Source organism: Hypanus sabinus, chromosome 23 (genome assembly GCF_030144855.1).
Source record: "Hypanus sabinus isolate sHypSab1 chromosome 23, sHypSab1.hap1, whole genome shotgun sequence".
NCBI lineage: Eukaryota > Metazoa > Chordata > Chondrichthyes > Myliobatiformes > Dasyatidae > Hypanus > Hypanus sabinus.
The window spans coordinates 56219130-56363308 of record NC_082728.1 but is presented as its reverse complement, the minus strand read 5'-3'; the positions used below and the strand labels follow the sequence as shown (position 1 = coordinate 56363308).

General features: G+C 42.7%; 2 protein-coding genes across 2 annotated transcripts; one reads left to right on the top strand and one right to left on the bottom strand.

Annotated features, from left to right (window-relative positions):
• Window positions 1–26707: 26707 nt before the first annotated feature.
• On the bottom strand, window positions 26708–37566 carry LOC132380271 (galanin receptor 2b-like). Its single transcript, XM_059949027.1, has 2 exons — window positions 36800–37566; window positions 26708–27452 (listed from the first exon to the last, which is right to left on the bottom strand). The coding sequence occupies exons 1-2, from the start codon at window positions 37150–37152 to the stop codon at window positions 26708–26710; spliced, it is 1098 nt and encodes a 365-aa protein (XP_059805010.1). The 5' UTR covers window positions 37153–37566.
• Window positions 37567–78755: 41189 nt separating this feature from the next.
• Window positions 78756–143256, top strand: srp68 (signal recognition particle 68). The gene is made up of 16 exons (XM_059948920.1): window positions 78756–78952; window positions 81066–81132; window positions 84614–84727; window positions 88409–88604; window positions 88905–88987; window positions 95760–95869; window positions 97549–97619; window positions 97910–98050; window positions 114231–114329; window positions 115903–115973; window positions 116366–116519; window positions 118363–118457; window positions 124838–124967; window positions 125784–125859; window positions 134012–134064; window positions 141504–143256. The coding sequence occupies exons 1-16, from the start codon at window positions 78874–78876 to the stop codon at window positions 141729–141731; spliced, it is 1767 nt and encodes a 588-aa protein (XP_059804903.1). The 5' UTR covers window positions 78756–78873; the 3' UTR covers window positions 141732–143256.
• Window positions 143257–144179: the final 923 nt, after the last annotated feature.

Genomic DNA, 144179 nt, shown 5'->3' with positions numbered 1-144179 from the left:
TCAGCCACAGTTATACTATTTTGCCATTTGAAATTCCTTGGTATTATCATATCAGTCCTGGCACCAGTATGCAAGTACCACAACAGTGCCTCTGCTTTCTTACTAGTTGGTGCAGATTTGACATGACAACTAAAAGTTCAACGAACTTCTATGTTCATGTACAGTGGAAAGTATCCTGAGTGGTTGCATCATGGACTGGTATAGAAACACCAAATGCCCAAGCCTAAAAAAAGTGTTGGGCATAATCCAGTCTGTCAAAGGCAGAGACCACGCCACCAATGAGCACAGGTACAAGGAGTGCTGCCTTGAGAGAGCAGCGTGGACCACCTCCACCCCACCCACGCTCCCTTTTCACTGCTACCAGCGTACAAATGCAGGAAAAAGTTAGTGAGCCATTGGCAGTTACCTGGATTTCTGCATTAATTACTCATAAAATGCGGTCTGATATTCATCTAAATCACAATAATAGACAAACATAATCTATCTAAACTCTTAACACACAAACAGTTGCACTTTTCATGTCCTTATTGAACACATTGTTCAATCATTCACAGTCCAGGCTGGAAAAAGTATGTGAACCCTTGTATTTAATAACCTCCTCCAAACATTTCCCGTAGCTTGCACGACAGCGAGGAGGAATTTTAGACCATTCCGCCATAAAAAACAATTTCGTCTTTATTAAAATCCGCCCTTCCACAAAAAGAAAAATAAACAAAAATTTGCAAATCCAAAACTCCCCCAATCCTTCCCTTGCACAGAACCATATCACCCAAACCCCTAGACTGCCAATCTGCAAGAAAAAAGAGTGGGCAAGAACACAGAAAAGCAGGCCAATATGAACCACAGACCAACCCAGAAATCTCAGAATTTCAATAACATCTCTGAGAGCATCGGGACCCAGCAGCCCCTCTGAGGGCATCGGGACCCAGCAGCCTCTCTGAGAGCATCGGGACCCAGCAGCCTCTCCGAGAGCATCGGGACCCAGCAGCCCCTCCGAGGGCATCGGGACCCAGCAGCCCCTCCGAGAGCATTGGGACCCAGCAGCCTCTCCAAGGGCATCGGGACCCAGCAGCCCCTCTGAGGGCATCGGGACCCAGCAGCCTCTCCGAGAGCATCGGGACCCAGCAGCCCCTCTGAGGGCATCGGCACCCAGCAGTCTCTCCGAGAGCATCGGGACCCAGCAGCCCCTCCGAGAGCATCGGGACCCAGCAGTCTCTCCGAGGTCATCGGGACCCAGCAGCCTCTCCGAGAGCATCGGGACCCAGCAGCCCCTCTGAGATCATCGGGACCCAGCAGCCCCTCCGAGAGCATCAGGACCCAGCAGCCTCTCCGAGAGCATCGGGACCCAGCAGCCTCTCCGAAAGCATCGGGAACCAGCAGCCCCTCTGAGGGCATCGGGACCCAGCAGCCCCTCCGAGAGCATCGGGACCCAGCAGCCCCTCTGAGAGCATTGGGAACCAGCAGCCCCTCCGAGAGCATTGGGACCCAGCAGCCCCTCTGAGGGCATCGGGACCCAGCAGCCTCTCCGAGAGCATCAGGACCCAGCAGCCTCTCCGAGAGCATCGGGACCCAGCAGCCCCTCTGAGGGCAGTGACACAAACCAGCAGCCCCTCTGAGATAATCAACACCGACGGCAGCGACTCGGATCAGCAGCATCACTGAGAATCGTTAGCTCTCCTTCACATTTGCCTTGATGTTTCAATCTTTCTCAATGCTTTAATTGATGAGAAATGGTCCCTCATCTTGTCTCTGAGCTTTTCCTGGTGGTAGCTCGTGCTTTGCATTTTTTTTCCAGAAGTTTTCTCAGGGAAGCAGAACACTAGCTCACCCAATCAAACTACAGACTGTAAATCATATGCCCCAATGGTTTCAAAATCAAAATTAAAATAAAAAGAATAATTAGGAGACTTTGAAAAAGTGAAATGATTGACTATCTGGAAGATATTGCCCGAGGAATCGTTATTCACTGGCACCATCTCGACCGAAGGTAAATGTAAATGAGGTCTGTGTCTTCTCTGCTTGTGGTAGCCTTCTTGAACATTTGCCAGTTAGTTATTCAAAGCTGTCCTGAAGTATTGAGGTTGCCTCATTAGGAACTCATTGATGGTCCTCTTGAAGGTTTCTCCATAGTCAGCAGTGGTTGGTATGCTGGGATGAACATTATGGAGATGTGGTCAGAGGGTGTGGGGTGACTTTGGAAGTAGAGATACCATTTATTGATTCTATTTATTGACACAGGACACAAATAGTTTTTGAAATGCTGTCACAAACTGCAGAGATTGGAGACAGTCCTGAAGAAGGGTCTCGGCCCGAAACATCAACAGTTTATTTGTTTCTGTAGGTGCTACTTGAACTGCTGAGTCGCTCGAATATTCTTTATGTGTTGCTTTAGATAGCCAGCATCTGCAAAATTTCTCATATTTAGAGATTGGAGTTGCCACTTTTTAATCATCTCTGTTGGGACACAACTCAGCACATCATAGAAACCAACCTCCACCCATAGATTCTTTCTCCCCTACCCACTCCCTCAGTAAAGCAGCCAGCATAATGAAAGACCCTGAATGTTCTATCTTTATACCCCATCCTACAATCAAGAAGAAGATATGAAAACCTGAAAGCACATATCATCAGGTTCAAGGACAGTTTCTATCCTGCTGTTATGAGACTATTGAATGGTCCCCTAGTAAGATAAGGTGGATTCTATCTTTGTGTTTGGTGAATGTCATCACCACTACGGCCCTGAACATACAGTATGTGAACTAACTGCAGAAAAACTTTGAATATGACTGAGAATACAATACAATGATGATGAGGATACAATACAACTATCAGATAAAAACACAGCGGTGGGACTTGTGAAGTTTGATGACAAGTGACGATTGGTTTGGTGGTTTTAGATGGTGCTAATGTACCTCTCCACTTACTGTAGTATTTCATATCAGTGGAGAGGGTGTAAATGTAGTTTGGTTGGGGGCTTGAGGCCTCGCTGACAGTCTGGCTCGTGAACCTGTTGCGGATCGAGTGGGAAACGTGCTGCAGACAGAGGGGCCCACACTCCTGGATAAGTGTTTTAATGGCTGCTTTTCTGTCCTAATAAACAAAGTTTTACAGTTCTAAGTAGACTCTTGGAGTTTGTGTCTTTCTGCCTTACTGAGCCGACCACAAACCTCCCGGTGCTAGGCAACAACTCTTGACCTTACAGTCTACCTCATTTTGCTTACTGTCTACCTGCACTGGACCTTTTCTGTAACTGTTACAGTTTATCCTGTATTATGAGACTGTTTTCCCTTATGCATTCTCAGAGCACTGTTGTATTGGAATGATCAGCTTGGATGACATACAAAGCAACATTTTTTCATTGTAGCTTGTACATATGATAATATCAAACCAATTTACCATAATTGTTTGCTGATGTAGAGGTGAGAAAGATGAACTCCAAGACGAATGTGGGGACAGGAATGAAACTGAGGCCAGGATAATGTGCAGTAACAGGGGACTGGGGATATATTGGGGTCATTATTCCAATTTAGTACTTTACTGCTGGATTTAGAGCATGTGTTGGTATGAAACAAATTTAAGTGACAATTTCTACAGATCACAAATGTGCAGAGTTATCCAAGGAAGGCATAGGCCCTACAGAACTGAGAAAAGACTTGAGCCCAAAACTTTCATAGAGGTAAAATCTCTCAATTTTACATATCCTTGATAGGCTACTACTCCATCCTTTGTTTTCCAACAGGTTTTCCACAGTCTAATCTCAATTAATGCAGAACAGCGTTCCTAATCACATTATCAGAGCTTGCTTTGTACTCGCAGTTTTCTACAGATGTACAGTGGAGGGCATTCCACTGTCTGGTACGGGGGAAGGTGGCTATGGCACAGGATCAAAGTAAGATCAAAGTAAGCTGCAGAGAGTTTTGGAAACTAAGTCAGCTCCATCATGGGTACTAGCCTCTGTGGTATCCAAGACATCTTCAAGGGTCAGTGCCTCAGAAAGGCGGTGTTCATTATTAAAGTCCCCCATCATCCAGGACATGCCCTCTTCTCACTGTTACTGTCAGGAACCCTAAAGAGACACACTCAGTGACTCAGGAACAGCTTCTTCCTCTCTGCCATCCAATTCCTGAATGGACATTGAACCCATGAACACTACTTCACTACTTCTTATTTTTTTATTTTTTGCACTACTTATTTAAGTTAACTATATAATTATATATATTTTTCTGTAATTCACAGTTTTTTCTATATTATCATAATTTGTACTGTACTGCTGCCACAAAGACAAAATATTTCACAACGTGTGCCAATCTGACTCTGATTTCCAGATGTGCTTTTCTGCCCTGTGTCTTCCCCTCAGAGGGCTCGGGGACTAGTTACCTGCCTACTTTGAAGCAGACTGCGATGATCCAGCTCTCTCACTTCCTTCGATGCAGTGTTAAAATCGAAGTCGCATTACTTCCCTCAGGTGTAATAGGCCTTTTGAATGCCATTATTTTAAATTGCTACCTTACATCATTCAGGCTGCAGACTGCTCTTGAGGAGCTGTCTGCTTCCAACTGATATCTTTAAACATATAATTAAAGTGCCATGGCAACGCTCAGTACTTCTTGTCTGAGATAACAGCATAAAGCTGAGCATCAATAACAGAGAGTGCAGTGTACTCAGAGAAGCTTCACTCTACTCTGCAATAATGAAGTTGTTATTTTTAAATATTCCTTCTGAAGAATTGATAAAGGAATGATTGACGTCAAAGGTTTGTGGTCTGGCTTATTAAAAGCGTACCACTGGGAGGTGTTTAGATTTGTACCATTTCAGGTCACATACACAATGAAATATTTTATGAAGCATTTTTATTCATTCACAAGATGTGAGTGTCACTGAGAAAAGCAGCAACTATCACCATCCCTAATTGGACTGGCCAGGGAGATGTGTTTCTCTACACTGGTTTAGTGAAGGTGAATGAACCACTAAGCAGTTGTAGAGAGCAGTTGAGCATCAAGGTACTGTTTTGGTTTTGGAATCACATACAAGCCAGAACAGTTAAGAATAATGGATTTCCTTCCAATTTGTAAATCAGGGATTTTTAACAGCAATGTGGTATTTTATAATCACAGTTTGTAATTTTAATCAGAATCAGAATCAAGTTTATTATGTCATGAAATTAGTTGTTTCTGGCAGCACACAGTGCAAGACATAAAAATGAGTAAATTACAATAAATAAATAAATAAATAAATAAATAGTGTTGAAGAGGAATAGTGAAGTAGTGTTCTTCAGCTCATGCACCATTCATAAGTCTAATAGCAAAAGAGAAGAAGCTGTTCCTAAAATGTTAAGTGTAGATCTCCAGGCTCCTGTACCTCTTCCCCAATGGTAGGACTGAGAACAGGGCATGTCCCAGATGGTGAGGGTCCTGAATGATGGATGCTGAACTTTTGAAGATTTCCTCCATGTGGGGACAGTAATGGATCTGGCTGAGTCTACCCACCTCCATAGCCTCATTGTACAATCCTGCACATTGAAACCTCCATACCCAACCAATCAGAGTGCTCTCCACTGTATCTCTGTAAAAATTTAATAGTCTTTGTAACATATCAAATCTTTTCAAACTCCTAATAAGTTATAGTTGTTGACATGCATTCTTCATGATCACATCAATCTGTTTGGCCCCAGGATAGTTCCCCTGAGATGTTGACATTTAGAAACTTGGAATTGCTTGCACTTTCTACCACTGTTGGCTATGGAGGAATTAAAATATGGAAGAAAATATCAAACTTGAATGAGTCAAAGAGAGTGGAGGTAGACAAACCAATTGTCTTTGTTTTTGCCATGTACTTGAGGGAATGGAGGCTGCCATTTTGTGGAGCTGCTCAGTAACCTCCATTTTGTGAGCTGTCTTGCAAACTGTTTTTTGCTCAGGAAAAGTTCTATCAAAGGGCTTTAAAGTTGACATAGTGATGCTCCTGATAATCTGCTGAACTAGAGATAATTTCCAAATAAGTATTATTTGTGAGTGTTATTTGGTATGATAGAATATGCAAATTTATGAATAAGGGAGTCTGACCTGATTAACTTGAGTTTAGTAGCTGGCTGATTAAAAACAAAGAGACATTAATTACCGGTTATCACTTGTGGAAGAGGGCAATAAGTTGATCAAATCACAAATAAGAGAAAATCTGCAGATGATGGAAATCCAAGCAACACACACAAAATACGGAAGGAACTCAGCAGGCCAGGCAGCATCTATGGAAAAGAGTACAGTCAATGTTTGCTTGAAGCGTCAATTTTTTCTATAGATGCTGCCTGGCCTGCTGAGTTTCTCCACTATTTTGTATGTGTTGCAATAAGTGGATAAGATCTGCACTAATGGTCTCCCAAAGAGGAAGTCAAGTACTCAGTTGCAGAAGGAAGTACAGAGGCCAGGTGTTGAAGGTTGTTCTTCAGTACTGAAGGGAATGATGGCATTGAACGCTGAGCTGTAATTGATAAATAGCAGCATGACGTTTGTGTTGTTGTCCATGTGGAACAAGCTGAGTGGAGAACAGTGAGATCATGTCCATTGCAGATTGTGTTATAGGTAATTTGCAGCAGATTCAGGTCCTTGCTCAGGCAGGAGTTAATTAAAACTATGACAAAACTCAAAACACTTCATCACACCAGATGTGAGTGCGACTTGATGATTATCACCCTGCTCTTCCTTTTCACCAGTATAATTCATGCCCTTTTAAAGCAGGTAGGAACTGTTGACTGTGGCATTGAAAGGTTGAAGATGTCCTTGAACGGCATATGTCATTATACCACCATGTCATATGTGCAGGCCTCGCTTAAAGTAAAATCAAAACTAAGCCATATTCCTATCTTCGTGTTTCCTTGCAATTAGTTTTATTCTTTGGAGTTATAAAACATAATAACAATGGCCTTCCATATGTTGTCTTCTTGTAGAGCTGTGGATCACCAGTCTTGAATGACATAGATCTAGCCCTCAGCAGACTGCCAATCACCTGGTGCATCTAAAGCTTCTGGTCTGGGTATACTTGGTATGTTCTTGAAGGCACGTACGTCCATCTAGGTCTTGATGAAATTAGCATATTCATTCAGATCTGAAGATAGATCCCTGAATATGGTGCATTCCACCAATTCCAAGCAGTCCAGTAAGTGCTTTTCCACCTTCCTTCATGGTCTTCAGTATCTGCCAAATGCCAAAAGAAGTACAGCCAGGTGATCGGACTTGCCAAAGTGCAGGCAAAGGATGGCACAGTAACATTTCTTGATGGTGGTAAAATAGTGGTCAAGTGTGTTGTCTCCTCTGGTTTCGCAGGTGACATGTTGGTGGTAGTTTGTCAGATTTATAAACTTTTTCCTCTTAGATTTATTAAGTGAATGCAAATTTCCCAGTTTCCATGGTGGGATTTGAATTTGTGTCTTCAGGTCATTATTTCAGGCCTCTGCATTGTCCAGTTACATAACTTCCAACACTACCACAATCAGGAACCATACAGAGTTTTGTCACCTATAAAGTGCTTGAAAAGTTTGGTTCTCTGATTTGGGGTTACTTGAGAAAAGCCATAAGCATCCCTGTTACACTTAAGGGGAAGGGTGTGGGGGGATGGTGTTATAACTGATGACTAAAAAGAACAATTGTGACTGGCTTTCATCTCCTGAGACCAGTGACACTGGGCAACCTTATCCACCCTGCTTCTAGAGCAGCTAACTGTCCCAGAGCACGACTACCTGCTTTATTTTAGACAGTTAGAATGTGTGTCACCCATTCAGTAAGCCATAGGTCAAGTGGAATCCTTCCTCACTACTGTTCCTACTTCAAACACAAACACAGAGAGAGAAGGGTCATACCTGCCGGGAGAAGAAAGTTCAGCACTGATATCACTAAAGCACTTCCCGCAGATACTGGTTAATTCCTGGTTTTGTGCAGTAAAGTCACTCAGAAACAAGACTGTGCAATCTCAGCACCCACTGATAAAAGCAATATTTATATTGTATATAGATTTAGTAAAGCAAAACATCCCAAGGCAACTTTGCAGGACTGTTATCAAACAAAATTTCATACTGTGCTACAATGAGGACTGTGGATAGTGCTTGGGTTTTGGTAAGCTCTACTCATAGTAACAGTTGCAGGATATAGGAGCTTCAAGCAAGATTGTTCATTCCAACTTAACAAATAACTCTCTTCATGTAGTGTTTATGTACACAGACACAAAAGTGTGTGCGCATACATGCCCATGCTCATACACAATGGTGATGTCACTTACATAATTATTTACAAATTAAAATTTACAAATACATATTTTCAAAATCACTTACAAATAGCTTATATCGACAACTCCTTGTCAGTGACAGACCTACCAAAAGTCTAGTCAAAAAGGTAGTTTTAAGGAGTATCAGAAAATTTGGAGAAATTCACGAGAGAATTCTAGTTCTTCAGATCCTTACCACTGAAGATGTAGTTCTGAGGAACAGTCATTAAACACTGGATGTTTTTACAGCATAAAGGCAGTCCATTCACAATAACAGTTGCAGGATACAGGAGCTTCAAGCAAAGTTGTTCATTCTAATTCTTAGGCAATATGCTCTCTTCATACAGTGCTGATATAAAATCACACACACACTCAAAAGTACTGATATCATTTACATAACTAGTTACAAATACACCACAATGACACTCTTCAAAATATCTTCAAAGTAGTTTTCATTGAGGACTTATCACTGACTGACCTTCCTGATGGAAGAAATAATTGTCATACACCAAATGCAATGCAATTCCTTGCTTGCATGAATCTCAGATTTCAGATTCACAGGTCTGATAGTAATGGGGAAGAAACTGTTCTTGAGTCTAGCTATCTGGGCTTTCGACCTACTGTATCTTCTCCTAGAAGGCAGAAGCAAGAAAAGGCCAATCGTTGTTGATGAAGCCGAATGCCTTCCTGATGCAACAAGCGGTGTAGATGGAATGGATGGAAGGAAGTAACCAGCCTGTGATGAACTGGCCATTGTTTACCATGGTCTGCAGGTTCCACACCAGGCTGAGATACACCTGTCAGGATATTTTCTACAGTACATTTGTAGAAGTTCAAGAGAATCCTTATGAAAATGCAGAATCTTCTCAGTTACCTCAGTAAGTACATATGCTGATGTGATCTCTTAATCACTGCATCAGAGTGGAGTGACCAGGTGAGGCTGCTGAAGAAGAAGGAATCCAATAGGAAAGGACGGTGGACCGTGGAAGAAACAGAAGGATGAGGAACCAAAAAGAGGTATCATGTAAGAAACTTGCTTCATCCTCTCTCCCACACCCACCCACCTTCCCTGTTACTGGGTTTCACCTATCACATGTCAGCTAATACTCCTTCCACTTCCAATACCTGCTTCTGACTTCTTCCCTCTTCTTTTCCAGACCTAAGGAAAGATTTTGGCCTGAAATATTGCCTGTTCATTTCCCTCCATAGATGGTGCCTGGCCTACTGAGTTCCTCCAGCAATTTGTGTTTTCCTGCATCTGCAGAATCTCTTGCGTTTCTGTTAGAACTAACCTTGGTTGGTAATAGTCAGCCTTAACTTGTGTTAGCAATCTTGTTTTCAAATCAGATTATACATTTCATACATAGAAACACAGAAAACCTACAGCACAATACAGACCCTTTGGCCCACAATGCTGTCTCAAACATGTACTTACTTTAGAAATTGCCTAGGGTTGCCCATAGCCCTCTATTTTTCTACGATGAGCTCATAATCAAAGTCAATGCTCCAGTACAAACGTTAAAATTGTTGCAATGTTGGAAGGATAATTGTTAACCAAGGAACAAGGCATATAGAAATTGCACAGCATTACGATGCAGACATGGAGAGGTCCTGGTGTCATGCAGTTTTTAGTTATAAACTAACATTACTGCAGAAAGGATTGTTAAAGTGCTGGATATAAAAGTTTACTATAAGCAAATTGGCTGACAAATTTCTTACATACTGAGCAACTTAAAAAGTACTTTATTAGCATAAGAGTAGTTTCAACAATGTGACACTCGGTCAGTATTGTACTGGATTAGAGGCAAGAGTGTTGGTATTAGACCACATATGATCTAAAGAGGCAAAGTTTGACGGGGGTGTGAAATAGTTAAACCTTCGCTATTAAATATTAAATGATTAAAAGAAGATAGCTCCTATGAACGGAGTCAAGGCTCAATTATGGGGACTAAAATCATGTTGGGAATAGGAGAGAATCACTGGTGAAATCTGGGTGTTAATTTTTAACCTTCAGAAAGTTCTTTGGGGAAACATTATGTGCAGATGAGACGCTGAAAAAACAATGCCCACAAAATGCTGGAGGAGCTCAGCAGGCCAGCCAGGCTGCATCCATGGAAAATAGTCAATAGTTGATGTTTTGAGCTGAGACCCTTCACCTAACTAATGAAGGGTCTTGGCCCAAAATGTCAACTGTTTCCTCTTTTCCATAGATGCTGCCTGGCCTGCTGAGTTCCTCCAGCATTTCGTGTGTGTTGCTTGGATTTCCAGCATCTGCAGATTTTCTCTTGCTTGTGAGAGGAACTAGGATTTCAGACAAAGGCCGGGATACTTATATTATATCTGAAGCTAATTCAACAATATTTGTGGCCAAACACTTGCATCAAGATATGAATCAGAATCAGGTTTATTATCACTGCCATATTTCATGAAATCTGTTGTTTTGTGGTAACAGTACAGTGCAAGATATTAAAGTTACTACAAGTTACATACTTAAATAAATAAATTAGTGTGAAAGAGAAATAGGGAGCTAGTGTTCATAAATTTCTTGTTAGTGGGAAATGTTGACAACAATTCTTATCCCAGCAGGACTTCTAAAACTTCATTTAAAAAGCAAGATTTGGCTGGGGAATTGACACAGATGTTTGTTAAGATTGAGGACACAGTTTACATTAATCTTCTTTTCCCAGAGACTGTAATCTGACTGCAAAATTTCAGTTAACTTCTGCAGGTTACTAAATTTCAGTTTATGAAAGCAACTTCTCCAGTTGCGCAAAGCTCAGAGCTCTTGTCCAGTGAAACTTGATCTGAGGATTAACTGGAGTAATAGAATTAAGAGAGGCTTTGAGGAAAGAGAAGCAGAATAAAGGGTAGGAAGGAAGGTAGAAGGGCTAAACTGTGCGTATTTCAATGCAAGAAGCATCAGGAACAAAGGTGATGAACTGAGAGCTTGGATACATACATGGAATTATGATGTAGTGGCCATTACAGAGACTTGGCTGGCACCAGGGCAGGAACGGATTCTCAATATTCCTGGATTTCACTGCTTTAAAGGGATAGAGAGGGGGGAAAAGGGGAGGAGGAGTGGCATTACTGGTCAGGGATACTATTACAGATACAGAAAGGGTGGGTAATGTAGCAGGATCCTCTTTTGAGTCAGTATAGGTGGAAGTTAAGAACAGGAAGGAAGCAGTTACTCTACTGGGGGTAGTCTATAGGCCTACTGGTGACAGCAGAGATACCGAGGAGCAGATTGGGAAGCAGATTTTGGAAAGGTGCAAAAATAACAGAGTTGTTATCATGGGTGACTTTAACTTCCCTAGTATTGATTGGAACCTGATTAATTCCAAGGGTTTAGATGGGGCAGAGTTTGTTAAGTGTGTCCAGGACGGATTCCTGTCACAGTATGTTGACAGGCCGACTAGGGGGAATGCCATACTAGATCTAGTATTAGGTAACGAACCAGTTCAGGCCACAGATCTGTCAGTGGGTGAGCATCTGGGGGACAGTGATCACCGCTCCCCGGCCTTTAGCATTATCATGGAAAAGGATAGAATCAGAGAGGACAGGAAAATTTTTAATTGGGGAAGGGCAAATTTTGAGGCTATAAGGCTAGAACTTGAGGATGTGAATTGGGATGATGTTTTTGCAGGGAAATGTGCTATGGACATGTGGTCGATGTTTAAGGATCTCTTGCAGGATGTTAGGGATAAATTTGACCTGGTGAGGAAGATAAAGGATGGTAGGGTGAAGGAACCATGGGTGACAAGTGAGGTGGAAAATCTAGTGAATTCTAGTGAAGGCAGCATACATGAGGTTTAGGAAGCAAGGATCAGATGGGTCTATTGAGGAATATAGGATAGCAAGAAAGGAGCTTAAGAAGGGGCTGAGAAGAGCAAGAAGGGGGCACGAGAAGCCCTTAGTGAGTAGGGTAAAGGAAAACCCCAAGGCATTCTTCAATTATGTGAAGAGCAAAAGGATGACAGGAGTTAAGGTAGGACCGATTAGAGATAAAGGTGGGAAGGTGTGCCTGGAGGCTGTGGAAGTGAGCAAGGTCCTCAATGAATACTTCTCTTTGGTATTCGCCAATGAAAGGGAACTTGACAACGGTGAGGACAGTATGAGTGAGGTTGATGTTCTGGAGCATGTTGATATTAAGGGAGAGGAGGTGTTGGAGTTGTTAAAATACATTAGGACGTTAAGTCCCCGGGGCCTGATGGAATATTCCCGAGGCTGCTCCATGAGGTGAGGGAAGAGAATGCTGAGCCTCTGGCTAGGATCTTTATGTCCTCGTTGTCCACGGGTATGGTACCAGAGGATTGGAGGGAGGCGAATGTTGTCCCCTTATTCAAAAAAGGTAGTAGGGATAGTCCTGGTAATTATAGACCAGTGAGCCTTACGTCTGTGGTGGGAAAACTGTTGGGAAAGATTCTTAGAGATAGAATCTATGGGCATTTAGAGAATCATGGTCTGATCAGAGACAGTCAGCATGGCTTTATGAAGGGCAGATTGTGTCTAACAAGCCTGATAGAGTTCTTTGAGGAGGTGACCAGGCATATAGATGAGGGTAGTGCAGTGGATGTGATCTACATGGATTTTAGTAAGGCATTTGACTAAGTTCCACATGGTAGGCTTATTCAGAAAGCAAGAAGGCATGGGATCCAGGGATGTTTGACCAAGTGGATTCAGAATTGGCTTGCCTGCAGAAGGCAGAAGGTCGTGGTGGAGGGAGTACATTCAGATTGGAGGGTTGTGACTGGTGGTGTCCCACAAGGATCTGTTCTGGGACCTCTACTTTTCATGATTTTTATTAATGACCTGGATGTGGGGGTAGAAGGGTGGGTTGGCAAGTTTGAAGATGACACAAAGGTTGGTGGTGTTGTAGATAATGTAGAGGATTGTCGAAGATTGCAGAAAGACATTGATAGGATGCAGAATTGGGCTGAGAAGTGGCAGATGGAGTTCAACCCAGAGAAGTGTGAGGTGGTAACTTCGGAAGGACGAACTCCAAGGCAGAGTACAAAGTAAATAGCAGGATACTTGGTAGTGTGGAGGTGCAGAGGGATCTGGGGGTACATGTCCACAGATCCCTGAAAGTTGCCTCACAGGTAGATAGGGTAGTTAAGAAAGCTTATGGGGTGTTAGCTTTCACAAGTTGAGGGATAGAGTTTAAGAGTTGCGATGTAATGTTGCAGATCTATAAAACTCTGGTTAGGTCACACTTGGAGTATTGTGTCCAGTTCCAGTCGCCTCACTATAGGAAGGATGTGGAATCATTGGAAAGGGTACAGAGGAGATTTACCAGGATGCTGCCTGGTTTAGAGAGTATGGATTATGATCAGAGATTAAGGGAGCTAGGGCTTTACTCTTTGGAGAGAAGGAGGATGAGAGGAGACATGATAGAGGTGTACAAGATATTAAGAGGAATAGACAGAGTGGACAGCCAGCACTTCTTCCCCAGGGCACCACTGCTCAGTACAAGAGGACATGGCTTTAAGGTAAGGGGAGGGAAGTTCAAGGGGAATATTAGAGGAAGGATTTTTACTCAGGAGAGTGCCTGAGTCAGTGGTGGAGGCAGATACACGAGTGAAGTTTAAGAGACTACTAGACGGGTATATGGAGGAATTTAAGGTGGGGGGGTTATATGGGAGGCAGGGTTTGAAGGTTGGCACAACATTGTGGGTCAAAGGGCCTGTAACGTGCTGTACTATTCTATTTCTAAATGATGCGTAGACTTATAAGTAAAAAGTGGTCACAGAATTCACCATAACCTCACCTGGGAGTATGACCTGACTTTTTATATTATTGACTCTGTGTTAAGAGGGCATATGGTGCATTGCCCTTCATTAAATGTGGGATTGAGTTTAAGAGATGAGACATAATATTACAGCTATATAGGGCCCTGGTCAGACCCCACTTGGAGTACTGTGCTCAGTTCTGGTCACCTCACTACAGGAAGGATGTGGAAGCTACAGAAAGGGTGCAGAGGACATCTACAAGGATGTTGCCTGGATTGGGGAGATGCCATTATGAAAATACATTGAGTGAACTCAGCCTTTTCCCCTTGGAGCGACGGAGGGTGAGAGGTGACCTGATAGAGGTGTATAAGATGATGAGAATCATTGATCATGTGGATAGTCAGAGGCTTTTTTAAGGACTGAAATGGCTAACACGAGAGGGCACAGTTTTAAGGTGCTTGTAAGTAGGTACAGAGATGTCAGGGTTAAGTTTTTTACACAGAGAGTGGTGAGTATGTGGAATGGTCTGCTGACAATGGCGATGGATGTGGATACGATAGCAGACTCCTGGATAGGTACATGGAGCTTAGAAAAATAGAGGGCTATGGGTAACCCTGGGTAATTTCTAAGGTAAGGACATGTTTGGCAAAGCTTTGTGAGCCGAAGGGCCAGTATTGTGCTGTAGCTTTTCTATGTTTCTGTAATATGAAAAGGGGGTTGAAATAGACTTTAGCAGCTTTGGAATCAGATCTATTGACTTGGGAGTTGAAGTCACAGTTACAGTTAAGCAATAAAAGCCGTGTAAGATCACTGAAGGGTGCAACAGTGCATGGTATGTTGTTGTATTTTTGCAATGATTCATATCATATAAAATCACTTCATAGAATCTTCTATAGTTTCCCTTAATAATGTAAGTATTATTTATAGTGTTGTATTAATTGTAGTACTGTTTAGTTTCAATTAACACTACAATAAAGTGTATTCTGGGTTATGCTGCCTTAAGAGTCTTGGCTTTATTTACCTCACCCAGGCTGGTTCAGACCCAAAAACTGAGAATAGCTATCAGTGTGGGTTATGTACTATTGCACATTTCAGCAGGCTTAGCAAGAGTATTTTGTCAGTCATATTTTGTCAGTACAGGCGGGACAATGTAGATTATGTAACTGTACCTGACAAGGGTATGCCTACTGAAATGATACAGAAATGGCTTTACTCTGCGAAATAGGATCTAGTGCTTTTCCGGCGTATATGACGAATGAACTCTTCTCGGGCTTCTAGCTGGGTCCAGGTATTGATTATAACTGACGTTTTGTTGCCCAACTCAGCCTGACAAAGTTGGTTATAACTGATACCTGTACCTGGCTGGAAGCCCAAGAAGGGAGCTATGCATTTACCCTTCCTCTTTAGCTCACCTGGGAGTACGTAATGGAGTACTTCACTCTGTACTTTATTGCTTTGGTTTTGATGGAAGACATTGTGAATATGATGGACTGAATGGCTTCATTTGGTGCAGTGTTTTTCTATGATAATAAGAGTGCAGCTTCAACTATACCCCAGAAGTTCAACACCAAGTGCTCTTCTTGATTTTTTAAAAAATTATTTATTTATTAAATGTTAGAAATTACAAAGAATAAATGTGATGATAAAATAGTAAGAAAAATAATATTAACCCTCCCTCCTTCCCTTAACCCTCCCCTCCTTAACCCTTATCTAAAGAAAGACAAAAGGAAAGAAGAGAAAGATTGCCTGGATATCGGAGGATCCCCACATGCTCCATGGAGTTCAAAATAATTTTGATATTTATTTTCACTTTCCCCAATTACTTTATAATTTTATCTTCAAAGGACCTATGTATTTAATCCTATCTTTTGTAAGTATGGGAACCAAATTTTCAAAAATATATCATATTCATTTCTTAGATTATACGTAATTTTTTCAAGTGGAATACAACTATGTATTTCATTATTCCAACGATCCATAGTTAAATATAAATCAGATTTCCAAGTAACTGCGATAACTTTTTTGGCTACTGCCAATGCAATTTTTATAAATTTTTTCTGATACTTATTCAATTTAAGTTTTGGTATTGTCCCTTCAATGTCTCCTAATAAAAATAATAGTGGACTATGTGGGAGTTGTACTCCAGTAATTTGTTCCAATAAAAGTCTTAAATTTATCCAAAATGGTTGAATTTTAAAACAAGACCAAGTAGAATGTAAAAAAGTACCAATTTCTTGATTACATCAAGAACATTGGTCAGACATATTTGAATTTAATCTATTTATTTTCTGTGGTGTTATATATAATTGATGTAAAAAATTATATTGTATTAATCTAAGTTGAACATTTATTGTATTTCTCATACTATCAAAACATAATCTTGACCAGTTTTTTCCATCAATTTTAACATTTAAATCAGATTCCCATTTTTGTCTTGATTTATGAATTCCTGATTTAATTGTCTGTTTTTGAATCAAACTGTACATACAAGATGTAAATTTTTTAATTTTTCCTTTCTGAATTAATATTTCTATTTCACTAGGTTTTGGTATCAACATTGTTTGACCCAGCTTTTCTCATAAATAGGCTTTTAATTGAAAATAACAGAAAAGAGTGTTATTTGATATTTTATATTTATTTTTTAATTGATCAAACGACATCAATATACCTCCTTCAAAACAATCACCTATATATTTAATCCCCTTTTGGAACCAATTATGTAAAAGTTTATTATCCATTGTAAAAGGAATAAGCCTATTTCGAATTAAAGTTCTTTTTGCTAATAAAGATTTCTTTATCTCATCATCCATATTTACCTTATTCCATAAATCAATCAAGTGTCTTAATATAGGAGATTCTTTTTTTTCCCATATCCATTTGGATTCCCATTTATATATAAAATCTTCTGGTATGTTTTCTCCTATCTTATCTAATTCTATTCTAATCATTGCCGGTTTTTCTTCATCAAAAAAAGACTCAATAAATCTAAGTTGATTTGCTTTATAATAATTCTTAAAATTTGGAAGTTGTAACCCTCCTAAATCAAATTTACATGTCAATTTTTCCAATGATATTCTTGACATCTTTCCTTTCCAAAGAAATTTCCTTACATATTTATTCAGTTCTTGAAAAAACTTCTGAGGTAATTGTATTGGTAAAGTTTGAAATAAATATTGTAATCTAGGAAATATATTCATTTTTACAGCATTAACTCTACCTATTAATGTTATTGGCAACATCATCCATTTATCAAGATCCTCTTTTTTTTTAATAATGGCAAATAATTTTGTTTATATAAATTTTTTACATCATTATCAACTCTAATACCTAAATATTTTATCCCATTTATTGACCATCGAAATTGAGTTACTAATCGACATTGATTATAATTTCCTTTGGTAAGGGGTAAAATTTCACTTTTATCCCAATTTACTCTATACCCTGATACTTTCCCATATTCTTCCAATCTAAAAGATAATCTTTGCAAAGATTGCAATGGGTTTGTTAAATAAATCAAAACTTCATCAGCAAATAAATTAATCTTATATTCTTCTTGATTAACTCTAAAGCCCCGGATGTCTGATTCTGTTCTAATTAATTCAGCTAATGGTTCTATTGCCAATACAAATAAAGCAGGTAATAATGGGCAGCCTTGTCTAGATGACCTCGTTAAGCAAAATGGTGTTGAAATCTGACCATTTGTAACTACTTTAGCTTGAGGATTAGTATTTAAAGTTTTAATCCATTGTATAAAAGATTTTCCTAACTCATATTTTTCCAATACCTTAAATAAAAAATCCCATTCCAATCTATCAAATGCTTTTTCTGCATCCAAAGCAACTGTCACACTCATTTCCTCTCTTTTTTGTGCCAAATGAATTATACTAAGTAACCGGGTTATATTATCCATTGATTGCCTGTTTTAATAAAACCTGTTTGATCCATATGTATTAATTTTGGTAAATATTTAGATATTCTATTAGATAAAATTTTTGCTAGTATTTTATAATCTGTATTCAACAAAGAAATAGGCCTATATGATGTTGGTTTTAAAGGATCTCTATCTTTTTTTGGCAATACAGTTATGATCGCTGTTAAAAAAGATTGTGGGAGTTTATGCATTCTTTCCACTTGGTATATTAATTCCATAAAAGGAGGAATTAATAAATCTTTAATTTTTTTGTAAAATTCAGGAGGAAAACCATCTTCTCCTGGGGATTTATTACTCTGAAGTGATCCTAAAGCTTCTTCAACCTCTTTTAATGTAAAGGGCATATCTAATCCTTTCTGTTCTTCCAAATTTAATTTTGGAAGGGTTATTTGTGATAAAAATTTATCTATCTCAGCAATCTTATTTTGTGATTCTGATTGATATAGTTCAGTATAAATTTTTTTTAAGTTTCATTAATTTCTAAAGGCTTATAAGTAACCTTATTTACACTTGTTCTAATTACATTTATTGTTTTAGAAGCCTGTTCTGTTTTCAACTGCCAAGCAAGAGTTTTATGTGATCTTTCACCTAATTCGTAATATTTCTGTTTAATTCTCATAATTACTTTTTCTGTATGATATGTCTGGAGTGTATTATATTGTAGTTTTTTATTAACAAGTTGTCTTTGTTTTTCTTCTGTCATATATCTTTGAGATTCTTTTTCTAACTTTATGATATCTTTTTCCAATTGATCTATTTCTGCTGTGTATTCCTTCTTAATTTTAGATGTATAATTTATAATCTGACCCCTTAAATATGTTTTCATCGCTTCCCATAATATAATTTATCCTCAACTGAACGTAGATTTGTATCCAAAAAAAATTTAATTTGTTTTTTCATAAAATCACAAAAATCTTGACATTTTAATAAGATTGAAGTGGTCTTCTTGATTGACACCCATCCATCACTCTGACCATTTATTCTCCATCTTCAGTTACCATAGTTGCAGTGTGCATTCATATAACTTGCAAGTTTCTTCAACTGCATTTCCAAAACTAGAGCAGAGCGAGTCATGGAATTAGAATAAAAACATGCTATTCAGCCAAACATCCACACCAACCATTCAGATGTATTAACCCTATGCCCTCTGTACCAAAGCCGTCTAAGTGTTCATCTTAAACATTCTTATTTATAGCATGTACCTAATCACCCCCAAGAAGATGGTGAAGACCTCTTTCCTTAGACTCTGCTATTCTTTGCTAAAATACTTCCACAGTGCTTCTAGGAAAGGAATTGCAGATTCTCAACCCAGCGATAAATGAAGGACTAGCATACTTTTCTATCATCAAAGAACCCATCATCTGAGCCATGCCATCTTTGACAGCTAGCACTGGGCAGAAGGTACAGAAACCTGAAGTGGCACAACACCAGTTTCAGTTTAGCTACTTCCCTCCACCCATTCAGTCTTGAACAAGCTGACAAAACTCTAATCATTACCTCAGTACAACAACGCTATCATCACTTTGCATTACTTGGACTTTGGTCAGAAGATACCAGAGAAGCATAAGTTATCATAGGTGGACAGGAATGGAGAGCCAAGGTCACAGTCAGATCAGCGGTGATCTAACTAAGTGGTGGAGTGGGCTTCGGGAGATGAGTGGCCATCTCTTACTCCTATTTCATGGAGTTCACAGTATATATTTGCAGAAGTGATTATCTGTTCTCAAAAATCTCCTGAAACTGCCACATTAACACATTTGATTTCACCCCATTGGAGATATTCCCCTTGTTCTACCCATCCCCCTGAACTTCCTCTGCAACTGAAATCTGATTTGTTTTCAATGTTTCCCAGTTCCGATGAAGGATCTTGGATTTGAGACATGAATACTGTTCCTCTTTGTACCAACACTGCCTGATCAACTGAGTGTTTCCAACAACTTCTGTTTAAATTTTCATATTAGTTCTCACTGTATAAGATGAAAACATTTGCCTAAGAACAACAAGTTTTTGTTCTGAAATATATTTATTATGATATATCATAAACAGTTGACACGTTGAAAAGTAGCAAGGTGCAGAGCTGACTGATACAGTTCCTTTATCTCGTGTTTGGGAGCAAAATTGATTCGCATATCGGTTGCCTCAAATACCACATAAAAGCACCACTGAATGCACTTTAACTGATGATACAGAATATCACTAGAAACAGACTAAGTTGTGCACACATGTAGAGCAGCAACACAGAGATAGAGCTAACACCACAGTGAGGTGAAAGAACCTCACTTGGTCCATTCTGAAAATTCTTGACTTGTTATATCACCAACCATCACTCAATGCTTTGAAGCTTCCTGCCTTCTTCCTGTGAAATTATTGATGCAAAAATCTACTCAAAAGCTAGTCTCCTGTGATGTCTCTATAAAAAGGAAAGATCCATTGAAATGAGGACTGAAGGTATTGTATTGTTAACTACAAACTCATCGCTATCCGAGGCCTATTTAATGAAAATATTCTCCTTTAATTCATACTCTTCATTAGGACCCATGCTGTGAGTTTAAAATCATCTCTTTATAACTGCTTTCTGGACTAATAAGTGTTGCACTGTATACCTGAAACACAGTAGCATAAATTCTCACTGATGGTTCAGATGGAGGATTAATGGCACTTAATGGCGACTCCTTTGCTTGCATCTTCAGAAACAGCTCTAATTCCATCTTTAATATTTCTATTTTTCTCTTTCAGGGTTCTTTTGAAGACCCTGACCTGGAGTTACACGCTGAGTTCGATTCCTTGCAGGAATGGGACCCGCTCTCGGGGTTTCATGAATGGCCGTTGTTCAGCACGCCAAGGGCTCGGCCTAAGAGCTTTGCCCGCCTTCAGAGTACTGAGATCTCTGGCCTCTGGAGATAAGCAGATTGAAGGTCTGCGTCATGGCAGGAGATTGGTGTGTTGTCGGGAGAGTCAGATGATCAATGGCTGTATGCCCAGAGACCAAGATCTTTGGGCACAGAACTCAGAAGAAGCAACACAATGGACTTTTAACATTATAAACCAGTGAGTTGTTTATTATGTCTCCCCACTCACTGTGAAATGAAGATGGCCCTTTCTCCCTTATTAGAGAGAGCCTATGGTATGTCAAATACCGGGTGAACAAGTAGTCTTTGTGGTATCTTTACTGTTGCTTTGCTCACGCTTGACCGCTTGGTAGTGGGTGCCGATGCTTCTTTTTTGCTGGTGTGGGGAGGGGGCATCATTGCTGTTTACACGCGGGAGGGAGGGGAGCTGAAGGGGCTGTGGGGTTCTAACATTTAACTGTTATTCATTCTTTGGGGCACTCCTCTGTTTTCATGGATGGTTGCAAGGAAAAAGCATTTCAGGATGTATATTGTATATATTTCTCTGACATTAAATGTATCTTTGAAACCTTTGAGTGACCTTCTCCATACAATCAGATTGGAATAGGAATGTGCAGAGACCATTTGACCTCTCTGCAAGAGGGATGCTGCAGCTCTCTTCTCACCCTTTACCTGTATTTTTTTTCTTTCAGATTTGATCCAACTCTCTTTGAAAGCCACATTTAAATGTACTTTCTTTATCCGGGGGAATCATTCCATATGCCAACCATATGTTGCACAAACAGATTTCCTTTCATGTTGTCAATGATCTAAAAGTAGCTTTTGATCATTCCACCAAAATTTCCCTCCATGCAAATCCCTCAATACTTTGAACACCTCCTGTGCTCTAAAGAGGAGAAGCTCTGCTTCTGTGGCTTTAGATCCCACATACCTGAAACTATTTTCTGCATGAACCAAGTGCAGCCTATTAAGCAGAGACACGGCTTGGATACAAACCTATAGCCGTACCTAACCTCTTCATTTTTGTAGTCCATTTACAAAGTCTGCAATAGCATATATTTTAATGGACTTGGCAATCTTTGCTGCCATCACCAATGACCCATCTTCATGTGCACCTAGGTCTTCTGTTCCTATTCTTTAGAATTGTATTTGATTTATTAAATTGCCTTTCCTCATTCCTTATTACCAAACCATATTCATTCATGGTTTGCAATACTAAATTGTAAAGGCCAGTTCTTGGCCTCGTGAAGTTTATCACTGACCCTCTCTCTGTCCACTATGATTCCAAGTTGAGTTGCATGCAACAAATTTTGAAACTGTTCCCAGTGCAGAAAGATACATCAGTCCAAGCATTAACTCTGCTGATCATCTTCTTCATGGCAATAAAACAATTACACTCCATCACTCCCTTTGTCCCCAGTGGTACGTGCTGATTGCCCCCTATCCATTCCATCACTGATAAGCCTTTAACAGGGCACTAAGAGGACACATTACCAAATGTTTGTTGGAAGCCTGAATGCCTCATATCAAGCACTTTTCCCTCATCAACTGTCCACATTAACTTGAAAAATACTCTGTCAGGTTAGGGAAGCACAAATTTCCATTTACAAATCCATGCCATTCAACCTGTAACTGTTAACTTTGATCTGACAGCTTATTGTTTTGGAAAGTTTTCCCATCACTAATATTAGACAGACAGAACTGCAGTTGCTGTGTTTATCCTTCCTTCCTTTGAACAAGGGTGGAACATTCAGAATAATGCAGCTCATGTACCAATGATGAAACTCATCGACAATATTGTGTTTTGTAGAACTTTGTGCTTTCAAATAAGGACATTGGACTGATCATACCCAGACTGGCCAAATATTAGCCAAGATGTGGGGTTGAGATTGCAAAGGGAGCTGGAAAAGGCATATCATAAGAATAATGTCACAATTGTAATAGGGGACTTCAATATGCAATGGGATTGGGAAAATCAAGTTGGTGTCAAATTGCAAGAAAGCGAGTTTGTTAGGTGTATAAGATGATGAGAGGCATTGATCGTGTGGATAGTCAGAGGCTTTTTTCCCAGGGCTGAAGTGGCTAACATGAGAGGGCACAGTTTGAAGGCGCTTTGGAAGCAGGTATAGAAGAGATGTCAGAGGTAAGTTTTTTTTTATTCGGACTGTGGTGAGTGCATGGAATGGGCTGCCAGCGACGGCGGTGGAGGCGGATACGATAGGGTCTTTTAAGAAACTCCTAGATAGGTACATGGAGTTTAGAAAAAATAGAGGGCTATGGGTAACATGCATTGTGGGCCGAAGGGCCTGTATTGTGCTGTAGGTTTCTTCTATGTTTTTATGAATGTCTACGAGATAGCTTTTTAGAACAGCTTGTGCTTGAGTACCTGCTCAAGGAAAGTCTTTCTTAGATTGGATGTTGTGTAATAATCCAGTCTTATTTGGAGCTTAACATAAAGGAACCTTTAGGAGGCAGTGAACATACTGTAGTTTGAGAGGAAGAAGCATAAGTCACATATATCAGTATCACAATGGAATAAAGGGGATTACAGAGGCTGAGAAAGGATCTTGACCAGGTGGATTGGAGTAGGATACTGGCAGGGATGATGGCAGAGCAGAGATCACTGAAGTTTCTGGGAATAGTTCACAAAATGCAGGATAGATATATCCCACAAAGGAAGAAGTTCTCAAATGGCAGGGTTAGACAACCATGGCTGACAAAGGAAGTTAATGACTGCATAAAAGCCTAGGAAAGGACATATAAGGTAGCAAAAGTGAGTGGGAAGTTAGGCAACTAAGAAACTATAAGAAGAGAAAAGATGAAATAGGAGGGCAAATCGGCCAATAATATAAAGCAGGATAGTCAAAGCTTTTTCAGTTATATAAAGAGTAAAAGGGAGGTGAGAGTTGATACTGAACCACTGGAAATGATGCTGGTGAGATAGTAATAGGGGACAAAGAAATGGCAAATGAACTTAATGAATACTTTACAGCAGTCTTCACTATGGAAGACATTAGCAGTGTGCCTGAGGTCCATGAATGTCAGAGAGCAGGAATGAGTTTCATTGCTATTACAAAGAAACAAGTGCTAGTAAACTGAAAGTTTTTTAGGTGGACAAGTCACCTGGACCAGATAGACTACATCCCAGAATTCTGAGAGAGATTGCTGAAGAGATAATGAATGCATTTGTCATGATCTTTCAAGAATTTCTTGATTCTGGCATGGTCCTGGAGGACTGGAAAATTGCAAATGTCACGCCACTCTTTAAAAAGGGAGGAAGGCGAAAGAAAGGAAATTATAGGCCAGTTAGCCTAACTAACCTCAGTGGTTGGAATCCATTATTAAAGATGAGATTTCGGGGTTCTTGGAGACTAATGATAAAAAAAAGTCAAAGTCAGCATGATTTCTGTAAAGGGAAATCTTGACTGACAAATCTGTTAGAATTCTTTGAGGAAGTAACAAGCAGGATTGATAAGGAAGAGGCAGTGGATTCGTTTACTTGGATTTTCAGAAGGCATTTGATAAGGTGCCACACGTGAGGCTGCTTAACAAGATAAAATCCTATGGTGTTACAGGAAAGATACTGGCATGGATAGAGGAATGGCTGATGGGCAGAAGGCAGTGAGTGGAAATAAAGGGGGACCTTTCTGGTTGGCTGCCAATGACTAGTGGTGTTCATCAGGGGTCAGTATTGAGACTGCTACTTTTCACATTTTTTGTTAATGGTTTAGATAAAGGCATTGATGGCTTTGTGGCAAAGCTTGCAGATGTTACAAAGATAGGTGGAGGGGTAGATTGTGCTGAGGAAGCAATACGGTTGCAGCAGGACAAAAAACAAATTGGAAGAATGAGCAAAAAAATTGGCAGATAGAATACAGGACTCATGAGGAAATCTGCAGACACTAGAAATTCAAGCAACACACACAAAATGCTGGTGGAACACACCAGGCCAGGCAGCATTAATAGGGAGAAGCGCTGTCAACGTTTCGGGCCAAGACCCTTTGTCAGGACTAACTGAAAGGAAAGATAGCAAGAGATTTGAAAGTAGGAGGGGGAAGAGAAAATGCAAACTGATAGGAGAAGACTGGAGGGGTTGGGGTGAAGCTGAGAGCCGGAAAGGTGATTGGCAAAAGGGATACAAAGCTGGAGAAGGGAAAGGATCATGGGACGGGAGGCCTAGGGAGAAAGAAAGGGAGAGGGGAGCACCAGAGGGAAATGGAGAACAGGCAGAGTGATAGGCAGAAAGAGAGAAAAAAAGGGAGGAGGGGGGAAAAACTAAATATATTGGGATGGGAGAAGGAGGGAGGGGCATTAACGGAAGTTAGGGAAGTCAATGTTCATGCCATCAGGTTAGAGGCTACCCAGCCGATATATAAGGTGTTGTTCCTCTAACCTGAGTGTGGCTTCATCTTGACAGTAGAGGAGGCCATGGATAGACATAATCAGAATGGGAATAGGACATGGAATTAAAATGTGTGGCAGTCGACAGTGCTTCTCCCTATAGATGCTGCCTGGCCTGCTGCGTTCTATCAGCATTTTGTGTGTATAGATACAATACAGTGTTGGGAAATGTATGATAATGCATTTTGGTAAAAGGAACAATAGTGTGGACTATTATCTAAATGGAGAGAAAAACATCAGAGGTGCAGATGGACTTAGGAGTCATTGTACAAGTTGAGTCTATGGTAAAGAAGGCAAATGCAATGTTGGCATTTATTTCAAGGGGAATAGAATATAAAAGCAAGGAGATAATGCTGAGGCTTTATAAGACACTAGTCAGGCCACACTTGGAGTATTGTCAATGGTTTTGGGCCCCATGTCTCAGAAAGGATGTGTTGTCATTGGAGAAAGTCCAGAGGAAGTTCAAGAGGATGATTCTGGGAATGAAAGGGTTAACATATGAGGAGTTTTTGGCAGCTTTTGGCCTGTACTCACTGGAATTTAGGAGAATATGAGGATACATTAAAAGCAGAAGTTGATCATTTCCTTATTGGTCAGGGAATCAAAGGATATGGTGAGAAGGTAGGTGTACGGGTTGAGTGGGATCCAGGATCAGCCATGATGAAATGGCAGAGTAGAGTCAATGGGCTGAATGGTTAATTCTGCTCCTATGTCTTATGGTCTTACAGCCAAAAAAGACTTTGTGGTTATAGCCAATCCATAAGGTCAAGATTGTACAACACAGAAACAAAACAGAAATATGTCCAGCTCCATCAGGGTGATCATCCAGAGCTAGTCTCAGTTTCCTGCATTTGTCCACCATCCTTCTAAACCTTTCCTATCCATGCACCTGTCCATAAATACAAGAGATTCTGCAAATGCTGGGAATCTTGAGCAACGTACACAGAAAGCTCTAGGAACTCAGTAAGTGAGGCGCATCTGTGGAGGGGAATAAACAGCCAACATTTCAGACTGAGACCTTTCACCATGATTTGAAAGTAAGAGACAGATACCAGAATAAGAGAAGGTTGGGAGACGGGAAGGTGTACACACTTGACAGGTGATAGATGAGGAATAAAGTGTGTGAGAAGTTGGATTCGTGAAGATAGAGGGATAAGTGGAAGAGATATAGAGCTGAAGAAGAAGGAATCTGATAGAGGAGAACAGTGGATGGTGGAAGAACAGGAAGGAGGAGCAAATGCCAGAGGGAGGTGAGGAAAAGAGCGGGGCTGAGAGGGTAAACTGAGTGGTGAATGGAAAAAGAGAGAAGGACAGAGGGGAAAATAGTAAGGGGTACTTCTTCAGCATCTCTGAATTAAAATCACAGAACTCCCAACAAACAAGTAGTACCTTCACCAAATAGGCACAGAGGAAGATATTTCACCTCCAATTTCTCAAGGAGAATTAAGTATTTGCTTTAAATGATAACTTGTGTCACATCCCACAATCAATGGAGTTGCACTAGTTTGTCTCAGCACCTCAGCCACCGGCTTTCTTGAGACTTAGGTAACGTTTAATGCCATGAAAGTTCCTGGCAGCATTGCTTCATCTGTAGGCCCTGGCTGGCTCCACTCCGGGCTGGTGGCCTGGTTGTTCTGCTCACTCATGTGAGATGCCTCAGTGGTCCCTGCCTCTGTGTGGACCATCTGAACAACATGAACTTTATTGACAACCTTTTTCCTCAGCAAGCAGTTGAAAAGTTTCTTGAAGCCCTTGCGGAAGTGTTTGGAGACCAGGGCGTAGACAATAGGGTTGAGGCAGGAGTTAGCATAGGACATACAGTGTGACAAAAGTCTGAAAACATAGGTGGCTTGGTTAAGTGGGAAGTGGCCAAACCAGAAACATAAAATAACTAAGTAGTGGGGAAGCCAACAAAGGCAGAAGAGAACAGCCACAATGATGATCATCTTGGTGACTTTGCGCTTGGCTTTCTTAGACTCAGACATGTTTTCTATAGGTTCTACAGATGTCCAGAGGTAGCGGATGGTCCTGGTGTATGCTAAGCTCAGGATCAGCACTGGAATGATATATCCACAGAGGAAGGTAGCAATGTCCATAACTTTGCGACTGTAATCGCCCCAGACTGGGAAGCAGAGAGTGAGGTCTCTGTAATGGATGACTTGGTAGTAGCTGAGGTAGGGACCTGCAAAGACAAATGAGATCGCCCAGATGATGCAGATGGTGATTGTGGCATTTCGGGGAGTGCGCAGTTCTCGGGATCTCAGTGGGTATCGAATGGCCAGGTACCTACAAGGCAAGGTAAGGTTGAAAACCATCAGGTTAATCAGTCCACACAGTGCATGCAATAGACCAAGGTGAATGAGGTTTAAATTGGTCTTGGGTAACAGCACAATGCAAGTAACACTAAAGGCAAACCTTTCTCATGGCATTGCCCCAGATGGTCTCAAAGTGGTAATATCTATCAAGCATAGCAGAATGTGTGAAGCACATTATTAATGTGTATGACAATATATGAACAAAAATGACTACAAGCTACCCACTTGAGAGACCTGTATCCCTCCCAAGCTCCTACATACACTTGTCAACCAGTATCTCTTCATTTCAACATCCCTTCCACCAGTTCAACACACTTACTGATATGTGGTATAACTGACTGTTCATTCAGTGCTGGAAACCCACTCCCCACAGTATTTTGCTTTTCTCTACCCCTGGAACCTTCTACCGGCAAGCTGCAGTCAGTAGTGGGGGTGGAGGGGGGTAGCTTTGGCATTATTCTAGTGAAATCCTATTCCGTTCAACTAGATATTCAGAAGAATAACCAATGGATGACCTGCATTTGCCAGTTAATCACCGGTCCCCAAGGTGAAGACTGGTGCCAAATCAAAGCACAAATGTGTAGTGACGACCCTGTGACGAGGCCGATGTTAGGCTGTCTTTAAAGAGACTGAACCCTGGCAAAGCCAAAGGTCCCGATCGAGTACCTGGTAAGGCTCTGCAAACCTGTGCCAACCAACTGCGGGAGTATTCAAGGACATTTTCAACCTCTCACTGCTACGGGCGGAAATTACCACTTGCTTCAAAAAGGCAACAATTATACCAGTGCCTAAGAAGAATAATGTGGGCTGCCTTAATGACTATCGCCTAGTAGCACTCACATCGACAGTGATGAAAGGCTTTGAGAGGTTGGTCATGACTAGACTGAACTCCTGCCTCAGCAAGGACCTGGACCCATTGCAATTTGCCTATCACCACAATATTGTGCTGTAATGTTCTATGGTTCTGTGGTGCGTCTCTGACACAGAGTCTGGCCCTATGACTCAGAAGAGTAGAGAAGGGAAGAGGAAGGCAGTAGTGATTAATTGGAGTAAGGGGAATTATGAGGCAATCAGGCAGGAAATTGGAGGCTTAAACTGGACACAGATGTTAGGAAGAAATGTGGCAAATATTCAGGGGATATTTGTGTGGAGTTCTGTATAGGTATGTTCCAATGAGACAGGAAAGCTATGGTAGGGTACAGGAACCATGGTATACAAAGGCTGTAGTAAATCTAGTCAAGAAAAAAGAAAAGCTTACAAAAGGTTCAGAGAGCTAGGTAATGTTAGAGATCTAGAAAATTGTAAGACTACTAGGAAGGAGCTTAAGAGGGAAATTAGGAGAGCCAGAATGGGCCATGAGAAGGACATGGTGGACAGGATTAAGGAAAACCCCAAGGCATTCTACAAGTATGTGAAGAGCAAGGGGACATGACATGAAAGAATAGGACCTATCAAGTGTGACAGTGGGAAAGTGTGTATGGAACCAGAGGAAATAGCAGAGGTACTTAATGAATACTTTGCTTCAGTTTTCACTATGGAAAATGACCTTGGTGATTGTAGTGATGATTTTCAGCAGACTGAAAAGCTTGAGCATGTAGATATTAATAAAGTGGATGTGCTGGAACTTTTGGAAAGCATCAAGTTGGATAAATCACCAGGACCGGATGAGATTTACCCCAGGCTAATGTGGCAGGCGATTGCTGAGGAATGATTAATGAGGAAGGAGATTGCTGAGGCTCTCGTGATGATCTTTGCATCATCAATGGGGACAGGAGAAGTTCCAAAGGATTGGAGGGTTCCTTTATTCAAGAAAGGGGGTAGAGATAGCCCAGGAAATTATAGACCAGTGAGTCTTACCTCAGTGGTTGGTAAGTTGATGGAGAAGATCCTGAGAGGCGGGATTTATGAACATTTGGAGAGGTATAACATGATTAGTAGTCAACATGGCTTTGTCAAGGGCAGGTCGTGCCTTACAAGCCTGATTGAATTTTTTGAGGATGTGACTAAACACGTTGATGAAGGAGGATCAGTAGATGTGGTGTATATCGATTTCAGCAAGGCATTTGATAAGGTACCCCATGCAAGGCTTATTGATAAAGTAAGGAGGCATGGGATCCAAGGGAACATTGCTTTGTGGATCCAGAACAGGCTTGCCTACAATAGGCAAAGAGTGTTGTAAACGGGTCATATTCTGCATGGATGTCGGTCACCAGTGGGGTGCCTCAGGGATCTGTTCTGGGACCCTTACTCTTCGTGAATTTTATAAATAACCTGGATGAGAAAGTGGAGGGATGGGTTAGTAAGTTTGCTGATGACACAAAGGTTGGAGGTGTTGTGGATAGTGTGGAGGGCTGTCAGAGGTTACAACGGGACATTGATAGGATGCAAAACTGGGATGAGAAGTGGCAGATGGAGTTCAATCCAGATAAGTGTGAAGTGGTTCATTTTGGTAGGTCAAGTATGATGGCAGAATATAGTATTAATGGTAAGACTCTTGGCAGTGTGGAGGATCAGAGGGATCTTGGGGTCTAAGTCCATAGGATGTTCAAAGCAGCTGCGTAGGTTGACTCTGTGGTTAAGAAGGCATATGATGTATTAGCCTTCATCAATCATGGAATCGAATTTAGGAGCTGAGAGGTAATGTTGCAGCTATATAGGACCCTGGTCAGACCCTACTTGGAGTACTGTACTCAGTTCTGGTCGCCTCACTATAGGAAGGCTGTGGAAACCACAGAAAGGATGCAGAGTAGATTTACAAGGATGTTGCCTGGATTGGGGAGCATGCCTTATGAGAATAGTTTGAGTGAACTCGGTCTTTTCTCCTTGGAGCAATGGAGGATGAGAGGTGACCTGATAGAGGTGTATAAGATGATGAGAGGCATTGATCGTGTGGATAGTCAGAGGCTTTTCCCAGGGTTGAAATGGTTGCCACAAGAGGACACAGGTTTAAGGTGCTGGGCAGCAGGTACTGAGGAGATGTCAGGGGTAAGTTTTTTCACTCAGAGAGTGGTGAGTGTGTGGAATGGGTTGCCGGCAACAGTGGTAGAGGCGGATACGATAGGGTCTTTTAAGAGACTTTTAGATAGGTACATGGAGCTTAGAAAAATAGAGGGCTATAGATAAGCCTAGCAATTTCTGAGATAGGACATGTTCGATACAACCTTGTGGGGCGAAGGGCCTGTGTTGTGCTGTAGGTTTTCTATGTTTCTAATTTCTCATTTAAACCAATAATGAGGTGTCAGATTGGACAGTACTAACAGTAAAACTGAGATTGACAACAAATTCAAAATGGGACTTAAGATGGATGTGAGTTTGGAATTGGGCTGTCCTCTGTTTGATATTTTGAGGTATCATAATGATTGGATAATGGATAATGATTGCTCACAAGATCCCAAGGATCAAAGAGGCATAGCTGGAATACTGGTCTGCAGGCAAGGTTGAAACTGTGGAGAGAGAAACAGATGTTGGAGGTCAATTGCTTTTCATCAAAACTTTAGTAAAGGATATTAGTTACAAATAAGAGCAAGCTGTCACCTTTTGATTACCAAAAACAGAGTAAATAAAAATCTCTGTGCCTACTGAGATAGAGGAACAGGAAAATCTGAAAGTACAAAAGCAACCATCGCTAAAAGTTGCACAGAAAATAATTGTACCAACATAATGGTACAAAGCCAGCCTTCCTGCTGGTCCAGATGCATAAGTGGTGAAATTATACTAGTGTGATGTATGAAAGAAGGAATGGAAGATTTGCTGACAATCATATTGAGGAACAGAGGAGGCTCCAGTGCAGTAGGAACAATGATGTGGATATTTCAGTCTGAGTGGCCTCTTTCTACGTAAACCTCACTCAACTCCAGTGAAAGCCAAAGTGCTCAACGAAGATTTGGATAAAATTTGCTTTACCCATTTCTGACATTTTGTTTTGGACTTTTTGTGTGCCATACTTTGCCAGAGCCTTGGCGACCACTTATTTTTTTAAGTGGTTGTCTTAGAGGAAAGATTCTGTGAGTGGTCCCCCACGTCCTTCTCACAGTGCAGAGTTTTTTTTTTAAAGGCCGAGTTATGAGCTGGACACTCAACCCGGCACAGATGAAAAGCGTGTCCGGGAATGGCCCGACTGGATTCAAACTTGGGAACCTTCACTCCGGAGTCTGGTGCTGATGTCACAGCGTCACCACCTGGACATTTCTGATGTGTGCATTGCAATTTATAGAACCATAAAAATGAAGGTGCAGTGTCACAATGAAATGGAAATACTCCAATCACATTTCTCCCTCGTTGCTACTCTGTTCAAATTAGACCCAACTTCAGGACCGCCCAGCCACCAACATCCATTACCTTTGAACAGCATGGCATTTGGCAGCTGATGATGAGTTTAGCTTTATAAACTTGCCCATCACAGAGCAATGAACAAAAATACATTCTCAGAAAACTGCCATGAAGTGATATTGGAAACCAGTCACACCTGGGCTGGATCACTGCCTGGGGAAACAGCCTCACAATGTCAGGATGGAGTAATGTTGGCCTCAGTACACTCACACTTATCCCAGCGTCTCAAAGCGATTCACCCTGGTGAAGCCTGCTGAGATCCTCCAGCATTGTGTGTGTGTGTGTTGTTTGGACATTCCAAATTGTTTCCTAGCTCCTGTGTCTTTGTTGCTGTATGTTGGAGTTATCGAGAATTACACAGCCATATATCACCACCACCGGCCTGCCCAACCACACTAATCCAATTTGTCCACATCAGGATTATATTGGTCATTTAAGTGATAATGCTCCAACCTCTAGGAAAGCACAGGCTGACAAAACTCTGTTAATCGTGGAAAACATTCAGGTTGAGATGCGGATATATGAGTTTACGTGTTAAACTGACATCCGACATCCTGAAATGTTAAATTATCTCATTCAGTCATTTCTTCCTACAGTTTTCTTCGGGTGTTTTGGGAATCCTGATAAAAACCTGTTGTTTGTGGTCATTCCATTGCAGAAACATCCAGCATAAATATCAGGGGTGATTGGTAGGAGGGAAGCGTGGGTCTTTTGGCATTAGGCGTTTATAACTCATGGTCATTGCCAGGAAGGCTGAACGAGGCAACCTGTGTGTCACTAATTCTGCTATCCAGTGCTGGACTGGCAGTGTGAAGTCTTTGCGGATTGGGAGCAGCAAACAAAGTGGACAGATTGGTAAATGTGGTTCGGGGGTAGCAGGGTCACTGAAGAAACCAGACAGAGAGAGAGAGAGAGAGAGACACACACACACACACACACACACACACACACACACACACACCCCGAATGAACCAACCAAAGACTGCCTGACTGCCTGCCCCCAAACACCCCAAACGCCCCTGCAGAAGGGAGCACGCTGTGTTCAGCACTGTCTGGACATCTTCAGGACCAGTAGGGCCGAACAACAAAACTAACACATCACAGGTAACATTATGGACAATATACTCAATCCCTGCCCCTTCCCAGGCATGTGGAAGCTGTCCTCTGTCACCCCGTACACAATACTAACCCATATTGACCCACTACACATTTGAGAGTTATTTGGAGACCCAAGAGATTGCAGGTGCTGGGATCTAGAGCAACAAGCAAACATCTGGAAGAACTCAACGCGTCAGGCAGCATCTGTGGAGGGAGAGGAATGTCGGAACAACGGATCGGGGGTAGATCTACTGAGGCGACACTTCACCTGTGAGTTGGCTGCTGTGGTATACTGTGTCCGGTGCTCCTGGTGTGGCCTTTTATATATTGGTGAGACCCGACGCAGACTGGAAGACCGTTTCGCGGAACACCTACGCTCGGTCCGCCAGAAAAAGCAGGATCTCCCAGTGGCCACACATTTTAATTCCACATCCCATTCCCATTCTGATATGTCTATCCATGGCCTCCTCTATTGTCAAAATTAATCCAAACTCAGGTTGGAGGAACAACACCTTATATACCGGCTGGGTAGCCTCCAACCTGATGGCATGAACATTGACTTCTCTAACTTCCGTTAATGCCCCTCCTCCCCTTCTTACCCCATCCCTGACATATTTAGTTGTTTGCCTGTTCTCCATCTCCCTCTGGTGCTCCCCCCTCCTTTCTTTCTCCTGAGGCCTCCCGTCCCATGATCCTTTCCCTTCTCCAGCTCTGTATCACTTTCGCCAATCAACTTTCCAGCTCTTAGCTTCATCCCACCCCCTCCGGTCTTCTCCTATCATTTCGCATTTCCCCCTCCCCCCCACTACTTTCAAATCTCTTACTATCTTTCCTTTCGGTTAGTCCTGATGAAAGGTCTCAGCCCGAAACGTCAACAGTGCTTCTCCCTATCGATGCTGCCTGGCCTGCTGTGTTCCACCAGCATCTTGTGTGTGGTGTGGGTAGATCTAGTCGTGGTTTCTCTTCAAATAGTGAGACACACTTAAACTCGATACTTTCTTTCCCAGAAGTTGCTGAATGAGAACCTCTGCTGGGTGAGAAGCTGACAGTGATGCAGGTGGATGCTTCCCTGGTGTCATGGGTTATTGATTACCTGACTGGCAGACCACAGTACGTGAGCTTGCAACACTGTGTGTCAGACAGAGTGGTCAGCAGCACTGGGGCTCCACTGGGGACTGTCCTGTCTCCCTTTCTCTTCACCATCTACACCTCGGACTTCAACTACTGCACAGAGTCTTGCCATCTTCAGAAGTTTTCTGATGATTCTGCCATAGTTGGATGCATCAGCAAGGGAGATGAGGCTGAGTACAGGGCTACTTTGTCACATGGTGTGAGCAGAATCATCTGCAGCTTAATGTGAAAAAGACTAAGGAGCTGGTATTGGACCTGAGGAGGGCTAAGGCACCGGTGACCCCTGTTTCCATCCAAGGGGTCAGTGTGGACATGGTGGAGGATTACAAATACCTGGGGATACGAATTGACAATAAACTGAACTGGTCAAAGAACACTGAGGCTGTCTACAAGAAGGGTCAGACCCGTCTCTACTTCCTGAGGAGACTGAGATCCTTTAACATCTGCCGGACAATGCTGAGGATGTTCTACGAGTCTGTAGTGGCCAGTGCTATCATGTTTGCTGTTGTGTGATGGGGCAGCAGGCTGAGGGTAGCAGACACCAACAGAATCAACAAACTCATTCGTAAGGCCAGTCATGTTGTGAGGGTGGAACTGAGCGTCATAGGAAGTCATTTCTACCTGTGGCCATCAAACTTTACAACTCCTCCCTCGGAGTGTCAGACAATAGGCTGGTCCTGGACTTTTTTCCACTTGGTATAATTAACTTATTATTTAATTATTTAGGGTTTTATATTGCTATATTTCTGGACTATTCTTGGTTGGTGCGACTGTAACGAAACCCAGTTTCCCTCGGGATCAATAAAGTATGTCTGTCTGTATACGGGCTGCTGAGAGCGCGGGCTCTCGCTTAAAGTAACGCCTTCGTGGGAAATACGCCGGAAAACTCCCGAAGGACAATGCATTAAAGGACGAATTAGTGGTTTATATTAGAAGGGGGAATAAAAATGTAACGGTTTCAATTGTAATCCGGATGGAGTGACACGCTTTTGAAGAGGCGGTCGATTTTCGGACAGTTGGACAACAGTACCGTGACTGGCCGTGCAGGCGCGCCTCCTTCTACCACATACCTGCCTGTTCCTGAGGAAGACGTGACGGAAGCTATCTTCTATGGAGTTCTTGGGCGGATGATCGACTAACACGGGACCCACAGGCTTTGCTCTGGATGGGACAGTTGCTTGATAGGACGGAAGGGTAAGTAGTTTAGGAGATGGCGCCTTCGGGACCGGAGGATTACAGATGTCCATTGTCAGCTGGAACACCTCCGCTTTAAGCGGCCGTGGGCCAGGGATTTCCACAAATCCCAGGAGCTGTACAAGGGGGCTTGAATCTCCCCATTATCCGCTTGTGGCTTGTCCCCCTGATAATATCTTCTAGTGGTAGAGCGCCTGTTTTGGGAGTCTGCTGCTGGGTCCTGTCCCATGGGGCCCACCCGTTGTCATTGGCTGGGATGTCGGTTACACCTTCCTTGGACGGGTGGGTACACCGTCTCCCCGGAACTGAAGACAGAACAGCGCCATTTAGATACCCATTTTGGATGCTTTCTATTTAATATAAAACACAAAACTGTTGGAACCCCTCGCTGATCAGGCAGCATCTGCGGGAAGAGAAACAGCTAAGGTTGAGATCAAAGGAAAGGAGACAGAGGAACGCGTTAGCGGCAGGGACCGTTGGGTGAGGGAAGTGTCTCAGACAGGGTGACCACGGGTCTGAAGCTGTCAATGAGGTTATCTGTCCACTAGAGAATGGGAGAGGCTTGAGGGAGGTAGATCAGCGAGTTGGAGGAACAGTCACCATTTGAGGTTGGGGATTTCGAAGGCAGAAGCTCAAACATAAATCGTTCACTATTGCTTTCTCCACAGATGCTCGCTGACCTGCTGAAGGGTTTCAAGCGTGTTGTTTTTTTCACTGACATCCAACATCTCTAGTTCTTTCTATATTTTGATTATTGCCATTTGCGCAAAGAGCGCTATATGAGATCATTCTTACCCTCGGTCATTATAATGAGTCAACCTATACCCGGGGAAGCGATGTACCCCACCCCCTCCTGTTAGACTGCTTTTAACCTCGCGTTAAACTGTTTACCACACCCTGTTATGTGGGCACCCTGCGCAATACCACCATCACTTATCTGGACGCGGTGAATGTGCACCCATTGCTGGAGAATATTACGGTAATTCTTGTACTGCCATCTTTTCAATGTGAACTTGTAAATCTTGAAATCTTGATTTGTAATCTTGTATATCTTGTTTTTAAAATAACTTATTTTTTAATATTCTTTCTTACTCTTATTATTTCTTCTCCTCTGATATCTGTATATCAATCCACTTGTAATGTTACCGTGACACTGTAATTTCCTTTGGGACCAATAGAACATCTATCAATCAGTCTGTCTATCCAGCCCCAGCGCTGCTCCTGGTCTGAACACGCTATATAAACTGACCTGTATTACTTGACAACGAATTCCAGATTCGTTGGACTCCCGGTTCATTAAAACAGTTTCCGCTCAGGGGCAAGTACTGGGATAAAGGGCATGGTAGGGTCGTGGGGAGCCAAACCCCGACAAACCCAGTGCAGTCAAACCCTTCCCATCCCGTGCTAAATTCACCACGTGCCTTCGGACTGCCCCCAAAGGAGGCACAAATGCACAAAGCTCTCCAACAAGTTACTGCAGCTGGAGAAGCGAGCAGGAGCCTGATCCGATCGCCAAAGCTGCCCCTCCCGAGTTCGCCACTCCCCCCGCTCCGCCTGCCAGCTCACCTGTCCACGGAGACTGCGGCCAGAGTGAAGCTGCTGGCGTACACAGTCAGGTAGATAAAGAAGTGTACAGCTTTACACATGAAGGAGCCGAAGACCCAGGAGTCCAGCGTGTATATGGTGGCCTGGAAGGGCACGCAGCAGAGGATGAAGCAGAGATCGGCCAGAGCCAGGTTCAGTATAAACAGGTTAGTGCTGTTACAGTTCATGGGGCCGTTCCGAAGCAGGACGGCTAGAACCAGGCTGTTGCCCAGAGTGCCAAGCAGGAAGATCACGCAGAAGACACAGGGGACGATCACACTCTCGGGTCTCAGTTCCCAGCTCTGCGAGGAGTTCCATCTCTGGCTCCCGTTCATCTCCAGCACGACTGCACGCTGTCCTCGGGCCGCTTTAAAGCTCCGAGCCGGCTTTGCCACCCGTTGCCAAGGCGACCTGAACTCGCTTTTCCTCCCTGTCACATTCCGCTGCGGGGAGAGTACGGGATAAAGTTGGGAGACAGACCAGAGAGCACTCCGCTTCGCCGATTAGACCGCCAGAAGAACTGAGACACCGCGGACGTTGTTCCCAGCATGGAGATGGGACGTGGGAGGGGGAGCTGTGAATTTCTAAAAACACATTGTGAACATTCCAAAGGGCTGCTCTCTCTAGTCCCCACTGATTGGGAAGTGTTGAGGAGGGAGGTGACGAGTGTTACTATCGTAGCACTAGAATTATAATTATTCGGTACAGAAAGAACCCTCCAACACAATTCATCCATGTCGCCTAAGCTGTCAAACAGCCAGTCCCGCTTATAATGAACGGATAGCTTTCAATATTGTATGCTCAATGAATAAAGATCTCCTTCTGTAAAACTCTCTTATTTACTAGCCCTCAACCATCAGTCTCTTGGACAAAGGGGGGTAACTACACTCACTTACCCATCCATTGAGAAAGCCAACTGCCTCACTTTAAACACAGAGACAAAGATACATAGAAAACAGGTGCAGGAGTAGGCCATTCAGCCCTTCAAGCCTGCACCGCCATTCAGTATGATCATGGCTGATCGTCCAACTCAGAACCCTGTACCTGCTTTCTCTCCATACCCCGATCCCTTTAGCCACAAGGGCCACATCTAACTTCCTCTTAAATATAGCCAATGAACTGGCCTCAACTGTTTCCTGTGGCAGAGAATTCCACAGATTCACCACTCTCTGTGTGAAGAAGTTTTTCCTCATCTCAGTCCTAAAAGGCTTCCCCTTTATCCTTAAATTGTGACCCCTCGTTCTGGACTTCCCCAACATTGGAAACAATCTTTCTGCATTTAGCCTGTCCAATCCCTTTAGAATTTTATATGTTTCAATAAGATCCCCCCTCAATCTTCTAAATTCCAGTGAGTATAAACCTAGTCGATCCAGTCTTGCTTCATACGAAAGTCCTGCCATCCCAGGAATCAATCTGGTGAACCTTCTCTGTACTCCCTCTATGGCAAGAATGTCTTTCCTCAGATTAGGGGACCAAAACTGCACACAATACTCCAGGTGTGGTCTCACCAAGGCCTTGTACAACTGCAGCAGAACCTCCCTGATCCTGTACTCAAGTCCTTTTGCTACAAATGCCAACATACCATTTGCCTTTTTCACCACCTGCTGTACCTGCATGCCCACTTTCAATGACTGGTGTACAATGACACCCAGGTCTCGTTGCATCTCCCCTTTTCCTGATCGGCCACCGTTCAGATAATAATCTGTTTTCCTGTTCTTGCAACCAAAGTGGATAACCTCACATTTATCCACATTAAATTGCATCTGCCATGAATTTGCCCACTCACCTACCCTATCCAAGTCACCCTGCATCCTCTTAGCATCCTCCTCACAGCTAACACCGCCGTCCAGCTTCATGTCATTCGCAAACTTGGAGATGTTGTGTTTAATTCCCTTGTCTAAATCATTAATATATATTGTAAACAACTGGGGTCCCAGCACTGAACCTTGCGGTACCCCACTAGTCACTGCCTGCCATTCTGAAAAGGTCCCGTTTACTCCCACTCTTTGCTTCCTGTTTGCCAACCAATTCTCTATCCACATCAATACCATACCCCCAATACTGTGTGCCTTAAGTATGCACACTAATCTCCTGTGTGGGACCTTGTCAAAAGTCTTTTGGAAATCTAAATATACCACATCCACTGGCTCTCCCCTATCCACTCTACTAGTTACATCTTCAAAAAATTCTATAAGATTCGTCAGACATGACTTTCCTTTCACAAATCCATGCTGACTTTGTCCGATGATATCATCTCTTTCCAAATGTGCTGTTATCACATCTTTGATAACCAACTCTAGCATTTTCCCCACCACCGATGTCAGGCTAACCGGTCTATAATTCCCCGGTTTCTCTCTCCCTCCTTTTTTAAAAAGTGGGGTTACATTAGCCACCCTCCAATCCTCAGGAACTAATCCCGAATCTAAGGAGTTTTGAAAAATTATCACTAATGCATCCACTATTTCTTGGGCTACTTCCTTAAGCACTCTGGGATGCAGACCATCTGGCCCTGGGGATTTATCTGCCTTTAATCCCTTCAATTTACCTAACACCACTTCCCTACTAACATGTATTTCACTCAGTTCCTCAATCTCACTAGACCCCCGGTCCCCTACTATTTCCGGAAGATTATTTATGTCCTCCTTAGTGAAGACAGAACCAAAGTAGTTATTCGATTAGTCTGCCATGTCTTTGTTCCTTATGATCAATTCACCTGTTTCTGACTGTAAAGAACCTACATTTGTCTTGACCAATCTTTTTCTTTTCACGTATCTATAAAAGCTTTTACAGTCAGTTTTTATGTTCCCTGCCAGCTTTCTTTCATAATGTTTTTTTCCTTTTCCTAATTATGCCCTTTGTCCTCCTCTGCTGGTCTCTGAATTTCTCCCAGTCCTCAGGTGTGCCCCTTTTTTTGCTAATTTATCTGTTTCTTCTTTGGATTTGATACTATTCATTATTTCCCTTGTCAGCCATGGGTGCACTACCTTCCCTGGTTTATTCTTTTGCCAAACTGGGATGAACAATTTTTGTAGTTCATCCATGCGATCTTTAAATGCTTGCCATTGCATATCCACCGTCAACCTTTTAAGTATCATTTGCCAGTCTATCTTAGCTAATTTACGTCTCATACCTTCAAAGTTACCCTTCTTTAAGTTCAGAAACTTTGTTTCTGAATTAACTATGTCACTCTCCATCTTGATGAAGAATTCCACCATATTATGGTCACTCTTACCCAAGGGGCCTTGCATGACATGATTGCTAACTAACCCATCCTCATTGCTCAATACACAATCTAGAATGGCCTGCTTTCTAGTTGGTTCCTCGACATGTTGGTTCAGAAAACCATCCCACATACATTCCAAGAAATCCTCTTCCTCAGCACCCTTACCAATTTGGTTCACCCAATCTATATGTAGATTGAAGTCACCCATTATAACTACTGTTCCTTTATTGCACATATTTCTAATTTCCTGTTTAATGCCATCCCCAACCTCACTACTACTGTTAGGTGGCCTGTACACAACTCCCACCAGCGTTTTCTGCCCCTTTGTGTTATGCAGCTCTACCCATATCGATTCCACATCCTCCAGGCCAATGTCCTTCCTTTCTATTGCGTTAATCTCCTCTCTAAACAGCAATGCTACCCCACCTCCTTTTCTTTCCTGTCTATCGCTCCTGAATATTGAATATCCCTGAATGTTGAGCTCCCATCCTTGGCCACCCTAGACCCATGTCTCTAGTATTAGAGTCTGCATGTTCCTGTCAGGCTTAAAGGCAAAGTGAATAAGAATAAGGAACCTTGGTTCTCTAGAGATATTGGAACTCTGATAAAGAAGAAGAGAGAGATGTATGACATGTAAAGGAAACAGGGAGCAAAAAGGTACTTGAGGAGTATAAAAAATGCAAAAAAAACTTAAGAAAAAAACCAGGAGGGCTAAAAGAAGACATGAGGTAGCTTTGGCAGTCAAGGTGAAGGATAATCCAAAGAGCTTCTACAGGTATATTAAGAACAAAAGGATAGTAAGGGATAAAATTGGTCCTCTTGAAGATCAAAGTGAACATACAAGGTAAATGGTAGGGCTCTGAGGAGTGCAGTAGAACAGAGGGATTTAGGAATACAGATACAAAGTTCCCTAAAAGTGGTGTCACAGGTAGATAGGGTAGTAAAGAGAGCTTTTGGTACATTGGCCTTTATAAATCAAAGTATTGAGTCTAAGAGTTGGAATGTTATGGTGAGGTTGTATAAGCCATTAGTGAGGCCCAATTTGGAGTATTGTATGCAGTTTTGGTCACCAAATTACAGGAAGGATATTAATAAGGTTGAAAGAGTGCAGAGGAAGTTTACAAGGATGTTGCCAGGACTTGAGAAACTGAGTTACAGAGAAAGGTTGAATAGGTTAGGACTTTATTCCCTGGAGCGTAGAAAAATGAGGGGAGACTTGATGGAGGTGTATAAAATTATGATGGGTATAGATAGAGTGAATGCAAGCAGGCTTTTTCCATTGAGGCTAGGGGAGCAAAAACCCAGAGGACATGGGTTAAGGGTGAAGTGGTAAAAGTTTAAAGGGAACATTGGGGGGGCTTCTTCACACAGAGAGTGGTGGGAGTGTGGAATGAGCTGCCAGATGAAGTGGTAAATGCGGGCTCACTTTCAACATTTAACAAAAACTTGGACAGGTAAATGGACGAGAGGTGTACGGAGGGAGGGTCCAGGTACAGGTCAGTGGAACTAGGCAGAAAAATGGTTCGGCACAGCCAAGTAGGGCCAAAAGGCCTGTTTCTGTGCTGTAATGTTCTATGGCTCTATGTTCTCTTTATTTAATGCTATTTATTTTTATTTTTATTTGCAGCTTGTTTTCTTCTACACTCTGATGATCTTTCATTGATCCTGTTTTAGTTACTATTCTATAGTTTTGATGAGTCTGCCCACAGGAAAATATATCTCAGGGTGACATTTCTGGAATCTGATAATAAAATTTACTTTGAGCTTTTTGAACTTCATTTGTACCCGTACCTCAGTTTACAATAAACTCGACTGGAATTGAATCTATCTTGGGACCCAGTTACAATAATTACAGCGACAATCAGCTGGAGATCAGCAGCGTTACATCCTGAGTCGTCTCGCAGATTGTTTGTTGCTCCGTATTCCAGCAGTGTAAGCTCTAAAGTTAATTGCAAACATTTTGTGATGAGAACAATTAATTTACCACAAGGTTTGTAAAGTTCTCCCAAACATGGAAATCGGATCCCTGTCTGCTGGACCATTGCTTTCCGAAACCATCGCTCATCTCCAGTCCGGGATGAGGGGTGCAGGTCCTTGCTCTGTCCGGGACTTTCAGCAGTAAAATTCCTTGTCCGTCAACTGAGCGAGGTATAGATCAGCTCCTCGTAATGTTGAGCCACCCCCCACAATTCCTGGTCCATGGAGAAAACGCTGTGGGCACGGGGCAGGCTCCCGCAGACACCCGCTGCCCCACCTGGGGCAATAGGCTGGAGGTGGTGCCAGGGGACAAGGGGCTGTGGTGGAAAAGATATGGTCGCAGTGACGACAGCCTGGGTACTTGACATGAGAGGAAATGGCTGGTTGCAGAGAACCTTGGCATAGAGAAGATATAAACAGACTACGACTTGTCCTGGCAAATTTGCAGTTCAGATGGTTAACACCGAAATCTCGGAGCAGGCTCCACGAATAAAGAGTCAGCTTACAGAAGAATCCAAATCCGCGCACCATCTAAGGGAACACCCCCCTCGGCTGCCTGGGAATACCCGAGTGCAAACAACTAACAGGCTTCCAAGGAAAAAAAGAGCCGTGCGCAGTGTGAAAAACCAGTCGGGCACAAAGAGTCCTGATCATCGACTGTACTCTTTTCCATAGATGCTGCCGGGCCTGCTGAGCTCCCTCAGCACTTGGTGTGTGTTGAGCAGCGCCTTAATAGGAGATCGGAAGCCTGGGAAGATGCAGTTGACAGGTTTGCTGATGGCAGCCACTCGCGGCAGTTTGGTGCTTTGAGAGCGGACACTCAACGTTCGGGATTGATTGACAAGAACAAATTAAAGTAAGGCAGGGACAAGTGGAGTGTCCATTGTGGGAGTGGTCAGAGTTAGAGTGGGATTTTCAGGCTTCAGTCAGAGAAGGCAAAACAAGCTGTAGTAGAGATTTTTTTCTATCACTCCCCCCAGCCACTTTTTATAGTTTTTCCTTCTTTATATTTGCTCAGTTGAACAGTAGTGATGCCAGGCAGGATAGTGGAATGCTCCTCTCGTGGGATGTGGGAAAGCATGGAGACCACCAGTGACCCTGATGACTACATCTGTGAGAAGTGCATCCAGCTACAGCTTCTAACATTCTGCATTAAGGAGTTGGAGCTGGAAGGGGAAAGGGGAATAGCCAGTGCAGAGTACCACTGTGGTTATGCCCCTCAACAACAAGGGATACTGTTGTTGTTGGCAGTGGGGGGAGTGAACTAGCAGAGGAAAGTAATAGCAGTTAGGTCTCTGTCAGTGAGTCTGGTTCTGTGACTCAGAAAGCAGGGGGAGTGCAGAAGAGGCAAGCTGTGATGATAGAGGATTTGGTATTTAGGGGAACAGAAAAGAGGTTCTGTAGACAAGAACAAGATTCCTGGATGGTATGCTGTGTCCCAGGGGCTAGCGTCCGGGACATCTTGTATTGAGTCCTCACCATTCTTAAGTGGGATGGTAATCAGCTAGAGGTTGTGGTCCATGTAGGTACCAGTGACATAGATATGAAGAGTGATGCCGTTCTTCTAAATTAATTCAGAAAGTTATAGGGCAGGACCTCCAGAGTTGTGATCTCAGCTTGCTACCTGCACCATGTGCTAGTGAGGACAGAAATAGGAATATTATACAGTTTTTAACATGTTACTAAGGAATTGGTGTAGGAGGGAGAGCATATCATTTTGGATCACTGGGCTCTCTTTCAGGGAAGGTGGGACCTGTACAGAAGAGACGGTTTTCACCTGTACTGGGAGGGGACTAATATCCTATTGGGAAGGTTTGCTAGTGATGCATGGGGATGGGGAGGGGGGGACATGTGGGAAGAAAGGTTAAACTAGAGTTACAGGGGGATGTGAACAAGAGTGCCAGAACAGATAGTGGAGAGGTTGTGGAAACAGATATTGCTAAGACTCAGACAAAGTCAAGAATCAAAAGGTTGAGAGGTGGAGCATAGTGTGACTAATGTCCTGAAATGTGAATATTTCAATGTAAAAAGTATTGTAGGAAAGGCAGATGAGATCAGAGCATGGATCAACACCTGGAATTATGATATTGTAGCCATTACTGAGACCGGTTGTAGGAGGAGCAGAGCTGGCAGCTCAGTATTCTGGGGTTCCTATGTTTTAGACGTGACAGAGCAGGACAGATTAAGCAGGAGCAGGAGGGGAAGTGTCAAGGAAATTGTCACAGAAGTACTCAGTCAGGACAAACTGAAGAACTTGTCTAGTGAGGCATTATCGGTAAAACTAAGTAATAGAATGGTGTGACCATGTTAATGAGACCATATTACAGGGCATCCAACAGTTTGAGAGATTCAGAGGAACAAGTTTGTGGAGATTGCAGAATGTTGCAAGAAGTATGAGGCTATAATTGTAGGTGATTTTAACTTTCAACATACTGGCTGAGACTCTCACACTGTAAGAGGATTAGATAGGATAGAGTTTGTCAAATGTGTTCAGGAAACTTGTCTTAACCATTACATAAAAGTCTCAATGAGAGATGTGCTGCTAGGGAATGAGACTGGGCAGGCGACATAAGTTTGTGTAGGGGAACACGTTGCATCCAGTGATCACAATGCTATTACTTTCAAAGTAAACATGGAAAAAGACAGGTCTGATCTGCCGGTTGAGATTCTGAATTGGGGAAATGCCAATTTTGATGGTATCAGAAAGTATATGGAAAGTGTGGATTGGGACACTTTTCTGGCAAAGGTGTACTCGGTAAGTGGGTGGCCTTCAAACCAAAATCTTGAGAGTACAATGCTTTTTGTGTCTGTCAGAATAAAAGGTTAAGTTAACGGGTTTAGGGAACCGTGGCTTTCAAGAGATATTGAAGCTCTGGTTAAGGGGAAAATGGAGGTGTACTGGAGGTATAGGCATATAGGAACGAAAGAGGTGCTTCTCATGGAGTCTAAGAAATGCAAGAAGAAAGAAATCAGGAGGGCTAAAAGAGGGAGAGAGAGAGAGGGAGAAAGGGAGATGAGAGAGAGGCGGGGAGGGGAGAGAGAGAGAGAGATGATTGATTCAATCTGCAAAATGGGCGAGGAACTGGGTAATCCATGATGGTGCATGCTTTCCAGGCCATTTCTGGAGACAGCAAGGCTTGAGGCCATGTGGCCGGTTTGAAACCAACCACATATGAAGAACCATAGTTTAAATTGTAGAGTACTAGCTCTGATAGAACCCCAACCACCGAGAAAAGAAAAGAAAGATGTAAGAGAAGACAAAAGAAAAAGCCACTTCGTGGAAGAACTGTAATAAGTCGTCTGGATCTACAGAAAATACTGATGCCATCTTTCCTAGCTCCTCCCTTATTCACAACACTTTGTGATCGGACATCAGTCACAAGCAGTCTCGGTAAGAAATGACAGAGCAGCTGACACTTATTAGGTCTAACTAAGTAACACACTTGCCTGGATTGGAAGAAGCACCAAACAAGTTATTTTGCTCCAGGAAATGACTATGACTGTTACCAAATTATCTTGACATCCTACTGCCACAGCCACCATTTCTCTTATCTAATTTTTGTTGTCTATGTTCTTATTCTTTAACTGCTCCCATTCAATCATTGATGGGATAAACATATTTACAGCTTATTCCCATGGTTACTGCACTTTGACCTGATGAGAGAAATCCCCCAGTCCCCAGCCTCCCTGCTAGTTACCCTAGTTTGACCCAATGAGAGAAATCCCCCAGTCCCCAGTCTCCCTGCTAGTTACCCCAGTTTGACCTGATGAGAGAAATCCCCCAGTCCCCAGCCTCCCTGCTAGTTACCCTAGTTTGACCCAATGAGAGAAATCCCCCAGTCCCCAGCCTCCCTGCTGGTTACCCCAGTTTGATCCGATGAGAGAAATCCCCCAGTCCCCAGCCTCCCTGCTGGTTACCCCAGTTTGATCCGATGAGAGAAATCCCCCAGTCCTCAGCCTCCCTGCTAGTTACTCCAGTTTGACCTGATGAGAGAAATCCCCCAGTCCCCAGTCTCCCTGCAGGGTACCCCAGTTTGATCCGATGAGAGAAATCCCCCAGTCCCCAGCCTCCCTGCTGGTTACCCCGGTTTGATCCGATGAGAGAAATCCCCCAGTCCCCAGCCTCCCTGCTAGTTACCCCAGTTTGACCAGATGAGAGAAATCCCCCAGTCCCCAGTCTCCCTGCTGGTTACCACAGTTTGATCCGATGAGAGAAATCCCCCAGTCCCCAGTCTCCCTGCAGGTTACCCCAGTTTGACCTGCTGAGAGAAATCCCCCAGTCCCCAGCCTCCCTGCTAGTTACCCCAGTTTGACCTGATGAGAGAAATCCCCCAGTCCCCAGTCTCCCTGCTAGTTACCCCAGTTTGACCTGATGAGAGAAATCCCCCAGTCCCCAGCCTCCCTGCTGGTTACCCCAGTTTGACCTGATGAGAGAAATCCCCCAGTCCCCAGCCTCCCTGCTGGTTACCCCAGTTTCACCTGATGAGAGAAATCCCCCAGTCCCCAGCCTCCCTGCTGGTTACCCCAGTTTGACCTGATGAGAGAAATCCCCAGTCCCCAGTCTCCCTGCTAGTTACCCCAGTTTGACCTGATGAGAGAAATCCCCCAGTCCCCAGTCTCCCTGCTGGTTACCCCAGTTTGACCTGATGAGAGAAATCCCCCAGTCCCCAGTCTTCCTGCTGGTTACCCCAGTTTGACCTGATGAGAGAAATCCCCCAGTCCCCAGTCTCCCTGCTGGTTACCCCAGTTTGACCTGATGAGAGAAATCCCCCAGTCCCCAGTCTCCCTGCTGGTTACCCCAGTTTGACCTGATGAGAGAAATCCCCCAGACCCCAGTCTCCCTGCTGGTTACCCCAGTTTCACCTGATGAGAGAAATCCCCCAGTCCCCAGTCTCCCTGCAGGTTACCCCAGTTTGACCTGCTGAGAGAAATCCCCCAGTCCCCAGTCTCCCTGCTGGTTACCCCAGTTTGACCTGATGAGAGAAATCCCCCAGTCCCCAGTCTTCCTGCTGGTTACCACAGTTTGACCTGATGAGAGTAATCCCCCAGTCCCCAGACTCCCTGCTGGTTACCCCAGTTTGATCCGATGAGAGAAATCCCCCAGTCCCCAGCCTCCCTGCTAGTTACCCCAGTTTGACCTGATGAGAGAAATCCCCCAGTCCCCAGTCTCCCTGCTGGTTACCCCAGTTTGATCCGATGAGAGAAATCCCCCAGTCCCCAGTCTCCCTGCAGGTTACCCCAGTTTGACGTGCTGAGAGAAATCCCCCAGTCCCCAGCCTCCCTGCTGGTTACCCCAGTTTGACCTGATGAGAGAAATCCCCCAGTCCCCAGCCTCCCTGCTGGTTACCCCAGTTTGACCTGATGAGAGAAATCCCCCAGTCCCCAGTCTCCCTGCTAGTTACCCCAGTTTGACCTGATGAGAGAAATCCCCCAGACCCCAGCCTCCCTGCTGGTTACCCCAGTTTGATCCGATGAGAGAGATCCCCCAGTCCCCAGCCTCCCTGCTGGTTACCCCGGTTTGATCCGATGAGAGAAATCCCCCAGTCCCCAGCCTCCCTGCTAGTTATCCCAGTTTGACCTGATGAGAGAAATCCCCCAGTCCCCAGTCTCCCTGCTGGTTACCCCAGTTTGACCTGATGAGAGAAATCCCCCAGTCCCCAGTCTCCCTGCAGGTTACCCCAGTTTGACCTGCTGAGAGAAATCCCCCAGTCCCCAGCCTCCCTGCTGGTTACCCCAGTTTCACCTGATGAGAGAAATTCCCCAGTCCCCAGTCTCCCTGCTAGTTACCCCAGTTTGACCTGATGAGAGAAATCCCCCAGTCCCCAGTCTCCCTGCTGGTTACCCCAGTTTGACCTGATGAGAGAAATCCCCCAGTCCCCAGCCTCCCTGCTGGTTACCACAGTTTGACCTGCTGAGAGAAATCCCCCAGTCCCCAGTCTCCCTGCAGGTTACCCCAGTTTGACCTGATGAGAGAAATCCCCCAGTCCCCAGTCTCCCTGCTGGTTACCCCAGATTGACCTGATGAGAGAAATCCCCCAGACCCCAGTCTCCCTGCTGGTTACCCCAGTTTGACCTGATGAGAGAAATCCCCCAGTCCCCAGTCTTCCTGCTGGTTACCCCAGTTTGACCTGATGAGAGAAATCCCCCAGTCCCCAGTCTCCCTGCTGGTTACCCCAGTTTGACCTGATGAGAGAAATCCCCCAGTCCCCAGTCTCCCTGCTGGTTACCCCAGTTTGACCTGATGAGAGAAATCCCCCAGACCCCAGTCCCCAGTCCCCAGTCTCCCCGCTGGTTACCTCAGTTTGACCTGATGAGAGAAATCCCCCAGTCCCCAGTCTCCCTGCTGGTTACCCCAGTTTGACCTGATGAGAGAAATCCCCCAGTCCCCAGTCTTCCTGCTGGTTACCACAGTTTGACCTGATGAGAGAAATCCCCCAGTCCCCAGTCTCCATGCTGGTTACCCCAGTTTCACCTGATGAGAGAAATCCCCCAGTCCCCAGTCTCCCCACTGGTTACCTCAGTTTGACCTGATGAGAGAAATCCCCCAGTCCCCAGTCTCCCTGCTGGTTACCCCAGTTTCACCTGATGAGAGAAATCCCCCAGTCCCCAATCTCCCTGCAGGTTACCCCAGTTTGACCTGCTGAGAGAAATCCCCCAGTCCCCAGCCTCCCTGCTGGTTACCCCAGTTTCACCTGATGAGAGAAATTCCCCAGTCCCCAGTCTTCCTGCTGGTTACCACAGTTTGACCTGATGAGAGAAATCCCCCAGTCCCCAGCCTCCCTGCTAGTTACCCCAGTTTGACCTGATGAGAGAAATCCCCCAGTCCCCAGTCTCCCTGCTGGTTACCCCAGTTTGACCTGTTGAGAGAAATCCCCCAGTCCCCAGTCTCCCTGCTGGTTACCCCATTTTGACCTGATGAGAGAAATCCCCCAGTCCCCAGACTCCCTGCTGGTTACCCCAGTTTGACCTGATGAGAGAAATCCCCCAGTCCCCAGTCTCCCTGCTGGTTACCCCAGTTTGACCTGATGAGAGAAATCCCCCAGTCCCCAGTCTCCCTGCAGGTTACCCCAGTTTGATCCGATGAGAGAAATCCCCCAGTCCCCAGTCTCCCTGCTGGTTACCCCAGTTTGATCCGATGAGAGAAATCCCCCAGTCCCCAGTCTCCCTGCAGGTTACCCCAGTTTGACCTGCTGAGAGAAATCCCCCAGTCCCCAGCCTCCCTGCTAGTTACCTCAGTTTGACCTGATGAGAGAAATCCCCCAGTCCCCAGTCTCCCTGCTGGTTACCCCAGTTTGACCTGATGAGAGAAATCCCCCAGTCCCCAGTCTCCCTGCTAGTAACCCCAGTTTGACCTGATGAGAGAAATCCCCCAGTCCCCAGCCTCCCTGCTGGTTACCCCAGTTTGACCTGATGAGAGAAATCCCCCAGACCCCAGTCTCCCTGCTGGTTACCCCAGTTTGACCTGATGAGAGAAATCCCCCAGTCCCCAGTCTCCCTGCTGGTTACCCCAGTTTGACCTGATGAGAGAAATCCCCCAGTCCCCAGTCTCCCTGCTGGTTACCCCAGTTTGACCTGATGAGAGAAATCCCCCAGTCCCCAGTCTCCCTGCTGGTTACCCCAGTTTGACCTGATGAGAGAAATCCCCCAGACCCCAGTCCCCAGTCCCCAGTCTCCCCGCTGGTTACCTCAGTTTGACCTGATGAGAGAAATCCCCCAGTCCCCAGTCTCCCTGCTGGTTACCCCAGTTTGACCTGATGAGAGAAATCCCCCAGTCCCCAGTCTCCCTGCTGGTTACCCCAGTTTGACCTGATGAGAGAAATCCCCCAGACCCCAGTCCCCAGTCCCCAGTCTCCCCGCTGGTTACCTCAGTTTGACCTGATGAGAGAAATCCCCCAGTCCCCAGTCTCCCTGCTGATTACCCCAGTTTGACCTGATGAGAGAAATCCCCCAGTCCCCAGTCTCCCTGCTAGTTACCCCAGTTTGACCTGATGAGAGAAATCCCCCAGTCCCCAGTCTCCCTGCTAGTTACCCCAGTTTGACCTGATGAGAGAAATCCCCCAGTCCCCAGTCTCCCTGCTGGTTACCCCAGTTTGACCTGATGAGAGAAATCCCCCAGTCCCCAGCCTCCCTGCTGGTTACCCCAGTTTGACCTGATGAGAGAAATCCCCCAGTCCCCAGTCTCCCTGCTAGTAACCCCAGTTTGACCTGATGAGAGAAATCCCCCAGTCCCCAGCCTCCCTGCTGGTTACCCCAGTTTGACCTGATGAGAGAAATCCCCCAGTCCCCAGTCTCCCTGCTGGTTACCCCAGTTTGACCTGATGAGAGAAATCCCCCAGTCCCCAGCCTCCCTGCTGGTTACCCCAGTTTGACCTGATGAGAGAAATCCCCCAGTCCCCAGTCTCCCTGCTGGTTACCCCAGTTTGACCTGATGAGAGAAATCCCCCAGTCCCCAGCCTTCCTGTAGCCTTACGAGCTTCTCTTTTCTGCTTCCCAGTACTATTACGATTTTGTAATGTACCAGCAGCATGAGATGACAAATTGCATCGGGTTTTAATATTAAAACCACTATATTTATTTACTCAACACACACAAAATGCTGGTGGAACACAGCAGGCCAGGCAACATCTTTTAGGAGAAGCACTGTCGACGTTTCGGGCCGAGACCCTTCGTCAAGACGAAGTGACTGCGTGAAATCCACACACATGGATCATATGAAGGACAGACACGTCTCCAGAATGCACAGTGTGCCGCTGATTAACCAAATCTTTTGGGTTAATGGTTAAGCATTAGATTTTACTCTTCTCAATCGTGAGCTGTTCCCTGACAGCACGAAGTCTGCAGTCTTCACTCTTCTCTCTCTTTCCGTCGACTCTGTCAACTCCTTAACGAACGACTCCTGCAGCAATCTGCGTTTCTCTTTTTATACTGTCGGTATACGTCATCAAGTAACGCTTACAGAAGCAAAACTATGGATTCCCAGCAAAGCAAAACTATGGTCACATGACGCCGACAGGAATCAAAAATACAAACTTCCAGCAAAACGAGACCATAGATACGTCGTATCTATAAGTCATACATCATAGATACGATATTAATAAACGAAAACTAATGTCAGGTGACACCCACAGGATTCGAAACTGTGGTCATGTAATAGTACTGACAAAGGACCTTCAATCTGAAACATTATCTCTGTTTCCCTTCCCACTAATGCTGCCTGACCTGTTGAATAATTCCAGTATTTTATGTTTTTATCCAAAAAGTCCAATAGCTTTGCTACTTAATGTTTGGTCTGCATGTGAAAACAACATGTGACCATCTCATTTTGCTGACTGGCTGCATTACTGCCTCGGATGGGAACACTAATGCCTTTGAGAAGAAAATCCTACAAAAGGTAGTGGATTCGGCCCAGTGATTCACAGGTAAGACCTTCCCAATCATTGAACACGTCTACATGAAACGTTGCCAAAGACAAGCAGCATCTATCATCAAAGATCCTCACCAGTCAGGCCATGCTCTTTTCTCACTGCTGCCATCAGGTAGAAGGCACAAGTGCCTCAGGACTCATACCACCAGGTTCAAGAACAGTTACTACCCCTCAACCATCAGGCTCTTGAACGAAAGGGGATTACTACACCGATTCTATTTCTGGTGTTCCCATAACAGATGGTTTCAGTTTAAGGACTCTTTACCTTGTTATTTCATGCTGTTGTTATTTATTGCTAATTATTTATATTTGTCTTTGAACAGTTTATTGTTCATCAATACTATTTACAATTACTGTCCTATAGTTTGCTAAGTTGGCCCGCAGAAAAAGAATCTCAGGGTTGTATTGTGATGACATATATGTAATCTGATAATAAATTTTACTTTGAACTTTGAGCTTTGAAAGCAATTTTTATGGGCAATAAATAGAGCTTTGTTAGAACTGTCCTACTAAAGACACATAGGATATATCAAAAATACAAATGCCATCCTATATATTACTACTAAAGTGTGATAGTGATCAGGTCTGTTCAGGTTTGCATCCACCTGATTGTGTGTTCATAGCTCCCTGTGTATTATATAATCCATGTAACCAGGGGTGCAAAGATCTGTAGGTGACATAAGGAACACATTGAGGATGGAGTTCAATCTGAAAAGCATGAGGTGATACAGTTTATAAGATTGAACTTGAAGCTGGAGTACAAAGCTAATGGCAGGATTCTTAGCAGTGTGGAGAAACAGGGGTATCTTAGGGTCCATGTCCATACATCCCTCAAAGTTACTGCACAAGTTGGTGGGGTGGTTAGGTAATCGAAGGATTGAGTTCAAGAGCTACATGATTATGTTGCAATTCTTTAAATTTCTGTATTTTGTTCAGTTCCGATCACCTCATTAGAGGAAGGATATGGAAGCATCAGAGATGGTTCACAGATTTACCAGGATGCTGCCTGGATTAGAGAATATGTCTTATGGGGAAAGGTTGATAGAGCTAGGGCTTTTCTCACTAGAGCCAAGGAGGGTGAGAGGTGATTTATTAGAGGTGTATAAGATTATGAGTGGACATCCAGGTTGACAATAGCCAATACCAGAGGACAGTAGTTTAAGGCAAGTGGAGAAAAGTTTAGGGGAGTTGCTTTTTACACCAGAGAGTGATAGGTGCCTGGAATGTACTAGTGGTAGTGGCTGGTGCATTAAAGTGATTGAAAGACTGGCTCATAGATGAATGAAAAATGGAGGGTTATGGGCTGTGTAGAAGGGATGTGTTAGATTGACTAGAGTAAGCTTATATGGCCCAGCACAACACTGGCGGCTGAAGGGCCCATACTGTCTATGATGCTTTTTTGTACATTGTGTCTATAGTCTTGTCATGGAGCCACCGAGATAATGAATGGAAACGCACTGTTCAGTCCAAATAATCCATCCTGAACAAAATGCACATATAAGGTAGACCCATTTACCCACATTCCACCCACATTTCCCATCCATGGACCTGCCCAAATGTCTTTTAACTGTTGTTATTGTACCTGCCTCAGCCACTAGCTGTGGCTGCTTGTTCCACATACACACCGCACTGTGCGTGAAAAAATGCTCCTCAAGTACATTTGAATCTTTCCTGCCTTACCTTAAACCCTAGGTGTGTTTCGCTGAGCAGCCTAGCAGACAAGGGCCAGCTTACAGAACGTGGTGGTGGGTACACCTTCTTCTGGAGCGGTCGTAGCAGCACTGAACGACGAGGGGCTGGCGTTGGATTTGCCATCCGATCCCACCTTGCTAGTAAACTTGCCAAGCTTCCAGAGGGCATCAACGATCGCCTGATGACGCTTCGGCTCCCACTTGGCAATAAGAGGAGTGCAACGCTGATCAGCACATATGCCCCAACAATGACCAACCCAGATGACATCAAAGATAAGTTCTGTGAAGAACTTGATGCCCTCAAAGCAGCAGTCCCACAGTCAGAGAAGCTTATTGAAGGGATTATTGGAAGACATGGTATTGGCAAGTGTAACAGCAATGACCTGCTGCTCCTCAAGACATGAGCTACGCATGACCTTGTCATCATCAACACCGTATTCTGCCTCCCTACCCTTAACAAGACATCTTGGATGCATCCACGCTCTAGGCACTGGCATCTGATTGACTATGTCATCACCAGAAAGAGGGACTGGCAAGACGTGAGAGTGACAAAGGCCATGTATGGTGCTGACTGCTGGACGGATCACCGACTCATAGTCCAAGTTTAAACTTTGCATCCTGCCTGTGAGAAGACCCCAAGGTCAGAAGACTGCAAAAAGACTCAATGTCTCCAAGCTGAAGAGCAGCGTAGTTGCAGAACTTCGTGAAGACCTAGATAGCAGGCTGCTTGACACACCCCAGGATGACCACACCAGCATTGAAGAGCAGTAGACGGCTTTCGGAGATGCAGTCTACTCTACCACTCTCGAACACCTCGGACCAGCAATCCGTAGACATCAAGACTGGTTCGATGAGAATGACGAGGAGATACAGGTACTGTTGTCAGAGAAACACCAACTGTTCAGAGCGCATCAGAATGATCCCACATCACAAGCAAAGATAGATGCCTTCGCCAGTGCAAGACAGAAAGTGCAGAAGAAACTCCGTGAGGTGCAGGATGTCTGGTTCAGCAATAAGGCCGATGAGATCCAGGGCTACGCAGACAGTCACAACACCAAGCGTTTCTACGACGCTCTGAAGGCTATGTATGGACCTCAGTCCTCTGGCTCCTCCCCCCTCCTCAGTGCAGATGGGACTCGGCTGCTGACAGAGAAAAAGCAGATTTTGGAGAGATGGGCTGAACACTTCAACCAGGTCCTCAACCGCACTGCCGAAATGCATGGAGGGTTATGGGCTGAGTGCGGGTAGGTGGGACTAGGTGAGATTAAGAGTTCAGCACGGAATAGGAGGGCCGAGATGGCCTGTTTCCATGCTGTGATTGTTATATGGTTATATGGAAATCAATGATGAGGCAGAGATCAACCTGGACCTTGACAACCTCCCCACAGAAGAAGTAGTCAGAAAAGCCATCAGGCAACTTGTGGCAAAGCACCAGGATCAGATGCAATCCCTGCTGAAGTCTACAAAGCAGGAGGCCCATTCATGATGCAGAAGCTGACTGAGCTCTTCCAGTCTATGTGGACCGAAGGAAAGGTCCCACAGCAGTTGAAAGATGCCAGTATAGTCCACATCTACAAGAGGAAAGGCAACCGCCAGGCATCTCCCTCCTGTCCATAGCTGGGAAGATCTTGGCTCGAGTCCTGCTTAATCGCCTTCTCCAACACCATGAGCAAGGTCTTCTCCCAGAAAGCCAGTGTGGCTTCCGTGCAGAGCGTGGAACTGCCGACATGATAATTGCTGCACGCCAACTCCAGGAAAAATGTCAAGAGCAGCACAGCGATCTCTTTACGACCTTTGTCAATCTGACCAAGGCATTTGATACGGTCAGCAGAGATGGCTTATGGAAGATAATGGAGAAGTTTGGCTGCCTTAGCAGGTTCATCACGATTGTTCAGCAGTTCCACGATGGCATGATGGTGAAAGTTTTGGATGATGGTGACGAGTCAGAAGCCTTCCCAGTGACGAACAGTGTGAAGCAAGGATGCGTTCTCGCCCCTACACTCTTTAGCATGGTCTTCTCTGCTATGCTGACCGATGCCTTCCGCGATTGTCAGGATGGTATACACGTCAGATACAGGACTGGCGGTAGACTATTCAACCTCCAGCATCTACAGACTGTTACAAAAGTAAAGGAGACCGTCGTCAGAGACCTCTTATTCGCTGATGATTGCGCCCTCAATGCCAGCACAGAGCAGAAGATGCAGCGAGAAACCGTCTGCTTCTCACGAGCCTGTGACAACTTTGGACTTACAATCAGCGCCAAAAAGACCGAAGTTATGTACCAGCCCACACCTGAAAAGCCCTGCCAGGAACCACACATCACAGTAAAGGGGCAGAAGTTACTGGCAGTCGACAGCTTTACTTATCTGGGCAGTACTCTTATCACGAGTGGTGAACATAGATTCAGAGATCAGCAACAGAATTAGCAAAGCCAGTGCCGCCTTTGGGAGCGGAGAGGACTCAGCCTTACCACCAAGCTGAAGGTCTACCGAGCAGTGGTTCTCACCACCACCCTCTATGCCAGCGAGACCTGGACTGTCCACAGCAGACACACTAAACAGCAACATGAGTGAATCTGCGGATGCTGGCAATAAATAAAAAACACAAAATGCTGGCAGAATTCAGCAGGCCAGACAGCATTTATGGGAGGAGGTAATAACGACGTTTTGGGCCAAAAGCTCAACCACTTCCATGAGCTGCCTCCGCAGACTTCTCCACGTACGATGGCAGGACAAAGTCCCAGACACAGAGGTTCTGGAGCGGGCTAGCACCCACAGCGTCTATACCCTCCTACAGAAAGCCCAAGCCAGATGGGCTGGCCATGTCGTCAGGATGTCTGACAGTTGTTACGAATGAGGAGCAACTCTGATGGGCAGAAGGGTGCAAAGTCGCCCCCCCCCACCTTTCTGAGAATCGCAAAATCGCTACTATTTCGGGTCTGATACTAAGGAAATGAGAGAGAGACAATGCAGAGATACACAAAAGTGGAATGTCTCCTCCTAACAAAAGTGGAACGGAACCACTGATTACTGCTATTGTCTCTTGGAGAAAGATTGTGTATTGAGTACTGTTCTATTCATTGAAACCCCTCAGGGGGCAACTAGAGTGGTCTGGTTGATGGGTTGCATCATCCCAACCTGATTGACACCTGAGACCCCGTGAGTGGGGATAAAAGTAAGGTCTGGGGAACACCCCTCAGACGCACCAGGAGAGACGCTACGAGACCGGTGGGGGCTTGTGTGTGTGTCCACCCTTGCCTGGGTGACGAGTCCGCCACGGAAGAATGGTCTAGCTAAAGGACGGAGGGGTCATACGTGAATGGCCACAACAACAACACATCGACGGATCAAGATCGTAAAGGAAAGTCAGCAAGTCAATAGCTGTTACTCTCTCTCTCTCTCTCTCTCTCTCCAACAATTGCAACACAGCTACCAACAACTACTGCAGCCTGCATGAACTGAACTGAACTTTATATTTCCATCGGACAATTCATTATCCCTTAGACAACGATAGAGCTTATTTCTTAATGATTATTATTATACCCACACTTTTAGGTTTAGTATTGATGATGTATATTATCTGTATATTTGCATTGATATTATTTTTGTGTATTTTTACTAATAAATACTGTTAAAAATAGTATCACCAGACTCTAAAGGATACTCCTATCTTTGCTGGTAAGACACACAGTTACAGGGTTCGTAACACAGTCGACTACCAAAACAGCTGCTGTATGGAGAGCTGAGCCAGGGCAAGCGCTCAGTTGGAGGGCAGAAGAAAAGTTTCAAAGACTGCCTCAAAGTGTCCCTCAAAGACCTCAACATCAATCCCAGTAGCTGGGAATCGCTGGCTCTGGACCGCCCAACCTGGTGGAGCAGGACCACTAAAGGAGCATATGCAGCAGAAATCAGCCGCACCGCAGAGGATCAGAGGAAACACACCATGCGCAAGGCTCGAGCTACCTCCACTTCCACTGCAGCACCTACCCTCACGTGTCCCACATGTGGGCGAGCTTTCAGGGCCCAGATTGGCCTCACCAGTCACCTCCGAACCCACAGTCACAAACCCTCCACCTGACTGAAGTCGTGGTCGTCTTCGACTCCGAAGGACGAACAACAACAACAACCTTAAACCCACGCCTCCCAGGTTTTGATTTCTCTCCCTGAGAAAGAGAATGTCCATTCTCTTTGTTTATGTTCTTCAAGATTTTATTCCAGTCTGTTTTTATGTGTCTGTATATCTAGTCCAGGTTATATGTGTCTCTGTGTGTTTTTTTTTTGCAGTTCTCACATTCAGCTCAGTACTCTTATCCTTAATTCAAGTAGAAAAGACTGAGTAAGTCTGCACCAGTAAAATAACAAGATTGTAATATTTACATAAAGCATCGTGCTTATTCAGTAAAGTAATAACCCTGCATCTGTGGGAGATAGAAATGTCACTCCATTATTACATTGAATCAAGATTTTTTTTAATGAACACCGAACCAAACTCTCACAATGCAATAATATTAGAATGACTGATGTCGGCTTGTATGAAAAACTGGCTTAAAAGCAAACCACTGAGATTAGTGGCTGATTTAGTTTGGGGAGGGGTGTTGGAAAGATTGTACACAAGGGTATTATGAGTCTAGAATTTAGTGGGAATTCTCTCTTTTGCTCATAACACTGCTTGTGTTTAGGGCAGCAATGAAGTCCTGCATCTCAGGTGGTCAGTTTGGGAACAGTGGACACTTCCACAGACAGAGCAAGTGGGTGTCCACGGCATCCTTCATCGTGCTAGTAGCATCCTCTATCACTACTATCAGTCATGCAAGTCCTGGATGGAGACTCGGGAATACTGTCACAATCAGATGTAGGATTCTTCAATTCTATTTATGTAACAACTTTGTTTACCGGTCAGGGATGTTAGCCCTGAACTGAACCCCTGAACCTGGAGGATTAGTGAAGTGTTTTTTGTCTGACCTCTACACTTTGACCTGTTTGGAATGTGTGCCCCTACCAAGAGACAAAGCATAAATTCCTGACCCCAACAGGCATAGCTCTCCAAGTCATTAAGGCACTTGGTCCTCTTGGAGGCCTGTGGGTGCTGCTGACTACATTTACATGGATGGACTTTGTGTTTGTAAAGTCATGTGCTTTCTAGAAAAAGACAACAAACAACATGAAGCATTTGGAGGTAAATGGAGTTAGGATTTTAATCATCCTTAAATCAATTTGAAACTGCTCCAGTGTTCTAATAGTTCTCTGTCACTTTCAAGATTGCTAAACTAAGATGAGAGCAAAAGGTTGTAGTACCCTCACAGAACATGGCTGAAGCAACCTCTCAAGAGGAGGTGTTTCAGGAGCATGTCCTCAAGAGAAAAGATAGGTAAGCAAATCCAGAGCTCCCTGGATATTATGACATTTATAAAGCAGGAAACATGCATATCAACATGAACAATTGAAATGAGAACCAGACAGAAAAGTGGGGTGAAACAGAAAAAAATAAGGTGTCAACAGAGGGAAGCTGCGCTTAAAAAGGTAGATAGCACAAAAGGGGCATCAATCATCATCTACAAGCATTTAAGTAGCCTTCTTTTAAAGCATTCCCTTGGTATTGGTTTTGTGGTTGAGAAGTTGATGTGGGAAGAACAGAATTTTACATAGGTGTGGAGGTGGTAGCCAGCAGTGAAGACGTATAGCTTGTGTGGTGGTCCGCTGCTTCTGCCAATTATGCTGGGCCTGGCTGTGCTCCCAATGCAGGGTTCTCAAGACCATTCCAAATGTTCAAAAACAACTTGCTTCCACTCCAGTTCTATGTGTTTTCAGGTGGTCATTTTGGCAACAGTGGGCAGAGCAGGTGGCTGCGTAATTTGTATTGAGGTGTGCAACTTCCACTGTTCATGCTGGCCTACTCTGCCCTGAATTGTACAGCCTGCAGAAAGAGGTGGATTAAATTGTAAATTTGTAGCATGAGGAAAATGGAAGAATTATGAGACCTAGAAATTTACCTATGCACTGATACAGAATGCTGGAATACTAAATGATTACTTCATATTCCTCTTTACTAGGGAAGAAAATGGCACTAAAATCTTAATAAAATTAAGTATAGAGATAGTAGATGTGATGAAAATTGATAAGGTGAAGCCCAGCTGTGCTGGACCCCAACTTGTACAAGGAAGTGGGGACAGAAAACTTTAATGCTTACCCTGTCATTATCCCACTCAGTCTTCAGATGGCCAGCTGTACATATCCCAGATCAGTAGTTAGAATAAAAGTAAGTCTCTAGACCCCTCTTGTTCAATAACTGTATACTGCTTCTGGTTTCAAGTTTTCATATCCATTACTTTTTATAAATGTTTCTCTAATACAAATAGAGAATGGTGTAAATAGTCAACAGGATGGGCAGAAACTGTGGACACAGAAACAAAATGGAGATACAAGAGGTTGCAGATGCTGAAATCTGGAGTAGTACACAAAGCAATGGAGGATCTCAGCAGATCAGGTGAATCCATTCCTCCATTGGTGCATCCTGAATTGCTGAGTTCCTCCAGTGCTTTGCGTGTTGCAAAAAAGATCATCAATAGTTTAGATAAAGGGTCTTCCATCTAAGACATGGAACTCTCTCCACAGTTCAGACTTGATGAGTGATTCCAGCAATTTTGGTTTCTATGTGACTTTGACTGGAATGATTGTTGGTGCTAGATGGGGCGTTGTATCTCAGAAAGGCATTTCTCCTGGTATTTTAATGCACAACAGTCTCTAGAATTTACAGAGAATAGTGCAAAAAAACATAAAATATCCAGTGAGCAGAAGTTCTGTGGGTGAAAACACTTTGTTAATGAGAGAGATCAGAGAAGAATGGCCAGGCTGGTTCAAGCTGACAGGAATGAGACAGTAACCCAAATAACCACACATTACAACAGTGATGTGCAGAAGGACATATCTGAACATAGATGTTGAACTTTGAAGTGGATAAACTACAGTACAGCAGAAGACCATGAGCATACACTCAGTGGAATTCAGCTGTGGTATCTGCGGTTGAAATGGATTCTCTGTAGAAAGGAAGCCTTGTCTACGTTAACACGTCACCTGTATCCCCTCCTGATATTGTTCATGGCTGAGACAAAGGGCCTACCCCACACAGAGGCAGGTGGGTCTTATTTCACTCACACTTACCATCTCAACTGCCACTGGTCTGTACAGACCACAGGCTGGATTATGCTGTCAGGAAGAATATAGTGAAATGCTGTTTTCCCCCTCTCCCCAGCCCTTCCTCCTGTTTCCACACAGGTCCTCTTCACTCCCCTCAGTTGAAGCCTTCTCCCCACTCGGTGATCTGATCACACTGGTGAGAGATCAGCCACTTGGCAAGAGAACATGGACAGACTGTTCAAATACACCTTTGTATTAATCCCATTTGCCAGCACTTGGTCCATGATCACCTTAATGCTCTTGTCCCCCCCCCCCCACCCACTTCACTCCCTCTGCCTCCATCTATCATCCACCTTACTCTGTCCCCCAACTCCACTCTTCCCTACCTGGCTCAACTTGCTTGTCATCTTATATCTCTCTTCGGTCCATAAGATCATAAAAAAGGTGCAGAATTAGGCCACTCAGCTCATCGAGTCTGCTCAGCCATTCCATTATGGATAACTCATTATCCCTCTCACCCCATTCTCCTGCCTTCTCCCTGTAACCTTTGAGACCCTAATTAAGAGCCCATCAACTTCTGCCTTAAATATACCCAATGACTTGGCCTGCACAGACAGCTGTGGCAATGTTTCATTACCCTCTGGCTAAAGAAAATTTTTTCCTCAATCTCTGTTCTAAATACATGTCCCTCTATTCTGAGGCTGTGGCCTCTGGTCCTTGACACCCCCACCATAGGAAACATCCTCTCCACATCCATTCTACTGACACCTTTCAATATTCGATGGAGTTATCATTGAAGCCTCTCACTCTTGAACTCCAGCAAGTATCAGCCAAGAGCCAATCAACACTCCCCAAATGTTAACCTTTCATTGCTGGGATAATCCTTGCAAGCCTCCTCTGGACCCTCTCCAATACCAGCATACCTTTTGTTACATAAGAGGCCTAAAATTGCTCACAACACTCCAGATGCATTCTGACCAGTGCCTTATAAAGCCTCAGCATCACATCCTTGCTTTTGAATTCTAGTTCTCCTGAAATGAATGCTAACATTGCATTTTCCTTCCTTACCACTGGCTCAAATTGCAAGTTAACCTTTAGGGAATCCTGCTCAAGGACTCCCAAGTCCTTTTGCACCTCTGAGTTTTGAATCTTTTCCCCATTTAGAAAAGAATCTATGCCTTTATTCCTTCTACCAAGGTGCATAACTACACACTTCTCTATATTATATTCCATATGCCACTTGTTTGTCCATTCTCCTAATCTAAGTCCTTCTGCAGACTTCCTGCTTCCTCAACACTACCTGCTGCTCCATCCATTATTGTATCATTTGCAAACTTGGCCATAAATTCATTCAAATTATTGACATTTAATGTGAAAAGAAGTGGTCCCAACAAAGACCCCTATGGAACACCACTAGACACTGGCAGCCAACCAGAAAAGACCCCCTTTATTCTAACTTTTTGCCTCCTGCCTGTTAGTTAATCTTCTATCCATGCCACTAACATTCCATCAGTCAAGGTCCCATCCCACCACTTCTCTTCTCCTGTTTATACTGGCTATCTCCCCTCTCTGCTTTCAGACCTGATGCAAGCTCTCAACACAAACATTGACAATTCCTTTCTCACCTCTGCTGCTGCTCGACCTTCTGAGCTTCCCCTAGCAGTTTGTTATTGGTGCACAGCCTACTAGCTAACAGGCCAGGAATGGGGGTTCAGAGAAAGGTTTATTGCATTCTCCACAAAATACATCTTAAGAGGAGGCCATTTTGCCCAGTTGGTCCATGCTAGTTCCCAGCAAAGTAATCCAATCAGTCTCATTTCCCTTCTTTTTATGTCCTTGTTCTCCCTCATATGTCAATCAGCTCTTCTTTTGCTACTTATCTACACACTATGGGTTAACTTGAGATGATCAGTGAACCTAGCAGCACATACTTGGGATTTAGGAGCACTCAGGAGAAACTGAGAGAGTCAGGAGAAAGGACAAACTCCATCAAGGTGAAGATTAAACTTGGGTCTTTGAGCTGTGAGACTGCTGCACAAACTCACCGTCCTGTCACAACAGAGTCTAATTAAAATGTGAAGTTAAGTGCTGTAGCAATTATACTGTAGGTGAAAGAAATACAGGGGAATAAATGGAGATTATATAACAGGCAAGTACGCATATGTAGGAGTGTAAAATTATGATTAGAGGAAGGTTGAAGACAATGGGCTTTTATAAATGAATAGTTCTCCAAATATACCAATGATGTATTCACAAAAATTCATTGCTTTACTCCTTCTGTTTTTCTCTCTACTCCTGTTTATCTCAAACAGGGGCAAAGAGTAGCAGATGGAAATCAATGCAAAGAAAGTGCTAACAATCACAGAAACAAAAATCTTGGTGAGAAATGTTAAGATATTTTAAATAGATTCATTGTTGGTAAACACCATGATCTAGAGCCTGTTTCACCATCCTGCCCCAGAGGTTGTTGAAAAGTTGTTGCAGCTACATAGGGGCCTGGTCAGACCCCACTTGGAGTACTGTGCTTAGTTCTGGTCACCTCACTACAGGAAGGACGTGGAAATCATAGGAAGGGTGCAGAGGAGATTTACAAAGATGTTGCCTAGATTCAGGAGCATACCTTATGAGAATAGGTTGAGTGAACTCGGCCTTTTCTCCTTGCAGCGACGGAGGATGAGAGGTGACCTGATAGAGGTGTACAAGATAATGAGAGGCATTGATCGTGTGTGTGGATAGTCAGAGGCTTTTTCCCAGGGCTGAAATGGCTAGCATGAGAGGACATAGTTTTAAGGTGCTTGGAAGCAGGTACAGAGGAGATAGCAGGGATAAGTTTTTTTACGCAGAGAGTGGTGAGTGCGTGGAATGGGCTGCCGGTGACAGTGGTGGAGGTGGAAACGACAGGGTCTTTTAAGAGACTCCTGGATGGATACATTGAGCTTAGAAAAATAGAGGGCTATGGGTAAGCCTAGGTAGTTCTAAGGCAAGGACATGTTCAGCATAGCTTTGTGGGCCAAAAGGCCTGTATTGTGCTGTAGGTTTTCTATATTCTAACTTCGATCTTGGATTTGTGCTGGTTAAATTAATTTCTTTCCTTGGAATCAGTGGTTCCTGAACTTCGCTGGCCACGAAATATTGCTGTTACTTTCATCCTGGTACAGGATTGAATAAATTCAGAAATCCATCACCAACCGTTGCCCACCACAATGCATGTTTTTAGCTACCAAGCAGAGACTATCCTTAGGCTGCTTTGTATGTTCTTTCCTGTATTTATTAAGTCTTGATTTGGAATCATAAACTTTCAACATCTCCTTTCTTCCCACCGAGGCTGCTCAAGCTGTTGAGGTCCTCCAGCAGATTGCTTGCCTGCATTTCACTCTGGAAGAAGTCCTGAATCTGAACTTTGTCAACATCTTCTTGATTTCCTTTAAACCACATTTTAAAAAAAAATCTGAAATTAAACTATATTTTATACAGAAATTATGTCCAAACTGGAAGTATCAAGGCCTTAAGTATTATTTTACAAAGAGAATGTCAAATAATTTAAATCATAAAATTGATGAAATACACACTCTGGAATTGTGGAATATATATATGTAGTATGACATTTATTAACATCTTCAACTTCACAGTTAATATAATTAAGATGGATTATTTTATTGTGGATGTTTTATGACAATAATAGAGTACAATATCAGTGCTATTAATAGATTTAATGGCATAGAAATGTTCAAGAAACAGTTATATGAGACAAGTGGAACAGACAGATGAGAAATATATTCTACAATGTTTTAATAAAATGTTATTACTTAGGCATGTGCCAAACATTAATCATTTATTGGAAATTCTTTCAGAATTGAAAATGATACATGAGTATTGTGTGTATTACATAGGTGAAGAAGCGGTGAAAACTTTGTTCGGCTGTTGAGGCAAGTGTCATGGTGGTATGGCTCAGCAGTAGAAGGTGGTGGGAAGAAAAGCTTCAACATTTTCAGTGAAGAAACTGAATTGATCTTTAGTGACGGTTAGGTCTGCCAGACCGCAAAAAAAAATTGAGTGAGGGTAAGGGAAAATTGCAGGACAGAAGGTATTACTGGAGGAAGAGGAAGTAATCAGTAAGAAATTGTAGGAGTGAATCAGAGATAGAGTGAGAAAACAATCAGGGAGAGATAGAATGAATGTGGATGACGAGAGGTGGGGTGCGTGAGCAATCATGGCCAGATTGAGAGTAGATCAATAAATATAGAAAAGGCAATTAGGGAAAAGAGGGAAATCAATGTAGATCAAGAAAGGGTGAGAGATAGAGAGATCAGCAGAGATAGATTAAGAACAGGTATGGATCAACAGAGACATTGAGAAAGAGTGATTAATTAGAGAAGACAGAGTAATTGTTTACCAGGTTACTCATATGTGGATTGATTGGTTACAGAAAATGTTGGGTGTGATCTCTTAGTCCTGATTTTCAACTTGAATGATATTTGTTTTCACTAAACCCACAGATTACTCTGCCCTTACTGTGGTCAGGTATGACCAAATGTGGTCTTGTACTCATTGTAGCTTTAAAGTTCTGATTCACAGCCTCAGGCATCAGTCTTATCGGTACTTTGCAATATATTAGAAAGGATGCTTGAAAAGCTGGATCCTGCTGCATTATGTTATTGAATTCTGTTTACAGCTTAGTAAGTGGCATAACCTTCCAAGCGCCAGAAGAGTTTCACATGTAACATCTGTGTAAAAAAAATCCTCCTCTGCCTCAGTCTGTTATTTTGCAAGATTTCATTGTTTATCCAAAATATAATTTTAACATCATTAAAAGTCCCTGTCAATTTGAACTAGATTTCGCTTATTGCTTAAATAGCATATTTTAAAAACTGTTCATGTTGGGAAGGTTCCAGTTAAATATTAACTACATGGGTCATGAAGAGAAAGTTATTTAAAAAGGGAAAGATAGATAACTTTCAGCTTTGAGTGTTTTGGTCCGGTCCGGAGCCCACATTCCAGATCTTGTAGCCGTCCCTCCTTTCACCCTTGAGCCCAAGTAGTCACATCTGTGGATCATCGTGGCTTGTTTGGACTCAAGGTGGTGCACCTGATGCCCATCAGCTGGCGGTGTATATAGGCGGCCCTGGGACTGAGTGGAGTTGGGGGGGTTGTTCTTCCTATCCTGTTCCTCTGGTTGCCCTGGCTTGGAGGTCCCCTTGTTAAAGATGAGTTCTTTGAGTAAGTCTGGCAGTCACCCTGGACCTAGTTCCCTTCCTATCCCTTGCCTCTGTTGGGCAAGCCTGGCTGGACTGCTGTTGCCCAGTGGGGGACTCTGCCCCTTTCCATCCCTCACTACTGATGTGTTGTGCCCTGCAACCTACCCAGGTGCCCCATGACCTGCTCAGGCCCCTGTCTTCCTGCTTGGGAGGTCTGGGCCCTGCCTAGGAGTTATGTGGCCTGCCTAGAGGTCTCTGTCCCTACCTATCACTCGCTGCCAATGGGTTGTGCCCTGCAACCTACCCAGGTGCCCCGTGACCTGCTCAGGCCCCTGTGTTCCCGCCTGGGAGGTCTGGGCCCTGCCTAGGAGTTATGCAGCCTGCCCTGAGGTCTCTGCCCCTACCTGTCCCTCACTGCTGATGGATTGTTCCCTGCAACCTACCCAGGTGCCCTGCGACTGCTCAGGCCCCTGTGTTCCTGCCTGGGAGGTCTGGGCCCTGCCTAGGAGTTATGCGGCTTGCCCAGTGAACTCTGGGATCCTGCCTTGCCTGAACTCTAAGACTGTCCTGGAACCCCAGAATCACCTTGAATGTCACATCCCTCACACACACCACAGTCACCACATCTTGTTTATTGTTCCTGTCCTGACCCTAGTACTTCAGTGGCTGCGTCCTACACTTGGGTCCAGCCTCCTGTCCCCTTATGACATTGAAGGCATTTCCCTGAATATCCTTCTCCTCTCTTTCAGGAATAATTTTAAAATGATGATGGACAAAAGACTGTTTGTTTCACCCAAATCTTTTAAAATCAAAATTCATTTGCCTTTCTCACAATTTGAGTGAACCTCAATAAATTCATTTGTCATCTTTGTTACCTAAATTATGTCACGGTGAGCTCTGGCAAAGACTGAACCCTGGTGCAGAGACATGGCAGACTACAATGTAGAGACAGAAACAAGAGATTATACATTGGAACACCAACATCAGTTGCATGAGACATCATTTTCCACACAAGGAATCTACCAACAATGCTAAACAGGAGTTAGTCTTAAATATTCATAAAAAGTGGAAAACTAAGGAAAGGGTGGAGATCGGGGAAGAAAGGGAGGAGAGCAGTTAAGGATGGGGGATAAGGATAGGGAGGTAGGACTACAGTAGGTAAAAGATCCACTGGTAAGGAGGTCAAGGAATGAATAGGGTACAATTAACCTGACAAGATTTAGCAGAAAGCAAAAGGGCTTAACAACTTTAGTTAAGACAACAGTGAGTAAATATAGGTGTTCAAGTAACCTAGAAGCCAATGCTTTATGGCATGCTGTAGAGGCCTATAGGACTCATAACACTTGTAAACTGGATCAGAATCAGGTTTAATATCTTTGCAGCAACAGTACAATGCGATATATGATAAATATATTTTAAAAATTTGAATTACTGTAAATATATGTTAAATATTTAAATTAAGATAAGCAGTGCAAAAGCAATTTTTTTCTAAATATTGAGGTAGTTCAATGTCCATTTAGAAATTGGATGACAAAGGGGAAGAATCTGTTGCTGAATTGTTGAGTGAGTACCTTCAGGCTTCCGTTCTTCCTTCCCAAAGAGTTCTCGTTAGTTCCACAAAAAATGCAAAGTATGTTTTAATTAGACAAGGGCCAAAGGAGTGATAAATATCAATGACAACTACTTTGGTGCCCTGTGTCAAATGAGCACAGCAGGCTGTACTGCCCAGCAACCACACTGAGGTGAAAGTCAATAAAGTCCAAAAGTGATCTTTAAGCCATAGTAAGAAGCAATGCAATTTTTGAAATTCTGCTGCAACAAAAGAATTAATCATTCTGGAACCTAAAGTCCAAAAAAAGTTCCACCCTGTTACCTCACCAGTTCAAGGTCAAGGAAGTCTTATGTTCATTCCATGGAAGGTGCCTGTGTGCGACTTACTTCAACATGAGGCAGCTGTGCACACCAGTTACCATGTGGTCTTCACAAAGCATAGGCTTGGTTCAATAGCAAGGAGGTCTAAGATAATTGACAACACCGCTGCTCAGACTTAAAGAGAATACATCTGTAGACACACACACGGATGTACTTTAGCCACACAAACAGAACACTCATACCCTATTCATTTCTTGACCTCCTTACCATTGGATCCTTTCCCCACTGCAGTCCCACCTCCCCAGCCTTATCCTTCTTCCTTAACTGCTCTCCTCCCTTTCCTTAGCATCTTCCTCCTTTCCTTACCTCTAGACTCACCACTCACCCCTCTGTGCAATCTCATCCCCCTCTTTACTTTCCATCTGCTGATAAGACTGTCCACACTGCCCCTAACTTCAACTGCACCCATCCCCTCCCTCCACCATTGCTTGTCCTCAAAGCCAATTGGGCTACAACAGCATTCCAGTCCCACACCAACTGTGGTGCTTAAATTATACAGTCTTCTAGTTCAATCTCCCCAGAACCGTCCCATTTACACATGGCTGAATTCATCACCCAGCATAAACTATGTGAGTGAATGTTATTGCAAACTAGCTCCCATAGACAGATCAAGATCTCGGTCAATGGCAAGGCGTTCTGTCTCCAATAAACTCTTCAATATGCTTTCAGCAATGGCACTTGGCTAGATAAATCAACATTGTTTTGAAACTGCAAGGCTGCCAGAAGGTCAGATAGAACCCTGACCAATATTTATCCTTCAACTAACCTCATAAAAAAGTTATCTGGCCACCATTATATTTGTCTCACCATTTACCTAGACACCATCATATTAATCTCAACATTGACAAGTAAAACAAGCGGGCAAATATCTGGACAATGGAGTGTAATGTAGGAAAATGTGAAATCATCCATCTTGGCAGGAAAAGTGAACACAAAAGCAGAATGAAATAGTATCACATTTCAAAGCTATGGGATATAGAGGGAGATGAAAGCCTTAATGCATGATTCACAAAAGGCTAGTACTCATATACAATAAGTGACCAGCAAATCTATCAAAACGTGATTGCTAGGGGAAACTGAACACAAAAGTAGGGAGTTCAACATAGAGCACAGAAAGACAAACATCATCCCACCATCATATACCCATTTATGTTAATCCCATTTATGGCACTGTGGAGGCCATACAGACTGTTACAGAAATGCTCGTTCTTTTTTTTGAAGATAGTTCTTTATGACATTAGCCATGTGTTTGAGGTCATTGTCCTGCTGCAGAATGAAATTGGGACCCATCAGACACCTCCCTGATGATTTTGCGTGATGAATGAGAATCTGCTTGTATTGTGGATTCCATTAATTTTGACCAGATCACCAACTCCATTTGCAGAAATGCACTCAAACCTGCAGGGAATCTCCAGTGCTGCACTCATTCATATAGCGTTTTCCAGCTGCCCTGTCTGAGCCAAAAATTTCAAACTTTGACTAGTCAGTCCAGAGCACTGGCTGCCATTGCTCAGCATCCCAGTCCTTGTGTTTTTATACTTAGGTTAAGTCACTTGGCTTTATTTCCACTTTGGAGAAATGGCTTTTTGGCTGCAACTCTTCTATGAAGACCAATTCTGGCAAGACTTCTCTGGACTGTAGAAGGGTGTTGTTGCATTTCAGTGAGTTCAGACCTGATAGCAGTGCTGGACTTTTTCCGATTTAGAACGATGTCTGCTTGATATATCTCTCATCTGCAGCATTCCGTTTCCATGGCCAACCACTGCATTTCTGGTTCTCAACCTTGCCTGTTTCTTTGTGCTTCTTCAGAAGAACTTGGAAAGCATATCTTGAAACTCCTGTCTGCTGCAAAATTTCTGTTTGAGAGAGACCTTGCTGATGCAGGATAACTACCTTGTGGCTTGTTGCTCTGCTCACTCTTGACCTGGTGTAAGAATTGATTACTTGATGGTTAAACTGTCACACCTGCCACAGCCTCAACTTTCAGTTTGGTTGTCCTTCGCCCAGTTTGATCCTTCCACACCCATTTCAGTTTCAGTTAATCAATTAAGTTTATTCAACTCATTATGTCATTCATCTGTTTGTTATATTTGATTAGTCATCTACTGGACTACATACCAAAATCATTAAGTTTTTATTTGAAGAATGGTCTATTACTTAAAATAGAAACATGGAAAACCTACAGCACAATACAGGTCCTTTGGCCCACGATACTGTTCCGAACATGTACTTATTTTAGAAATTACCTAGGGTTACCTATAGCCCTCTATTTTTCTAAGCTCCATGTACCTATCCAGGAGTCTCTTAAAAGGCCCTATTGTATCTGCCTCCTCCACCACCATCACAGGAGCTCATTCCATGCACTCACCACCCTCTGCGTAAAAAACTTACCTCGACATCTCCTCTGTACCTACTTCCAAGCACCTTAAAACTGTGCCCCTTGTGTTACCCATATGTTACTTACCTTAATGAAATACAAAATATTCTCTGTAACATTTAACTTGTAAGAAAATTAATGTTTGGAAATCTAAAATTTGCTCCTTGCTACTGACACATTAATGTAGAAGACATAAAATACCATTTAAAACAAAATTTAGATAAAAATTCCAGGGTGTCTAAGACTTTTGCACAGGAGTTATCCCCCTAAAATATTCATTCAAATTAGCTAGAACCTCCTCTTAATGATGCTACAAAGATTGTCTCTGATTAACCAAGTTAATTTTGCACTCACAATTTCTTTCAGTAAATTCCTTACCACTGACATTAGACTCACAGATCTGTCAGTAAAATTTAGGTGGAGTAGCATGTTCACTCCCCTGACAGTTTTAAGCCTTTCGAATTCTCTTCCTCAAAGGTATTTGATAAAGGAATGAAAGACTACTAAGAGTTGAAGGTTACAGTCATATTTATAGCTTTGTATTTTGTAGTGCCACTTTGTAGCACTCGTCTTCCAGTAATTTGACAGTGTGCTTGGCCGCAGCAGCTTCTATGGTGTTACTGTCTTTTTTGAAGGTATTTTTTCTATGATCACAATCCCACGCCAGACATTAAGAACTTTAAGTACTCCGAATCTATCCCTTCAACAATCTGGTTGTTTGGGGAGAACCTGCAGCTTTTGTAGTGTGCAGTTTAACAGTGAGTGATTGTCTTGGTTGCTTTCCATGTGTTCGCAAGATCCTGTTGGACATTGTTAATGTGGAATGCTGCAAGTCTGATCCATTGATTTGCTGGTGAGCCACAGGGGAGTTGTGTGGCCTCGGTCATGGTGAGGACTAGGCCTCAACCTACATTGTTGCTTGTTTGTAGCCACCCACCCAGAGGGAAGGCAACAGAATTGGTGTGTTCCACCAGAGTGCTGGTAGTGCAATTGAACATGTCTATCTTTCCAATGTAGCCAGCCATTTTTTTTGTATTTATTATTATCATCACCAGGTACTCACTGTTTATAAACTAGTGAATTTCTTTTTTTTTTAACTAGTTCGTCTCTCTCCCCTTCCAAAGAAACACATGCTGCATTTCAACAGTTAGGTAGTCATCTCATGTTCCTTTTAAAACTTATTTGTCACCACTGGTATGTTTTGTAACTCCAGAAACTAGTCAAAACATAAACATAAGAGCCAGCATGCATATGCTAAGTTTTACTTTCCTTTTCTTTAGTGAAGCACACACATAGGACATGGTGGTGTAATGACATATGCCAAAAGTGGACTTGCATTAAACCCATAATGAATTATGTAAGAAAGCTTAATGGAACAACACAATATTACCCGAATATTACTGAAATACATTACAGGAGGTGATGGGCGGCAGAGTTGAAATGCTGAAGAGGAAGGAATCTGATAGGAGAGGACAGTAGAGGAGAATCACCATCATATCCCCAAGTCCTAAATTGCTCATGGCCCATGTAATATTATTGAAGTATCATCACTGTTAGGAAACACATATCTACAAACATGGAACTACAGTCTTTTAGAGTCTATTCCACCATTCAACAATATTATGGCTGATATTCAAGTTCAGATTTAAGTGTCATTCAACCACACATGAATACAGCTAAACAAAACAATGGGGCCAAGGTACAAAACACAGTACAAACAGTCATTCTCAGCATAAGGCACATATAAGACAGCAGTAAAATACTATCACACAAAAAATATATACAGTGCATGAATATATGATCCATGAATGTTACAGCAATCTGCAGTTGAACACAATATACCTTACAATATATATCAATAAACTACTTAATATAACACTGAGGGGCAGTACCGACAATGTACATCCACCTGGATTTACACATCTCTCTCCACTTCCATTTATTCTGGCGTCTTCCCCCTTCCTTTTCAGACTTGAAGAATGATCTCAGCCTGAAACGTCCACTGTTTATTAATTTCCATAGATGCTGCCTGACCTGCTGAGTTCCTCCAGTATTTTGTGTGTGTTGCTTTGGATTTCCAGCATCTGCAGATTTCCTCATGTTTAGAACATATGCAAAGAGTATGTTGGGCAGACAAAAATAAATGGATTGCACAGGGGATAAAAAAAGATAAAAAGTCAAGTTGCTATTTCAAAAAGGTCAGTAATCTGCATGGTGTTAATGAAAAATCTGTTAATGATGAGAGTGACACAGAACTGGGCAGCCTCAAGATTTACAAAGTGAAAACTAACAGGAGACAAGCAATATGGCTTATACCAGAAGTGAGTGGCAAAATAATTAAATTGGAATTTGGTCACTGGCTTGGCTGTTTCACTCATTCCACAAAATGAGTTTGAACGGCATTTTAAAGATAATGAACTGAAGCATACAGATATCCAACTAAGAAGTTATACTGGTGAAATGATAACTCCTGTGGGAATGACATTTGTAATAGTGAAATACAACAACCAACAAGCTTCATTGGGCTTGTATGTGGTAAAACCAGGAGGACCAGCATTGTGGGGTTGTGAGTGGCTGAGACAACTACAACTTGATTGGAGACCCAGCCACCATTTACATGCTACATTCCCTGCAAAAAAAGTCAACTGAAATTGAATTAAGAACAGTACTGGACGATGCCACAGCAGTGTTCAAAGATGGCATTGAAAACTCAAACATATTAAGGATAAAATATTATTAAATTAAAACGTCCCACCCAAGTTTTACAAAGCCCATCCAGTCCCTCATACCACCTGTGACAATGTAGCCAATGAGCTAGATCGCATGGAAGCTGAAGGAATTATTTCCGAGGTTGAGTGGCAATGCCAATAGTCTCATTAGCCAAGAAGAGTGGGTCTACCAGGATCTGTGATGATTTTCAGGTCACTATCAACCCAGTACTGAAAGTAAATCAACACCATAATTCCCTCCAGGCTTGACACGAAAGCTCAGAGACCTTGGCCTTCATCCTTCCTCGTGTTGTTTGTCCTGGACTTCCTGTCAGATCACTGGCAGGTGGTAAGAGTGGGCTCCCTCACCTTTGCCCCATGACCTTCAACACAGGTGCCCCTCAGGGCTTTGTACCAAGCTCCCTCCTTAACTCTCTGTATACCCATGACTGTGTCGCCACCCACAGCTCTAATCTGCTAATTAAATTTGCTGATGACACTACACTGATTGGATTAATCTCAAGTAATAATGCGGCAGCCTAGTCATCACCCTGACACAGCAGCGTCAAGAAAACAATCTCTCCCTCAATGTCACAAAAACAAAGCAGCTGGTTGTGGACTACAGGAGGAATGGAGAGAGGCTAATCCCTATTGACATCAAAGAATCTGGGGTTGAGAGGGTGAACAGCTTCGAGTTCCTTCGTATACACATCACTGAGGACCTCACGTGGTCTGTACACACTAGCTGTGTGGTGAAAGAGGCACAACGGCACCTCTTTCACATCAGACAGTTGGAAAAGCTTGGTATGGGCCCCTAAATCCTAAGAACGTTCTACAGGGGCACAATTGAGAGCATCCTGACTGGCTGCATCACTGCCTGGTATGAGAACTGTACTTCCCTCAATCACAGGGCTCTGCAGAGAGTTGTGCAGACAGCCCAGCGCATCTGTAGATGCGAACTTCCCACTATTCAGGACAGTTACAAAGACAGGTGTGTAAAAAGGGCCTGAAGGATCATTAGGGACCTGAATCACCCCAACCACAAACTGTTCCAGCTGTTACCATCCAGGAAATGGTGCTGCAGCATAAAAGCCAGGACCAACGGGCTCCAGGACAGCTTCTTCCACCAGGCCATTAGACTGATTATTTCATGCTGATACAACTGTATTTCTATGTTATATTGACAGTCCTGTTGTACATCCTATTTATTATAAATTACTATAAATTGCACATTTAGATGGAGACATAACATAGAGATTTTTACTGATGTATATGTAGGACGTAAGTAACAAAGTCAATTCAATACTCTTTGCCCAGGATAGAGGATATCTTTGCAAACCTTTCTGGAGGGAAATACTTCAACAAACTGGACTTAACTGAGGTCTACCTACAGATTGACATGGAAGAAGAGTCCAAAGTGTTTCTCATCATAAACACTCACAATGGGCTTTGTCACTACAATAGGCTTATTTTTGCCAAAAAGCTGAGAACCAGCTGCAGTAAGACTGTCCAGGCACTCAGTGTTACCTGGATGACATAATTGCTAATGTTGAGATTGTCAAGGAACATCTCCAAAAACTCAAGACAGTATCAAAAAGATTTGAAGATTGTGGGCTCAGAGCATGATGGAGCAAGTGTGAATTCTTCAAACCAAGCATCGCGCATTGGGGTCAAACCATTGATACACACGAATTACTCAAGTATGCTGAGAAACTTCAAGAAGAGGCCTATGTATACCCCAAGGCCAAAGAATGTATCACAGTTGTGATCCTTTTTAGGATTTACCAATTACTATAGCAAGTTCTTGCCAACCCTGGCTCCTGCGCTCCACACCTTGAACTCATTATTTCAGATCAGGAAGAAATGGCAATGGACAAAGCAGTGTGAGGTGGCTTTCCAAAAGGCAAAGGAAATGGTGACATCAGTCACTGTACTCACACATTGTGAGCCATGGTCCAGTGATGCTTGCCTGAGATGTCTCACCTTATGGTATAGGTGTCATATCTTTTGAGTGATGCTCCATAGTCTTTGCATCACGTTCCTTTACCACTGCAGATTGACAGAGAGGCCTTGAGTCTGGTTTGGAGTGTAAGATATTTCAATCAGTAAAATAGAGTTTAGCCTCATTACTGATCAACAACAATTAGTATCCATTTTCAATCAACTGAAGGGCATTCCAATGACAGCAGTAACATAAATGCAGAGATGGACTTTGTTTCTTGGTGGACACAATTGCAAGATCAAAATCAAGAGCACAACTAATCATGGAAATGCTGATGGATTGTCATGTGTACCCTTCGAAAAGGAAATGCCTGAAAAATGCAAACCTCTCTAAAGCAAACCTGAAGTCTATTACAGCAGAGGTGATCCAAATGAAAAACAGAAAAAATCCTACACCGTCTCAGGTCTGTATGGTCACCCAAAAAAGCTGGAATGTGCAGTAGAAACTCAAGTTCCCCAAATTTTATCAGTGCTGTAATGAACTTGCCCTTGACAGGGGTTGCCTTATGTGGGGATTGAGAGTGTTGTACCGTGCAGGCTGAAAGCTAAAGTGTTGGAGGAACTATATGCCAGTTATCTGGACATGGACAAAATGAAAGTGTTGGCTCAAAGCTTTGTCTGGTGGCCTGGGATCGAGCTGGGATTGCTGTGCAGTTCTAACTCTCTGCCAAGCAGAGCGATTCACCTTGTCAGAATCAGAATCAAGTTTATTACCACCAGCATATGACATGAAATCTGTTAACTTACCAGCAGCAGTTCAACATAATACATAATCTAGCACAGAAAAAAATAATTTTTTTTTAAAAAACTAAATCAATTACAGCATATGTATATTGAATAGATTTTAAATAACATGCAAAAACAGAAATACTGTATATTTTTTAAAAATTGTGAGGTAGCGTCCAAGGATTCAATGTCCATTTAGGAATCAGATGGCAGAGGGGAAGAAGCTGTTCCTGAATCGCTGAGTGTGTGCCTTCAGGCTTCTGTACCTCCTACCTGATGGTAACAGTGAGAAAAGGGCATGTCCTAGGTGATGGAGCTCCTTAATAATGGATGCTACCTTTCTGAGACACCGTTCCCTGAAAACGTTCTGGGTACTTTGTAGGCTCGTACCCAAGATGGAGCTGACTAGATTTACAACCCTCTGCAGCTTCTTTCGGTCCTGTGCAGTAGCCCCTCCATACCAGACAGTGATGCAGCCTGTCAGAATGCTCTCCACAGTACAACTTTATAAGTTTTTGAGTGTATTTGTTGACATGCCAAATCTCTTCAAACTCCTAATGAAGGAAGTATAGCCGTTGTCTTGCCTTCTTTATGACAACATCAATATGTTGGGACCAGGCTAAATCCTCAGAGGTCTTGACGCCCAGAAATTTGAAACTATTCACTCTGCACTTCCAATCTCTCTGAGAATTGGTATGTGTTCCTTCATCTTACCCTCCCTGAAGTCCACAATCAGCTCTTTTGACTTACTGACATTGAATACTAGGTTGTTGACGCGTGCCAGTTGGCATATCTCACTCCTGTACGTCCTCTCGTCGGCAAAGATGACAGCATAAAAGTAAGAAATCCTCCACAATGATTAAATCTTTAGGCCAGAATGGAACAATTTAAAATTTACTATGCTGTGCATGTCTGTATAGTAAGTATACCTGCAATAGAACTTGTGGTTGCAGGATAGGACAGTATAGTCATCAAAGATCTCACCGTTAAAGGAGTGGGCGTCGTCATCAGATTCCGATGGACAACCGAAGAAGTGTATACAGTTGAGACACACTCTATATTGAAATGGAGTTTACAGCTAAGCAGGGAGCAGTATAGTGTATTTAATATTTCAGTAATAACAACATTTCAGGGATATTTGAGTAATCTTGTGGATAAAGTATCCTTTGTTGGTTACATAATTGATTACAGGTTATATGTAAAAATGACAATAGACCACAGATTTTTGCAGAAGTTTCAGTCATTCCTGAAAATGAATAGACATATTACATCTGTACAGTACCACCCAGCTACGAATAGCTTGGCGGAAAGGTTTGTCCAGAGTCTAAAGAATGCAGAACACACTACACTGACACTAAACCAGGAGCTCACCGATTTCCTCTTTGCATATTGCAGTGCAGCACACTCCACAACCAACAGCTCACTGGCTATGCTGTCCATGCTTGGACTTCCTCAAACCCAATCTCTCAGAGATGTGTTCAAGACAAACACCCGAGACAAATTGAGGGCTCCTCGAAGAAGGATGTTCGATGTTTGACTCTTGTTGAACCTGTCTTGGTGAGGGACTACAGAGGTAATCCCATGTTGGTAGTTGGAAAGTTTAAGGACAGAACTAGACCACTCTCCTACACAGTCTAGATCAGGCATGGGCAAACTACGACCCGCGGGCCATATGCGGCCCGTTAAGCTTTTTAATCTGGCCCGCAGAATTTGATGAAATTATATTAATAAACCTTGTTAACGTTTTTTCCCCGCAATTCTGGCATTTTCCCAATAGATGACACACTCTATATACATTGACCTTTGTTGAGGTGCAGCGTATTACTCCACATTTGCGCTTTACTCTTTGTTCGGCTTGACCTATTTGTGTGAACAGGCGTTCAGCGTCATGAACATCAACAAAGCCAGCCACAGATCCAAGTTAACTGACCAACACCTCAGATCCTTCCTGAGAATCACCACAACAAAACTAAATCCAGACTTTGACGCGCTGGCTAAAAAGGGAGACCAACAACACTGTTCCCACTGAAATTAAAAATAAGTTTCTTCGTTGTGTTATGTAAAAAATGCATTTGAAAATATTTTTTTTCAATAAGCCTTACATGTTACATGTCATTTCTGTTAAGTGATGGACATGAGTAGTGCGCAGGTGCACGTATGTTCTCAAAATAAAAAATGCGCTCCAGATCAAATAACGCGCTCCGCATACTGGCGCGCTGTCATTGTTCTGTCTTTGTGCTGGTCGTTGTTGAGTTTTGGCACAGGGGACAATTGAATAAGAAGGAGCAGGACAAGTAGACCTGCATCTCCTACCGTTTTTGAAATAAAGACAGTCAGGAGGAGAGTGATGATAATATCTTGAAAGATAACAGAATTTTCAGTGCTTTAAAATAACAACTGTTACTATTAAAAAAAAGCTGTATTTTATTCATTTAATTTCAGTGTTTTAAAAGTCATTTCAATAAATAGCTAAATACCATGGGACTTCAAAGACAGATATTTTGTTGTAATGCATTTGTTCATTTTCAATTATTAAAGCACATGTTTTCTACATATCCCATGATATTTTATTTTCTCTTATGAGGTGTATTACTAAAACACTCCGTCCATCTGCTCCTGGTCCGGCCCCCCTGTCGAATTTTAGAACCCTTTGTGGCCCACAAGTCAAAAAGTTTGCCCACCTCTGGTCTAGATTGTGTTTGATATCATCTGGAGATGACACATCGATCAGCTGAGGAGAGCAAGGTCAATGTCGGACCCACTTCCTGCAGTCCCAGAGTCAATTCCTACAACCACCACAAAGGAGACGACACAAACTGAGATTGTTTCACAGGCACAAGTCTCACCAAGCAAGCAGAGTGAATCCCCTTGCCAGGAAAAACGTTATCCCACAAAGCGTAAGAAATCCACCAAGTGATTAAATCTTTAAATCTGAATGCGACAATTTAAAATTCACTATGTTGTAGATGTCTATATAGTAGTTGTATGATGTAGTATACTGTAATAATATACTATACACACTACCCGGAACATTACCTGCATCTTTTCTTCAAATCTCTGAACGGTCCATAAACCATACCTTGTTAGTAAAAACACAAAATGCTGGCAGAACTCAGCAGGCCAGACAGCATCTATGGGAGGAGGTAGTGACGACGTTTCGGGTCGAAACCCTTCATCAGGACTCCTGCCAGCATTTTGTGTTTATTTCTAGCATCTGCAGATTCACTCGTGTGCCCTTGTTGTTAGTCTTTGGCGGTATATATATATTTCTGTTACTTATAGTAACTTTTATGCCTAGCACTGAATTATTGCAGTAAAACAAAAAGAATCACGCCGTTTGTCAATGAGAATAGAACTGATTCCACAGATGCGACCTGACCTACTGATACTTTCAGTAATTTCTGTTTTAACCTTTAAAACATCAGTTTTTAATGGCAGGGGTCCTGCTTGCAGCAGCAATTAATTTTCAACTATCACCTCCCGAAATGGGAATGACCCCCACGGACTCCAGGTCAAGTCTAATGTGCCACATGACCAGCAAGAGCTCTACACCTCCAGTATCCCGGCGTGCCAGGACGCTGCTCTTCCTCCAGTATCCCGGCAAGCCATGCGGCGAGGCCGCTGCTGCTGATCCTCCTGAATCCCAGTGTGCTTTTGCGGCGAGTGGATATGGCGGCTGTCCGGGAGGATGCAGGGGAAGATAAGGAGAACCGGGCGGTGGAGCTGGGCGCCACCCTCAGCCTAGAGAGTATCCTTTGTCCACATTGGAGCGCTAGTCGAATTGGACCGAGTGTTTGGCGGGGCAGTGGAGACGGTGTAATTGACGGACGGGGTCTAACCACAAGGATTACGTGTCAGTAAGGGGCTGAGGGCGCGGGGCCTCTGCTGTGAGAGACGACAGTGAAGTGGGTAGGAGTCGGAGCTGGGTCCCCGGACGGCACAATACAGGCAGCTCGCTTATTTTATGATTTATTGTAGGTTTACTTTACTACCGAGCATTGTGGCTGTTGTGTTTAGTACCCTTTGTTGCAATATTTGTCGTTTTAAGTCAAGTTGCTATATGAAAATTGAAAAGAAAACCAGCTGTGAACCATCTGGTGTTAATTGGACAGTATACTTCAGTTACAGTCTTTAACTTACAGGTGTTATAGAAACAACTGCTAACAGAATAAAGTCGAGGTCTCACCTATAACATTTGATTAAAATGCTGTAACATTTCAAGCAAATATGAATATTGCTCTTTCTAAGTTGATTGAGCCTAGAAATCTGAATTTTGTGTTCAAAATGCATCAATGGTGAATGCATTGGTAATGGGCTTTCAAACGTTTATAGTTGTTGATACAGTCCCAGCAGATTGGAAAGTAGGAAGTATTTCAGAATCAGGTTTATTATCACTGATGTTTGTTGTTTTGCAGCAGCAATACAGTGGAAGACTTAAGTTATATGAATAAGTGTTGTAAAAGGAGTAACAATGTGGACTTCATGGACCAATCAGAAACCTGATGGAGAAGGGGAAGTACAGTACAACACTTCACAGTACAGGTGACACAGGTTCAATTCTCATCGCTGCCTGTGGCAGTGTGGGTTTCCTCCTGGTGCTCTGGTTTCCTCCCACAGTCCAAGGATGTACTGGTTGGTAGATTAATTGGTCACTGTGAATTGTCCCATGGTTACGCTCAGGTTAAATCAAGAGATTACTGGGTGGCTTAGCTAAAAGAGTTGGAGGGGCCTGTTTCATGTCGTATCTCCATAAAGTAAAAATAAAAACATAGTTGCTCTCAAAATGTTGGGTTCTTCAGGCTCCTGTACTTCCTCCCTGATTATAGTAACAAGAAGTGGGTATGCCCCAGATGGTGAGAGTCCTTGGTGATGGATGCCACCTTGAGGCACAGTATTGATGGTAGGGAGGGTTGTGCCCACAATGGAACTGGCTGACTACAATCCTCAGACACCAGTTGGGAGAGTGATGCAACCAGTTAGAATGCTTCAGGTGGTAGAAGCAGTTACAAGAGCAACATTTAAGGCGGGGGTTTCTACTCTGAGCTCCACCGACCCCTTGGTTAGTGCTTTTGGTCCATGACATAAAAAGGTTGGGAATCCTGATTTAAGGGGAATTTAGACAGACATATGAACAGGCAGGGGAATGGAGCATATGGACAGAGACATCCGAAAGAGACGGATAGTTACATGGCATCAAGATCAGTGTAAATGTAGGCCGAAGACTAGAATACTGTTCAATGTGCAACTAAATATTTGATTTTGACGTTGAAATTTGAAAGGCTGATTGCAGCTATTGGAGTTTTGACAAGTAAGGTGAGTTAAACCTGCCTCAGAACAAACCAACACGTACAAACAAGCTGGAGGAATTCAGCAGGTCGGGTAGCATCTGTTGACTGCTCGTTTCAACTGATGCTGCCCGACCTGCTGAGTTCCTCCAGCTTGTTTGTATGTGTTGATTTGACCACAGCATCTGCAGTGTACTTTGTGTTTGGAACAAACCAAACTAGCCTTTCAGGAAAGTATAAGAGGAAATGATATGAACCATCTATATGTTGGTGTTTCACATTGCCTGAGTTTTTTTTACTTGCAACAGTTGCCAAAGGTTCATGGATAGCTGGAGTATTTCAGAACTTCGTAGAGTAGTTATCAAAATGTGACTGGAGCTTGCCAGGTTTTTCTCTTGTAACTTTTTCAAGGCAGTGTTTAGCACTAGATCCAAGCACATTTTTCCAGCTGTAATGAGACCCCTTTGTGCTGCTTCCTCCCTCAGTGTAGCTCCTCTGAACTCTGCATATTGAATTTAAAGCTGAGACTTCTCTGATATGTTTCTTGTCCTGCTTTCCTTAAACTATGAAATCTAGTCTTGCAGATTATCAAGGACTCTCAGCAACAACATGGCTTACGACATGAAGACTATCAGCGATACAGGTCAGTGGAAGTGTTCTGTTGGTTATGGCTAGGGTTTGCGGAGGGATTTTTGGTGCCCACCTGCCTTTGGTGGACTTACACATGTTAGTTCCATTAAGGTGCAGTGGGATGCCATGCAAGTTCATGTAACGTAAAGATGGCACCAGTGAACAGCACAACCAGTGGCAATGCCCTCCAGACAGTTTATGAAACTATTTCATTTACTTTCAAATATAATTCGATTGCGATTGGAACCTGTGATTTAAATTTTGATGGTGCGTTTTTCGGCCAATTTTGTGATCTGGTGCTTTGCTGTCTCCAAGGAAGTTTGGTGATGTTGGGAACAGAGTGTGCAGCCTGAAGGTGGGGCACAATCTTGTGATCGACTCCATTGTTTCTCTTCAGTTGAGCCTTTGAGCAAGGTAGACATCAACAAAGAAGAGAGCAGAGTGCAGTTGGGTGTTCAACGCTTTCTGCCTGTGTTTGACCAGTCCTCCTGTCGCTTTCGCTAGCTGTTGTTTGGGGAAATTGCAGGAGTCTTGGGATCCACGTTGCAAGAATTGATTAATGAGGCTCGTGCCTATGGAATCATTTTGGGGTCTTTGAAGTTCATGTTGTATGTGTTTTTGAATTCTGGTTACTTTTTTTTGCTGTTTTTGAGCAGTTTGTTGGGCGTAATCAGTGAGGAGTGGGGTTCTTTGGCGAAGACTAGCTCTGCGGCCTGCATTCAGCGAGGAGCGTGGTGCTGAACTGAACTAAACTGAATACTCTAGACTCCTGGCTTGATGTTCTGTTTGTTGACTTGCTGCTTGACATTTTTAACAGGTTCAGTGGTGCGTGTGTGTTTTATGGCTGCCTTCCTCGAATGTAGAACAGTACAGGCCCTTTGGCCACAGTGTTATGCCGACCCTTAAACCCTACCTTCCATATATTGCCCCCACCTTAAATTCCTCCATATACCTGTCTAGTAGTCTCTTAAATTTCACTAGTGTATCTGCCTCCACCACTGACTCAGGCAGTGCATTCCACACACCAACCACTCTGAGTAAAAAAACCTTCCTCTAATATCCCCCTTGAACTTCCCACCCCTTACCATAAAGCCATGTTCTCTTGTATTGAGTACTGATGCCCTGAGGAAGAGGAGCTGGCTGTCTACTCTATCTATTCCTCTTAATATCTTATATACCTCCATCATGTCCCATCTCATCCTCCTCCACTCCAAAGAGTAAAGCCCTAGCTCCCTTAATCTCTGATCATAATCCATACTCTGTAAACTAGGCAGCATCCTGGTAAATCTCCTCTGTACCCTTTCCAATGCTTCCACATCCTTCTTATAGTGAGGCGACCAGAACTGGACACAGTACTCCAAGTGTGGCCTAACCAGAGTTTTATAGAGCTGCATCATTACATCGCAACTCTTGATCTCTATCCCTTGACTCATGAAAGCTAACACCCCATAAGCTTTCTTAACTACCCTATCTACCTGTGAGGCAACTTTCAGGGATCTGTGGACATGTACCCCCAGATCCCTCTGCACCTCCATACTGCCAAGTATCCTGCTGTTTACTTTGTACTCTGCCTTGGAATTTGGCCTTCCAAAGTGTACCACCTCACACTTCTGGGTTGAACTCCATATGCTACTTCTCAGCCCGCTCCTGCATCCTATCAATGTCTCTCTCCAATCTTTGACAATCCTCTACACTATCTACAACACCACCAACCGTTGTGTCGTCTGCAAACTTGTCAACCCACCCTTCTACCCCCACATCCAGGTCGTTAATAAAAATTACGAAAAGTAGGGGTCCCAGAACTGATCCTTGTGGGACACCACTAGTCACAACCCTCCAATCTGAATGTTCTCCCTCCACCACGACCCTCTGCTTTCTGCAGGCAAGCCAATTCTGAATCCACCTGGCCAAACTTCCCTGGATCCCATGCCTTCTGACTTCTTGGATAAGCCTACCATGTGGAACCTTATCAAATGCCTTACTAAAATACCTTCAGGAGGTCAAATCTCAGAGTTGCATTCTGTGTATAGACTTTGATAATAAACATACTTTGAATCTTTAGTAAATTTGCTGATAATACAAAGGTTGGAGGTGTTGTGAATAGTATAGAGGGCTGTCAGAGGTTACAGCGGGACATTGATAGGATGCAAAGCTGGGCCGAGAAGTGGCAGATGGAGTTCAACCCAGTTAAGTGTGAGGTGGTTCATTTTGGTAAGTCATATATGATGACAGAATATAGTAAGACTCTCAGAAGTGTGGAGAATCAGAGAGATCTTGGGGTCTGAGTCCATAGGGCACTCAAATTGCTGTGCAGGTTGACTCTGTGGTTGAAAGCATGCAGTGCGTTGGCCTTCATCAATAGTGGGACTGAGTTTAGGAGCCGAGAGGTAATGTTGCAGCTATATAGGACCCTGCTCAGACCCCACTTGGGGTTCTGTGCTCAGTTCTGGTCGCATCACTTCAGGAAGGACGTGGAAACCATAGAAAGGGTGCAGAGGAGTTTTGCAAGGATGTTGCCTGAATTGGGGAGCATGCCCTATGACGATAGGTTGAATGAACTTGGCCTTTTCTCCTTGGAGTGACGGGGGATCTGAGGTGACGTGATAGAGGTGTATAAGATGATGAGAGGCATTGATCGTGTGGATAGTCAGAGGCTTTGTCCCAGGGCTGAAATGGCTAACAGGAGAGGGCACAGTTTTAAGGTGCTTGGAAGTAGGTATAGAGGAGATGTCAGGGGTAAACATGATTTGCTGTTACTAAATCTGTGTTGATTTTATTTAATTAATCCCTGCATTTCAAAATTATTGTTAATCAGGGTAGAAATACCAAACATCAGAGGATGTGCTTTTAACATTAGAGGGAGAAAATTTAAAGACAGTGCTTCTAGGTCACTAACCTTGTTCACATACTTGTGTAAGAAGCCATATTTAGTGTAATTTCAGTTTCATTTTCCATGACGTAATGAAATCCTAATGCTGACCTAATCTAGTGTGAATTGTCTTCTCAATTTATTTTGGTTTTTTTGCCTTTGATTTTATTGTAGCATTTTACTTGCCTTGACTCCCCTATTAGATGGTGAACTCTTGTGCTTGTATACTCTGCTCCTTTCTGGTTATTGTTATCGCTGCTAATGCTTTTCATTATTCTCTTTTCCCTTCAGCTGAACTGAATTTCCCATCTTCTCTAAACATTTCTCTATTTTGGATTGTACCGCAAGGTTTCTGTACTTACTAATGCTTTAGTTAAAAGAAACCTTTCAGATATTAAAGAGAAATTTTCAGGGATTTGCAGGTGTGGTGGTCAGAGAAACAGAGTCATTGGGTTGCACAGGTGCAGTGTGACAAATGATTTCCATGCCATGATGATACTCTTGCCCTTTGTTTTGTTTGTCCTCTAATTCTGTTTGATTGTACCTCTGTGCTTCTGTTAATTGTATTTTGCAGTAAACTAGAATGGACTGCAGAATCACTAATATTTTCTTTGCTTGTTATCAGAGGTTACTGTTCACGCAGACTACGCCGTCTCAGGAAGGCACTTGGCTTTAAAATGGGAAATCGTCACAAGTTCACGGGCAAGAAGATCACAGTTGATATTCTGTCAGATAGCAGGTAAGAAGGAGGCTGGAGACAGATTTAATTTTCATTTTGCAGCCTTGTACACTAAGGAAGCAGGCCCTTTGATGCTAGCTGTTAGTACTACTCTCAATCTCCTCTCATTCCCATTGACTACTCCTAGGTTCTACTACTGATCTGCACACTGAGCCTAATTTACTCTGGGCTAATTTAATATGCACTAATCCATACTTTTAGAATGGCAAAAGAAACTAGCATACCCAGGAGAAACTTGCACAGTCAAAGAATGTACGAACTTCTCAAGCAAGTCCTGAGATCAAGGTGGAACCTGAGTGATTGGGACTTTGAGGCTACAGCTCAATTAGCTGCACCACTGCCACCCATCTCTGTATGAAGCATAAATTTGAAAACTCATGTATTCTTTTGGGGTTTAAATAATCCCACTTGAGAGTCCCCTGTGTCTTCTGAGCACACAGAAGCCTATCATGATAACAGAAGCTATGTACATCCTTGCAACTACCCACCTACCCATCAGACCTCTCAGAACCCACAAAACTGGAATGGGTGCAAATTATCTCCATTTTGGTGGAATTGTCTGTTCATGGTTGTTCTGAGGGAAGGAAAGGAAAATCTCTTGGAGGTCTAGTTCAGGGGTTGGCAACCTTTACCACTGAAAGAGCCATTTGGACCTGTTTCCCACAGAAAAGAAAACACTGAGAGCCACAAAACCCGTTTGACATTTAAAATGAAATAACACTGCATACAACGTTTTTTTTTGCCTTTATGCTATGTATAAACAAACTATAATGTGTTGCATTTATAAAATCGATGAATTCCTGCAGAGAAAACGAAATTACATTTCTGCATGCAACAAAAACATTTTGAACTCCGAAAAAAAGACGTGTTGAAGGTTACTTTTAAGTAAAATACTCAATGTCTATTTGAGTCCTTCTTGTATTTATGAAAAACACCGAACTTAAATTGTCCGCCAGCAGCAAACCAAAAATAACATCCGCCAGCTGTCAACCTGAAAAATAAAGGACTATTTCACTGAACAATGAAAAAATATGAATATACGTAAAATAATAGGCAATTAAAATATTTATCATACTTGGTTAATGGGATTTCTGCTCCTGGACCTCAGCGCACAGCGTCTGCTCATCAGGGCTGTATGACGTCACCTTCATCTTTACACAGGATCACAAGCTGTCATCTGTGAGGCGTGCGCGGTGTTTGTTTTTAATAAAGTTCATGTTGGAGAACACCTGCTCACATACATATGTGGATCCAAAGATCGACAGGACTCCAAGCGTATACTTTTTAATGTTTACATAAATGTCAGGGATAGCATTCCATGTTTTGAACACAAGTTTGTCCAGTTTGGGGAGGTTTTCAATATCACAGTGCTTGCCAGAGATTTACAGAAAGGCACATTGTCTCACTTCCCCAATTTGAGAGAGTTCAGACAAGCTCACGACATGATAAATTCGGAGTATTTACATTCTGCAATCATCGCAATGCAAACATCATTTGGGAAACGCTTCTGTGAGTTCAGAGAGGAAAAAAACACATTATCCTTCCCGGTCACTCCCCTAAGCATCGATCCATCCCTACTGAATACGACTGCATTGGCAGGTGTGAGTCAACCTGATCTTGAGATGGAACTGGCCGACATAGCCAACAAAGACATATGGGTGTCCAAGTTTAGACGCTTGACAGCAGACCTGTCAACTTGCGCTCGAATGCCAAAACATCCTCCAACATGTGCAGGGCTGTGTGTCCTTTCCCGTGAAGAGCTGTGTTCATGTGCGCTGTCATGTCTACCATGAAGTGTAGCTTTTCCAGCCACTCTGGCTGTTCCAGCTCAGGAAAGGTGAGCCCAGGAAAGTTTTCACTTCTTCCAGACTCGCGACAAAGCGTTTCAGCACCTCCCCTCTTGACAGCCACCCGACTTTGTTGTTCAGCAGGAGATCAGAATATGCGCTTTCCAGTTCGTCCAGTAACAAACGGAATTGACAGTGATTTAAACTTTTTGCCATTATTTTATTGACAATCTGAATGACAACATCCATTACTTCTGTGCATTCCGGAGGAAATGTTTGAGCGCACAGTGCCTCTTGGTGCAAGATGCAGTGAAAAGTCAGCAGCTTTCTGTCCAGCGACTTCTGCAGTAAAGCCACAAGTCCCTTGTGCGCTCCTGTCATACTTGGTGCCCCATCAGTAGCTACTGACACCAGGTAGGTGGTCTTTATTCCTTTGGCTCTTAATCAATTCAAGACAGCCTCACAAATGTCCTCCCCCCGTGTTTGGTCTTTTAGAGGTATTCTTCCTGTGGCCCGGCAGCGTTTACATACCGGCAGAACAGCGCTATTTGTTCAATATCACCTTTGTCTTTAGACTCATCACAGGCAATCGAGTAGGTCACAGCCGAATTGATGTCTTTAATTTGCTGTCTTGTGATGTCTTCTGCCATTTTTATGGTTCTGTCTTTGACAGTCTTTGCAGAGAGGGGCATATCCCTGATTTTCTGCACAATTTCACTCTTGTTTTTAAAGTCGGTGAATAGATGTTCTGAAATCTTAATGAAAGATTCTTTTATATATTCACCATCTGTAAACTGCTTCACGTGCCTGACTATTTCCTGAGCGGCTACAAAACTAGCATACGTAGTTGATTTTCCAGACTTCATCCACTTCTTGAAATGATTTTTGCTCAGATCAACCTTCCGCATCAGTTCCGAAATGGCTTTTTTTCTCTCATCTCCATCCGGATATTTTTGAGCAAAGGCTGCGTGTTTATTCTGGAAATGTCTTGCGACTTTTGACTTTTTGTTGTTTGCTAGTTTCTCATTGCATATTAAGCATACCGGTAAACCAGTCTCGTCAGCAGTGAAAGCAAATGAATCTGCCCACGTAGCATTAAACGTTCTGTTTTCTTAAGTCACTTTTCTTTCTTTAGAATTCTCCATAGTTAGCCTACCTTGGATCGAAAAATTAAAGAAATCGCGCACTGGTGGCTGTCAGGCATTGGCAGTGGTGACGTATATTAATAGCGACAAAAAACAAGTTTTATTTAGATTGTACAAGATCACCATAATCTTCAAATTTAGAATTACATTTCAAAAACTAACAATAACATAAAATACATTTTAATTAAATAGTCATCATTTATTTTCCAAAGCCACAGGGAGCCGCAGCACAGAGATGAAAGAGCCGCGGGTTGCCGACCCCTGGTCTAGTTGATAGTTAATGAACATTAGTTAAAATTTAGTCTGGTCATTGGGGCATTGTAGTTACAACCTTGCCTGTATTTCCTGTATTACAACAGATTACCCTTCTGGATTTCTTTCTTGGATGTTAACTGCGTTAAGATGCCTTGATGTCATGAAAACTCCAATCTAATCCAGTTCTTCAAAGCAAAGAATGTATCCACAGAAAAATGTAGATAGCACTAGCTTAAATAGTATTTGTTAGTAATGTTTAGAGAAAGAATTGATGGACTAGTCATAAATTGCTAAGTTAATTTCCAGTGGTGACGTACAAGGAATTTCCATGTGCTAGATGGTTTGAGAATGCCTACTTTAAACTCTTCACCAACCTGAATTTTGGGATGCACTTTGAGTAATGATTAATTATTATTAATGCTAGTGATTTTTAGGCCCAGCATTCTCACTGTTTAGCTAGACAGAGCTTTTCTAATGCTGTTGTCTGTTCGCAGGTATTTGCTGCTGGTTCTAATGGATGCAGAGCGAGCTTGGAGCTATGCCATGCAGCTGAAACAAGAAGCAAATACTGAACCTCGCAAACGGTTCCACTTGTTCTCTAGGCTCAGGAAAGCTGTCAAGCATGCAGAAGAGCTGGAACATTTGTGTGAAAGCAATTGCGTTGATGCAAAAACCAAACTGGAAGCTCAGGTAAGTAGCTGATATACTTTGGGAAGGGTGGAAGTTGTGTGGAGTCCACATGCCCTTACATCTGACTTTTGAACTCTATTTTATGTAACTAATTCTTTTATTAGTTTTTAGTGACTTTACCAATATTTGCTTGAAACTAAATTAACACAGTTTTGAATCTGCAGTAGTGTTTTCACTACTGTTGGCTCGTACTCTAAAGAGCCAGTTGATTAAATGTATTACTTATGCTTTATTATTCATTCTGATAGTCAAAAAATTCCTAATGTGCTTTCCATGATGATTGTTTTACAATTTTTACAGGCATATACTGCTTATCTTAAGGGAATGCTTAATTTCGAGCTGCAAGAGTGGAAGGGTGCTATGGAGGCTTTGCACAAATGCAAGTGAGTGATGTGTGTCCTTACTTGTGTGTGTCTTTGTATTCGCTCTGCCAGTACCTATCTAGTGTACTATGTGTTTTGTTCTCCATCACTTCTGCCAACATTCATGCAGCAGTTCTTTTTAAAAGCTCCCTATTGTCCATAAATATGGTGGTGGAGCTCCCACAAGTGGTTAGGCAGAGATTTACATAATATGTCCCAGCACCTATGGAGTTATGAGCATCAATTTCCAAGTCAATAATTTGGGAGATCTGGTTTCCCACTGCTTTGTGTCCTCTGCTGTACAATTTGCAAAGTAAGGACACACTGCCTTAAAAAAATTTGGTGAGCTTTTGCATTCTGTCCCCTGTCATACTGTAGAAGCACATTCTCAGAGTGATAGAGATCCATTCTCAGGCCTACAATAAAAGTCTAAGCATTATATTGAGCAACACACAATTGATTAATTGATATTAATCTAATCCAACTGGTACAAAACGTAGCACACGTTGATGTGAGTTGGCGCTCCTCATTTTGGATATTTATATGGAAAGGATATGACAGACTAGTTTCTAAATGGTGCAAAGCTTGAAGCAGTGATTATTAGAAGGAGATCACCATAACTTGTGGACAGATGCAGAAAGTTATTGAAAAGACAAATGAAATACAGTAGTGCCTGAGAGTTCTGCTCCAACTGTAACTTGACCTGTAGATCCCGATCTGCACCTTAAAGATATATAGCTGAATTTACCAGAACTGAAGTTAAATTCCTGGAGAGATTGCAGAAACCATGGTTACAGAATTCCTGGAATTTCAAAATTAAGTGGTGATTTTGATTGATCGTTTCAAGATATTTTGGGTGAATTAATTTTTTCTTCATACACAGTTATGGCTGGTTGTGCAGTCTTAAGCTGGAGGGTACACACACACACATACACCCCCCCCCCCAAAAATAGCCATGAATGAAAAACATATTTTACAAAGAATGGAGATGATTGACCATCTTTCTGCTTAACCTATAGAAGTGGGTGGAATTGATTTAATTGATGCAGTCTTGGCCAATGTACTTGAAAGTTTTTGTCAACTGGGAACTTGAAATTCATGCAAAAACAGCAACTGATCAATTGTTGATTTCAAATTGTGATCAATACATTTCTGTTAGGTAAGGTTTATTAAAGGAGTCGGTTAAAGATGAGGTACTTGAATGAAGTCACATTTAGACCATGAGGCATTGGAGCAGAATTAGGTTTTTGGCCCATCTAAGAAGTACCTGAAATGCCGATTGCCAGACACATGCCAACAGCTCCCGGTTGAAGGCACTGTACTTGAGTTCGGGTGGTCATAGGTGCTTGCTGAAGAACGCCAGGGGTTGCCTGCGCCCCTCGATGAGCTGCTCCAACACCCCTCCGACTGCTGTGTCGGATGCGTCCATTGTGAGGGCGGTCAGAACGTCGGTTCTGGGGTGTACCAGCATTGCGGCATCTGGCAAGACTTCCTTGGCTTTAACGAAAGCGGCCGTGGCCTCATCGTCTCAAGTAATGTCTTTGCCTTTACCCGACATCAGGGTGTACAAAGGGCGCGTGATGCGGGCTGCTGAGGGGAGGAAACGATGGTAGAAGTTCACCATACCAACGAACTCCTGCAGGCCTTTGACTGTGTTGGGCTGGGCAAAGTGGCAGATTGTGTCTACCTTGGCGGGCAGAGGTGTTGCCCCATCTTTGGTAATCCTGTGGCCCAGGAAGTCAATGGTGTCGAGACCGAACTGGCATTTGGCCGGGTTGATTGTGAGGCCGAAATCACTCAGGTGGGAGTAGAGCTGGAGGAGGTGGGACAGATGATCCTGACGACCCTGGCGATGAGGATGTCGTGCAAGTAGATGAACGCAAAGTCCAGGTCGCGGCCCACCACATCCATTAGCCGCTGGAATGTCTGTGCGGCATTCTTCAGGCCGAACGGCATTCGGAGGAACTCGAACAGGCCGAACTGGGTGATGAATGCTGTTTTGGAGATGTCTTCAGGGTGTACCGGGATTTGATGGTATCTCCGGACTAGGTCTACTTTAGAAAAGATTCTTGCCCCATGCAGGTTTGCTGCAAAGTCCTGTACGTGTGGCACAGGGTAGCGGTCTGGAGTTGTAGCCTCGTTCAGTCTGTGGTAGTCGCCGCATGGTCTCCAGCCCCCAGCTGCTTTGGGCACCATGTGCAGGGGGAGGGCCCATGGGCTGTCCGTACGATCCCCAATTCCTCCATCCTCTTGAACTCCTCCTTAGCCAGGCGGAGCTTTTCCGGGGGGAGCCTTCATGTGCAGGTGTGGAGGGGTGGTCCCTGGGTCGGAATGTGGTGCTGTACTCCATGTCTGGGCATGGCTGCCATGAACTGCAGTGCCAGAATAGATGGAAAGAGCCAGGATGTGAGCTCGCAAGAAGTCCGCCCCCAGGAGTGGTTGGGCCACCGTGCCCAGTGTGAAGTCCTACGTGAACTGGCTGGAGCCGAACTGCAGCTGCACTGTGCGGGTGCTGTAGGTCCGTATTGTGCTGCCATTTGCGGCCCTCAGGGTGGGTCCTGGCTTCCTGTTGCAAGTGTCGTACCCCGTCAGGGGCAAGACGCTGATTTCCGCTCCGGTGTTGACCAAGAAGTGGCGTCCGGACTGTTTGTCCCAGACGTACAAGAGGCTGTCCTGGTGGCCAGCCGCCATAGCCATTAGCGACAGCCCGACAACGACGGGCTTATGTGCCCTACCGCTGGTGGTAGAAACACCACTGCTCACTGGCCTCCTCACTCCTGCCTCTGTGTTGTGTGCGCCCCCCTGCCGGGCCTGGTCTGGTCTGCTGTTGGGCGCATAGCCTGGTAATCTGATCGACGGGCGCCACACTCTCCCTCTTGGCTTTCCATAGCACATCTGCTCAGGCCGCCACCTTCTGGAGGTCACTGAAATCTGCGTCGGCCAGCAGCAGATGTATGTCCTCGGGCAGTTGCTCCAGGAACGCTTGCTCAAACATGAGGCAGGGCTTGTGTCTGTCAGCCAGGACCAGCATCTCATTCATCAATGCTGACGGCAGCCTGTCTCCCAAACCATCCAGGTGCAGCAGGCGGGCACCCTGCTCATGCTGTGAGAGGCCAAAGGTCCCCATGAGCAGCGCTTTGAACGCTTCATATTTGCCTTCTTCCAGGGGCGACTGTATTAAATCTGCAACCTGGGCGGCTGTCTCCTGGTCGAGGGAGCTCACCGCGTATTAGTAACGTGTGGAATCAGAAGATATCTATCGAATCTGGAACTGGGCTTCTGCTTGGCTAAGCCACACGCGTGGTTGCAGCGTCCAGAAAATCTGCAGTTTTAGCGAAACTGTGTGAACAGATGAAGAGTCAGTCATCTTTGGTCCAAATCCCATTTGGATCGTCGGGGTCACCAATTTAGCGATGTACTATGTACAGAGCTATAAACAATGACACGCAGACTAGTTTATTCAAACTTCGCGGCGCTGGCTTTCAATCCCTAGTTCCCGCCCTCTTGGGACAGAAATGACATCAGAGGTGCATTACCAAAGTCTCTCCCTGCGTGCAGGCTATTTGTGAGCCAGTTCGCCTGCATGGAAAGTGGGTCGTCACAGTAGGTCCAATTTGAAGTCAGAATATAATATATATGGTCAGGCTCATGGCAGTGTGGAGGATCTGAGAGATCTTAGGGTCCATGACGATAGGACACTCACTCAAAGTTGCTGTGCATGTTGACAGTGTTGTTAAGAAGGTGTATGGTGTGTTGGCATCCATCAACCATGGTATTGAGTTCAAGAGCCATGAGATAATGTTACAGCTATATAAGACTTGGTCAGACCCCATTTGGAGTACTGTGTTCAGTTCTGGTCACCTCACGACAGGAAGGATGTGGATACTATAGAGAATGCAGAGGAGATTTACAATGATGATGCCTGAATTGGAGGGTGTACTTTATAAGAATAGGTTGAGTGTACTTGGCCTTTTCTCCTTGGAGTGACGGAGGATGGGAAGTGACCTGATAGAGGTGTATAAGATGATGAGGGGTATTGATTGTGTGGATAGCCAGAGGCTTTTTGCCAGGGCTGAAAAGGCTAAAGCGAAGGGGCATAGTTTTAAGATGCTTGAAATGGTTACCGAGGGGACGCCAGGGGTAAGTTTTTCACACGGAGAGTGGTGGGTGCATGGAATGAACTGCCGGCGGCAGCAGTGGAAATAGATACAATAGGGTCTTTTAAGAGCCTCTTGGGTACATGGAGCTTAGAAAAATAGAGGGCTACATGCTAGGGACTTTCTGTGCAGTCTCTAGACTAGGTTGTGGTCAGCAGAACATTGTGGCCCAAAGGGCCTGTAATGTGTTGTAAATTTCTTATGTTCTTTATCAACTTGTAAAACAACCTTGTGTGGCTACCTTGTCATAGGCCTTTTGAAAACCCAAATATACAACATCCACTGCATCCCCTTTATCTATCCTACTTGTAATCTCAAAGAATTCTAACAGGTTCATCAGGCAAGATTTTCACTCAAGGAAACCATGCTGATTTGTCCTATCTTGTTCTGTGTCATCAAGTACTCCATAACCTCATCTTTAACAATTGAATCCAACATTTTCCCAGCCACTGAAGTCAGGATAACTGGTCTATAATTTCCTTTCTGAAAGAGTGGAATGACATTTGCAATTTTTCAGTCCTCTGGAACCAATAATGATTCTTAAAAGGTCATTACTAGTGTCTCCACAATCTTTACTGCTACCTCTTTTAGAACCCTAGAGTGCAGTTCATCTGGTCCAGGTGAATTATGCACTTTTAGGTCTTTCAGCTTTTTGAGCTGCTTCTCCCTTATAATGGTAACTGCACCCACTTCTCTTCCCTCACACCCTTCAACATCTGGTAAACTGCTAGTGTCTTCCACAGTGAAAACTAATCCAAAATGCTCATTTAGTTCATCTGCCATCTCCTTGTCCCTGTTATTTCTTCAGCCTCATTTTGTAGCGGTCCTATATCCACAGTCGTTTCTCTTTTATTTCTTACATATTTGAAAAACCTTTTCTATCCATTTTGATAATTGTTTGCTAGCTCACTTTCATATTTCACCTTTTCCCTTCTAATGATTATTTTAGTTGCTTTCTGTGGGTTTTTACAAGCTTCTAAATTCTTTCCGCTAATTTTTGCTTTTCTTTTGCTTTTACATTAACTTTGACTTACCTTGTCAGTCACCGTTGTACTATTTTGCCATTTGAGTGTTTCTTTGTTTTTGGAATAAATAGAACTTAGAAATTTACAGCACATTACAGGCCTTTCGGCCCACAATGTTCTGCCGATCATGTAACCTACTCTAGAAACTGCCTAGAATTTCCCTAGCGCATTGCCCTCTATTTTTCTAAACTCCATGTACCTATCTAAGAGGCTAAATACCCTATTGTAGCCACTTCCACCACCGGCAGTGCATTCCATGCACTCACCACTCCCTGTGTGGAAAAACTTAACCGTGACATCCCCTCGGTACTTATTTCCAAGCCCCTTAAAACTATGCTCCTCATGTTAGCTATTTCAGTCCTGGGAAAAAGCCTCTGGCTATCCACATGATCTCATCATCATCTTGTACAATGCCCCTCATCATCTTGTATACCTCTATCAGGTCACATCTCATCCTCTGTCAATCCAAGAAGAAAAGACCAAGTGCACTCAATCTATTCTCATAAGGTACACCCTCCAATCAAAGCAATATCCTTGTAAATCTCCTCTGCATTCTCTCCGTGGTATCCACATCCTTCCTGTAGTGAGGTGACCAGAACTGCAATCTATCCTGCACTTTCCTCACTTTTTCCAGAAACTCAGCCATTGCTGCTCAGTTGTCATCCCTGCCAACATCTCCTTCCAATTTACTTTGGCCAACTTCTCTCTCATACAACTGTAATTTCCTTTACTCCATTGAAATACTGCTGTGTCAGACTTTACTTTCTCCCCATCTAATTTCAAATTGTCAATCATACTGTGATTGCTGTCTCCTAAGGGTTCCTTTACCTTAAGCTCCCTAATTGCTTCCGGTTCATTACATAACACCCAATCCAGCATAGTTAATTCCCTTGTAGGCTCAATGACAAACTGTTCTAAAAAGCCATCTCAGAGGCATTCAAGAAATTTACTTTCTTGAATTTCAGTACGACATTGAAAAATTGAACATGCTCAAAGGGTTAAAAGGCCTGCTAGTTCCTTCTTTCTTTGTCAAGCCCTTTTCTGATTTCCTATCTTGCTGCAGTCCAGAGTATGAGGGAGTTTGGGAATTGTGCTTAAATCCTCGGGTTTCTGCTAGGTATGTGCATGATGTCAAATGCTCATGAACTACATTGGGGGAAGAAGAGTAATCAGTGCCTCAGTGCATATGAATATATTGTCCCAAAGTTATTTCCTGTTGGTGTTGGGGTCTCCACCTTTTTCATGTAGCTATTTGATGTGCCTGAGCTCTGGAATTTCCTTCATAGATCTGTCTGCCTCTCAATTTCTCTTTGAGCCCTGTAACAACCAACCCTGACATTTACTTTAAAGCATGGGCTTGGATTATCCTAAAGTTGTAATTTTTTCTTTGCAGTCATGTATTTGTGCACCTGTGCCAATGTTAATCTAGTTGGTGTTTGTTTGTGTGCTGTGTTCCAATGCATTAAAATTGTTGTACAAGTCCAAGTTATATCTGTATTTCCTCAGCTGCCATTTACAAGGGACAAGCTTAAGTTTATCTGTATTTCTGGTTGTTGGAATGTGCCTATAAGTGAGTAGATTTGGATACTAATTTTCATTTCATTTCAACAGGACAATCTATGAGAAGCTAGCTAGTGCGTTCACAGATGAGCAGGCTGTGCTATACCGTCAACGGGTGGAGGAGATTTCACCTAATATCCGTTACTGTGATTATAATATAGGTAAGATCATATGTGCTTTCAAACGTCTTTCAAAGCCAGCAGCATTTAAGGTGTTCAGCCAGATAATGTTCCTAAAAATCTTTAAATGATTTTGAAGAGGAAACGCTGGCAATGATTGGCACTAGTGCTTAGATGTATATCAGTGGATCTACAGATCTCTTTTACCTCGTCTAAGTGGAAAGTTCAAGGTACATTTGTTGTCAAAGTATGTATACAGTATACAACATTAAGATTCGTTTTCTTGCAGGCAGCCACAAAACAAAGAAACACAACAGAACCTGTTCTAAGAAAAACCCCACACAACAAAACTATCAAAAACCCAATGTGTAAAAAAAAAGACCAAATCATGCAAACAATTAAAAAAGTAAACGAATAACATTAACTGCAGTGTTCCCAAAAGTGAATCCTCAACACTGTGCCGATGGTCACAGGCCATAGGTGCAGAGTCAATCTCAGTGCTGAAAAGCCCCAAGCTGCACAGACAGTTTAAAGGAGTTGACCAAAAGCACACAGAATGTGAACTACAGAGTGCCTGAAGTGAGTCCACAATTATGGAGTGCACCCAGCTCTGAGGTAAGCCCTTCTAAAAGTTTGATGGTTGCAGTCAACATCTGCTTCCGCGCCTGGTGGCATGGTACCCAAAAATCCTGTACCTTCGCCTGCCAGTAGCAATGAGAGAGGCCAATGTAACACAGTCTGAGCATCCACTCATTTTCTTCTCTCTTGCTTGACACTTCAAAAGGCATGGAGCTACGGGCTCATGTGCCGTCATCAGGAATTGATGCAGAATCTCATTCATGCTGGATCCCCCGGAGACCTCAGAATCGCCAGGTAGTTTATTGGCTCAAAAATACACTGTGTAAAGGGAAATCACAGGTTGAAATCGATCGCAGTTCAGATGAAGAAGAGCATCCAGCAGGCTTGTAAGCTGTCTGCAATATTATCTTTGGTCATCGATGCCATCTTAGAAGATCTTCAAAGTTGTCACTGCCAGCTGATGTTCATTGTCATAGAAATTTAAGAATCTTTGGTAACACACCAAAAAAGAGTCAGTACATTCCTGAAGGATAGATGAACTGTGGTAATGACATTGTAAAAATGAGCTTTCGTCAAACATGAATCGGATATTGAAAGTGCACGTGTGTGCATGAATCATTGCTATCTGTTGAGGTGAATACATAACTAGTCTTGCAATTTTACGAATTTGTGTTTGACAGATAATAAATGAGAAAATTAGATGTGACTCAAGCAAAGGTGACAGTAATGTTGGAGAGGGCAGTCAATTGTTTGGGATTGATAAATCAAATCTGCAAAATTAGTTTGGTGGGTGCATTTGAGATGTTTCATTGAGATAAATGTAGGGATTGGATAGGGAAATGAACCTGGGCCGTCAGATCAGCCATAATTTTATTGTATGGTGGAGAAGACTGTAGGGCTCAACCCTATTGTTAATGCTCCTTGAAACTTAACAATACATGGATGAAGCTGCTTGAAGTCTGGGATTGCATTGATAAGTGCCTCCATATTCTTTGAGCTATTTGCTGTACTCAAATTGGTATCTATGTAGAACAGTCAAGATGCTTGTTTAGAAGTAATTATTTGCAAGAGCTTAATTTATTGTCCTTGTAAAGTCTGTATTATTGAAACCCTATTAAACATTCTCTTCTGTTTGTTGTCAGGTGACCAGACAGCAATAAAGGAGTTGATACAAATGCGAATGAAATCAGGGGAGAGTGGAGGGTTGTTAGATGTAAGTAATTGCACTTCAATTTCCTTTGCAATTGAGTAACTGCATCAGATTTAATTGGATGTGGAACTCCAGCTCTCCAGATTGATTGGTTATGTGCTTTCTAATACGTTTTTTGATGTGTTCATTATTTTATATTAAATTTGTATTTTGTCCAATGTTGATCTGGAATGATTTATTGTTTGCTACAAACTTCTAACCCAAGTAAAAATATGTTAAGATGTATTGGTACAATAAAGATACTTCAGTTTGACTGAACTGGAAGTTAACTCTGACTTTTGCAACTTCCAAAGACTTTGCTGACACAGACCAGAGCGAAGCATGCTGCCACTATGAGCGAAGTGGAATGGAGAGGGCGGGTCATCCCCGTGAAAATCGATAAAGTGCGCATCTTTCTCCTTGGGCTAACAGATAATGAAGCTGCAATCGCACAGGTATGACTTTTCAACAGAACATAAAACAGTACAGCATAGGAAGAGAGCCTTTAGTTCATGGCACCTGTGTCAAGCATGATGCCAAATTACAATAATCCCATCTGCATGTACATGATCCATATCCCTCCATTCCCTGCATATTCATGTCTATCTAAAAGCCTGTTTAGTACAATTATCATATCTGCTTCCACTGCTACCCCAGCAGTGCATTCCAGACATTGATTCTTTAATAAATATCTTGCCCCACACTCTCTATTAAACTTTCTCTTCTTACCAATGCCCTCCAGTATTTGACATTGTACCCTGGGTTTTCAGAAGAAAGCTGTAGAAAACTTAATGTCCCCTTGTTCAAGAAGTGAGTTAAGGATAAGCCTGAAAACTACAAACTGGTGAACCTTACATTAATGGTGGGGAAGTTGTTGATTCTGACACACATGATTTGCATTCACTTGGAAAGGCAGAGACTGATTGGGAGAAGTCAGCATGGATTTCTGTCTCAGCTCTTGAGTTTTTTTTTGAAGAGTGATTAAGAGAATTGATAATGGCAGAACTGTAGATGTGGTTTATATGGTCTTCAATAAGGCTTTTGACAAATTCCCACAAGATGGGCAAGAGAGATCTGAGACATTTTGGCAAACTGGATCTAAAATTATTTATTTCACTGTAAGAAGTCTGACAGGTAAGACTTAGCTTTGGGACATTATAGTCATCACAGACATATGTCTAAGGGAGGAACAGGACTACCAGCTAAGTATTTCGGGATACAGGTACATTTGGCAGGGCAGGGGTGAAGGAAAAAGAAGGGGAGTTGATTTTGATTAAAGGGCAGTGTCACAGCAGTAGTCAGATATGAAATTAAAGGATTATCCAGTGAGGCTTTATGAGTGGGGCTGAGAAATAAGAAGGAAATAATCACATTGTTGGGATCCCCAAGTGATTAGCAGGAATTTGAAAAACAAATATGCAGGGGGATTGTGGAGAGTTATAAGAATAATAGGATTCTTATCATTGGGGATTTTAACTTTCCTAATATTGTCCAGGACTGTCATGCTATCAAAGGCTTATATAGAGTGGAATTTAAATGTGTTCAGGAAAGTTTCTTTGTGCATATAGCAGGCTGTATGAAATTAAGGTTTGCCTTCTCCCTTCTCTTGGTATAGGGTGGGACAGGAGACTGGGGGAGCATCAATGAAGAACTAGTCCACGTGTTCAAGTTTTCATATTTTAAATTGCTAAATTTTGACAATACGAGACAGGAGCTGTAGGAATTCAGTAGGCTAGGATACTGCCTGGTCTGCAGAGTTCCTCTAGTATTTTTTCTATTTTACTCTGATTTCCAGCATCTGCAGGTTTTCTCTTACTTGAGACAGGAGCTTGCAAAGTTTGATTGGAGTGAATTATTTACAGGCAGGGACCACTGGCAAGTGGGATGCTTTTAAAGGTGAGATGGTGAGAACTTAAAGTCTTCATGTTCCTGTTAAGGTGAAAGGCTAGGCTGGTAGGAGTTGGGAACTACTAGACAGATATATGGAGGAATTTAAGGTGGAGGGTTATGTGGGAGGCAGGGTTTAAGGGTCGGCACAACATTGTGGGCCGAATGGCCTGTAGTGTGCCGTATTATTCTTTGTTTTCTTTGTTCTTTATTCAGTGTTTTCCTACTTTACATTAACTTCTGTTCATTACATTTGCAAGATCACTTCTCAAAACTATCTTGTGTTCAGAGAGTGTGTATCGCCTGAAAACCTTCCCAGCGCCTTGTGGAATTTTCCCTTTGTGATGTGATGTCAGTGCTGAAAAAGACTGAGGAGATTTTTGGATTTTAGATTTTCAGATAAAGGGTACTCATCCTGTACTGCTCTTTTGTTGTCCAAATATGTTACTGGGCTCTTTGCCACCAATAGGTGTCAGTGTGCTCTTATTTAATTGTTTGCCAATATATGGGTTGAGCCCTGTTGCTAATGCCAATTCCAACATTATACTAGTTTTGGAATTGTCCCAAAATAGTAAAAAAGATGCCCTCTAGCCTGGAAGGGATTGATGTGTGAATGTTGTTTGACCATGGTATCTGTCTACTTCACAATGCTGTAGGAGTTGAAAAGGACAGAGGAATGTTGGTTTCAAAATTAAAAGGAAAATTTTTTTTTGTTATTCTGTGTGGTCGCACTAGCTCCTCCAGGTGGTGAATCTTGGCTGTGTTTCTGTTGGATCATTTACGCTCTGTTGGTGTATAAATGAATATTTAAAGGAATATTTGCGCTCACAAATCCTAAATGACTAAAATTGATGGCCATAAACCATATGGAATAAAAGAAAGCCAGGTGAGCACTAACACCTTGGCTTTGAATGATCTCATGACGTAAGACATAGGAGCAGGAGTAGACCATCTGGCCTGTCGAGCCTGCTCCACCATTCAATGAGATTATGGCTGATCTGGCCATGGACTCATCACTTACTTGCCTTTTCCCTGTAAACCTTAATTCCCCTACTATGCAAAAATCTATCCAACTTTGCCTTAAGTATATTTACAAAATCCTACCTTGGCACCTCACCGTGGCATTGGAGTGACACTGGCCGAACATCAGCGAAGTACGGCGGAAATTCGTTCTCTGTCAGGTCTAACCTTGCTGTGAAGGTGATGTTCCATCCATCGGTATACTACTAGACTAGATCTAGTAGTAGGATCATGGCTACTAAGTCAAGGAGGTAAACATGCCTTTGCTACTTTGTAGGTAATGCCTCTTCAGGCAAAGGCTGCACCCAACGAGGATGCTGGCAACAGGGCATCTGATGGTGTCTGTGGCAGATGAATCTAAAAGGGTCAATGGTACAGCCACCTTGGTGGCATGCGGAGGAACCAGAGTGCTGGTCAACGGATGGCATCACTAGACTAGTTAGTTGTCACTGCAGGGCAGCTTCCTTATCCGCTAAGTCTGTTACACTCCTGTGTACCACTTAGCATCAGATTTGGAAGCCCAGAGAGACTATATGCTGGGGGCACAACACCGTCTGTCTTATTACTGTGCAGGACATGTTGCAGTACTACAGATACTAAACTCTCAGCACAGTCAACACTGAAATCAATGGACAGCCGAAGAAGAGTGATATGGGCCAAATATAGACAAATAAGACTAACTCAGCAAGATACCTTGCTCAACATGGAATGAGTTAGCCTAAAGGGCCTATTTCATACTGTATAACTCTATGCCTCTTTATTCCCATATAACAAGATGAACTGTCTGTGTGATGTTGGATAAAGAGTGATAATGGGCAAGAGATTTTGTCCATTTGACTAGGAATAGGCCATCAGATCCCGAACATCTACTCAGGGCGTAGACATAATATTTTAATGTCTGATCAAAGAGACAGCAAATGTCCTCTTGTTTGAATCTTCCCTACTCTCAATGGAAAAAGCCCATCAATGTCAACTCTTATCTATCCCCCTCATAATTTTAAATACCTCTATCAAGTCCCCCCTCAACCTTCTATGCTCCAAAGAATAAAGACCTAACTTGTTCAATCTTTCCCTGTAACTTAGGTGCTGAAACCCAGGTAACGTTCTAGTAGTTCATGATTTTCCATTTTCTCCTGCAACACTTCACTCAGTGGCACCAGCTTTGAATTGGCTTGTCCCCAGGGAAGCAAAGCCTTGGAACCCTGAAGGCACACTTGTCTTCTAAGCTACATCCTTGGGATGTTGAAAAACAGCCGGTCAGTGAGCCCCAGGAGCGGGTCCCATCGCTGTACAGAACTGAAGTTTGAGCGTAGCTCTAGGTCAGGGTCTTTACCCCATCCACCTTGAAAAGGAAAAGGAGACATTAAAGGTAGAAATGAGCTGTTTCTGCAGATGGGCTTGATAACATCGTTGCTGAGTGCCATCGTAGCTCCACTTAGAATTGAAATTGGAGTTAATTAATGATTGTCACATGTACCTAGTTACATGCTTGTCTTGTAAACTGTTCATACAGATCAAATCATTACATAGAGCATTGAGGTAGAAAAAGGTAAAGCAGTATCAGAATGCAAAATAATGTGTAACAGCTATAGAGAAAGTGTAATGCAGGTGTAAGATCATAATGAGGTAGATTATAAAATCAAGAGTCCATCTTATTAAAGAGGAGAAACTTGCAATGAGGAGCATTTAGAGAGTATATCACCTTTACTGTCATGTTTGAAATGTAGCTTCTGAAACAATGTGAGAAAGATTGAAGAAGAGGTCAAGTATTTCACACAGAAGTTGGTGGATATATGGAATGAGCTACCAGAAGAAAAGGATGAGGCTGGTGTAATTACAATGTTTAAAAGGCATTTAACTAGGTACATAGATAGGAAAGTTTTAGAGTTTCCTACCTTGACACCGTACCATGGCATAGGAGTGACACTGGCCGAACATTCGTTCTCTGGCAGGTATAACCTAGCTGTGAAGGTGATGTTCCATCAGTACAGTACTAGACTAGATCTAGTAGTAGGTTCGTGGCTAGCTAAGTGCAAAGGCTGCACCCAACGAGGATGCTGGCAACAGGGCATCTGATGGTGTCTGTGGCAGATGAATCCAAAAGGGTCAATGGTACAGCCACCTTGGTGGCATGCGGAGGAACCAGAGTGCTGGTCAACGGATGGCATCACTAGACTAGTTAGTTGTCACTGCAGGGCAGCTTCCTTATCTGCTAAGTCTATCACACTCCTGTGTACCACTTAGCATCAGATTTGGAAGCCTAGAGAGACTATATGCTGGGGGCACAACACCATCTGTTATTACTGTGCAAGACATGTTGCAGTACTCCAGAGACTAAACTCTCAGCACAGTCAACATCAAAATCGATGGACAGTATATTTACTGGGGTAGCCTCCACTGCTTCATTAGGCCAAGAATGCCACAGATTCACCACTGTAGGAAAAGTGGTTCTTCCTCATCTCCATCCTAAATCTACTCTACTGAATCTTGCAGCTATGTCCCCTAGTTCTAGTCTCAGCTACCAGTGGAATCAACTTTCTTGCCTCTTATCTATTCCTTTCATAATTTCATTTATTTCATAAGATCTCCTCTCATTCTTCTGAATTCCAGCAAGTACAGTCACAGGTGACTCAATCTCTCCTCATAGTCCTCATCTCTGGAATCAACCTGATGAACCACCTCTGCACATGCAAACAAGCTGGATGAACTCAGCAGGTCGGGCAGCATCCGTTGAAATGAGCGGTCAAAGTTTCGGGCCGAGACCCTTCGTCAGGACTGAAGAAGGAGGGGGCAGGAGCCCTATAAAGAAGGTGGGGGGAGGGTGGAAGGTGCCAGGTGAAAAACCAATCAGAGGAAAGATCCAAGGGGTGGGGGAGGGGAACCTCCTCTGCACTGCCTCCAAAGCCAGTATATCCTTCCCCAAGTAAGGAGACCAGAACTGAGCGCAGTACTCCAGTTGTGGCCTGACCAGTACCCTGTACAGTTGTAGCATAACCTCCTTGCTCTAAAATTCAATCCCTCTGGCAATGATGGCCAACATTTGCCTTCTTGATTGCCTGCTGCACCTGCAAACCTACCTTTAGTGATTTATGCACAAGCACACCCAAGTCCCTCTGCACAGCAGCAATCTGCAATTTTTTACCATTTAAATGTAAAGGGGGTTTCTTTTTTTCTCTTTGTTACTGTTGGGAAAGGGTTTCCTTTTGTTAACTAGCAGGAATGCTAATTTACTGATAACGAGAATGGTATTCCTTTGTAAACCAAATGGGGATTAATGTTCTTTCTTCTGAGTCTGTAAGCTTTTGTTGACGGGCTTTTGGGCAGATCGGCGCGAGGGGGTCGAGAGAGAGGACGCAATGCTCTAAGCTGGGCGAGGATCGGACCCCAAAGGGGGGTCCGAGGCCGGGAGATTCTCCGAGGGGGGGGGGGATGAAGCTAGATGTGCTTGGTTGACCACTCGGAGGGTCCTGAGCTGCGAGTCGAGGAGTTCGGAGGGGATCGAATGGTGGCCAGAAGACTTCAGTAATTGAGCTCCAACGGTTGTGCACGAAGTGGTTTGGACTTTGATAAGTTTGGCGCCTTTTCTTTAATTTTCTCTTCATCTATACTGTATCGTTATTAATCACTTAGTTATAGTAACCTTATAAATCAGCTTCCAGAGGAAATGTGCAAGTTGGGGACAATTTCACGTTTAAGAGGCATTTGTGAGGGTACATGGAGGGAGAGGCTTGGAAGGTTACAAATCTCTGGTGAGACCGCAGTTCTGGTCACCTCATTATAGGAAGGATGTGGAAGCTATGGAGAGGGTGCAGAGGAGATTTACCAGGATGTTGCCTGGAATGGAGAACAAGGCATATGAAGCAAGGTTAGCAGAGCTGGGACTTTTCTATTTGGAACGCAGAAGAATGAGAAGGGACTTGATAGAGGTCTTGAAGATTGAGAGGCATAGATAGGGTGGATAGTCAGTACCTGTTTCCCAAGGCACCAATAGCAAACACCAGAGGGCATATGTACAAAATTAAGGGAGAGAAGTTTAGGGGAGACATCAGGGGTAAGTTTTTTACACAGAGGGTTGTGAGTGCCTGGAATGACTTGCCAGGGATGGTGGTGGAGGCTAAAACATTAGGGGTATTTAAGAGCCTCTTGGACAGTAACATGGATGAAAGAAAAATGGAGGGTTATGGGGTAGTGTGGGTTTAGTACTTTTTTCCAAGGATTATATGGGTCAGCACAACTTGGAGGGCTGAAGGGCCTGTACTGTGCTGTAGTGTTCTATGGTTACAGCCAAATAAAGGCAACTGGAACAAACAGTGAGGGTGCTGTGGTTGGCATGGACCCGTTGGGATGAAGGGCGTGTTTCCAGGTTGTTATTTACACTCTGACTTAATCTTAAATAGCCAAGAAAATCACAACAATCAAACATTATGACATCAACATCAATAATTATTACAATAGGTAGCAACATACCTCATTTTGAAATGATTATTCTTATATTTAAGTATCTAGGACCAATCCTTTCTTGGGAGGGTTCCAGTGACTCATTACAGTCAAAGACGTGGAGTGTTTGCATATCTCCAAGTGGCAATTGTAGCAACAGTTTGAAAACTGCAATCTGATTATTTATTCTGAATTGAATAGTTCATGCCACTGTCTTTAAACAGTCGTGTTGCAGTGGCTGTAAGCAAGCCTCATTTCAGTTACATCGTGCAAAGCCTATGAATGGTTCAGAGCCTGGATAATCTGTCATGGCTGATGTTAATGTTTTAGAAATCTGATCACCTGACAGTGATAGGTAACAAAATGGTGAACTTTACTGTTTTTCAGTCAGTACTATGACATATCTTGTATTCAAAGAATGCTTTCATGGTTGATGATGCAAGACTTTTTAATTTTTAATCCTGACCCCAGCCTACACACGTCCAAGTTGCATGGGATTTTTTTTTTTGACTTTGTTAAATTGCTGGGATATTGCTTGTCAGGAGTTCCTCCTTGAGCTGCAGTATTGTTTGTTTTCTGCAGTAAAGCTAGTGTTTTGAATTATTTCCAGCTGAAAGTAAACTTTGTAGACTCTCACTAATTTATAGACAAGGTAAACAACTTGACTTCATTAAATTTAAGGAATATAGATAAATTAGATTTATTGTAGTACTCCTTTCCCCGTGTGGCTCACCGGTCTTATTTGGCAATAGTCTGGTGGATCTTGGAGTGTTTTTAAATGACTTTTACCAAGCAATCCTTAACATTGAAGTGGTATATGATAAAGTGGTCTATTTACTAATACTCAAAAGTGAGTAGTGAGGCAGGACATGGGGAAATGAATGAAATGTTTTCATCCAGCTGTACTGAGAAGTTGCTTTGTGACTTTTGTGCTAGATTTAGACTGATTTTCCTGTTTCATCCATTTTAATGGAATTAATTTTCAACCTAGTGCTCCAAAGGAGGTGATTGCAGAGAAGGTGCATGTGTAACTACCCAGATTCTGAGAGTTAGTAGGTATAAAGCTACTGTCAAAAAAGTTTAAGAAATGGGATAATCTTGCCTGACGTAATACTAGGATTTATAGTTTAGTAGGTTTTTCAAGTCCCATTTACTGTGAAAGGCTTTTGGATCAAATGATGGATAACCATGTAAATTGTTCATAGATATTTAAAACAACTTTTTAACAATATGCCCAGAGAAACCAGAATTAAAGACATAAAGCAAGATCAGATATTTTGGGTGAAGTTGAGAATTTGTTTACACTGTACAGGATTGTAAACGTCTGGTATTTGCGGCTGTGAAATTGCAGTCATTGAACATACTCATAGCTGAGGTATGTATCCTTCATATAGCCAAAGTGATTTTAGAGCTGATTTTAAGGTTAACTATTTGATTTATGGACTAGATGAGAACAAGTATGTGAATAGCAAGATCACATCAACGATATTTTTTTTAAAAGATTGTTTCAGAATGCTGCCCTTTCTCATGCCTGACTTCTGTATACTGTCCAGTCATCTTTGTTTCAAGTAAGGCCTATTTAGGGGTTCTCAGTCTCTGTTCCCTTCACCAGTTAAATGGCTTTGTGCTTTAGAATTAAGTAAAATTGAACAAAATTAGATCCCGGATTCGATTTGTCCATTTATGTTGTTAAATTGAAATAGTTCTGTTTCTCTTTTAAGCCACATTGATTCTTTTGTCCATTTGCTTCAGTGTTTTCTAATTTCTTTAACTTATAAAAGTAAACTCACTTGCATATATTTTCACATTATTATTGCAGAGCAGTAGTCAGCCAGAGTGGACATTGAAAGTCCAAGCCTCAAACCATACCTGTACAGTACAAGATTGAAATTGATTTTATGCATCAGTCTTATATGGAAGTAAGGTTTACTCACTATTTCTGGAGAAATCACTACTTTTATTGGAAGAAGTTTGCTGTAGTTTCAGTTCCAGGTTCTGTTTATTAAATAATTTGACTTTGTTGAATGATAGGCTGTTGTAAATCATACATCTCCCAACTCCTACTTTCTTGAGCTTTTGTAGTGTTGTAAAATACTTTAAAACAAATTTATCCTTATCCAATGGCTTAGGCAATTGTTTTTGAGAAAACATGAAGAATGATTGTTCTGTTTGGCTGTTTCCTACACTGTACAGTTTTGTGTACAGGTAGCTTTCCTTTTCAAATGCATATGTAAGATAATAAAATAATTTGCATTATTGTGTTTTGTTAATCAATAAGGGTGTGGAATGTGGTACAGATAGGAGTGGTGGGGTAAACACCTTACTGAGTGAGTCTAAGATGAGCTGGAAAAGCTAACACCCTTCTGGCAAGTTCTTAGCCAGTATAACAGGTTTTACAACATTCATTTGCAAACCCAGCATGTTGTCATTAGGTTGGGCACTCATAAGTTTGAAGGAATTATATAGTGAACAATTTTAGAGTATTGCATAATTATTAAGTATATGAAAAATGTGGACTTTGGCTGCTGTTAAACAGATTATTAAATAAATGGTTGAAGTGTATTATGCATCTTGTCCTCGCTAGTGGCCTGAAAGGGTGGGGGGGGGGGGCCGTGAAGATGGGAAAAAAGAGGAAACTTATATTAATGTAATACAAGATATCTCAAATATTTTTTATCGATCAATTTGCTAATGCAAGATGCTTAGTAAACATTTTATGTTCTGTAAGGTTGTACCTGTGAGAATTTTAGTTGGAAAGGTGATGGCATTTTTAATTGTTATGCCCACATAACCCTGTAGGTACAACAGTATTGGTGTATTATTGTCATGTGTAATAAGATATAATGAAAAGCTTGTCTTGCATATTGTTTATACAGATGAAATCATTACACAGTGCATTGAGCTAGAGTAAGATAACACAAGAACAATATAGAATAAGGAGCAAAAGCTACAAAAAAGTGAAGTGCAGGCAAACATTAAAAAGTGCAAGATTATAACGAGGTAGTTTGTGGACAAGAGTCCATCTTATCATACAAGATGTCCTTGTTTGTAGGGTTGTTTGCTGACCCTGGAAATTAGGCCGCAAAATTTCATTTCCAGTCGAGGTGACATCATCAGCGCACAATTTGAGTGTTGTTTCTGCCCAGTGCTCATGTTTATATTGGTCTAACTCATTGTTCTGATTGGTTGGCTGTCACGCTAGTCACTAGTCTCACTGGTCCCTATCCCTGGTTATCGGTCATTACGAACGTTGGTTCCTCTAGTGTCCGCAGCTCCCTCCTCAGCCCTGATTCCCCCAGGCGCACAGGTTTGTAAATTGCATCAAGTTCATTATGCTTGTTAATAGAGTCTTTCATTGAGAACCAAGCTTCTAAGAATTCTCTGGATTTCTTGTTTTGCGCTTTTGCCAGGACTTTTGTAATTTCCTAGATGAACTTGTGTCCTCCTTGGTCTTCATGTACTGAGATGAGTGACAGAGAATCATCTCTACCTACGACTAACTGATATTCATGTTGCCTCGTGGATAGTTATCTCCCTGTCTGTTCTACATAGTTTTCGGGCCAGTCTCCAGATTGAATTTGGTACATTGTTTTTTCTCCATGTGGGCTGTTGGATCTTTGGTTCTCGAGATGGGTGTTCCAATGGTTGTGCTGGGTTTGTGTACTGCCATTATTTTATTTGGTTGAAGCAGTCTTGCAGTTGCTTTGGAGGTATTCCTGATATATGGTATGGTTAGCATCTTTCTTGTCTGTTCAGTAGGAGTTAAAAGGTTGTTTCTCCAGACGAGACACCTTCTGAAGAAGTTTTTTTGGATGGCCATTGTGTGTGAATACTTTGAAAAGATTATCTTCTTCTTTCTTCTTGAGGTCTGTGCTACTGCAGTGTGTTTCAAATATGTTGCTAATTTGGTTTGAATCTCTTATCTGGTTTCACTTGAGTATGACAAAAGTGTCATCAACAGAGTGCATCCACGGTTTTGGTCTGATAAGTGATAATACTGTCCTCTCCAGTTTTTGCAGGATAGCTTCCACGATGAGCTCAGTTATAGGAGAGCCCATTTGTGTTCCTCTCAGCTATTTGTAGAGTTGTCTGTTAAATATGAAATATGTTGTTGAGCAAGGAAGTTCAGTAGTTTGCATATATTTTAGGGTCACATCGACTGGGTCATTTGTTCTTGGTTTTTAAGTAGTTTACATATTGTTCTTTTGCTAAGTTGTGATCAATTGACGTGAAGAGTGCAGTGAAGTTGAATGAGATTATTATTTCATCATTCTTCAGCTGGATGTTCTGCAGCTTTTGTGGAAACTGTTGTGTGTTTATTGAATCATACAATCAATTGATGAGATGCTTCAAACGTATCCCAATCACCAGTTTAATATAAACGTATCACCAGTTTGTAGGTTGGGGTCACTGATAGCAAAACAATTGGACACAGAATCCAGAAGCACAAAACAAGAAATCAAGAAAATTCTTAGAAGCATGATTCTTAGTGGAAGACTCTTATTACCAAGCACATTGAACTGGACACAATATATTAACCTATTGTTTGTGGGATTGGGGCTGAGGGATGAGCTGTGAACATCCGAGAATCCAATGTTCACAGCAATCAATAACCAGGGATGCAAGCAGTGGAGACTAGCAGCCAGTGCACCAGCCAACCAATCAGAACAACGAGCTGGATCTATATAAACATGAGCACTTGTAGAAACAACACTCAGTTGCGCACTCATGATGTCATCTCAACTGGTGATGAAACCTTTGTGACCCAAACTACAGGCTCAGCGAACAACCCTACAAACAAGCAGCCAACCTGAACTACCAATCTTCTCTTTCGTTTTATACAAAAGGCCCGTTTAAAAGTCAGATAATAGTGGCCTGATGGTACAAAAACCTCAAGTTCTTATTTCTTCTGCCAGATGAGAGGGGGGAGAGGGAAGAATGTCTTTGACTATGTTGGCTTCTTTAATGAGGTAGTGAGAAGAGTAGACAGACTCTATAGAAGTGAGGCTGGTTACTATGATTTGCTGACCTGCATCCACATCTCTACAGTTTCTTTAAGTCATGTGCAGAGCAGTTGCCATATTAAGTTGTTATGGATCTATATAGGTGCATTTTTATGGTGCATTGAGTCGATGGGAATATACAGAATTACTGCATGTGGACCAGCCCCCCTTTCTGAAGTTAATTGCTAGTTCTTTTGTTGACATTGATGAAGTGAATGCTGTCATTACACCATGTCACTAAGCTCTCTTTATTCCTTCTGTATTCCAACTTGTCATTATTTGATATGCCCATGACAGTGCAGTCACCTGCAAACTTGAAGGTGGAGTTAGAGCAGAATCTGGACACGCACTCGTGAGTACAAGGAGTGGGGGAGGGGGTCGGGGAGGGGTGTGCTGAGGATGCAAAATCGAGGCGCACCATTGTTTGGAATAGTCTTAGTGGAGGAGTCGCTGCCTACCCTTATCGATTGTGATCTGTTAGTTAAAAATGCAAAAATTCAGTTGCAGAGGAAGGCATTGATTTCCTGCAGGGTCTGTAATTTGGTGTTTGCATGGAATAATCATATTGAAAGCCTAACTGTTTTCAATAAACAGTAGTCTGACAAAGGTGTCTTTATTGTCCAGATGCTTCAGAGATGACTACCATAAACCTGTTCTAGCAATGGGCAAATTGCGGTTGTCTAATACTGTAGTAGTTGCAGTATTGTATAGCATTGAATCAATTTGTTATTTATGCTTGATCAGAAATTCAAACAAAAGTTGAATTGTGCTGATATGCCACATCATCATTAACTTGGCCACATTCCCTGCACTGTCTATTTGCCTATAACTCTGTGAAGATTGTTTCGTCTGGTAAAACAGTTGACAAATTCATTGTCTGCTGAAATATTACTCTCAGTGCCATGTGTTTATGGAGTAAATTTTTTTTTCCTGTCCACCATATCAAATGTATTCTGAAAACTCAAATCCATTACATCCACTTGAGCTAAGTGGATATTCTCAAAGAATTCTACCAAAGTTGTTCTGTAAAATCATATTAGCAGTAACAAGAGAAAATCTGCAGATATTGGAAATCCAAGCAACACACTCAAAATTCTGGAGGAACTCAGAAGGCTAACCTGCGCCTATGGAAAGAGTAAACATTTTGGGCCAAGATCCTTCATTCGACTGTTTACTCTTTTCCATAAATGCTGCCTGGCCTGCTGAGTTCCCTCAAAATTTTGAGGGATTATGTCAACAGTGACAAGGTTGAGAACTCCCTGAATAATGAGAAACAGGAGCATTCCACTTCCTGAGGAAAGTGAGGCTCACCCCCATCCCACATCTTAACTGAATTTTCGAGCAGCACCATTGAGAATGCTGCATCTCCATCTGATATGGGATTAGCAGTACATTGCACTGGAAGTCTCTACAAAAGAATTTGAGAACAGCCCAGAGGAACATTGGGAGTCACTCTACCATCAGCTGGGGACATGTATTAGGTACGCTGTGTATGCAGGGGACTTGGTATCATCGAGTACCCCGCCCATCCATCCAGCGTCCTCAGGAGACTCTGATGCATAAAGACAAGAACAATCAGGATGGGAAACAGTTTCTTCCCACAGGTCATTAGGCATCTGAACTCCCTGCTGCACTGCATTCAAAGTGCCACGGGTTAATTTGTTTTGTACCTTACAATATTGAATTTATATACTTTATTTATGTGTAATTCATTTGTAGATTTAATTCTAAGTTATTGTATGCACTATGTGTGTTATGTGTACAATTGTGCTTTATATCCTTGTTGAGAGAAACCTGTCTCATTTGATGGTACACATAAATAGTCAAATGACAATAAACTTAACTTGAAGTTCCTAGAACTAAACATCACCAATAGCTTGTCCTGACCCAACCACATTGATGTCATGGCCAAGAAAGCACACCAATGTCTCTAGTTGCTCAGGTGGCTAAAGAAATTCTGTATATTCCCATCGACTCAATGCACCATAAAAATGCACCTATATGGATCCATAACAACTTAATATGGCAACTGCTCTGCACATGACTTAAAGAAACTGTAGAGATGTAGATGCAGGTCAGCAAATCATAGTAACCAACCTCACTTCTATAGAGTCTGTCTACTCTTCTCACTACCTCAGTAAAGAAGCCAGCATAATCAAACCACATCCATCCCAGACATTCTTTCCTCTCCCCTCTCTCACCTGGCAGAATATATAAGAACTTGAGGTTTTTGTACCATCAGGCCACTATTATCTGACTTTTAAATGGGTCTCTTGTATAAAACGAAAGAGAAGGTTGGTAGTTCAGGTTGGCTGCTTGTTTGTAGGGTTGTTCGCTGAGCCTGGAGTTTGGGTCACAAAGGTTTCACCAGCAGTTGAGATGACATCATCAATGCGCAATTGAGTGTTGTTTCTGCAGGTGCTCATGTTTATATTGAGCTGAATCACTTTGATTTTCAGTAACTTTGAGGGTTTGGATGTCACTGGTAAAGCTGGCATTTAGTGTTCAGTCCTAATTGTTCCTGTAAAGATTGTGGTGAGCCATTTCCTTGAACTTCAGTAGTCTCTGGTGAAGGTGCTCTCACAGTGTCACTCGAAAGGAAATTCCAAGATTTTTATCCAGAATCTTGGAACATACACGGTGACTTTTACCTTTCTTAACTGATTTGGCTGTTGAAATAGAGATGGTATTTAAATCCTACATGAAGGTGATGCAAATACTGATTCTTTTTGTTAGCAAGATGCAAGTGAAGGCAAAAAAAAGTGGGGAGCAAGAGGTGAAATATTTCAATGCAAATTTGAAAATATAAGCTCCCCAAATTCCTTGAAAATAAAGTAAATGAATGCTCATAAACACTATAATAAAGCAAGGGATGAGTAAAATTAGGGAAAATGCTTGTGATTGGCATTTCTGCTGAAATCTCGATTGGCTGCCCGATTGTGTGATTCTTGCCAGTTGTGTGGAGCAGAATCAGTATCAGTTTTTTTATCACCAGCACATGACGTAAAATTTGTTGACTTATCAGCAACAGTTCAATGCAATACATAATATAGAAGAGAAAAAATAGTAATAAATAAAATAAAAATAATAATAAACAAGTAAACCAATTACAGTATACGTATATTGAATAGATTTTTTTTAAATGTGCTAAAAAAAAATACTGTATATTTTTTAAAAAGCGAGGTAGTGTCAGGAATTGGATGGCAGAGGGGAAGAAGCTGTTCCTGAATCGCCGAGTGTATGCCTTCAGGCTTCTGTACCTCCTACCTGTGAGAAAAGGGCGTGCCCTGGGTGCTGGAGGTCCTTAATAATTTGCCTTTCTGAGACATCACTCCCTGAAGATGTCCTGGGTACTTTGTGGGCTAGTACCCAAGATGGAGCTGACTATATTCCAACCCACTGCAGCTCTTTCAGTCCTGTGCAGTGCTCCCCCCCCCCCCCCCCCGAAATAGCAGACAATAATGCAGTCTGTCAGAATGCTCTCCACGGTACAACTATAGAAGTTTTTGAGTGTATTTGTTGACATGCCAAATCTCTTCAAACTCCTAATAATCCACAGATCTAGTCTTCAGCCGATGACATACCTCCTGGTTCATCCACGGGTTTTGATTGGGGAATGTACAGTTAGTCGTTGTAGACGCACACTCATTCACACAGGTTTTAATGAAATCGGTAACAACTGCAGTATACTCATCTAGCTTTGAAGATGAATCCCTGAGTACAATCCAGTCCACCGATTCAAAGCAGTCCTGTAGGCACTCCTGTGCTTCTTTTATCCATGCCACCTTAGTCCTCACTACTAGTGCTGCAGTCTTCAGTCTCTGCCTATACTCGGGGAGTATGAGTACAGCCAGGTGATCAGACTTCCTGAAGTGAGGGTGTGGAATAGCACGGTAGGCATTCTTGGTGGTGGTGCAGCAATGATCCAGTGTGTTGTTTCCTCTGGTATTGCAAGTGATCTGTTGGTGGTAATTGCTTAGTGATGGTAGCAGCAGCCCAATCCACAAGTATCCATCTTCACAACAGTGGCCAGTAAGCGAGAACGTGTGGCTCAATTGAGTGTCGTGTTAGTTTTACTCCATTGACAAAATCGGGTTCCATATGATACCATACTAGCATTGCAATTAAAATCTTGCCTATGAACTATAAAGGATTACAACAAATTGATAGCCCTCCTCTCTCTGAGTATGCAATGTTTTAATTATCATCCATCTGTGTCTTTCTATATAGTATTATCTAGAAATACTTGCAATTTGTGTGCTTAGGTATCAATGATTTTGTGTTGCAGACAACAACTGATGAAGCCAAGGAGCGTCTGTACGAGAGCCTGTTGAGTGAGTGCCGTGATGCTATCCAGGCAGTCCGTGAGGAATTGAGGGTTGATCCGGTGAGGCTGAGTGAAGGGCTGTTGGGAGAAATGTAATAAAGACTGCTGAAGATCTAATACTGATGTAAAACCACATATTTATGTAGCTAAGATGTAGGAACCTTGTTCATCTCCTCGTTGCTGCTGTGCTATTCATTTAGAGCTTTGATCAGCTCCATTCCATCTTTCTACCTTTTGCTTTGTTTCCCATTTAGCCTTTTCAATTTTACTCCTGAATAATATTATTTCCCTTTGCTTTCAAACTCCTTATGAAGGAATTCATCTCTCTGAATTAAATAAAATCCTTTTATCACCTTTGCCCTGATTTCTCTGGCATCTGTACTTCAAGGCAGCTGAGCTTATAAGTACTTCTACAAAGTTGATAATCTTTCAAGTTGTGGTGCCAAGGTACTATGCTCTTGAAACTCGTACAAAATGCTTGTGTGTGTTGCTTGAATTTCCAGCATCTGCACATTTCCTCATGTTTACTATACTCTCTGGTCATTCAACAGTATGTACAGTATCATTTTTGTATGGTTGGAATACCGGCTTAATCTCAGCGTAAATGTTCAGTTATTTCAATTTTCCAAAATGAGTTTTCAAGATATCATGAGCCACTTGGATATGCAACTTAGGATTTAAAGAAGTATTTATAGAGTTAATTGATCTTGCCTATATTTTGTACAGTTATTTTCAGACTGGTTAATGTGTGATTGCTGTAACTGCATTTAATGCCTCTTGGAGATATTAAATAGTTTCAGCTCCGAATAATGTATTTGTTTTTTATATTTTCAACAATAAGTTTATGAAAGTCAAGTTTATTGTCATGTACACACAGATACAATGAAAAACTTTACTTGTTGCAGCAGTACAAGCACATCCATAAAGCAGTATTCACAAGAATTAACATAAATTATACAATGTTGGCAAGGAAGAACAGATTTTAAAAAGTGTGTGTCTATTTTAGTGTGAAGTGGTCAATATGTTGCTAAACTGTAGTGATGAGGGTTGTGCAGGTTGGTTTGTGGTCAAAGGAAAGTAACTTCTTGTACTTGGTGTTGTGAAACTTCAGGCTTCTGTATTTTCTGCCTGATAGTTGAAAGAATATGGCATGGTGGGGATTTTTGATGATGGATGTAGTGACCTTGAGGCAGCACCTTGTGTATTTATTGCGGATGGTGGGGTGGGAGGTGCACTTGATGTTATTAGGCTGAATTCACTACTCCTCTGTAGCTTCTTGCATTCCTGTGCATTGGAATACTGTCCCAGACCAGAGTGTATCACGCAATAGAGTATTCTGTAATATCACATATGTGGGGAAAAAAGTAGAAAAATGCTAGAGGAGATATCGTACTTGCATATGTACATGGAAAAAAATTGAACATTTTATTTCTGTATGGATTGGAACATTAAATTAAATTTAGCTGTTATGTAGTTATTGAAGGATATTTCATAAATAGAGGAGTGTGAGCTGTATAGGAATGGGTGGGGGGGAGGGGAATAAGTCTAAATGGCCCTGCTAGCAAAAGCAGTAAGAGATGTGAAATATGGTGTTTGATCACAGCATTTCTGACAATTTTCTTGGTTTATTCAGGCACAGAAGCAGCGGGAGCGATCTCTAGAGCCTGACTCGGGGAAGGTGTCTGTACTGCAATACCTCCATAGGTATGTGTCTCTGACTTACTGTGTCTGTTTAGTTTAAAGCACTCCTAAAGACTTGTCTAGTATGACAGATGGCTGTTGAGCTGCAGGTACCAAGATGGATGTAAATAGTTTGTGCAGAAGCATCTAGAGAATTCCAGTAGATAAAATTGATTCTGGTGCATGTCTTCTAACCAATCCCAAAAAGCAAAATGAGCAGTAGCTTTTCATGTTGGGCTTTAAATTGTAAGATTCTTATTAAAATCATTGGATTTGGAGTAGATTTTTCAGCTCCATAGGTCTGTTCTAGCATTCAATTCAAGGCTAATCTAGATTTTAAGTTCATTAGTTTCCGAAGGTCTTCAATCAAATAGTTTGAATAGGCTTTGTGTTCATTTTTGCTTGTACCCACACAGTTACCTTACATACATTAAGCTTTCCACGGCAATAAAGCGTAATGTTATCATGGCTGAAGCCTTGCAAAAGCAACTGAGTGAGCCATCGCAAGATGAAGGGAAACGTGTGCTGCGGCCACAGGACCTGATCCGACTCTATGACATTATCCTGCAGGTAAGGGCTGTTCTTTTCAAACTGATAAGTAAAGCTGGATTTCTTTGTGTGGCTTTTGGAGAGAGGAAACTGTAGATGCTAGAACCTGAAGCAACAAATAATCTGGAGTAACTCAGTGGGTCGAGCAAATATTTTGGCATTTCCTTTCCTCCCACAGATGTGGCTCAATCTACTGAGTTCCCCCAGATATTGTTGCTTTGCGCTGTTGTGTTGACTCTAGTTGGCTTGAACTTCAGTTAGAGAAGTTACACTTTTTAGTAAAAGAGTAACTAATTACACTGGACAACAAATCTTTTCAAAAGTGTTGCTTCCTCAGAATTTTTTTTTGTTTATGATAGACTGCTTGAAGATGAACACAAATACAATTTAGGACTACTTGTATCACATAAGAATTTGGAGAAACAACAAATTAACTCTTATTGAATGTAATGTGTTCAATTGCATAACGGTGTTGATACTTTACAATAGTTCAACTAAATTAAAATATTTTGTTAATGATTTTCATTTGTACTCAGTGTCTGAGACCTCTCGCTTAAGTGTCCAACAATAATTCGCCAGCATTGATGGATTCCAGTTGCCATGGTATCTTTTCTCCATGACTGCAATGTCCTGGTGAAACCTTTCACCATGCTCGTCACTAACAGCACCAAGATTTGCAGGGAAGAAGTCTAAATGGAATGCAGAAAATGAATCCTTTAGTGACATGTTGCATTTTATGGTTTTATATGCTTGAAGCATGCTTTCAGCCAGCTGCATGTAGTTTGGTGCTCTGTAGATGCCGAGAAAAATTTCAACTATTTCCTTGAAAATGTGATTTTCTCTGGTCGCACTAGAAATTCTTCAAATTGCCTGTCGTTGATGACCTGTTTGATTTATAGACCAACCAAAATACTTTCCTTAATCTTGGCATCAGTTATTCTGGGAAGCATCTGTCTGAAATATCAAAATGCTTCATAGAAATTTTTGTGCCTGGGATATAGCAAATTCCATCCTTAACAGTCCTGAACCCAATAATTATTACTAAAACTTGTCCTGCCGAACAGCCACTCTGAACAAGATAGGAAACTTTCCAGCTTACATTGTAGGTAACATTTTAACTGACGTGAATTATGAATTGAAATAATAAACGTAAGTGATTTTAAAAAATGATGTGTGGTGATTTTCATGATCAGTAGCCAAAAATTCATAAGGATCACCTAAAGGTATTCAGGAAGCAAAATCTTTGTTGTCCAGTGTTACTGGTGGTACTCAGCAGCCTGATAACATCTGTGGGAAGAGATATTGAGTTAATATTTCAGGTTGAAGACTCTTCAGAACTGCCAAATAAAGAAAATATTGGTTGTGTAGAGGGTGCAAGAAGGAAGATGAAATGTGGATCTTCAAACTTGTATTGGGTTACAGAAAGATCAAAATTGGATAGAGAATTATAGTAACAGGCAACAGAGAGCTTGGGGTTTCCCTTGTGAACTGAGAACAGCTGTAAATTTTGCCCGGGAAGCTTGTGTGTTGTGCACCTACACCACAGGATTGTTTAGAGTCCTATCCTGTTAGATGGGTGAAATCAAGTTGCACTGAAGCCTGGCTCTTGGTTGGTCTTACAGGTGATGAAGCAAAGCTGGTTCCTGTGCACAACCACTTCAGAGCTCCTGCTCATTTAATATATTAAATGCAACTTTCAGTCTTGTGTACAGATGGGAATTGCATCTAATCAAAAATACATTCACTGCTACAAATGTTTAAGAAACTTTACTGAAGGGTCCGAGAAGTCCGCGGATAGGTTCTTTGTGAATTAGCTAGGTTTTCTTCATCTTTCTCTAACATTGGACTTTATGTTGGTGTACAGAATCTTTCTGAGCTGGCACAACTCTCAGGGCTAGAAGACGATAAAGATTTCCAGACTGAAGTGGAGTTGAAGACTTTAGTTTACAAGGCCTACCGGTAAGAATGGAGGAGAATGAGTTCACTTCAGTTGCCTCTTCAGTTAAAACTGCTGTTCTACTGTATTCTTAATCCCATGGCTTCTTGCAGATCTCAGTGTGGGTAGTATTTTACACCAGACAGATGAGACATCTTGGATTTCATTGTAGACCACCTTGGTACTATTTGCCGTGAAGTCCATGCACATGCACGCATGCATTCAATAATTTAGGTAGATAATTTAGCTTGGGCTTTTTCTCATTCTTGTTTTAGGTATCCACATTTTTTATTGTAACAATACAGCAGTGAATATATATAAATTTTAAAATTTCAAAACTAAAACAGTCTTTCTGCCTGAAAAATATTAAAGACGCAAAGTGTTGTTTTCCATTCCCTTTGTGTGATCTGTTTAAGTAAATGTTAAGTGCATTCCTGAAGGTCAGTGACCACCAGATCTCTAACTCTTAGTGTTTTTGTTAATGATTTATTCATCCAATGTGGATGCAACTAGCAAATCTGGAAGTTAGTGCTCTTATTATCCTTGAAATGAGTTAAGTGCCAACCACATTGCGGGACGCAAGACGAGTATGCGAAACCGGGCAAGGACAGTAGATTTTCATCCTTTTAAAGGATATTGGTGAATGAGATCAATTTTATGACAATTCAGTATTTTCATGATTACTCAGAAATTCAAAATTTGTTCATAACTTGATTTGGAGTTTCTCAATTGCTATCATGGAATTCAAGCTCAAGTCCCTGGGCCCATTAACTTAATCTCTTCACCGTTGTACCCCAAAATCTGTTCAGCCAGCTGAATACTGCAACTAATTTATATGTCAGGTATCTCATTCATAGGAGTACAATCTTTTGAGACTGATACAGTCCCTAAGTCAGAATTGGGTTCCTTTTCTGAGAACGGTTTGTAACCAGAACTGTGTGTGTGTGGGGGAATGAGGGCCTTCATAGACACAGCTGTGAGGTGCGGGAAGAGTAACTGCCAGTGAACTGCACTGGCTCAGTGCTCTCAGCCTTACAGAGCCCCTGATTATTGCAGCTTTGGGATAGGGGGTGGTGCCAGAGGGACAACGCACACAGAAATGCCACAATCCCACCCAATGGAAGATGCTATCCACCCTGCAGCAAATCCATCCCACAGGCTTCTCAATTACTTGTTTGTACTTACAAGGTGTCCATAAATTGGGGTTATTAAAACCAAGGTAGACCTGAATTTGGAACAATGAGCACCCAGCTTCGTAGCAGAGATATTGATGGCCTCCTGGAGAATCTGTCTACTGATGGCTAAGCAGTTGTTGGACTGCACGGTAGCTGGTGTGTAATAGTCCCTTACATTAAAAAAGATCACAAATGGGCATTTATCATTCCTCTGGACTGGAGTGGATCATCGTCAATCCCAAAGCACTGCCTGAGAAGCTAGGATTCTCCTTTTCTGTATATGATCACACGCCTATTCCTGGGCAGAACTGAAGTCATCATGTTAGATGTACTGTACCTGGAGACTAGTGTTGCTGATGGACATTGCCTTCATTCACATAATTTGTGAATATTCTGCACTTGCTGAATTTTTGTGGGGAGGTAATTTGCATTATTTAATTGCTTGTTGAATAAACATTCAGAGCAACACACAAAATGCTAGAGGAGATCAGGAGGTCAGGCAGTATTTGTGGAAATAAATAAGTCAATGTATTGGGTGAGATTCTCCTTCAGGACTGGAGGATTTCCAGCATCTGCAGAATCTCTTGTGTTTATCAATAAACATCCACTTTGCTTTGTTTGTTGTAAAGGCTAACTTGCCTTCCATTCATTCACAACTTAAGAATAGTTTTCCTTTAAAACCTGTAAGTAGGACCAAATCAGAAAGTGAAACACAAACTTAGCTTGTAGTTTTTGTGTGGTCTGTACTGTCTTTCAACATATTTTCCTTTGATTTTTATTGTTTTCTCTGTTGTATCACTCCCCGCACCCCACCCCCAAGTGATTTGGCTCTCTTGGGATATGCAGTATTTCAAGGATGATGGGTAATGTGGTATACCACCTGTCCAGATATTAATTGGCAGAGTGATTTGAGTTTGTATTAGGCTGAGTGTAAAATGCTTTTAAGTCTTGTGGAGCCAGATATTAATTATTAGTCTTGTGTTGTGTATCTGCCCACATTCAAGCAAAGTTGGGCCATTACAGTTTATGCTCAAAAATACATCATGGAGCAAAGGTGGAAATGAATTGAACTGCTTTGTGGAGTCATGGTTTTTCAGCCACACCCAGGTGATTGCCAGTTACAGTTGCAAGCTGTGTAATTCCCAAGGCCCTGCTTTGACTAAATATGTTGGGGCAAATAAAACCTCCCCTGTATGGTCTGAATTGGCATCAGCCATTGATGTGCTGCCATTACATTTGACATTCCCTGCTTATGAGTCTTTTGACTTCAGCAACATAAATTTTACCTATGTTTCCATTGATTTTTGTCAGTCTATTCTATTTATAGCCGTATAATTGTACAGCACAAAAACTGGCTCTTTGGCCCAAATGGTCTGCCAATCATGATGTCTATGTATATTAATGCCTCTTGTCCACAATAGGCCCATACCTCTCCACGCCTCTCCAATCCAAGTAGCATAATCTGATTCGTCTCTTAACATATGTTGCGAAATTTAGTGTTTTGTGGCAGCAGTGCAGTGCAACACAAATTACTACGTTACAAAAATAAGAAGTGCAAGTATCTGTCCAAATGCCTTTTAAACACCATTATTGTATCTACCTTGACCACTTCTTCTGGCAACTCATTCCATATAACCCCAACCTCTGAGAGCAACCTGCTCTTTGAGTCCTTTTAAATCTTTATCTTGTAGACTTCCCCATCCAAGGAAAAAGACTGACTTTCTACCCTGTCTGTTCCTCTCTGCCTCTTATCTTCCAGTGAGAATGAACCCAGCCTATCCAATTATCCAACCTCTCCTCTATAACCACGGACTTCCATTTTCAAGCAGCAACCTGGTTAATTTCTTCTGCGCTTTCTAATGCTGCCGTATCTTTCCTGCAGTGTGACCAGAATAGTACACAATGCACCAAGTTTTGTCCAGCTGCAACATGACATTTTCAACTTTTGTACATTATGCCTTGTCCTGTGAAAGCAAGCTTGCTAAATGCTGCCTTTGTTCCCCTTTCACCTGCATTGTCACTTTCAGGGAACTATGAACTTTCCTGAAATGTCCCTTTGTGTATCAACCCTACTGAAATCCCTGCTTTTGACTCTGAATCCACTATTAGTGTTCAGTTCTGGTTGCCTTATTATAGGAAAGATGTGGAAGTTTTAAAAGGGGGCAGAGGAAACTTACTGCATTGCTGCCTGTATTGGAGAGTATATCTATGAGAATAGGTTGAGTAGGCTATGACTTCTTTTTGGAGAGGAGGAGGATAAGTGATTTGATAGAGGTGTACAAGATGATAAAAGGCATAGATAGAGTGGACAGCCAAAGACTTTTTCCCTGAGCAGAAATTGCTAATAGGGGGTGCCAGAACTTTTTAAGCTGTTTGGATTCAAGTATGGGGGGGAGGTCAGAACTAGTTTTGTTTTGTACAGTGGTAGGTTTGTGGAACCTATGTGGAATGTTAAGGACATTTAAGAGACTCGGATAGGCACATGGATGAAAGAAAAATGGAAGGCTATGGGAGAGGGAAGGGTTTGATTGATCTTGAAGTAAGTTAAACGGTTGACCTAACATTGTGGACCAAAAGGCCTATAGTGTGTTGTATTGTTCTATGACATTCCAAAATTCATTACCTTACACTTGCCTGGATAAAATTCCGTCTTCAACTGTTCTGTTCAAATTTCCATCTGCTCTATGTTCTGCCCTATCTGTTCATAGTTCCCTTCATTATCTACTACTCCACCAATTTGGTTTTTTTTAGAAGACAACAATGCACCCATACTCTCATCCAAGATGTATATGAATGGAGGGTTGTATAGGAATATATTATATAAATGAGAGTAAGCGTTCAGCATTGACTAGAAGGGCTGAGATGGCCTGTTTCCGTGCTGTAATTGTTATATACATAAATGACAAATAACAGTTCCAATTTAAACCCCTGCAGTGCACCACTAGTCACAGATTTTCAGTTATAGTTGGAATTTCCCATCGGCTTCAAAAGGGCAACAATTATACCAGTGCCCAAGAGAAGTACTGTGAGCTGCCTTAATGACTGTCATCCAGTAGCACACACATCTATGAAGATGAAATTATTTGAGAGGTTGGTGATGGTCAGATTCAACTCCTGCCTCAGCAAGGACTCGACCCACTGCAATTTGCCTATTGCTGTAGTAAGTCTACAGCAGATGCAAACTGTGGCTCTTTGCACAGTCTTAGATCATCTGGACAATACAAACACCTATGTCAGGACACTGTTCATTGACTATAGCTCAGTGTTTAACACCATCATTCCTACAGTCCTGATTGATAAACTACAGAACCTCAATCCTAACCAGAAGACCTGGAGTCTGAGGAGATTCACAACTTGGACCAGTCTACACACATTGCGTGCCTTGAATTTTAGGGTCAGGAACCATGGGGTCTGCTTATCCACTTACTTACTAAATCCACTGCAGTTAAAATTTACAATGGTGCTAGAAACTTTGGGAACCCTGTATATAAAAAATAAATCTCTTTCTGCATAAATATGACCTAAATGTGATCAGATTTTCGCACGTCCAAAAACTAGATAAAGAGAACCCAATTAAATAAATAATTTAAAAAAAAACATTATACATGTTCATTCATTTAGTGAGAAAAATTATCCAATATTACATGTATTTGTTGGGAAAAGTATGGGGGTAATCCCTTCTATAAAAGCTATTTGGAGTCGGGTGTTCCAATCAATGAAACAAGATTAGAGGGGTGGGTTGTAGAGGTGACCTGCCCTATTTAAAAAAAAATACACACAAGTCAGGTTACTGCCAGAGCATGTTCTCCTCAAGAAAGATCTGTTTATGTACACCATAATTACCTTAAAAGAGGAATTGTAGAGATGCATGAAGCTGAAAAAGACTACAGAAGCATTTCTAAAGAGCTGAGTGTTCATCAGTCCACAGTAAGGGAAATTATCTACAAATGGAGGAAATTCAGTATTGTTGCTACACTCCCCAGGAGTGGGTGCCCTGCGAAGATCACGCCAAGAGCACAATGTACAATGCTGAAGGAGGTGAAAAAGAACCCAAGGGTAACAGCACAAGACCTGCAGAAATCTCTAGAATTTGCTAAAGTCTCTGTTCATGTGTCTGCTATAAGAAAACACTGAATGGTGTTCCTAGAAGCACACCACAGAGGAAACAATGGCTCTCCAAATATAAAACATTAATGTACATCTCAAGTTTGCGAAAAACCACTTGGATGTTCCACAGCACTTCTGGGACAGTGTTCTGTGGGCAAATGAGACAAAAGTTGAACTTTTTGGCAGAAATGCCCATTGCTATGTTTGGAGAAAAAAAGGGTACCGAGCACCAACACCAAAACCTCATCACAACTGTGAAGCATAGTGGAAGGAGCATCATGGTCTGCCTCAGAGGCCTGGACAGCTTGCAAATGTTGAGGGAACAATAAATTCAAAATTGTATCGAGACATTTTACAGGAAAATGTCAGGGTAGCAGTCTGTCACCTGAAGCTTAACAGAAGTTGGATAATGCAACAAGACAATGATCCGAAAGACAAGAGTAAATCACCACAGCTTGGTTTAAAAAGATGAAAATTCATGTTTTGGAATAGCCGAGTCAAAGTCCTGACCTTGATCCTATAGAAATGTTGTGGAAGGACTTGAAGCAAGTAGTTCATGCAAGGAAGCCACCAACATCCCAGAGTTAAAGTAGGTTTGTAAGGAGGAATAGCCTAAAATTCCTCCAAGCTGAAGTGCAGGACTGATGAACAGTTACTGGAAATGTTTGGTCGAAGTTATTGTGGTACAGATGGGGGGTGGTCACACCAGTTGCTGAAAGCAAGCAGTCACATACAACTTCTGACAAATGCGTGTAATAGTGAATCATTTTTCTCAATAAATAAATAATTGAACAAGTTTCATGTTTCTTGTATTATTTATTTAATTGGGTTCTCTTTAGTTTTCATAGTTGTGTGAAGATCTGATCACATTTTAGATCATGTTTAGGCAGCAATAGAGAAAATTCTGCAGGATTGTATATGACACTCTTTGAGAGTATTGACTCTTATAGAGGCTTTTTTCCTGGTGGCTGATCAGGCATAGCTATACAAGAAACTGAATCCATGCAATGTCATGAGACACTAGTGGTCTCTATTGGTTTACTTTCTGAATTGCCAAGGAGTTGTATAATGTAATATGATTTTGGGGAAAATTTTATTCAGCTTTTGCCTCTGTTTTGCAGGTGTTTCTTCATTGCTCAGTCCTATGTGCTCGTAAAAAAATGGAGTGAAGCTCTGGTTCTATATGAGCGAGTCCTTAAATACACCTCGGAGGCACAGACCCAAACTGCCAAATTGGCGAGTATTTTACAGGTACAATTTGCCAAATCCATAAAGACTCTCCACAGACAGTTTCTAGTGTTGATTTGGACTTGAAATGCGTTTTTAACCACTCTTTTTATAATTAAATTGTACTGGTCAAGGTCAGAACTACATTAAAATTGTTTTTTATTATTTTGTCTGGAGATATTTTTATGATTGAATAGTTAACACCAAAGCATTCAAGGCTTTTGTAATAATTGCCTGGTTTTTTTTTTGCTCATGTTTTAATGTACTTTGATGCGTATAGCCATACGCTATCTGAGTCAATTGTAACTTGATGTTGCGAGAGTCCAGTACCAGAGGGCATGGATTGAGAATAAGAGGTCAGTTATTTAAAACAGAGTTGAGGAAGAACTTCTTCTCCCAGAGAGTTGTGGAGGTGTGGAATGCACTGCCTCGGAAGATGGTGGAGGCCAATTCTCTGGATGCTTTCAAGAAGGAGCTAGATAGATATCTGATGGATAGGGGAATCAAGGGATATGGGGACAAGGCAGGGACTGGGTATTGATAGTGAATGATCAGCCATGATCTCAGAATGGCGGTGCAGACTTGAGGGGCCGAATGGTCTACTTCTGCACCTATTGTCTATTGTAACGGTATAATCCTATTCGATCTGTTCTAAGAATAGTATTTGTAAATGACAGTCAAATGTTCACTGTTTTTATTGTAGTGGAAATGGTGTTTGCAAGAATGTCATAAAACAAATCACAGAAAATGCTGTTTGAAATATAAGTTATAAATACTGTTTGAAATGTAATAATAATTGGACAGAATTTACTGGAGTAATGGTATGCCACTTTTGTGCAGGATCTTCCTGATGTCAAAGAACTAGCTGCACGAGTGAATGCCGAGAAATACTCTGTACAGGCAGCTGCTATTTTAGGTGAGTGTGTTAACTTGATTAAGTTGGTGCTCAGTTAAGTATGGTGAATATTTACTTTGGAGCTGCAAGTAACATTTCTGTATATGTGCAAGCCATGTGTGGCACAGTTGTTAAATCTGTGTTTACAATAGTGTTTGAGAAGTGGTTCCTGTGGGCAGTGGAATTTGATTTGTACAAGTGTGTATTTGCAATTTTATGTAATGAAGAAACTACTGCTAGTAGTTTTGGAGAGTTAATGAGGTTATTCGTTGGATTTAAAGGGCAGAGAGCTTGGGGAACCTTTCGATAAGACATTCAACCAGTTAAATATTAGGACCAGCAAGTCTTTTTCACGCTGGGCATAATTCATTAATTACAAGGCATTGTCTATTCTTGACTTATATCTGAAGCAAGGGCATACTGTTTGTAGTAACAACATACAGTCTTGCCAGAGTAAAACTTCTGATTATATCCTGTTCACTGTCAAGACCTGCTTCCACATTCTAATATCAGTTTTCTCAAATCATCTGCAGAAGTCCTTATTGGTGAAGAACCCTCCCTGCAGTTGACTGATCAGAGTATTTTTAGTTCTGTTCATAAATATCTTCTGACTGTTAAGTATTTTGATCCTCCTCCATTATTTCCACATCTGTCCTACCCTGATTATTTCTTTAATGATACAACGCAAAGTAGGCTTTTCCAATCTCTCTCTAAAGGTGCTGCCTGGCTTGTTGAATTTTTCTGGCACGTTCTGGACTCATGTTCCATTGCTCTTAGCTGGAAATTGCCTTGCACCTCTTATTTTAAAAAATGTGAGGTCACCAGACAGAATAAAAGAAAAGCAGAGCAACATAGAAAAATAGGTGCAGGAGTAGGCCATTCAGCCCTTCGAGCCTGCACCGCCGTTCACCGCTGATCATCCAACTCAGAACCCTGTATCTGCTTTCTCTCCATACTCCCTGATCCCTTTAGCCACAAGGGCCATATCTAACTCTCATTTAAGTATAACCAATGAACTGGCCTCAACCGTTTCCTGTGGCAGAGAATTCCACAGATTCACCACTCTCTGTGTGAAAAAGTTTTTCCTCATCTCGGTCCTAAAAGGCTTCCCCTTTATCCTTAAACTGTGACCCCTTGTTCTGGACTTCCCCAACATCGGAAACAATCTTCCTGCATCTAGCCTGTCTAATCCCTTTAGAATTTTATACGTTTCAATAAGATCCCCCCTCAATCTTCTAAATTCCAGTGAGTATAAGCCTAGTCAATCCAGTCTTTCTTCATATGAAAGTCCTGTCATCCCAGGAATCAATCTGGTGAACCTTCTTTGTACTCCCTCTATGGCAAGAATGTCTTTCCTCAGATTAGGGGACCAAGACTGCACACAATACTCCAGCTGTGGTCTCACCAAGGCCTTGTACAACTGCAGTAGAACCTCCCTGCTCCTGTACTCGAATCCTCTTGCTATGAATGCCAACATACCATTTGCCTTTTTCACCGTCTGCTGTACCTGCATGCCCACTTTCAATGACTGGTGTACAATGACACCCAGGTCTCATTGCACCTCCCCTTTTCCTAATTGGCCACCATTCAGATAATAATCTGTTTTCCTGTTCTTGCAACCAAAGTGGATAACCTCACATTTATCCACATTAAATTGCGTCTGCCATGAATTTGCCCACTCACCTAACCTATCCAAGTCACCCTGCATCCTCTTAGCATCCTCCTCACAGCTAACACTGCTGCCCAGCTTCGTGTCATCCGTAAACTTGGAGATGCTGCATTTAATTCCCTCGTCTAAATCATTAATATATATTGTAAACAACTGGGGTCCCAGCACTGAGCCTTGCGGTACCCCACTAGTCACCGCCTGCCAATCTGAAAAGGTCCCATTTATTCCCACTCTTTGCTTCCTGTTTGCCAACGAATTCTCTATCCACATCAATACCATACCCCTAATACCGTGTGCTTTAAGTTTGCACACTAATCTCCTGTGTAGGACCTTGTCAAAAGCCTTTTGAAAATCCAACTATACCACATCCACTGGTTCTCCCCTATTCACTCTACTAGTTACATCCTCAAAAAATTCTATAAGATTCGTCGGACATGATTTTCCTTTCACAAATCCATGTCTGATCAATTTGTCTGATGATTTCACCTCTTTCCAAATGTGCTGTTATCACATCTTTGATAACCGACTCTAGCATTTTCCCCACCACCGATGTCAGGCTAACCAGTCTATAATTCCCCAGTTTCTCTCTCCCTCCTTTTTTAAAAAGTGGGGTTACATTAGCCACCCTTAAATCCTCAGGAACTAATCCAGAATCTAAGGAGTTTTGAAAAATTATCACTAATGCATCCACTATTTCTTGGGCTACTTCCTTAAGCACTCCGGGATGCAGACCATCTGGCCCTGGGGATTTATCTGCCTTTAATCCATTCAATCTACCTAACACCACTTCCCTACTAACATGTATTTCCCTCAGTTCCTCTATCTCACTATACCCTTGTTCCCCTACTATTTCCGGAAGATTATTTATGGCCTCCTTAGTGAAGATAAAACCAAAGTAGTTATTCAATTGGTCTGCCATGTCCTTGTTCCCCATGATCAATTCACCTGTTTCTGACTGTAAGAGACCTACATTTGTCTTAACAAATCTTTTTCTTTTCACATTTCTATAAAAGCTTTTACAGTCAGTTTTTATGTTCCCTGCCAGCTTTCTCTTATAATATTTTTTCCCTTTCCTAATTAAGCCCTTTGTCCTCCTCTGCTGGACTCTGAATTTCTCCCAGTCCTCAGGTCAGCAGAAGATGCTGGAGGAACTCAGTGGCATCTGTGAAGGGCTTTCGACAGTATTTAAAGTCTGAAAGTTTAGATGAAAGTCTTGACCCATTTCCCTCCTCACATACTGTCTAGCCCACTGAGCTCTTCCACTGTTTTTTGTTGCAAATTCCAGCATCTCTATATCTTATCTCCAAAATAGTTTTTTGTAATGGTGAGAGTTTGAAAGGTGTTGTTGTCTATATAGAAACAAGCACAATACAGGCCCTCCAGCCCACAAAATTGTGCCGAACATGTCCCTACCTTAGAGATTACTAGGGTTACCCATAGCCCTCTATTTTTCTAAACTCCATGTGCCTATCCAAAAGTCTCTTAAAAGACCCTATCATATCTGCCTTCACCACTCTCTGCGTTTTAATAAAGAAAAAATAAAATTAAAAAAAAACTTAACTGTGACATCTCTCTGTACCTACTCCCAAGCACCTTAAACCTGTGGCCTCTTGTGACAGCCATTTCAGCCCTGGGGAAAAGCCTCTGACTATGCACATGATCAATGCCTCTCATCATCTTGTACAACTCTATCAGGTCACCTCTCATCATCCTTTGCTCCAAAGATAAAAGGCCAGGTTCACTCAACCTGTCTTCATAAGGCATGCCCCCCAATCCAGACAACATCCTTGTCAATCTCCTCTGCACCCTTTCTATGGCTTTCATATCCTTCCTATAGTGAGGCGACCAGAACTGAGTACAGTACTCCAAGTGGGGTCTGACTAGGGTCCTATATAGCTGCAACATTACCTCTCAGCTCCTAAATTCAATTCCACAATTGATGAAGGCCAATACATATATGTGAATCACTGAAAATGTTCAAGCAAGTACATGGATCTGTATTGCTGGAGAATTACAGTTCTAGAGTAACGTCATATTGAATTCATATGTGGCCCTGATGAGATCTACACCTAGAATATTACTTGTTTTCAGATGATTAAAAAAAACTTGTGGGAACACAGCAGGTCTATCTGGTTTGAGTTTACTTTATTTACAATTCTTCTCAACTTAAGGAGCAACATTCTCAGGCCAGGGGCACTGCAGTCAGGTTGATTCCTTGGTGGTGGATTTTCTCCTTTCGAGCTGGGATTAAGCAGCTAGGGGCTGTAATCTAGAGTTGAAAAGAATATAGTTGATCACATTGAAGCATGCAAAATATTATGGAGCTTGATATGGTAGATGCAGGGATAATATTTCCCAGGATTGAGTGCCTAGAACCATTGTCACAAAATAAGAGTTTAGCCATTCAGGAGAGAGGTGGGAGAAGTTCTTTACTCAGTTGGCGGTGAATCTGCAGAATTCTATATCTGAGGAGCCGCGGAGGCTCAGTGACTCCGTATATTCAAGGTGAGATTGATGTTTATTTGTATTAAAGTAATCAGGAAGGGTGGAATACCCTGTTCCTGTTTATTTTCTAAACTTCTTTAGAATTTATTTTCCAAATTTTTCTAAATTTATTTTCTAAACTTATGGACAGTTGAGCCTTGTTCCAGAGAAAGTGGGACCTGTTCCAATGGGATGGGTTGCAACTGAACTGGAGGGGTCTAACATCCTTGCAGGAAGGTTTTGTATTGCTGCTCCGGGGGGTATAAACTAGATTTGAAGGGGGAGGGGAACCAGACTGTTAGAGCAGATAGTGAGGTGCAGGAGGATAAAGATCATGCGAGAGCTGCAGGTATAGTGCATGGAGTGAAGCCAGATCTAACATATAAAGAGGCTTTGAGGAAAGAGAAGCAGAATAAAGGGTGTAAATGTAGTAACGCAGAAGGGCTAAAATGCGTGTATTTCAATGCAAGAAGCATCAGGAACAAAGGTGATGAACTGGGATACATACTTGGAATTATGATGTAGTTGCCATTACAGAGACTTGGCTGGTATCAGGGCAGGAATGGATTCTCAATATTCCTGGATTTCGGTGCTTTAAAAGGGATGGGGGTGGGGGAAGGGGAGGAGGGGTGGCATTACTGGTGAGGGATACTATTACAGCTACAGAAGGAGTGAGTAATGTAGCAGGATCCTCTTTTGAGTCAGTATGGGTAGAAATCAGGAACAGGAAGGGAGCAGTTACTCTACTGGGGGTATTCTATAGCCCCCTGGTAGCAGCAGAGATACCGAGGAGCAGATTGGGATGTAGAGTTTGGAAAGATGCAAAAATAACAGGGTTGTTATCATGGGTGACTTTAACTTCCCTAGTATTCATTGGCACCTGATTAGTTCCAGTGGTTTAGACAGGGCAGAGTTTGTTAAGTGTGTCCAGGTCGGATTCCTGTCACAGTATGTTGACTGGCCGACTAGAGAGAATGCCATACTAGATCTAGTATTAGGTGACGAACCATATCAGGTCACAGATCTCTCAGTGGGTGAGCATCTGGGGGACAGTGACCACCACTCCCTGGCCTGTAGCATTATCGTGGAAAAGGATAGAATCAGAGAGGACAGGAAAATTTTTAATTGGGTAGGGCAAATTATGAAGCTATAAGGCTAGAACTTGCAGGTGTAAATTGGGATGATGTTTTTGCAGGGAAATGTACTATGGATATGTGGTTGATGTTTAGGGATCTCTTACAGGATGTTAGGGATAAATTTGTCCCAGTGAGGAAGATAAAGAATGGTAGGGTGAATGAACCATGAGTGACAAGTGAGGTGGAAAATCTAGTCAGGTGGAAGAAGGCAGCATACATGAGGTTTAGGAAGCGAGGATCAGATGGATCTACTGAGGAATATAGGGTAGCAAGCAAGCAGCTTAAGAAGGGGCTGAGGAGAGCAAGAGTGGGGCACGAGAAGACCTCGGCGAGTAGGGTAAAGGAATACCCCAAGGCATTCTTCAATTATGTGAAGAACAAAAGGTTGACAGGAGTGAAGATAGGACCAATTAGAGATAAAGGTGGGAAGATGTGCCTGGAGGCTGTGGAAGTGAACAAAGTCCTCAACGAGGAGAAGCACCATCGACGCTTCGAGCTGAGACCCTTCGTCAGGACAAAGGGTCTCGGCCCGATACGTCGACAGTGCTTCTCCTTATAGATGCTGCCTGACCTGCTGCGTTCCACCAGCATTTTGTGTGTGTTGCTTGAATTTCCAGCATCTGCAGATTTCCTCGTGAAGTCCTCAATGAATACTTCTCTTCGGTATTCACCAATGAGAGGGAGCTTGATGACAGTAAGGACAATATGAGTGAGGTTGAAGTTCTGGAGCGTGTTGATATTAAGGGAGAGGAGGTGTTGGAGTTGTTAAAATACATTAGGACGGATAAGTCCCAGGAGCTGATGGAATATTCCCCAGGCTGCTCCACGAGGTGAAGGAAGAGATTGCTGAGACACTGGCTAGGGTCTTTGTCCTCATTGTCCACTGGAATGGTACTGGAGGATTGGAGGGAGGCAACTGTTGTCCCTTTGTTCAAAAAAGGTAGTAGGGATAGTCTGGGTAATTATAGACCAGTGAGCCTTACGTCTGTGGTGGGAAGGCTGTTGGAAAAGATTCTTAGAGATAAGATCTATGGGCATTTAGAGAATCATGATCTGATCAGGGACAGTCAGCATGGCTTTGTGAAGGGCAGATCGTGTCTAACAAGCCTGATAGAGTTCTTTGAAGAGGTGACTAGGCATATAGATGAGGATAGTGCAGTGGATGCGATCTACATGGATTTTAGTAAGGCATTCGTAAAGGTTCCACGCGGTAGGCTTATTAAGAAGGTCAGAAGGCTTGGGATCCAGGGAAGTTTGGCTAGGTGGATTCAGAATTGGCTTGCCTGCAGAAGGCAGAGGGTCTTGGTGGAGGGAGTACATTTAGATTGGAGGGTTGTGACTAGTGGTGTCCCACAAGGATCGGTTCTGGGACCTCTACTTTTCGTGATTTTTATTAACGACCTTATATGGGGGTAGAAGGGTGGGTTGGCAAGTTTGCAGGCGACACAAAGGTTGGTGGTGTTGTGGATAGTGTAGAGGATTGTCGAAGATTGCAGAGAGACATTGATAGGATGCAGAAATGGACTGAGAAGTGGCAGATGGAGTTCAACCCAGAGAAGTGTGAGGTGGTATACTTTGGAAGGACAAACTCCAAGGCAGAGTACAAAGTAAATGGCAGGATACTTGGGAGTGTGGAGGAGCAGAGGGATCTGGGGGTACGTGTCCACAGATCCCTGAAAGTTGCCTCACAGGTAGATAGGGTAGTTAAGAAAGCTTATGGGGTGTTAGCTTTCCTAAGTCAAGGGACAGAGTTTAAGAGTCACAAGGTATTAATGCAGCTCTCTATAACTCTGGTTAGGCCACACTTGGAGTACTTTGTCCAGTTCTTGTCGCCTCACTATAGGAAGGATGTGGAAGCATTGGAAAGGGTATAGAGGAGATTTACCAGGATGCTGCCTGGTTTAGAGAGTATACATTATAATCAGAGATTAAGGGAGCTAGGGCTTTACTCTTTGGAGAGGAGGAGGATGAGAGGAGATGTGAAAGAGGTATAAACAACCAGAGCCTCTTCCCCAGTGCACCATTGCTCAATACAAGAGGACGTGGCTTTAAGGTAAGCGGTGGGAAGTTCAAGGGGGATATTAGAGGAAGGTTTTTCTGCTCAGAGAGTGGTTTGTGCGTGGAATGCACTGCTTGAGTCAGTGGTGGAGGCAGATACACTAGTGAAATTTAAGAGACTACTAGACAGGTATATGGAGGAATTTAAGGTAGGGTGTTTTATGGAAGGCAGGGTTTAAGGGTCAGCACAACATTGTGGTTCAAAGGGTCTGTGCTGTGCTGTACTGTTCTGTTCTTTCATTCAAAACTATGCTACGAACATCCTTTCTCGCTCCAGGTTTCAATTGTTGTCCTTGTTCTCACAAACATTGATTTCCAAGTGTGGTCGTCCCTTATTTCTAAAGTTCTTAACCTGCTTTAAAATATTTTATGACATTGTTCCTCCCTTTCTGTATCGCATCTTCTATCCCAGCCATACTTGGCTCTCTGCACTTTTCCAAATCTGGCATGTTGCACTTCTGAGATGGTTGCACTATTAGAATTTGTGATTCCAGGGCTTGGCCTTCCTTAAAGTTCCTTGTCGCTGAACATTATAATGGAGTTGTTTGCAGAATGTAATAGGAGTTTTAGAAAGAGTGAGAGTTCCTGATTGACAGCATAATGAAAAAAGTAATTAATTCTGAGTGAAAGAATAACTGGAATTTGCACTCGGCATCAAAGGGTAACTGAAATGTCAATATTATCGGAGGGAACATCTAGATGTTTTAGATAATGTACTGCCGGAAATATTGCTACAGTATATTATGTAGCCGATACTTTCTTTACTGTGTGCCTGTTAGAGGGTGTTGTGACGCCTTGTACCCTTATCTTTCCATATGCCACCCAGACACTGAGGACATTGCTGAGAATGTATCACAGCATCAGGTCAAAGATAATAAGGTATGGAATTTCTTCTGTTTTTCCTGCACTAGTATGAAAAGTCGTGAAATCAAAAGTTATTTCATTAAAATTAACTGAATCAGGTGTATGGCACAGAATGGCATTAATGGAAGACTGATACAAATCTATTTAGTCTGTTTTAAAATTAAAATTGGTAGGTTCTGTTGTGATCCCTTGGTGATGGTTATGTATTATTATTCATTGTATATTATTATATTATTATACTATGTATTATTTATTCATTGGTGGACTAAAGTTTAATTTGGGGGCACAAATTTAAGACCTTCATTACATTTTAAAGGGATCATTCTGCAACTGTATGTAGGATACTTACGTGGCTTATCAGCGGCGACAACAGGGCTCTACAAACTAAATGAAAGTACAGAAGGGATAAGTGGAGCAGCCACTGTCGGGAGTGGGCCAGTGGCAAGAGTAGAAGCAACAGGCTTTAGCTAGGAAGAGGTGTCGGCTCTGTGTAAAGCGTCTGTAAGGTTTCCTTTTTGTTTTGTTTCTCTCTTACTGTACCATGTATATGGCTGTGGTGTGCTCTTTGTGTCGGATGTTGGAGAACTGGGAGACCCAGAGTCTCCTGGGGAACTACATCTGTGTGAAGTGCATCTGGCTGTGGCTCCTTGAAGACCATGTTAGGGATCTGGAGCAGCAAGCCTTCTCGGCTTTTTCAGGAGAGCGAGGATATAATTGATCAAAGTTCCAGGGAGGTAGTTACCCCGAAGTTGCAGGAGGTGAGTAGCTGTGTGACCGTCAGGAGACATGGAAATGGGCAGTTGGAATAGAGCAGAGCACCCCTGTGGCCATTCCCCTCAGAAACAAGTATACTGCTTTGGATACTTTTTTGGGGGATAACCTCTCAGGAGAATGCCATGGAGACTGGGTTACAGGCACTGAGCATGGATCTATTGTACAGAAGGAAAATAGAAGAAGGGAGCGGTAGTGATAAGGGACTCAGTAGTGAGGGAACAGACAGGAGATTCTGTGGGCATGAACAGGACACCCAGATGGTATGTTGCCTGCCAGGTGCCAGGGTCAGGGATTATCTCAGATTGTGCCCACAACATTTTGGAGAGAGAGGGAGAGCCAGATGCCTTGGTACATACTGGTATCAATGACATATTCCACATGGGTTCAGCTATACTGGATTGAGTGTTACGTAATGAACCAAAGGCAATTAGGGTGCTGAAGGTAAAAGAACCCTTATGATCACAATATGATTGAGTTCAACTTGAAATTTGATAGGCAGAAAGTAAAGCCTGATGCAGCAAAATTTCAGTGACAGCCTAGCGCATCAGTAGTTGTGAACTTCCGGTGGTTCAGGACATTTACAAAGACAGGTGTGTAAAAAGGGCCCGTAGAATCATTGGGGACCCATGTCAGCCCAATCACAATCCATGCCAGCTGCTACCATTCAGAGAACGGTTCTACAGCATAAAAGTCAGGACCAGCAGGCTCCGGGGCAGCTTCTTCCACCAGGCCATCAGACTGATTAACTCGCACTGATTTGTGTGTATTCTGTGTTACATTGACTGTTCTTTTTATTATAAATTAATATAAATTACTATGATTGCACATTGCTCGTTTAGACGGAGACATAATGTAAAGATTTTTACTCATGTACTTGAAAAATGTAAGAAATAAAGTCAATTCAAGTACAAAAGATAAAGGGGATGCAGTAGATGTTGTGTATTTGGACTTTGACAAGGTGCCATACATGCGACTACTTACCAAGTTAAGAGCATATGATATTACAGGAAAGTTGCTACATGGTTAGAGCATTGGCTGATTGGTAGAAGGCAGCGCGTGGGAATAAAAGGATCCTTTTCTGGTTGGCTGCCAGTAGTGTTCCGCTGGGACTATTTCTTTTTATGCTGTTTATAAATGTTTTAGATGATGGAATAGATGGCTTTGTTGCTGAGTTTGCAGATGACACAATATTGTTGGAGGGGCAGGTATTGCTGAGGAAACAGGATGCAGAAGGACTTAGATTAGGAAAATGGGCAAGGAAGTGGCAAATGAAATACAATGTTGGAAAATGCATGGTCATCCACTTTGGTAGTAGAAATAAGTGTGCAGACTAATTTCTAAATGGGAGAAAATCCAGGCATCTGAGATGCAAAGGAACTTGGAAGTCCTTGTGCAGAACACCCTAAAGGTTAACATGCAGGTCGAGTCGGTGGTGAGGAAGGCAATTGCCATGTTAGCATTTATTTGAAGAGGTCGAGGATACAAGAGCAAGGATGTGATGCTGAGGGTTTAGAAGGCACTGGTGAGGCCTCACCTTCAGTAATGTGAACAAATCTGTGTAAAATAAGTGCCTTGTACTGAACCATGCATACTCCACATTGATCAACACTGAGTTTATTGATCAGAGCCAAGGAGTGCAGAGGCACAGATGTTACTGCTGCTGGCTCTCAGTTCCAGAGCTTCGATGCAGTTTGTGGTGTTTGCATGTTCTACCCATTTCCACCAAATGCTTTGGTTTCCTCCCACATCAGGCAGCAGGAGAGTTTAAAAAGCGAACAGATTGAGAAGGGGCAGTCATTTCTTCGGTAGTTTGAACAAGGCACGACTCTGCAAGCGAGTGAAAGTCGGCCCATGAAGCAGCGGGAGAGTTTAAAAAGCGAGCAGATTAACGGAGCGGGCGACTAAGTAGTGGGAGACAGAGTAGGAAGGCTTTGGCGAGCAGAGGTTGAGGATGAGCTTGATCCAGTGAGGTAAAGCCAGGTAAGCTCCTTTAATAACTCTAATTAACTTAAGAGTAGGTAATGGAGGCAGCAGTTAGGGCAGCCAAGTGCTCCGTTTGCAGTACGTGGGAAGTCAGTGCGAGCACAATTGTCCCTGATAACTACACCTGTAAAAGGTGCATCCAGCTGCAGCTCCTGACAAACCGAGTTAGGGATCTGGAGCTGGATGAACTTGGGATCATTTGTGAGGCAGAGGCAGAAATAAACAGGAGTTACAGAGAGATAGTCACCGCTAAGAGTCAGGAGGCAGGTAGCTTGGTGACTGTCAGGAGAGGGAAGGGGAATAGTCAGAATGAGCAGAGCACCCCTGTGGCTGTTCCCATCAACAATAAGTATACTGTTTTGGATACTGTTGGTGGGGACGATCTACCAGGGACAAATTGCAGTGGTTGTGTCTCTGGCACCGAGACGGGACCTTCAGCTCAGAATGGAAGGAGGGAAAAGATGAGAGCAGTAGTGATAGGGGATTCGATAGTTAGGGGAACAGATAGGAGGTTCTGTGGAAGAGATCGAGAATCCTGGATGGTCTATTGCCTCCCTGGTGCCAGGATCTGCGATATCTCGGATCAAGTTCTCAGTATTCTCAAGAGGGAGGGTGAGCAGCCAGATGTCATGGTCCATGTAGGGACCAATGACATGGATAGGAAGAAGGAGGAGGTCCTGTAAGGAGAATTTAGGGAGCTAGGTGCAAAGTTGAAGGACAGGACCTCTAGGGTTGCAATCTCAGGATTGTTACCCATGCCACATGCTAGTGAGGCTAGAAATAGGAAGATAATGCAGCTAAATACATGACTAAGCAGTTGGTGCAGGAGGGAGAGCTTCATGTTTCTGGACGATTGGGCCTTGTTCCAGGGAAAGTGGGACCACTGGAGGGGAACTAACATCCTTGCGGAAAGGTTTGCTAGTGCTGCTTCTGGGTGTATAAACTAGATTTGAAGGGGGAGGGGAACCAGAGTGTTAGAGCACATAGTGAGTTGGAGGAGGCTAAAGGTCATGCGAGAGCTGCAAGTATAGTGCACGGAGTAAAGCCAGATCTAACACATAAAGAGGCTTTGAGGAATGAGAAACAGAATAAAGGGTATAAAGGTAGTAAGGTAGAAGGGCTAAAATGCTTGTACTTCAATGCAAGAAGCATCAGGAGCAAAGGTGATGAACTGAGAGCTTGGATACATACATGGAATTATGATGTCGTGGCCATTACAGAGACTTGGCTGGCACCAGGGCAGGAATGGATTCTCAATATTCCTGGATTTCGGTGCTTTAAAAGGGATGGGGGTGGGGGAAGAGGAGGAGGGGTGGCATTACTGGTGAGGGATACTATTACAGCTGTAGAAGGGGTGAGTAATGTAGCAGGATCCTCTTTTGAGTCAGTATGGGTAGAAGTCCGGAATAGGAAGGGAGCAGTTACTCTACTAGGGGTATTCTATAGGCCCCCTGGTAGCAGCAGAGATACTGAGGAGCAGATTGGGAGGCAGATTTTGGAAAGGTGCAAAAATAACAGGGTTGTTATAATGAGTGACTTTAACTTCCCTAATATTGATTGGCACCTGATTAGTTCCAATGGTTTAGACGGGCAGAGTTTATTAAGTGTGTCCAGGTCGGATTCCTGTCACAGTATGTTGACAGGCCGACTGGGGTGATGCTATATTAGATCTAGTATTAGATAACGAGCCTGGTCAGGTCATGGATCTCTCAGTGGGTGAGCATCTGGGGGACAGTGACCACTGCTCCCTGGCCTTTAACAATATCATGGAAAAGGATAGGATCAGAGAGGACAGGAAAATTTTTAATTGAGAAAGGGCAAATTATGAGGCTATATAAGGCTAGAACTTGCGGGTGTGAATTGGGATGATGTTTTTGCAGGGAAATGTACTATGGACATCTGGTCAATACTTAGGGATCTCTTGCAGGATGATGGGATGAAGGAACCGTGGGTGACAAGTGAGGTGGAGAATCTAGTCGGATGGAAGAAGGCAGCATACATGAGGTTTAGGAAGCGAGGATCAGATGGGTCTATTGAGGAATATAGGGTAGCAAGAAAGGAGCTTAAAAAGGGGTTGAGAGCAAGAAAGGGGCATGAGAAGACCTTGACGATTAGGGTAAAGGCATTCTTCAATTATGTGAAGAACAAAAGGTTGACAGGAGTGAAGATAGGACCGATTAGAGATAAAGGTGGGAAGATGTGCCTGGAGGATGTGGAAGTGAGCGAGGTCCTCTTCAGTATTCAACAATGAGAGGGAACTTGATGACGGTGAGGACAATATGAGTGACGGTGATGTTCTGGAGCATGTTGATATTAAGGGAGAAGAGGTGCTGGAGATGTTGAAATACATTAGGACGGATGAGTCCCTGGGACCTGATGGAATATTCTCCAGGCTGATCCATGAGGCGATGGAAGAGATTGCTCAGCCTCTGGCTAGGATCTTGATGTCCTCGTTGTCCACAGGAATGGTACTGGAGGATTGGAGGGAGGTGAACATTGTCCCCTTGTTCAAAAAAGGTAGTAGGGATAGTCCGGGTAATTATAGACCAGTGAGCCTTATGTCTGTGGTGGGAAAGCAGTTGGAAAAGATTCTTAGAGATAAGATCTATGAGCATCTAGAGAATCATGGTCTGATCAGGGACAGTCAGGTTGGCTTTGTGAAGGGCAGATCGTGTCTAATAAGCCTGGTAGAGTTCTTTGAGGAGGTGACCAGGCATATAGATGAGGGTAGTGCAGTGGATGTGATCTACATGGATTTTAGTAAGGCTTTTGATAAGGTTCCACACGGTAGGCTTATTCAGAAAATCAGAAGGCATGGGATACAGGGAAGTTTGGCCAGATGGATTTAGAATTGGCTTGTCTGCAGAAAGTGGTAGAAGGAGTACATTCGGATTGGAGGATTGTGACTAGTGGTGTCCCACAAGCATAGGTTCTGGGACCTCTATTTTTTGTGATTTTTTTTTTTAACAACCTGGATGTGGGGGTAGAGGGGTGTGTTGGCAAGTTTGCAGACAACACAAAGGTTGGTGGTGTTGTGGATAGTGTAGAGGATTGTCGAAGATTGCAGAGAGACATTGATAGGATGCAGAAGTGGGCTGAGAAGTGGCATATGGTGTTTAACCCAGAGAAGTGTGAGGTGGTACACTTTAGAAGGACAAAGTCCAAGGCAGAGTACAAAGTAAATGGCAGGATACTTGGGAGTGTGGTGGAGCAGAGGGATCTGGGGGTACATGTCCACAGATCCCTGAAAGTTACCTCACAGGTAGATAGGGTAGTTAAGAAAGCTTATGGAATGTTAGCCTTCATAAGTCGAGGGATAGAGTTTAAGAGTCGCGGGGTAATGATACAGCTCTATAAAACTCCGGTTGCCTCACTATAGGAAGGATGTGGAATCATTGGAAAGGGTACAGAGGAGATTTACCAGGATGCTGCCTGGTTTACAGAGTATGCATTATGATCAGAGATTAAGGGAGCTAGGACTTTACTCTTTGGAGAGAAGGAGGATGAGAGGAGACATGATAGAGGTATATAAGATCTTAAGAGGAATAGATAGTGTGGACAGCCAGCACCTCTTCCCCAGGGCACCACTGCTCAATACAAGAGGACATGGCATTCAGGTAAGGGATGGGAAGTTCAAGGGGGATATTAGAGGAAGGATTTTTACTCAGAGAGTGGTTGCTGCGTGGAATGCACTGTCTGAGTCAGTGGTGGAGGCAGATACACTAGTGAATCTGGTATATGGAGGAATTTAAGGTGGAGGGTTATATGGGAGGCAGGGTTTAAGGGTCGGCACAACGTTGTGGGCCGAAGGGCCTGTACTGTGCTGTGTTGTTCTATGTTCTATCTCAAAGTAGTACTGGCAGTTTAATTGGTTACTGTAAATGTCCCTTGTATGGAGCAAGTGGATCAAAGGGGAGTTGAGCATGTGAGAATTGCAGGGATACAGACTGATGTGTTTGCTCCATTTGGACATGAATATAATGTGCTGAATGGCCTCCTGTATAGTTGACAACCTGGGCAACAGTTCTGAATTTTCAATTGGGTTTCATCCTGAGTAAAACTAGGCAAAAGAGGTGCCAGCTACTGTCCCATTTCCAATTGCTGCTTGTTGTGGATATCTGATTGTGTGCATGTTCATGTTCTTGGTGATATCTGAAGAATGTCCTATTATTTCCATATTTCTCACAAGGTAGAGGAAACCATTGAGTCTATCCTGAATTTCAAGGATTTCCATCAATTTCAGTTCCCCTCCCATTTCCTTATAACTTGTCACAAGGAGTAGTTTTACAGTGAATCAGTTAGCCTGTCAACCAGCATATCATTGAAATGTGGGAGGAAAACAAGACACCCAGAAGAAACACACACTCATAAGAATGTGCAAGCTCCACACAGCTCCAAAGATCAGGATTGAACCTGGCCTGCTGGAGCTGAGGCAGCAGCACTACCCATTGTGGCATTTGTAATCACACTTGAGTGATTTCTGCTGGTAGGTGTCTGTTTCAGGAAAGAATAAAAGTTGGGGAAGCTAAATAAGTTCTGCTTTTAGTTGTGATCCCAGTAACATTCTGGATAATTTGCAATTGCCCACCAGACTGTTGATCTCACTAGTTCCAGCTGATCTAGATGAAGCCTGTATTTTATTGCTATCTGTGCTGATGGTGCTGTATGTGTAACTTCATGACTTGCTTTTCTTTCAGCCTCTCAGAGAGTGTTTGGATGTATTCCGCGTCGACCCCTCTTTGGTCACCAAACATGCCAACCTAGTGCGGTTCCCGCCAGACTTCCAACCAATTCCCTGCAAGCCCCTGTTCTTTGACCTGGCTCTGAACCATGCCATTTTCCCAGCATTGGAGGATAAAGTGGAACAGAAAGGACGAGGAGGCTTCACTGGTTACATCAAAGGTTTCTTTGGCTTCCGCGGCTGAAGTGTGGAAGGGATTAAAAGTCTGTGTTTAACAGAAGGGTTATTGCTGCATCTTTAGAAGCAGTTCTGATGCTTCAAATGGTGGTAGAGACAGAATATGGCAGACTGAATTCAACCCTCGTGCTAGCCTCTCAAAGAACTACAGCACTGAATGCCACTTGTTTCCTATCAACTATGAACACTCCTGAGTTTATGGTGTCATTTCCTGTCAGCAAGCCAGTAAATTACTAATATACAGGCTCCTCAAACTGTTTAACTATTTTTTACTCAGCCAAAAATTATGCTTCACCAAACCCAGGCGGAGCCTAAGAAAAAGCAGTGAGCTAATTTTTTTCCTCCTGCCCTTATATGTCAATCTGATTGTGGGTGTTGGTCAGGACCAGTAGAACTTGGGGAGTGTTATTGTAAATTAGGTGATCACTCATTGTTGTGCTAATTTGTTTAAAATAGCTGATAAAAAAGTGATTAAGCAGCAAGTTATCCAGATATTCAGTCAGAGAATCTTTAAAATATGTTCCATATTATTTTCTCCCTTTTCCTCCTCCTCTTTCTGCCCCACTATCACTTCCCTCCTCAATCAACAGAGCACTCAATTCACTCTTGCAGTAATCTGGCTACTATTTATGTTAATACATGCTGTATTCCATACCTATATTGGGCCTTGCAATTTAACCCTTAGTTCCACATAGACATCTTCAGGCCTTTTGTTGAGGGAGTTCGATTGTTTAAGAGAACTATAATGCTCCTAATTTCTCACCAGGTTTTAGTCTGGCACTGACTCCTTGCAACAGACTCTCCATTCTTAGTGACGGTTTCTTGCTAAATTAGGTGAAGAATGTGTTCATAGTCCCATTCTTGTAAGGGTCAGGACAGAACAGTTGCCCTTTTGTCGTGTATTCTTGAAGAGGAGTCACTGAGAAATCTCAAATAAACAATTCTATGCCCACAACAATTTCCCATCCAGCTGACCAAATACCAGTCTGCAGACCTTAAATGTGCTTGTCTCTCTTTATTCTGACAGCTGCTGCATACAGAAAGGAGTGAAGGCTTGGTGTTGGTTCACCATAGTAGTTTAACATAATTATCTAGTTCTTTAAGTAGTGCTTGGTAGTAACAGGCCAGCCGAGGAAACAGTACATAAAACCAGTGTAGTGCTGGGTTATGTTCATTCATCTCTGTACTGGAACAGAGCTAGTTCAGTGCCACTTATTTTTTAACCTGTTGAATTAATTTGTCACTGAAGAACTTGGTAACTTTTTAATATAATCAATTTCAATGAAAACCTGGAAGAATTCCCTTTTGTTGTTAAAATATTCTACTAAGGAAAAGAAAAAGTTTGAGAGGAATGGATCTGTACACTGAGAGTGTATCATCAATCTTTATGTGTTTGACTGAACTGAAATTAAAATCAACAAAGATTTATGTTTTCACCACCTACTTTAACCTTGGACAAAGTTACTATTAATAGATTAAATTGGAAAATGTTTTGTTTAAAAGTCTTGAAATAAACTCTTTACCAAAAAGTGTATGTTGTAACTGTGTGAGACTCAGACCTTTTGCCTTTGTTCTAGCTGAATGAATCTATGGCTCAATAGTTAGCTATCAATACTGTATGGAGATATGATGGACACTGAGGTAAACTAGACAAGACATCATACTGGCACTTCTAGCAATCATTCATCACTCCACCTGAGCAAGAAGATTATAGGTTCAAGCCCCACCTGAGACCTTGGTGCTTTAAACAATCAATTGATTGCAGTATTCGGGGAGCACTGGACTCCCTGGTATCACTTCTTGATTTGGAATGTCACAACAGGTCCTGCTGAACTATGCTGATTATTGGGGTGGATGGTCCCATTTCCTCTTGATTTCTCCCTAGACTAGTTTGATCCAAACAACACTAACCCCTGCAGACAGTGACTTGCTTTGTGCAAAATGGAAGCATCTAAGTTTGTTTCTATGGCTGTAGTAGCTAGATGCATCAATGCATTATTTAACGTAACATTCACAGCCTTTTCAGACAAGATCTTAAACAAAGCTGTGTCTGACCCTCAGGTGAATGCATAAGACTGATTTAATGATGAACAGAAATCTTTCTGTTCCCACTGTTTAGTCTTCAACCAACACCTGAAAACAGTCACTGACCCTGTATGGTTAGGCTGCTGCATTTTCTTTATTACAGCTGACTACACTTCAGAACAGGAGGATTCTGTGAATGCTGCAACAGAAAAGAAAATGCTGGATCTTTTTTCTGCCTTGCCTTTGATTTCAGTCACAGGTAGCTAATTTTAAGAATTTGGATCCTTTTGTGTGATTTTTGTTTTCTTTTGTGGGAAAGGCTTATTACATGGATGAACCCACAGTAATAAAGTATCCAATTGAAAAGCAAAGTTGAGGCTGGATTTATTTCTGCAGAAAGTTGAAAGCAGAAATGGTGTTTGAACTTGTG

Excerpts from the sequence above, each read along its gene's own strand:
- srp68 (XM_059948920.1), top strand. The coding sequence starts at position 78,874 with ATGGCGGCTGTCCGGGAGGATGCAGGGGAAGATAAGGAGAACCGGGCG. Across the intron at positions 84,728-88,408 it reads GATATTCTGTCAGATAGCAG|GTATTTGCTGCTGGTTCTAA; the intron begins GTAAGAAGGAGG and ends GTCTGTTCGCAG. Across the intron at positions 98,051-114,230 it reads ATGAAGCTGCAATCGCACAG|ACAACAACTGATGAAGCCAA; the intron begins GTATGACTTTTC and ends TTTGTGTTGCAG.
- LOC132380271 (XM_059949027.1), bottom strand. The coding sequence starts at position 37,152 with ATGAACGGGAGCCAGAGATGGAACTCCTCGCAGAGCTGGGAACTGAGA. Across the intron at positions 27,453-36,799 it reads GCCGCAGTCTCCGTGGACAG|GTACCTGGCCATTCGATACC; the intron begins GTGAGCTGGCAG and ends CTTGCCTTGTAG.